Source organism: Monodon monoceros, unplaced genomic scaffold (genome assembly GCF_005190385.1).
Source record: "Monodon monoceros isolate NGI ecotype Baffin Bay Population unplaced genomic scaffold, NGI_Narwhal_1 Super_Scaffold_12, whole genome shotgun sequence".
In the NCBI taxonomy this organism is placed as follows: Eukaryota; Metazoa; Chordata; class Mammalia; order Artiodactyla; family Monodontidae; genus Monodon; species Monodon monoceros.
In genome coordinates this window covers 155515506-155628792 of record NW_021703768.1, presented here as the reverse complement: position 1 = coordinate 155628792, position 113287 = coordinate 155515506, and the positions used below count along the sequence as shown (strand labels likewise).

At 36.5% G+C, this 113287-nt stretch overlaps 2 protein-coding genes and 1 pseudogene across 2 annotated transcripts; 1 reads left to right on the top strand and 2 right to left on the bottom strand.

The window, feature by feature from the left end:
* Positions 1 to 29157: 29157 nt before the first annotated feature.
* On the bottom strand, positions 29158 to 30128 carry LOC114892192 (olfactory receptor 11L1-like). The gene is given in 2 exon segments (XM_029216852.1): positions 29158 to 29789; positions 29792 to 30128. Coding segments are annotated over 2 exon segments (969 nt in total).
* Positions 30129 to 39799: 9671 nt separating this feature from the next.
* On the top strand, positions 39800 to 53293 carry TRIM58 (tripartite motif containing 58). Its single transcript, XM_029218677.1, has 6 exons — positions 39800 to 40222; positions 43322 to 43417; positions 46338 to 46568; positions 48459 to 48481; positions 48578 to 48678; positions 52672 to 53293. Exons 1-6 carry the CDS (start codon positions 39800 to 39802, stop codon positions 53259 to 53261), a joined length of 1464 nt encoding a protein of 487 aa, XP_029074510.1. The 3' UTR covers positions 53262 to 53293.
* Positions 53294 to 74974: 21681 nt separating this feature from the next.
* On the bottom strand, positions 74975 to 75901 carry LOC114892191 (annotated as a pseudogene).
* Positions 75902 to 113287: the final 37386 nt, after the last annotated feature.

Genomic DNA, 113287 nt, shown 5'->3' with positions numbered 1-113287 from the left:
AATTTCATGTAAGTTGAATAATACAGTAGGTGCCCTTTTGATCTGGCTTCACTTGCTCAGCATATGGTTTTTGAGATTCATTCATGTTGGGATGTTTTAAACCAGGACTTTAGCCTGGATGGCTGATGTTGTCTGAAGGCACCTATAGGTACATCTGAGTCTCTGGCATTGTCACTGTCTGTTCTTGGCTCAGTATTTTCATCTTTACTAAGAAGCACAAGGTTGAAGTAAGGATGATCATTGTCAGTATAATGGAGGTGAAATGGGTTCTGTTATATAATATTCTCAGCATAAATTGATCTGCTTGGAATCATTGTGTTGATAATGAACAAGGATACTCTTCCTCCAAAAACCTTGATACTATAAAACTTCTAAAGGACGCTGTCCTAGGACTCTTTTAGTTTTCATTTTTTGGGAAACATTTCTGGAAAATTCAAATGCTTGCAACCTGAAAGAAGCGGTTATTCACCTGAAAGCTGACTCTGCTAAAGTTGAGTTGTCTGACCTGTACATGCTGATAGAACCCAAATAGCCTTGCAAAACAATGCTCTCTTATTGGATATAAGCATATAGATTGTTTAAGATGGACGTGTATATGCAGTAAAGTGAAAAAACAAAGAATCTTTGAGTTTCCCTTGCTGGTTTTTTTTTATTTTTTCATTTAAGTTTCTATAGCGTATGCTAATAGCTCAGGGTAACCTCAGGTTAGTTTTAGTTCCACTCTTAACATAAATGTTGAAGTACTCCATACCCACCTTTTTTCTACCTTCGTCCTTTTCTTCCATCTTTCGTTTCTAACTTCTTATAATCCATTATACTTAATCCTGCATTTGTTGAGGTGGCAATTACTGTAGGAAAATTGAAAGCACTGTGAAATTTTGCTGTTCAGAATGCATGTTGACCAAATTCTATATTGAGAAAAGGTCTGGATTTACCTAGAGTAACCCTTTCTCAGCGTCTTTGAATAAAGGCCATAGAAAGTGGGCTATATATAATATCCTGACAGGTATGTAGAATTCATAGCAATTGCCCTCAAAGAGCTTACCTAGCGTAGATGCATATGAATGCATTTAATGATTGCTTTATTGGCAGCAGTGCCAACATACACAGTCTGTTTGGTTTTATATCATTCTCATTACCTGCTGTTTACCACTGTACACATTGCTAATGGCGTGGTTTCTATGGCTTGTGAATTTCACGGCCAAATAATATGTAATTTATTGCACACTTTAGTGTAGAAGATGGAGACTCCATAACTTTTCATGTGCTCTTTGCCTCTTTGGAATGTATTACACTGAGATCAGTCAAAGTAATAAATTTATTTCAAATGTGCGTGATAGCTAAACATCAGTTAGGAATGGTGGGCAATATTTCTTCTTCCAGCAACATAACAGTGTTTAAAGACTAAGCCATTGAACGTGGAGCTACTGAACATGGGACTCAGTTCACTGGGATCCCTTCTTAGAAAAATAAAGGAAAACTTGGATTGGATTTGTGTGGCTTATTCAAGTAGTAACTAATCACCTACATCTTGGTGAACTTAATTTGTCACAATCGTTTGGTATTTTATTAACTCTCTTCCCCTTCTTCCCCCGACTCTCACGAGAACGGATCATGAGTATCTTAAAACATACTAAGTCGTCTTCCATCCCTGTTAATCTAACTACAAAAGCACACTTTCCTTATCCAATGTAACTTACTGTCTTTTAGAGTAGCTGGGGTTTTAATTCTCTACAAAATTAAAACCAGTGAAGAGAAACATTTTCAAGGAGCCACCACATTGTAGCGCTTTAGAAAGAAGACTTTAGAATTAAGGGCAACTATATCATTTTATAGCTAAAGCACCTGAGGCCTAAAGTAGGCAGGTAACCATCGAGGTCAGGGAAAGGGGTGGAAGATCAGGTTTCAAGCTGAGGAAGAGTCTACAGGGACTCAATCTGAGTAGGTCAAAAACTGAAATGAGGCCACAAATGTTCTGGGAAGGCTGGCATCTAGCCTCAACTGTGGGATTCAGACAGGGAGTGGACCCGGGGGGAACTGAGCTTCTGCAGTAGGCAGAGAAGTCCACCTCATGTCCGGAAAGTGCCACTGATGTCAGGGAGTTGAGGGGAAAGAGCAATGAATTCCAGTCCACCTGAGAAAGCAGGCCAGTCTGATTAACTCTGAATTTAGGCTTATTTCAGATACTTCTTGGACAAGAGCAAGTTCCACGCAGCCTCTTTTAAATCCATGCCCAGTATTTTCTGATGGGGCTGCTTAAACCCTCCAAGTGACTCCAGTATTTTAATTTCACTCTGTATTTAATTCCGACAGTTCTATGATTGATTATTTAATGGGCAAATAAGTAGGGTCACAAAAGAGTGTGAATGTATTTTACAGGATGAGGAGGGGCGGGGTGGAGCAGTCTGGAATAGGAAACCAATAAAAAGGGATCTTGGTAAAGAAGAACGTCTATTAGAAATGGAGAGGAATTCGCAAGGGAATTAGTGCCTGACACCACACCCTTCTCTCTGCATGTTTAGAAGCTAGTTTCTAATTCTATTTTCATAGGAGATGTGCCTGTGATGAATTGTCTTTTACCTCCACACTATTTATCACATGGACATATTGTGAAGTTTGTGTGAGAGAAAGCAAGTATTAGAATTTCTCTTGCAAGCAGCTATAAGCACTGCCTGGAACAGTCTAGGATAGAAGGAAAAGGAAAGGAAGGTGGAAACAAAGGAGAAAGTCAGCTAATGATGCTGGAGTCTCTCGCTGGGATTTGTGGTATCTCTTTTGGAAACTAAGTACAGAAAGTCAGAACTTGACTGATAGTTTCTTGATCACGGTTTGTTTTCATTTTTGCTTTTTTCTTGCTCTCTCATCAGTTACTCCAGCCAGTGCCATGTCATTTTCAGTTTCAGTAAGCATGCCTGTCTTGTTTCCATTCGCATTATTCATGCAAATGTTGAAGTGATGACCCCGAGTTATCAAGGAAACATTAGATACACCAGTAGATACATTTCTTAATTTTAGAAAAATATTACCGAGTGAAGGTTAAAATAACTCCTCTTAAATTTGTCATTTAAAAAAAACTTATCCTAACATACAATACCTCATTGCCTAATAATGCCAGATAAATGAAGAATTCCTATGTATTCCTGAATGCAGGCTAGTCTGTATATTTTTTGGCAGGTATGACCGTTAACGAGGGTAATGGCCTAGTTTGCTGGCCATGTCCTGTCTCCTAGAAAGTTGTAGTTTCTGTTGTCTTTCAGTTGGTCCACTGGATATCAGAGGTGAATTTATAAAACTATACTTCCCTTTACACTTACTTTTTTGTTTTGTTTTACTTGAAGTATAGTTGATTGACAATGTTGTGTTTGAGGTGTACAGCCAAGTGATTCAGATATATTTATATCTTTTTCAGATCCTTTTCCATTATAGGTTATTACAAGGTATTGAATATAGTTGCCTGTGCTATTCAGTAGGACCTTGTAGTTTATCTATTTTATATATAGTATACACTTACTTTGTGTGATCCACGCTGGTCAGACCACATGATTATTTTCACTTCTTATATAATTTTTTCAGGTCCAACCTCAAATCTTTAATAAGAAGATATTTTAAAATAAGTTTAGCATGTGTGTGCTCTAAATCCAACAGCAGTTATTAGAGATATGATTTTGCACTAGGTATTGTTCGCTTTTTTGTTCTTGGCCAACCAATTGAAAATTAGCTTTTATTTTCTGGCTGGTTTGCTAGATGTTTATGACTATAATAAAAGTCTTACATTTTGTGTCATATCTTAAAGCACAATCTGAATTAGCAATGGATATTGTGCTATACATAGGGGCTGTGATATAAATATAGTTTCTAACTTCAAAAACATATAACCTAGAAGGGAACACAGACACATAAGCAGCAATTATGGCAACTGCATTTGTTTACTAAGTGAAATAGTACTGAGATGGATAAAGTGCTAGCAAGCCTTGAACAGCCAAATCAGCTTCAAAAATAGATGCGCAGTTCTTTAAAAATATTTTTAACATTTTTCCAGCTACATGTAGCATGTAACTTAGCATAAAAATGGTATGGGTTTTATTTTAAGTAATTTAGCATTTTGACATCCTCATAATGAAATTAAATCCAGAAGGAGGTTTCTCTCCATGATCTCTTGAAATGGTCCTTGATTATCCGCAATATTTCCCATCATCACAAAGGTGGTACCAAGGGCAGGGAATTCCAACATTATTAAAGTTTCATAAAGCAAAGTCAATTTTAAGAATATAATTTCCCCAAACTGATAAAGGTCTTGACAGATAATTTCAAGGGAAGCATAAATTATTTTCTGTTTGTCAGAGGGCAAAAATATTTGGTTGAATTAATGAATGGTAAAGTTTTTGAGTGGAGAGTGTCCTTAAAATATTGTGTAGATCTGTACTGTCAACAGATGCTAGCCACGTGGAATTTAAATTTAAATTTAAATTTAAACATAAGATTAAAAAATCAGTTCCTCAGTTACATTTGCCATGTTTCAAAGATGTTTATTAGCTCCATGTAGCTATTAAATACTGCATTACATGGTACAGATATAGAATATTTTCATTATCCCTGAAAATTCTATTAAGCAATACTAAAATTATACCCAGATATGCACAGAGAAGGCAACCAAGTCTCAAGGAAATAATATTACTTCCCCAAGATCACACAGCTATGTGTTTAAAGAAAAACAAAATGACACAAAGGAAATAGTAACAGAGGCATTAAAGAAACCCAGTAAGTTTCAAGAGCAGTCAAAGTAAGGTTTTAAAGTGCATACTTAACTGTTAGCAGGGTTGAAGCTCTTGATGGTTGGTAAGCCCTACCTGCCTGAATTTGGACATTAGCATTTTATGCAATGAATTAAAAGCAAAAAATCATTTCAGCGAATGGCGGCCAGCTCCATATTTTTAGCTACTGCTGTGTTTCCAGATTATGTTTATCACTTTCATGTACAGGGCACCACTGTGAAATGTGATGGTTTATCTGACCCTAGAGATATCAAGAAATCTTGGGGGGGTTATGGCTATATTTGAAAAGATTGGTTTTTAAATGCATCATGCGGACTGGCCCTGTTTTAAAAGGGATTCCTGCCATCAAATAATCAAAACGTAAACTCTCTTCTCACCTTGCAAAAGTCAAAGATAGTCCCTGCATCTTTATTATTTCGTTGAAATCCAAATATTATTTTTCCATTTTCTAACTTGTTTTCCTCACAGTGTGATCAACTATTGCCAAGGAAGGAAAGGTTAGATTTATCAATCAAAGTTTGCTAAAGGCCCCCTAGGTAACTGAACCCTCAGGAGAAACAATCCTCATGTATTCTTTTTCTGTTGTTTCAGTATCTTCGTAAAGAGTCATTTCAATATGTTTGGTTCTGTAGCAGAGGTTCTGTAAAGTGCTTATCTTCCTCAGAGGTGCAGAAAGCCTGCGAGTCTGTGGGTAAAGATGGGTAAGGAGAGAGAGGGAAGGAGGCTAGACAGAGGCTCAGTGCTGAGATAAGGACAGTGTTCTAAAACCTCCTGGGGGTGAGGCTGGGGTGCACAAACACCCACGACTAATCTAGACAGAAAGTGAATAATCAAGGGGACGACCAGTGTGAAGTCATGTGGTCACCTCTCCCTCTAGAGATAAACATTGCCCTCAGTAAGTCTCCTTCCACCCCAGAAGAGCATTAGGAAGGTCTGGAGAGGGGGATTATTGGCAGAAATGGGAAAAGCAGGTTGAAGGGATTAGCCTGGAGCAGAGAGCCCAAGAAACCCAAGCCAGTAGATGGAAGGCAGACTTTTCATGGAAGTCTCCAAGCCCAAGTCAAGTTCTGGGACCACCAAGTACAAGTCAAAGAGTGTTCATTTAACCCCTTTGGGCCCCCACGGGAGTGGAGAAAGACTGGACAGAGAGGGAGAAGGGGCCATTGAAGGTACAGTATTTACTATGGGATTTAACTCCTCAAAGGCCTCCCAGTAGCTTCAGATCTTCTCAAGAATCCTTCATGTCCTGCTGGTTTGCAGCGAGTGGCTCACAGCTTCAAGGCCTCCTCTACCAGATGGAGAACTATTTCAAACATCCTGTCTCTATTTTGTACTGTAGCAATGCAGACAGCAAACCTGACCCCATTTTCAGGTTCTAAAGAGAAATTCTAAGTACCTAAAAGACTGAGGAACATGGTGGCTTTTATTTAAGATGTGGAGATAGCACATACCTGGACTTGGGCCTGCAGCAGCACCAGATTGCACCAAGAGTTCCCTTTATTTTCTCTCGCATCTCTGTTTCTCCTTTTCTCTCTGCTGGATTAGCCACGGGGACTCCAAGTTCTTTCTTGTGTGGTCCTGGTACCAAGATTCTCCTGGGAATTATAAAGCTATTCACCTTCTACATCGAGCACTTCTTATTTTTTCCCCAGCAACATAAGTCATCCTTAAGAGGGGTCAGGGTGCCAGCTCTTAAATATATTTTAGTCATCCCTTTGTACATTAAATTCTCTTTCTTGGAGACTGCTCCTGACATGGTGTTCACCGTGCTCTCAGCTGGCCTCCTGAAGTTCTGCCCTGCCTTCCCCACCAGGTACAGTTCAGGAGCTGCCTACCTCAGGGTGATAGGTTCTCTTCTAGTTGCTTTATTCCTTTCCGTTTTACACTTAGAGAGTATAACTGGAATACATAAACTTCTCTGTGACCACAGCTTTATTTGCAACCCACAGGTTTTGTTATGGCATATTTTCATTATCATTGAATTAATAAAATTCTAATTCCCATTGCAACTTTATCTTTGACCTACATAATGATCAGAAGTATGTTTTTAATATCCAACTATTTGGTAAAATATTGGTTATATAGGTTTAAATTTCTTGCTTATTCGGAGTCTTGTTTTATAACCAGAATATAGTCAATTTTATAAATGTGCCACGTGCACCTAAAAATTTCTGCGTAATATATATATTCCATCATTGTTGGTGCAGTGTTTTATGTAAATTTAGGCCAAAGTTTTTAATGATGGTATTCAGATCTTCTATAATCTGCTGATTTGTTGTTGTGGTTCTATGTTACTGATCTAGGTAATTTAGATTTTTCTATTTCTACTTAGATTTTTGGAATTTCCCTTCATATATTGCATTGAAGTTTAGACTTATAATATATTCCTTGTAAAGTAACAGTGGGTTTTATTAACCTGCCTTATCGCCAGTGATACCTTTTGCTTTCTAATCTATGTTAACATTAAAAAATCTTCTTCAATTTTACTTATTGTTGTTATGACATAATTTTTGAATCCTTTCATTTTCAATCTGACTCTTGTCTCTTGTAGGTGGCATAGAATTAGGTTTTTTGTTTGTTTCAATAATCCTTGTCCTTTAATTTGAGTATTTACAGTTAATGTAATTTCTTATAGACCGTTTACTCCTTGTTTACTATTTGTCCCACCTTGTTATGTTCCTTTTGCTCTTCTTTCTTCCTTTGAGATTTCTTCAAATTCCATTTTCCCTTGTATTAGCTTGTTATTTTTACATAAGTAGCAGTTACACACGTACCATGACTTATTAGGTCTTTTACTGCTTCTCAAGCAATGCTGAGATCTTAAATTTCTTTTACTACTTTTTCCTCTTCCATTTGTTTTAATGCATTCTAATTTTTGATATATTTTATTATTAACCTTTTGTGTTGTTAGATTTTATTTAGGTTTATCCACTTATCCTTTCTGTTATACATAATTCTTTATAAAGTCCTTATTTTCATCTGTGATAATCTTCCTTCTGCCTGCAGGTCTCCCTTTATAATTTAATTCAGTCAGTTCTGATGAGAACATATTTTCTAAATTTTGTTTGTCTGCAAATTTCCTTATTTCATCTTTCCTTCCAAACAACATTTTCTCTGCCTCTAGAATTCCCAATGGGCAGTTCTTTTCTTTAGCACTTAAAAATGTTATTCCATTATTTTCTAGTATCTAGTCAGTTTCGCTGAGAAGTAAATTGTAATCTTAATCCTATTGTTCCTTTGAAAGTAATCTGTGTCTTTTTCTTCGGGCTGCTTTTAAGATGTCATGTTTTTCTTTGCTATTCATGAATTGTACTGTGGTGATCTTAGGTGTGGTTTTCTTTGTATTTGTTCTTGTTGCATTTTTTTAGTGCTTATTGAATTTATGGCTCCATATATTCCTTTTAGTTTTAGAGAACTCTCAGCTGTTAATATTTCTGAAATATTGTTTTCATCCCAATCTCTCTCTCCTTTTTTCTTTGGACTCCAGTTTACACATATGATAAAAACGTTTACTGTGGCCCATATGTCTCAAATGCGCTTTTGTGTACTTTTTATTCTTTTCGTTTCCCTTGCTTTAGTCTTAATATTGTTACTACTCTGTCTTCCAGTTCACTTACCTCTCTTTACCTGTGTCCAATCCACTACCAAGTTTTAAATTTCGTATAATTTTTAATTCTATCAGTTCAACTTCAATCAGTTTATAGTTTCTAGTTGTCAAGTTAAATTCTTCACCTTGTCATCTGTTTTCTTGAACTTGATAATATTTACCAAAATATGTATGAACTTTAATGTTTAGGTCATCTATGATTCTGATTCTGTTTTGTTTTTTATTCTAATTCTCCTTTTCTTGGTAGTCTTGGTGGTTCTTCAGTGAATACCAGACTTGGGATATGACAAGTTGTAGAGAATCTGAATGACATTACAGTTGCCCTTTGAACAACCTGGGTTAGAACTGCACAGATCCACTTATACATGGATTTTTTTTTCAATAAGTAATACAGTACTACATGATCTGTGGTTGGTTGAATCCTTAGATTCAGAACCACAGATAAGAAGGGCCGACCATAAAGTTATATGTGGATTTTTGACTGCACAGGGAGTCAGCGTCTCTAACCCCTACATTGTTCAAGGGTCAACTGTATTTTCTTGAGGAGAGAATTTCCTATTCTTAGGTAGGGAGCAGAGGGGAAGATCACCTCAGTCACTGGACCAACTTCATACTCATTTTCCTTCTTTATAAGGTTCAATGTAGATGTTGCATCAACCTTCCTAACACACAGACACGTACACACAGATACAGACACACACACACACACACACACACACACATATGCAGAGACTTCCGATGTCCTAATTCATATCATTAGTTTTCCATTGGGCCACAAATCTTTCATAGGTTCTGAACCCCAATTTTGTCTCTTCAGCATTATGAGCCAACTAAGTCTTTGCTTTGACTTCAGTTAGCTTTTGTTTGACTTCTTAGCATCTTGTCTTGTCTACCTATTATACATGGAAAATACTGCAAGGGAACACTGTTGCTGAATCCAGCTCCATTCTCTGAATCTTTACTCTCTCTGTGATTTTGGTCCTTAAAATTATAGCTGCCTTGTTATTTCTCAATTCCAACTCTGGTTTCCTTAGTCCTATGACATTGTCCTAAGATCTACTGGCTTTTCTACCTCTTAGGAGCCACATTTGGTTTCTCAGACTTTTGCTCTTCATCAGTAGTTTCTAAATGACTGGGCTGGAAACGCATGTGCAGAATATTGTTCTCACTTCAGTGAGTTTCTTTCTCTATTTTACTTTTCTAGGTCATGGCTACCTCAGTAGCTTTCTAACGCTCACAGTCAAATGTTGCTTATGATTTATCTGGCCTTTCTAGTGTGTTTTCCTAAGGTAAACTGATATAGTTGGAAACAGAAGTTCGTACCCACCATTTAAAAAATTCTGTTTTGTCTTTCTATGAATTCTCTTTTTGTCCCATCTTCTGTCACTTCTTCCTACCCAAAATTCCCAGTCTTACAGATAGATTATTTTAAGATTAAAAATTATTATTAAGCTAATATGTTAATTTTGAAAGGAATTAATTTTGCTTTGAACAAGAACACAGATTGGTGAATGAAATACGGAAGATTCCTTAAGACCTTTTTCATCTCTAAGAGTAGTATCCAACCATCGGTACCATCATAAGTTTGTCAACTATGGAAGAAAGCAGTCTTTATAAAATCAGCATTATTCAGTAATCTCAAAAACTGCTTCACTTTCCTGCTCATGCCACCAATTTCCAAATGTTCAGTAGGAGCAGAGAATCATGGGATGGGACATAGAGAAATGGCCTGTTGTAGTAACTATAAATATTGGAAGAATGAAATTATAAATAAAGAGGGTTTTCTATGAATATATTTGAAGTGTTTGTTCCTAAAGAACTTCTAGAATAAGACTCAAAAGTTTAACATAGAAACACCTCTTGATAAGTATGAAACTCAGTAAAATTTATCTCATAAATTTTTTTCTTTTGTGTTATGTGATTATCAGAGCCACACAAACCTATGTTTTTCTGAACTTCACAGATCTTCTTATTTTTACTATGGGATCAGTGACCCTACATTTTTGAAACATGGCAAAATAGTTAAAATTGGAACATTTCCCCAAAATCCAGGACATATGACTTACATTTCTGTAGAAGGAAATATTATATTTCTGTCTAGTTCTGGGGTAAACATTTTCATACCTGCCAATCCAAGTTGACTAATGTATTGTTTTTACAGTGCATTAGTGGAAATTAAATGGTAAATTCAGTCAAACAGTCATTTCATACATCAAAAAGGAAAATCAGTCAACACAACTGTCTGACTGAAATGAATGAAGAAAACAACTCAAGGCAAACAACTGTCCCAGTAGACTTGTATAAATACAGTAGTGGTGTCATGTGCAGAATTAATCTTTCCTCACCCTTAACTGCAGAACACTCTGCCGGCCAATTCAGTCACTCAAATGATACTGAATTATAACATTCCAGTTTTATTTGCTCTCAGTTACTGGTGACTGCCCTTCCTTCTCCTTCATCTGTCCATCAGTGGAGAATGTCAGAGCAGGAGAATAGTAATATTGGCATATTGTAATGTACTGTCTTGACTTCTACAGCTTCAAAATTCTTAGGCTAACTCAATGATCTTAAAGAGCCTGGTGCAGAAAGGATATGTGAGTTAAATCGCAGACCACTGGCTGACCCTTCCAGCACTAACATCCCTTATTCCTGGTTCTAATATATCACAGAATACTCAAGAGGAAGATTTTGAGTGGTCAGCATAAATATGGCTCCAAAGCAGGCACATGGAAAAGAAAGGTTGTCATCTGTGATCCACTTTAAACTTGACTTTTCTTTTACTCATAAACCAGATTCAGTGTGAATTCTGTTCTGCTAAATGTTAGAGAATCTGTTGGAGGAGTGTGGGCAATTCTTTTGAATTTTTTACTGTCTAACTTTTTGGTTTTTTAACATCCTTATTGGAGTGTAACTGCTTTACAATGCTGTGTTAGTTTCTGCTTATAACAAAGTGAATCAGCTATACATATACATATATCCCCATATCTCTTCCCTCTTGCGTCTCCCTCCCTCCCACCCTCCCTACCCCACCCCTCTAGGTGGTCACAGAGCACAGAGCTGATCTCCCTGTGCTATGTGGCTGCTTCCCACTAGTATCTATTTTACATTTGGTAGTGTATATATGTCCAAGCCACTCTGTCACTTCATCCCAGCTTACCCTTCCCCCACCCCGTGTCCTCAAGTCCATTCTCTACGTCTGCGTCTTTATTCCTGTCCTGCCCCTAGGTTCTTCAGAACAATTTTTTTTTTTTTAGATTTCATATATCTGTGTTAGCATACGGTATTTGTTTTTCTCTTTCTGACTTACTTCACTCTGTATGACAGTCTCTAGGTCCATCCACCTCAGTGCAAATAACTCAATTTCATTTCTTTTTATGGCTGAGTAATATTCCATTGTATATATGTGCCACATCTTCTTTATCATTAATCTGTCGATGGACACTTAGGTTGCTTCCATGTCCTGGCGATTGTAAATAGTGCTGCAATGAACATGGTGGTACATGTCTCTTTTCGAATTATGGGTTTTTTTAGGGTATATGCCCAGTAGTGGGATTGCTGGGTCGTACGGTAGTTTTATTTTTAGTTTTTTTAGGGAACCTCCATACTGTACTCCATAGTGGCTGTATCAATGTACATTCCCACCAACAGTGCAGGAGGGTTCCCTTTTCTCCACACCCTCTCCAGCATTTATTGTTTGTAGATTTTTTAATGATGGCCATTCTGACTGGTCACACAAAGAACTTTGGCATGGTGTTCATCATCTAGCTAATCCTAACATGCAGACATTTATGAGCGTAAAGTCAGGTCTTTGCCAGAGTGGGTTGCTTATTTGGGCAACCGGGTCAAATCAAGAAGGGCAAATGTAGGCTGCCAGAGTAAATAAGGAGAGGAAAAACAAAAAGAACGAGACATATCATTCATCAGTGATTTTCCCCCCAATATTCTTAGCCTCCACCTATCTCCATCTTACTGGTAACACAGGAACTAGACTGAAGAATCAGGTAAAAGGTCTCTACAGAAACTGAGGTAATATAGAAAATAAAAAAATAAAACATAAAATTATAAATTTTCTTCCTAGGGATAATTGAGATGATACTTCAATAATAACATAAGGTCAGGTGAAGTCTAAAGAAATTTTAGAAAACCTGGATAAAGTAAGAAAACATCTCTTCATCAGCATCTGAATGTTAGAGAGACACCGAGACATGTGGGTCAAGTTGTGGAGAGAAGGGAAACACAGACGCAAGCTTGACATTTGGTGCAGCTTTTCTCCTTGGGGCATTTGCTGATTCAACTCATACAGCCTAGGAGCTGAAAAGCCAAGGAGTTCAAAAGACTCTAACCACAGAAGCCAAACGGCAAGACCTCAAGCTAAAGGCAACAACTAATGGAATGACAAGCTACACGTATCCTTAGTCTCACAGGGCTGGGGGAACCATTACATTTAAAGCCTAACAAATACAAGGGTAGTTGGGAATAGGGAGAATCCAAACGTTCACATGGTAATACCAAAGGGCAACACCTGTAGAGGAAGGACAAGACAGAAATAGAGCGACCTTCACACAGACTGAAAAACATCTTTGAATGAGCTCAAACTGAGAATGGACTAAGGTTTCCAGTCCCTATAATAACTGTCTGCCATGGGCAAAAGTAAATCTTTTCAAGAGAACGATAAGAACATCTGGAATGTGGAGGTATTTTTATAGTTTCCTAAAATAAGTTAAGCCCCATTTTAATATAAAAAATAATTGGACATACCAGGAAAAAGACTAAATGATCAAAAGCTCAAGAAAGAAAAAAAGAAAGAAAGAAAAAAGACAATATAAATAGACACAGGAGGACAAGAGTTAGTAGGCCTTGGTTAAAAAATAAAACAACTATGATTAAACAAAGAAAATAGACACATGGCAAATAAGCGTATGAAAAGATGCTACACATTCCATGTCATCAGGGAATTTTAAATTAGAACAATAATGAGATACCACTACACACCTATTCAAATGTCTAAAATCCAAATACTGAAATACCAAAGTTGTTGACGATGCAGAACAACTGGAATTCTCATTTGTTGCTAGGAGGATACTTGGCAGTTTCTTACAAAACTAAACATACTTTTACCACACAGTGATCTAGTAATCATGCTATTTGGTATTTACCCATAGGAGCTGAAAAGTTACATCCACATAAAAACCTGCACATGGATGTTTATAACAGTTTCTTTCATAATTGCCCAAACTTGAAATCAACCAAGATGTTTTTCAATAGGTGAATGGATAAACAAACTATGGTATATCGGTACAAAGGAATAGCATTCAGCAATAAAGAGAAAAGGCTATGTAGCCATGAAAAGACATGGAAGAAGCTTAAATGCATATTGCTAAGTGAAAAAAAGCCAATCTGCAAAGGCTACGTGCATATTATATGATTGCAGCTGTATGAAATTTAGGAAAAGGCAAAAGTGTGGAGACAGTCAAAAGATCAGTGGTTGCCAGAGGTTGTGGGGAGGGAGAAAAGGATGGGTGAAGCCCGGAATTTTAGAGGCAGAGAAACTCCTGTGTATGATTCTGTAATGGTGGATACAGGTTATTGCACATTTGTCAAAAATCATATAATGTACAAAACAAAGAGTGAAGTCTAAAGTAAACCATGGACATTAGTTAGTAATAATGTATCAATATTGGTTCATTAACTATAACAAATGTATTACGCTAATTTAAGATGTTAATAATAGGGGAAACTGGGTAGAGAGGTAAGGAGGTATGAGAACTCTGTCCTTTCTGCTTAATTTTTCTGTAAACCAGAAACTGCTCCGAAATAGTCTGTTAATTTGAAAAACAAATCTAGACCTGCATACAAAACTTGCACGTAAATCCAACCACAGCAGCATTATTCATAAGAGCCCCAAAGTGGAAATACCCCAAATGGCCATTTACTGTGAATGGATAAATGAAACAGTAAATATCTACACCATGGAATATTATTCAGCCATAAAAAGAAATCAAGTACTGATGCATGCTACAACATGGATGAACCTTGAAAACATGCTAAGTAATTGTATGATTCCATTTGTATGCAATGTCCAATCTAGACAAATCTGTAGAGACAAAGTATATTAGTGGCTGCCTAGGGTTTGGAGAAATGGGGGAGTGAGTGACCTATAATAGATTCTTTTTCTTTTGGGGGGGTGGATGAAAGTTCTAAAATTGATTGTGGTGGTAGATGCATAACACATTAAATTGTACACTTTAAATAATATGGAAAGTAAATTATATCTCAATGAAACTATTATTTAAAGTTATGATTAATGTATTAAAAAAAGGACAACATGTACAATTTAAGCAAAAATTATCTGTGAAATGCAACCAAAGGAACTTCTAGAATTAAAAATGCTGAAATTAAGCACTCAGAAGATCGGTTGAACAGTACCTAAGTCAAACAAAAGAAAGGATTACAAATGTCAATTAAAAAATAACTACACTAAAATGTGGAGGGAAAATGATGGAAAACAGAGAAATAAGTACTTAAGACATATAGAGTATATATAAAACACTGTGTCTAGCCAGCCCCAAGTCACACAGCCTAGGGAGGAGACACACAGCCTACCGGAATCACAAGGACTTCTCCAAAGGAAAAATGAGGTTTTGATGCCAGAAGTGGACGGAATGAATTGCAAAGAAAAAGAACAATGGTAAACTATAATCTAGATATACATTTGTAAATACATAGGTTCCCTGGGGTTGTGATCTGGTACAAACAATAAAAAAAAAAAGGATAAGACTCATAGTAGAGGCTGCTAGATTCTGCTGAGGAAAAAGTACAGGGAGGGAAGAGTTGATGTATTTCATTATGTTTTTAGAGTCCACATATGGAGTGCACATATATATTACATAACAAAAAAATAAAATTGGATTCTGTATAATTTCTAATTTGTAAGCTGGCCAGAACACTGGTATTTCAGCCAGTCCTCTGGTAGTTCTGATGACGTCCCCATGATCACTGTCTTGACTACTGTAGCTTTGTAGTATAGTCTGAAGTCAGGGAGCCTGATTCCTCCAGCTCCATTTTTCGTGCTGAAGATTGCTTTGGCTATTCGGGGTCTTTTGTGTTTCCATACAAATTGTGAAATTTTTTTGTCCTAGTTCTGTGAAAAATGCCAGTGGTAATTTGATAGGGATTGCATTGAATCTGTAGATTGCTTTGGGTAGTAGAGTCATTTTCACAGTGTTGATTCTTCCAATCCAAGAACATGGTATATCTCTCCATCTATTTGTCTCATCTTTAATTTCTTTCATCAGTGTCTTATAATTTTCTGCATACAAGTCTTTTGTCTCCTTAGGTAGGTTTATTCCTAGATATTTTATTCTTTTTGTTACACTGGTAAATGGCAGTGTTTTCTTAAATTCGTTTGCAGATTTTTCATCATTAGTGTATAGGAATGCCAGAGATCTCTGTGCATTAATTTTGTATCCTGCTACTTTACCAAATTCATTGATTAGCTCTAGTAGGTTTCTGGTAGCATCTTTGGGATTCTCTATGTATAATATCATGTCATCTGCAAACAGTGACAGATTTACTTCTTCTTTTCTGATTTGGATTCCTTTTATTTCTTTTTCTTCTCTGATTGCTGTGGCTAAAATTTCCAAAACTATGTTGACTGAGAGTGGTGAGAGTGGGCAACCTTGTCTTGTTCCTGATATTAGTGGAAATGGTTTGTTTTTCACCATTGAAGATGATGTTGGCTGTGGATTTGTCTTTTATGGCCTTTATTATATTGAGGAAAGTTCCCTCTATGCCTGCTTTCTGGAGGGTTTTTATCATAAATGGGTGTTGAGTTTTGTTGAAAGCTTTCTCTGCATCTGTTGAGATGATCATATGGTTTTTCTCCTTCAATTCATTAATATGGTGTATCACGTTGATTGATTTGCATATATTGAAGAATCCTTGCATTCCTCAAATAAACCTCACTTGATCATGGTGTATGATCCTTTTAATGTGCTGTCAGATTCTGTTTGCTAGTATATTGTTGAGGATTTTTGCATCTATGTTCATCAGTGATATTGACCTGTAGTTTTCTTTCTTTGTGACATCTTTGTCTGGTTTTGGTATCAGGATGATGGTGGCCTCGTAGAATGAGTTTGGGAGTGTTCCTCCCTCTGCTATATTTTGGAAGAGTTTGAAAAGGATAGGTGTTAGCTCTTCTCTAAATGTTTGATAGAATTCGCCTGTGAAGCCATCTGGTCCTGGGCTTTTGCTTGTTGGAAGAGTTTTAATCACAGTCTCAATTTTAGTGCTTGCGATTTGGTCTGTTCCTATTTTCTATTTCTTCCTGGTTCAGTCTTGGCAGGTTGTGCATTTCTAAGAGTTTGTCCATTTCTTCCAGGTTGTGCATTTTATTGGCATAGAGTGGCTTGTAGTAATCTCTCATGATCTTTTGTATTTCTTCACTGTCAGTTGTTACTTCTCCTTTTTCATTTCTAGTTCTATTGATTTGAGTCTTCTCCCTTTCTCTCATGTTGAGTCTGGCTAATGGTTTATCAATTTTGTTTATCTTCTCAAAAAACCAGCTTTTAGTTTTATTGATCTTTGCTATCATTTCCTTCATTTCTTTCTCATTTATTTCTGATCTGATCTTTATGATTTCTTTCCTTCTGCTAACTTTGGGGTTTTTTTGTTCTTCTTTCTCTAATTGATTTAGGTGCAAGGTTAGGTTGTTTATTTGAGATGTTTCCTGTTTCTTAAGGTAGGATTTTATTGCTATAAACTTCCCTCTTAGAACTGCTTTTGTTGCATCCCATAGGTTTTGGGTTGTCATGTCTCCATTGTCATTTGTTTCTAGGTATTTTTTTGATTTCCTCTTTGATTTCTTCAGTGATCACTTGGTTATTAAGTAGTGTATTGTTTAGCCTCCATGTGTTTGTATTTTTTACAGATGTTTTCCTGTAATTGATATCTAGTCTCATAGCATTGGGTTTGGAAAAGATACTTGATACAATTTCAATTTTTTAAAATTTACCAAGGCTTGATTTGTGACCCAACATATGATCTATCCTGGAGAATGTTCCATGAGCACTTGAGAAAAATGTGTATTCTGTTGTTTATGGATGGAATGTCCTATAAATATCAATTAAGTCCATCTTGTTTAATGTATCATTTAAAGCTTGTGTTTCCTTATTTATTTTCATTTTGGATGATCTGTCCATTGGTGAAAGTGGGGTGTTAGAGTCCCCTACTATGAATGTTTTACTGTTGATTTCCCCTTTTATGGCTGTTAGTATTTGCCTTATGTATTGAGGTGCTCCTATGTTGGGTGCATAAATATTTACAATTGTTATATCTTCTTATTGGATCGATCCCTTGATCATTATGTAGTTTCCTTCTTTGTCTCTTGTAATAGTCTTTATTTTAAAGTCTATTTTGTCTGATACGAGAATTGCTACTCCAGCTTTCTTTTGATTGCCATTGAATGGAATATCTTTTTCCATCCCCTCACTTTCAGTCAGTATGTGTCCCTAGGTCTGAAGTGGGTCTCTTGTAGACAGCGTATATACGGGTCTTGTTTTTGTATCCATTCAGCCAATCTGTGTCTTTTGGTGGTAGCATTTAATCCATTTACATTTAACGTAATTATCGATATGTAAGTTCCTATTCCCATTTTCTTAATTGTTTTGGGTTTGTTATTGTAGGTCTTTTCCTTCTCTTGTGTTTCTTGCCTAGAGAAGTTCCTTTAGCATTTGTTGTAAAGCTGGTTTGATGGTGTTGAACTCTCTCAGCTTTTGCTTGTCTGTAAAATTTTTAATTTCTCCATCAAATGTGAATGCGATCCTTGCTGGGTAGAGTAATCTTGGTTGTAGGTTTTTCTCCTTCATCAATTTAAATATGTCCTGCCATTCCTTTCTGGCTTGCAGAGTTTCTGCTGAAAGGTCAGCTATTAACTTTATGGGGATTCCCTTGTGTGTTATTTGTTGGTTTTCCCTTGCTGCTTTTAATATGTTTTCTTTGTATTTAATTTTTGATAGTTTAATATGTGTCTTGGCGTGTTTCTCCTTGGATTTATCTTGTATGGGACTCTCTGTGCTTCCTGGACTTGATTAACTTATTTCCTTTCCCATATTAGGGAATTTTTCAACTATTATCTCTTCAAATATTTTCTCAGTCCTTTCTTTTTCTCTTCTTCTTCTGGGACCCCTGTAATTCGAATGTTGGTGCATTTAATATTGTCCTGGAGGTCTCTGAGACTGTCCGCAGTTCTTTTCATTATTTTTCTTTATTCCGCTCTGCAGTAGTTATTTCCACTATTTTATCTTCCAGATCACTTATCCGTTCTTCTGCCTCAGTTATTCTGCTATTCATCCCTTCTAGAGTATTTTTAATTTCATTTATTGTGTTATTCATCATTGCTTGTTTCATCCTTAGTTCTTCTAGGTCCTTGTTAAATGTTTCTTGCATTTTCTCTATTCTATTTCCAAGATTTTGGAACATCTTTACTATCATTATTCTGAATTTTTTTCAGGTAGACCGGCTATTTCCTCTTCATTTGTTAGGTCTGGTGGGTTTTTATCTTGCTCCTTCATCTGCTGTGTGTTTTTCTGTCTTCTCATTTTGCTTATCTTACTGTTTTGGGGTCTTGTTTTTGCAGGCTGCATGTTTGTAGTTCCCGTTGTTTTTGGTGTCTGTCCCCAGTGGCTAAAGTTGGTTCAGTGGGTTGTGTAGGCTTCCTGGTTGATGGGACTAGTGCCTGTGTTCTGGTGGATGAGGCTGGATCTTGTCTTTCTGGTGGGCAGGTCCACGTCTGGTGGTGTGTTTCGGGGTGTCTGTGGACTTATTATGATTTTATGCCTCTCTGCTACTGGGTAGGGTTGTGTTGCTGTCTTGCTAGTTGTTTGGCATAGGGTGTCCAGCACTGTAGCTTGCTGGTCGTTGAGTGAAGCTGGGTGTTGGTGTTGATATGGAGATCTCTGGGAGATTTTCGCCATTTGATATTACGTGGAGCTGGGAGGTCTCTTGTGGACCAGTATCCTGAAGTTGGCTCTCCCACCTCAGAGGCACAGCACTGACTCCTGGCTGGAGCACCAAGAGCCTTTCATCCACACAGCTTAGAACAAAAGAGAGAAAAAGAATAAAGAAAGAAAGAAGAAAGAAAGAAAGAAAGAAAGGGAGAGAGAGAAAGAAAGAAAGAAAGAAAGAAAAGAAAGAAAGAAAAAGAAAGAAAAAGAAAAAGAAAGAAAGAGAAAGAAAAAAGAAAGGAAAAGAAAAAAGAGGAAAAAATAAAGTTATTAAAATAAAAAATAATTATTAAGAAAAAAATGTTTTTAACGTAAAACAAAACAAAAAAACCCCGGACGGACAGAACCCTAGGACAAATGGTGAAAGCAAAGATATACAGACAAAATCTCACACAGAAGCATACACATACACACTCACAAAAAGAGGAAAAGGGGAAAAAATAATATATCTTGCTCTCAAAGTCCACCTCCTCAATTTGGGATGATTCGTTGTGTATTCAGGTATTCCACAGATGCAGGGTACATCATGTCGATTGTGCAGATTTAATCCGCTGCTCCTGAGTCTGCTGGGAGAAATTTCCCTTTCTTTTCTTTGTTTGCACAGCTCCTGGGGTTCAGCTTTGGATTTGGCCCCGCCTCTGCGTGTAGGTCGCTGGAGGGCGTCTGTTCTTCACTCAGACAGGACAGGGTTAAAAGAGCTGCTGATTCGGGGGCTCTGGCTCACTCAGGCTGGGGGGAGGGAGGGGTATGGATGCGGGGCGAGCCTGTGGCGGCAGAGGCCGGCATGATGTTGCACCAGCCTGAGGCGCGCCGTGCGTTCTCCTGGGGAAGTTGTCCCTGGATCCCCGGACCCTGGCCGTAGCGGGCTGCACAGCCTCCCGGGAGGGGAGGTGTGGATAGTGACCTGTGCTTGCACACGGGCTTCTTGGTGGCGGCAGCAGCGGCCTTAGCGTTTCATGCCCGTCTCTGGGGTCCGTGCTGATAGCCGCGGCTCGCGCCCATCTCTGGAGCTCCTTTAAGCAGCGCTCTTAATCCCCTCTCCTCGCGCACCAGGAAACAAAGAGGCAAGAAAAAGTCTCTTTCCACTTCGGCAGCTCCAGACTTTTCCCCGGACTCCCTTCCGGCTAGCCGTGGTGCACTAACCCCCTGCAGGCTGTGTTCACGCCACCAACCCCAGTCCTCTCCCTGTGATCCGACCGAAGCCCGAGCCTCAGCTCCCAGCCCCCGCCCACCCCGGCGTGTGAGCAGACAAGCCTCTCAGGCTGGTGAGTGCTGGTCAGCACCGATCCTCTGAGCGGGAAACTCTCCGCTTTGCCCTCCGCACCCCTGTGGCTGTGCTCTCCTCCACGGCTCCGAAGCTTCCCCCCTCCGCCACCCGCAATCTCCGCCCATGAAGGGGCTTCCTAGTGTGTGGAAACCTTTCCTCCTTCACAGCTCCCTCCCACTGGTGCAGGTCCCATCCCTATTCTTTTGTCTCTGTTTATTCTTTTTTCTTTTGCCCTACCCAGGTATGTAGGGAGTTTCTTGCCTTTTGGGAGGTCTGAGGTCTTCTGCCAGCATTCAGTAGGTGTTCTGTAGGAGTTGTTCCACGTGTAGATGTATTTCTGGTGTATCTGTGGGGAGGAAGGTGATCTCCGCGTTTTATTCTTCCGCCACCTTCCCCATCTCCGCTCTCTTTCTTTTTAAATCAAACCAACAATTGTTGAATTAATTTCCAATCTTGTTTTTTCTTCTGAGGCCAATTGTTGGACTTCTCTAGCTACTTTTTTTTCTAAGTTATTATTTGGGAAAGTATCCTTTTGGATCATGACAGAGTTCTGGCTGCTGTTTCCTTTAAGGGGAGCATTTCTTGTAGAAATATCAGCAAGGTGATTTCTCTTAGCTTCCAGAGAGTCAAGTTTATCATGCCCTGGAATCTTAATAATAGCTAATGTGGCAGGTAAAAGTATTGAATCTAACAATTCCTTAACATAGGGACAATTTTCAATTTTATTTCCACCGGAACTAAGGAAGCCATGTTTCTTCTACAACATTCCAAAATCATGAGCTATTCCAAAAGCATATCTACTATCAATATAAAAATTGACGTTTTTGCCTTTGGCAAAAGTGCAAGAGAGTGTAATTCAGCCTGTTGGGCTGAGGTAGCCATAGGTAAAGATGCTGTCTCAAAAATATCAAAAGATTTTAATAGCATACTCAGTACAATATTTGCCACTGCCATCTTTTAAAGGAGAGTCATCAGTGAACCATGAGAAGTCAACTTCACCCAAAGAAATTTAATGTAGGTTGAAATGAGGAGTCAGGTGGTGGTCCATTAGCATTACGCAGTTGTGAGGAACTTTGTCTGTGATGGAGGGGAGACAAGTATCAGGGTTAAGGTTACTGCAGTGTAAAAGAGTTATGGAGGAGACATTAACAACAAAAGTTCATAGGAGGTGAGGTCACTGACCGATAAATGTTGAATGTGATGAGAATACAGGAGAACTTCTACTGCACGATGCACAACAATGGCTAAAGGGGATTCCACAACAATTTTCTTGATGTCTTTAACCAAAAGAGCAATGGCAGTAATGGCCCTAAATGAAAGGTGATGTCCCTGTGTCACAGAGCCCAGTTGCTGACTATTACACCCTGTGGGCAGATGGTAATCGCCCTGTGGGTGAGTTCTTCAATGGCAGCCTCTTCCTTTTCATACATAAAAATTCAAAACTGATAATTGGAATGCCCAAGCGCAGGAGGGTACATAAAACTCTCCTTTAAGGCCTCAAAGGCTGTGCTGTCAGTTCTTACCATAAAATTGGGTCAGGGTCACATTATTGTTTAGTAAAATATACAGAAGTTTGCTGTAAGAGAGAAATTTGTAATCAAATTTTTGCAGTAGCCAACTAACCCAAGAAAACCTCATAGTTAGTGCTTAGTTTGGGCTTTGGGGAAACTTACAGAAATATGAAGCTTATCTGGATCTAGGTAGAGCCCTTGTTCTGACATCAGATACCCTAAATATTGATCCTGGGTTTGGGCAAACTATAACCTTTCCATGATGACTATATGTACTTTTAAAGCTAAAAGCTCTAGTGTATGAATGCTCTCTTCCTGTGAGGAGGTTTGAGAAGGAAAGCAGAGAAGCAAATCATCCACGTATTGCAACAAAGTAGAACCCTTAGGGGACTCCAAATCATTCAGAGCCTTCAAGCCTTGTGAGAAATAAGAAGGACTCTCAGTAAAATCCTGTGGCATTACTGTCCAGGTGATTTTTTTTTTTCCCAAGTGAAGACAAAAAGGTATTGTCTAACTTCATCAACTGGATTACTAAAGAATATGTTGCATAAGTCAAATACAGGAAGGAATTTGCATCCAGTGGAAATGGATGTTAATTGAGGATGAGGGTTAGGAACAACAGGGTGTAGAGGAATAACAATGTTTATTGCTCAGAGGTCCTGGAGAAACCTCAGTCCTTGGTGCTTAGGTTTTCTCACTGGTAAAGTAAGGGAATTACAGAGAGTGAGGCAGGAGATAGATGGGCCCCAAGATAGACATTTACAACTGGCCTCCTGTTTACATTTCATGAGGCAGGAAAAAGTGGGCTTTAGGCCAGAAACTTACAACTAGTCTCCCGATTGCATTTCCTGAGACAGGAGATAGGTGGGCTGCAGCTTAGGCATTTACAATCAGCCTCCTGATTGCTCTCCAAAATGAAAGTAATGACAGAGTAAATAGCCAAGCTTTGCCTCTTGTGGATGCCTTAAGATAACAGTCATAGCAAAAACCAAGATAACAGTCATGGCAAGAACAAAGAGAGGTAAAATTGATACAGCCACTGTGGAGAACAGTATGGAGGTTCCTTAAAAAACTACAAATAGAACTACCATACAACCCAGCAATCCCACCACCGGGCATATACCCTGAGAAAACCATAATTCAAAAAGAGTCATGTACCACAGTGTTCATTGCAGCTCTATTTACAATAGCCAGGACATGGAAGCAACCTAAGTGTCCATCAATAGGTGAATGGATAAAGAAGATGTGGCATACATGTATGATGGGATATTACTCAGCCATAAAAATAAATGAAATTGGGTTATTTGTAGTGAGGTTGATGGATCTAGAGACTGTTATACAGAGTGAAGTAAGCCAGAAAGAGGAAAACAAATACCGTATGCTAACACATATATATGGAATCGAAAAAAAATGGTTCTGAAGAACTTAGCGACAGGAGAGGAATAAAGATGCAGACATAGAGAATGGACTTGAGGATATGGGGAGGGGGAAGGGTAGGCTGGGACAAAGTGAAAGAGTGGCATGGACATATATACACTACCAAATGTAAAATACATAACTAGTGGGAAGCAGCTGCATAGCACAGGGAGATCAGCTCAGTGCTTGTGTCCACCTAGAGGGATGAGATAGGGAGGGTGGGAGGGAGATGCAAGAGGAAGGAGATAATGGGGATATATGTATACATATAGCTCATTCACTTTGTTATACAGCAGAAACTAACACACCTTTGTAAAGCAATTATATTCCAATAAAGATGTTAAAATAAATAAATAAATAAAAATAAAATAAAATAATAAAGAAAATTTTAAAAGCAATAATAAATATGGAAAAGAAAAAAAAAACCAAACACAAAGTTATGAGTAAGAGAAGAAATAGAAGTCCAACAGAGACTTTGGATTCACATCCCATTCAGTTTTCTTATTTTTGTAATAAAATATGTTACTTGGTAGTTATGAAGAGTAAATGTAAAAGGGATGTTAATAACATCAGTTTTCCATAATTTTTATGAAAATGGATTGTCTTCTTTATTTGTACTGCTGCCTTTTCTTTATCATTATTAAACTGTTGGTAAGGTGGTATATTTAATAAATAAAGATATTTGTGTCATATAAAATGTATTTTTTTAAATTTTGTACACTTAATAGATCAATCACATTATTCAAAGTTTTAAAAAAAAACCAGAAAAATGATGTATTGTTTTGTTCCATTGGTAAAACATGCAATTGCAGGAATTTATTCACAGTAGTAGTGATGGATTTATTGAAACTTCCATACAATTTTCCTAGTCCATACTGTGACAAAACCATTTCAACTTTATGAAATGATTCCTTAAAAAATGATACTTAATTCTTAAACAACTGAAAATAGAAATAATCAACAAAACATAATATTGGTTCCTTTATCTTTATAACACAGTGGTCTAGAGACCCTTTTAAAAGGAACTGTTAATTAAATTGTGTTTAATTTAAAACATGTTAAATCTACTCATCAGAGACTCTGAGATATCACACCTGGCAGATTCCACTCAAGGCTGGAGTAACAGCTTTAGAGGACAGGGATAACTCCAGCCCAGGAGAGGTCTTGAAAAGCTCTGATAGCTCTGGGTCAATCATAGTCATTCCCCCCTTTGGAACTTACGTTCCTTGGTTAGTCATCACTTTTTTATTAATCTTACCCCACTTCCTTGCTTGAATGGAAACTGAGCAGTAACTCTCTCAAGTGGAATTGCTTCACATCTCCCTCCCCTTGATTCAGAGTCAGTCTGGAATGATACACTCCTTGCTACTTAATGTTTTGCCCTGGCTATTGTTACCCCACTCCTTAAAAAAAAAATCCTTTAAGGCTCATGCTAGGGGAATACAGAACCCACTCTCCCCTCGTTGAGACAATTCACTAAGCTACTGAGCACTCCCTCTCATTTACAGGTGATGCAGGATTATGACTTTCTTTCCTCCCAGAATTCTGGACCTCAGCCATGTGGCCAATTCATCTTTCTTCTCATGACCTGATTTATCTCACTTTTTCTTATACTTTTGACTTTTCTGTGATCCAAAACTAAACCCTATATTACACTGCTATTTTGAACCACTAAACATCTATGTATCACTTCCTATCAATCCACATAGCACAAATACCTATTACAACTGCATTTTTTTTTTAAACTCTGGACTTATGGTCAGTGTTTCCTTCACTTCCCTCCCATGTATTTATTTCCCTTGTTGACAATCTGAGACTCTAAAGTCCATTGTTTCCTTGCCTTTATCTCCAGCTGTATCCATAGAGCTGAGCCTGAATTCAAGGTGAACCTTGTCCTTCACCGAATAGGACTGAGCTAAAACAACTGAGTGGTCTTAAAGCAGAATACACAGACAGGTAGCTCAGTATCACATTAAACTGGTGATATCCTACTTCAACTAGGAACTCAACTTTGCTCTCAAATCCACCTGTCTTCAGCCAGCTATCAATCCCATTTTAAAAAATGAGTCTGGAATGCCTTACCACTTTCTTCAAACCTTAACCTACATTCTTTGTGATAAATAAGAGCTGCTGACCTTGTCTCAGAAACACAAGCCATATAAGTCCTCGGATGGGAATTTGTCCAACTCCTAACTCTATTTCTTTGAACCCTCGTCAGATTAAAATTATTCTCTCCCTTCTGCCTCTCACACTAAATAAAATGTTTTCCCTATTGAATGCGGATATCTTCACATTTGCCCCCAGATCCCTTACTTTTCAACCTCAAGCCTTCAGTAATTAGTCTCTATATTTATTCCTCAAATTTTTGCTCACTAGTGGACCCTTGTTACAAGTATTCAAAACTTAATCAGATGCTAAAATCTTACATCTTACAAAAATACAACAACCTCTCCAATATAGGTATATTTATCTCATTCTTTCACAATTGCATTTCTCAGGGTAATTTTTTGCATATACACAAATGCTTGCATTTCCTTACAAGCCAGTCCCTCCCCCACTGTTATCAGTCTGATGTGCACTCTCCTCAGTCCAAAGATGCTGCCTTTCCCAGGAACAACAGTACCCTCTGTGTTGAGAACTTTGAGAAAAACATATTAATCCTCACCTTCCATGCTCAATGCCTCTTCTTTCCAGAACATTCTCTTCCCTTAGAAGAGTCTATACAACCACTTCACAATAACCCTTCCACCTCTGTGGTTATTCCTTCTTAGTCCCTTTTCAGGTTCCTCTCCTCTACTTAAAAGTTATGGAGTTATATTTTGAAAATCCTCCATGCTCTTTCACTTTTTTTTTTTCTTTGGTTTTCACTCTTTCTCTTGGAAATCTTATTCATTTCCATATTTTTGAATGTGATCTATATGTTTTAAAAAATTCCTAATTTTTACCTCTCAGTCAGGTTACTCCTCTGAGCTCCAGATCCATACATCCAAATGTCCATTCGGCATCCTCATATGTGGGTCAGTAATCTTTTTTCCCCATATGCAGAGCCAGGCACCCATCATGTTTAAAATTAGAAAGGATCTTTTGGTAAGATAACTTAAGTCTTATTAAATGTAAGGCACAATCAATATAATCAGAGACAAAGATTTGCAAGATAAGATATTTGATTGTTTTTGGATACTCTGTCCAAAGGTCCAGATCAATGATACTTTCCAGCCTATATCACCCATTTCCTGTCCTATCTCAGATTCCAGTACATTGCTTTCCTTCTACCCAGTATTTGAACCAGATGGATCTGATGAGGACTAACAAGAGTCCTCACAAGTCAAGTTCCAGGAGGAAGTGTGACCTTGAGCACTGGGAGAAGGAAGGTAAGAAGAACCAAGGACAGGTGGTGAGATGAAATTATATGAGCTAAAGAGTCAAACTGCACTTACCCCTGAAGCTCAGGGGTAGATGTGGAGCATATCACAAGTTTGTGAAGAGACTACAGACGGGTGCCACTTCACAGGAATAAATGATCCTAGATTTTCCACTCCTGAACTCATCACTGTGAGGCATTTCTATGATAGGTTACATTATCAAATCTAAATCAAACCAAACTCTTCTTCTGTGTGGGCTACTGCAATGGCTCCAGAATCTCTTGTTCTCTTTCAGTCTTTTCTCTAAACAGTAGTGGGATTTGCAAATGCAAAATATATCATGTGGGGGCCTCCCTGGTGGCGCAGTGGTTGGGAGTCCTCCTGCCGATGCAGGGGACACCAGTTCGTGCCCCGGTCCGGGAAGATCCCACATGCCGCGGAGCGGCTGGGCCCGTGAGCCATGGCCGCTGAGCCTGTGCGTCCGGAGCCTGTGCTCCGCAACGGGAGAGGCCACAACAGTGAGAGGCCCGCGTACCGCAAAAAAAAAAAATAAATGAATAAAATAAATAAATATATATATATCATGTCTTTCCAAATGGATACCCTTTGATAATCAATGATTTTTTTTTTTTAGTGTAAAATCCAAAAACCCTACAGGGCTTTGAATGACCTACATGGACTAGCTCCTGCCTTTCTCTCCAGACTCATCTATTTCCTCCATCCCCAGGTTCCCCTGGTTGCTTCTGCCATTTATGCCATGTTCTCTTCATGGACCACTATTTCCATTCTTATCCTTCTCATCCTGAACTGTAGGTTAAAGTGCTACATAAACATAGAATGCTTTGCTGTTGATGCTAAATGCTAAATGATGATTTAGACCTTATTGTTTTATATTAATGTATAAGCTTACACTTTATTTCATAGCAATCATCACAAATATAAAGAAATCAATTATTCCTTTGATGACTCATTACATATTTCTCTCTCCCTCAAGACTATAGGCTCCCTTAAGGCAAAGTCTTCCCTGGCCATTTCCTGAGTAACCCAGACTGCAGCAAGGAGATTGGCATATATCAAGGGACTGAAAATATTTGTGGAATTAGTGAATAGAATAGTGGGCAGGATTAGTAGAGGTCTTCTAAATATTGATTGACTTAAAATATAAAAGTGTTTTAAGCCTTTTAATATAGAGACTTTGACTCCTAGACTCACAAGAACATATAATACTTTGGGCTTTTCTTTCCCTTCACTTTTTTCCCTTCTCTTCCCTCTTCTTCCCTTCCCTTCTCTCTTCCTCCCTTCCTTCCTTCCTTTCTTCCTTCCCTTCTTTCTTTTGTCTTTTTCCCTCTCTTTCTCCTTACACCAGTTACTTCCCCTCCACCTATCTTCTCTCCCTCTCCCCCTTCCTTCTTTCTTTTCTTTCTTAGAATTTACAAAACAAACAAACAAAACCCTCCAAGTGACTATACTAAACCTTTGGCACTTCAAAAATCCTTCTTTGTTTTTTCCTGTCACTAAAAGATAATTCTGGTCAACACATATTTCACTTATCTTTTTTCTTTTTTTTTTTTTTTTCTTTTTTTTTTTGCGGTACGCGGGCCTCTCATTGTTGTGGCCTCTCCTGTTGTGGAGCACAGGCTCCGGACATGCAGACTCAGCGGCCATGGCTCACGGGCCCAGCTGCTCCGCGGCATGTGGGATCTTCCCGGACCAGGGCACGAACCCGCGTCCCCTGCATCAGCAGGCAGACACTCAACCACTGCGCCACCAGGGAAGTCCTATCTTTTCTTTTTTTCATTCATTCATTCCACAGATATTTAACAAGCACTGAGAGCACCAAGAATTGAGTCTACAAGACAAGTCTCCTAACAGTACTTAAAAGATGTATGATTTTCTGTACATAGGCTTTATGAACTCAACAGTAATCCTTTCATAGAATCTGAAAATATTGTGTATGTAAACATCATGCCCTGGAATTATAAAGTCAGATTCCCATCAGAAGGTGAAAGTGTCCAGGACAAAGTTGTCTCCAAAACTTTTTGATAGAGGCAGTTTATCTTCTGAGCAGTTGTTGGCAAGGGTCCATAAAGAAGCTGTTTTATTATGGCTTGTGGAATTTAAAGTAATGCCAGTGATGGCATTTAGGTTTGAAGGCTCTGAACCTGCCCCTCACTTATCCCTGAACTTAATCCACTCTGTATTCTGTGTGTTGATTTTCTTTATCCAATAAAGAAACCTGCCTTCACTCTTACTCCATAGATGCCACAAGTCCTTCTCACAACTTTTCTAACAGTGTCTTTGAAGTCTTTGTTTCTCAAGCTGTAGATAACAGGGTTCAGCAGTGGGGTGACCACAGTATAGAAGACAGAAATAATCTTGTTGATTTCTGGTGACAGGTGGGGATTGGGGCAAACATACATGGAGACTGTGGTTCCACAGTAGATAGTGACAACAGCCAAATGGGAGCCACATGTGGCAAAGGTCTTCACTCGGCCAGAGGCTGAAGGAATTCTCAATATGGAGGACACAATAAAAACATAGGACACAAGTGTAAGAAAAAAGCAAATGCACAGCACAGCAGTTGACAGGGTAAAGATGACCATCTCAGTGATATAAACATTGGAACATGAGGGCTGCATGAGGGGAGGGAGGTCACAGAAGAAATGATTGATCTGGTTGGGCCCACAAAAATCTAACTTGGAAATCATCAAGGAGGGCAGGAACCCTGTGCTGATCCCTGTCAACCAGGAGATTGCCACCAACTTGGTGCAGACCTCAGGACTCATCAGGAAAGTGTAGTGCAGTGGGCTACAGATGGCCAGATACCAGCCATAGGCCATCATGGCCAGAAGAAACACTTGGTAGCCCTGAAGAACGCAAAGAAGTAGAGCTGTGCTATACAGTCAGGGAAGGAGATGGCTTGGCCCTGGGAGAGCAGGTTGGCTAGGAGAAGGGGGACAATTGTGGATGTATATCAGATCTCCAGAAAGGAGAGGTGTTTGAGGAATGTGTACATAGGTCAGTGCAGTCGCTGGTCCTGGCTCACCACTATAATAATGACAATATTCCCTGTGACTGTGAGGAAGTAGATGAACAAGAAAATGGCAAAGAGCAACATCCACCACTCAAGAGCATTCTGGAATCCTAGCAGCTGAAACTCAGTAACAATGGACACATTTTGGGACTCCATTGCCTGTAGAGGAGAAAAACATTCTGGAAAATCACTGTACATAAGGCATAAAGATATAACTAATGATGTTTGGAACTTCAGAGACTAATTTTTTTAAATTAGTTCAGATCTTTATGTACTGCATTTTAGAGGAGCAAATGTATAATTTCAACTTGCTTTTAAAAAATACATTTTGATATCAGAAGCTGAATATGGATATTAGATTTTGGAAAGAACTTCAGCCAATTCCATTTGTTGGATTCTCTGACCTCTACAAGTGGTCTCAGGTCGAAAGATAGAGGCCAAAAAGGACTCTGATTGAAAGCAAACTTAGAAACCAACAATAACAACAAAGTTTAAAAAAAAGTCAAGCACATAAGGAAGCAAATACCTTCCTTTTCTCATAATTGGCTTCTTTGAAAAAGAAGTCAGATGCGGCATAAATCCTAAGATATCTTGGGAAAGTTTATTCATTCTCCCCTCAAACAATATTTAAGGATAACCTGCTCTTCACATGCATGTGTTTGCATGTGCGTGTGTGTGAAGCCCTGTCCTGAGATAACCTGTACCTCCATCGTTGTACTTTCTTGCCCAGATACCATGCTCAGCCATTGTAATCACTCCTTCCCGTATACATTCAACAATAAATCTTTCCTTTGCTTTCATTTAATTCATTGTCAAACCCAGTTCTGGTTAGTCAACATCCATCTGCCGTACATGAACTTCCATCCAGTAAAGGAGGTGACAGACAACAATGTAGCCATTTTAAAATTCACAACCAGTAAATTCCAGTGTGTCCTTATTGCTTGGAGCAACCATTCTACATTTCCTTCATCTAATCACTTTCCATTCTTCTCAATGATTATTTCATAATGTTCTTCTCATTTCAAACTTCCAACACTTCCTTGCTGTGTATCTATACCCTCAGCAATATATTGTACTATTAAACAACAACAACAAATCCAGAAAAACAAAACTGAAATCCTCCAATGGAAATATCCAGACCCTCAGGCTACTAATATCCCCAACTACCTACCATTAGTTCCTGTGCATCTATTTGTCCAGGTTAAGGGAAATCCCTCCACATGTGCTTCTGGTGTTACACCCTCTCACATAGTTGAAGGTATTTCAGGTACTACACCCTCCTATGCCCCTGAATAAATAATGGCCCCCTCTCTGTTGGATCATTTCCTCAGCATGTCAACAGGCTGGTTCTCTCCCTTTTAAAATGACAGAACAGAGAAAAAAAAGTCTTGTTGTTATTCTGTTCTCCTGCATTTTTCTGCTCATTTTTACTCCTTCCCTTCTTGAAAGTATTGTGTCTCCTAGTTGCCTGTATTCCCACTTGAATCCACTGAATTATGTTTTCCCTCTCCACTACACCAAAATCACTCTGTTGGACCATTGCCTTTCAATCATCCATCCTCATTCCTAATCATCCTGATTTGTTGTCAGTATTGCACAGTTGATTCCTCCCTCTTCCTGGATCTACTCTTGTTGATCAACGTGCATGACTACATGCTCTTTGAGTTCAACTGCAGGCTTGTCTTTTCACATTTTATCCATTTCTTCTTCTAGCAGCTCTACATCCTCCAACCTGCATATGTATGACCTCGGGGCTGAATACCTCTCAATCTACCTCACTTCCCTCATGGTTTCATGCAGTCTTTTGACTTTAAATGCCATCACTTGGCTTTCAACACCCTAAAGTGTGAATCAAACTTGAATATAAGACTCATGTAAACAACCGCCCTATTTGAAATGCATACTGACACATTTAATCAGCATCTGAAACAACACAAACTATCCTGCATTCCTGCCTCTCCCACCAGCCTCCCCTTAGCAAGCCTCCTCCCATCTCATTGGGTCCCTCCATCCTCCCACTTGCTCAGGCCAGAAACCTGGAATTTGATTCTTCTTTCTCTCACACCCAGTATCTGATTTCTTACCCAAATTGCCTGGCTCCACCTGAAAATATATCCAGAAGCTGATCACCATTTAACAACAACATTGCATCCTCCCTGGAAAAAAAAAAAGTTCCAACTCCTCTCACCTGGATTGTTCAATAGTCTCCTTGCAGCCCCTACACATCCATCTGCCCTTCTTCAGTAAATACTCAGTAAAGCAGCCAGAGTGAAACTTTTAGAACAGAGCAAGCCATTCCTCTGCTTAAAGCCCAGTGCAACACCCAGCTTACACAGGGAATGTAAATGTACTGTGAAATCTTCCTGATAAGTAAATAAAACAATGTGGCCAATCAGCTTCTTCAAATGTCACAAATCCACTGTTCTGCTAATTCATTGTTTTTATTTTAGTCCTCTATTTTTGCTATGTTCTGGTTTCTCCTCTTGTACGTGGGTAAGATCACTAGGAATCTTATCTTCATTTGACAATGAAAAATTCAGGGAGAGTAAAAATGGTATTTTAACAAAATCTATGCATTTGTTACCAGGAACACATTAAAGGATTTGTCGTATAAATATATACTGAACTGTATGTATGAAATTTCTTAAAGCTTTAGAAAGGGAAATATTGCCAAAGCCTTCACAGTTTACCAGGCCCTACTTATTCTCTCTATGCACTGCCTCTCCAATCTCTTTCTCTATGTTCCTCCTTGCTCATTCTGCTCCAGACACTCTGTCTTCCTTAGTATTGTTCAAACTACACAGGTCTTGCCTCCTTTTCTATTCAACACATCCCAGTTTCCTGGGATATTGTCCCTGCACATTTCTAAGTGGTTCATATATCATGTTCTTCCATTCTTCTCAGATACCACCTTCTCCATGATGCCTTCCCTGACTACCATCATTCTGGGAGCCTGTGACATCAAGATAAATTTTTTGTGTGTATCTTGGTTCAAAGACAGAATATTCCAAAAGTTCTGACTTGAAGCCATTGAATGAACAACTAAAGGATACTAGAATATTATTATTTAATAATAAAGATTGATTGATCCTTTAAGCTCAAAGTAATTAAGGTAATTCTAGCATTTGGAAATAATCAGTATTTAAATTATTTCAATAGGTGGTGAGTTCCTCATTCCAGAAAGTATTTAAGAGAAGTTCAGTTTCCTTGAGCACTTGAATTGCATTGTGGGAGGGATTCTGATTGATTGTTTTCTTGATTGATTGATTTGTTCAGAAAGAGAGATATGATGGAAGATTTCCTGAGACAGCAATGCTCACAAATTCTCTTAGTAAAGTCACAAAGCCATTTTGGAAAATGATCCTTTGTTGCCTGCCTTTCTCTCATTTTTTGGTATGTATATTACCATGGGACTCAATTTAAAATAAACAATGAATAGATTAAGAAAATAATTAAACATGGAGAACAATAAGGACCTTGTTTGGGAGCCCACAGGGAAAGCAAAACAGCATTGTATCATGAGACTAAGTTTATAAGGCATTTGGCCCAGTTTCCTAGTCATCTAAAATCTCTCCTATAATGCACATTCAAGTGCACAAGGAAACCAGACTCTACTAATCACCATTCTTTGCTTAAATACTTTCAGAAATAAGAAACTCACCTAATGAAATACTGATTATTTACTAATTATTTCCAAGTGGTAGAATTACCTTAATTACATTGAGCTAAAAAAAAATTCTGATTCCTAAAATGCTGTGCTGAGTTTACTTCAGTACTAGAATAACCAGTGTAACCTCAGATCTAATGCTGTAGCTTTATTATGCAAATTATATACATATGAAATTATGTGAAAATAAATATAATCTAGAATGCTGTTGTCCTTATATGCAGTCTTTCCTAGAGTCAACTAAATGAGCTTTGGCATCTCAAGATTTCTTTTTTGGTTACTTTTTAGCTATTACAGTTTTATATGCTAAATAATTTAGGCAAGATAATTTAATTTGTTTCCAAGTAGATAGAGCATCAGCAAAGGCTAAAATTGCCTTGCCACAACAACCAAAATAACAAAATTTGTGTCATCAACACTAAAACACACACCATTTGGATTTCCTTCTGAGAAACTTCGAGCCTCTCCACATGAACCTCCCCTACCTGTCAGTCTCCCCAGCATGAAGAGCCCTAAATCATGGATCCAGGATCTGCCTTGCTCTCTTGTAACCCAAATGCGGACTGTGCTTTTTTTCTTGAGAGCAGGAATTTGCCATCTTTTGCTGGCGTTGGATGCTGCGAAAGCAGACTTCTCCTTTCAATAACTGTGTTCTTGAGGACTTGGCTCTTCCGAGAATCCTGTTCCCCAGACATTCTTCTGTAATTTGCCAATCAAATTAGTAAATCATGGAACCAACCTTCTGAGATTCAACTCTTCCCACTGAGGCTTAGATGTCGGTAACACTCGGGATAGATGCAATTCTTACAATTCTTTTGGAAGTATAATTCTAAAATTTAGCTTAAGATCAGTCCCAATGATATTTAACTAAAAATTAAATCAATTTAAAAAGTGTCTTTTTTAAATCTAGCAAGCATGTAATTAGTGTGAGTGGCTACCCTGAGGACTGAATGTATGACAGCTGTTTTTTGTTGAATGGCATTTCTCCAAGCTTTAATTACAGGTGAGACTAGATTTTAAAAACTCATGACTGCAAATTCATTCATTCATTCAATTAAAGCAATCTGTACCCAAGCTCATTCTGAGTGTTAATCTGTCGATCTAACACAAAAATGCAATTTGAGAATTAGGAGATGAATTGGAAAAGAAAAAGTTCTTAACCCATCCATAATATAGCAGGATTAAAAAAAAAAAATTCAAGTGTATGGAAGTCTGTCTAACTAAAGACCAAATTTATTAATATTTCTAGTTAAATGAAATTTGTCTCTTTTAATTTAAAATAAAATATTAAACGATTGAACAAATTTAAAAAAATTAAAATTGCATTTATTTTGGATAGTTTTTGATGATCCATTTAGTCAGCAAATATGCATTTAGCACCTACTATGTGCTTGGGGCTCATCCATGCATTGGGATTCACCAGTGAATCACACAAACACTATAGCCTGATGAGGTAGGCTGACATAATTCCTTATATATTGATGTTTGATTTAATTAATATCATTAAAAATATATTCATAAAAATATGATTTCAAAATAATATGATTCATGTATATATATTTTTTAGGAAACTTGGAGAAGAAAATACAGACAAAAATATATCTTTTTAAATGTCTATTGTACTGTCTCCCAGAATTAAACGTCTTATATCTTACCTTCCAAACTTTTTTGTGTGTGTCCCACACGTGGGGTAGTATAACTCCATTACTACTTATAGCCTATAGCTTGGCATATGTGCAGGTAATTTTTTTAGCCTGTATCTTGGCCTGTTTTTTCAGATAATTTTACAGCTAATTTGCATCATAGGTCTTTTCTCGTGCTGTTGAATTTTGGAAAAATAATTAAATACCATTTATGGACTGCATGATAGTCCACTCTTTGGGGTAGGGTTTTTATATCTGATCCCAAATCCAGATCTTGTAATTCCTACATGTTTGCAGAAAGAATATGAGAGTCCTGACAGGGCCTGCCTAGCACACCAGAAGCATCATCAAACACAAGACCTAGAACTAGAGGTAAGACAGGGCTCATTTCTACAGCCCTGCATTTGCTCACATCTCGAATTTCTCACATTTAATATATGGATGTGGTTTACAACACCTCCTTCAGAGAGTGTTATAAATCTCACACAGGACCTTGCATGTATTAATTTATTCCCGAAGCTATAGTGGCCCCTTACTCTATGCAGGCTCAGAGTGAAGGTACTTTGGAGTAAAATTTGAATAAGATAACATTCTTGTCCTTGAACCCATCAAATCACTTAAAAAGTTCTTAACGTAAATTCATTTTGAATATAACATTACTGAATAAATCTACTTTTATTAACATGTACATGTGCTGATTGGAGCTCATATGCATGAGAAACAGGCCAAGGGCCAGCATTATTCCCACTGCACTGATCAGTGTCTTAGAGACCTTCAGTTATCACTCACTGTCACAAGGAACCTTCTCTGCCCCAAACTTTCTCTGAATCCCCTCCATAGAAGTACCCCTTACATAGCCAGTGAAAGCTGAAGCTGTGTCTACAGAGGACATTAGACAACCTTAAGCTCAGTGAATTATCAATATAGACTCAGGGAAAAAGGAACAATAAAAATGCAGGATACAACTGCTGAAATGAAAACCAACAGATAATGAAATACTACTCAGCCATAAAAAAGAATGAAATAATGCCATTTACAGCAACGTGGATGGACCTAGAAATTATCAGGCTAAGTAAGTCAGACAGAGAAAAACAAATACCATATGATATCACTTATACATAGAATCTAAAGTATGATACAAATGAACTTATTTACAAAACAGAGATAGACTCACAGACATAGATAAACTTATGGTTATCCAAGGGGAAAGATGGAGAAAATTAGGAGTTTGGGGTTGGCAGATACAAACTACTATATATAAAATAGATAAACAATGTCTTACTGTATAGCACAGGGAACTATATTCAATATCCTGTAATAAACCATAATGGAAAATAATACAAAAAAGAATACATATGTATATACTTATACATATATAGACACACATATGTACGTGTAACTGAATCACTTTGCTGTACACCAGAAACTAACACAGCACTGTAAATCAACCATACTTCAATTAAAAAACAATTAAAAAAAGAGGAAAAACTGAGAAAAAAAAACCAACCAATAGAGATCTCTTTAAAAACCACAAGCAGGAAGGAAAGTGCTGTGTCAGTTGCTTTTGAGGTTTCTGCTGGCTGTTTTTTTGTTGTTTTCATTACAGAGTGGGCTGAGCTTGGGGCTAGGAGATTATAAATTCCCGAAGCTGAGGCAAAGGTGTGGTCAAGAGATCTGAGAACCTTGCTGAAGAAGACTCAGGCTAGGAAAGAAAATAAGGATGTCCTGGAGAGATGGTTCAGGAGCCCAAAGCCACCATGTCAAAGTAGTTAGGAAAGGTGAGCAGGGAGGAATGGTCAGAGGAGGAGAATCCTGTGTCAGAGAAGGCAGAACACACGTGAAGTGGAGTATTAGAGAAGGATGATGGCAAGGGGTGAGGATATTAACTAAAAGATTTAGAACTATGCATTCTGCAAATGAATCAGAGAAAGGAGTCAGGGTAAGGATCCAGGAGTGGGTGCACCAAAATGTGGTTAAGATGTGTTTTATTCACCCCAGAAGAATGATCATGAGAAAACACAAATTTAATTTAGACCAATCCTATTAAACAAGAAAGTGCTCAGGAAGGCATTTGTAAATACAGTGACATCTACTTATAATCCAGTCCACTACTTACCTGCACAAATGCGCTGTAAGGAAAATTTGTTTTTTTAAGAACAGTGGTACAGAGGTCATTCCTAGCCTCCCAATGCTAGAGACAAAGCCAAGCTTAAATTCAGTGACCCTAGAACCAGTCAGGGAAGAAGTGCCATCTGATGTCAGCTCACCCACTCCATCTCACCCTCCTGGAAACCACTTTGACCCCCACATCCAAGGTCAGTGACCTTCCCTTAGCCTTTTAGGCACTCGGAAATCTGCATTCAAGTGAGCTGAGTTATTAATTCCTCTATACATTTGAGCAATATGATGCTTTATTATGTCTCCAAATAACATAGAAATGTGTTCTAGCATCTTAGAGAGTCACAGCAATATAAGTCAAAATCATATATGTAAAATGTAGAAAAATATGGATCTCACATTTGACATAGTCACTGAAATTTTATCCTCCATTAGCTTCTAGGATAAACTGTACTGATTCTGTTCATTCATTCCCACACTCATTTATTCAACCAGTATTCATTGGGTGTCTTATGTGTCAGTTACTCTTCAAGTTACTAGGGATATAATATTGAAGAAAATAGAAAAAAAAATCTCCTGCTTACATTCTAATTATCCATTTATTTTGCTATTTCTTCTCTTTTTCTTTAATTAAATATAAATACTACATGCCAGAACTTGTATCAAATGTGTGACATCTATTAGCTTATTCAATCCTCTGAACAGCCCTGTAGGAGTGGCACTAACAATGTCCTAATATTTTAAAGGAAGTTTGGTAGAGAAACTTGTCTAAAGCCCCTTATCTAGCAAGTGGCACAGTCTTCAGCCTGGGACCAGGGTCTGCTTTTCTATTGTTGAGACTTTTGCCCTTTTCCTTTCTTTTCTAAATTCACATCTTTGATGTTCTGCTCATAACTGTCTCTTCTTGTTCTCAAAGAATCTCTCTGTTTTAATTATCCACCTAACCTTTAGGTAGACAACTTCAAAACCCTTTAGGCCCTGCCCTCCACCAAAGCTCCAGGCCAAGCCCTGGGCCTTAGAATAAGGACCCACAAACCACACAGGAGCTGCAAGGACCTGAGTCATCTGTCCCTGCCTCCCACTGGGACCTTATCCACTGCCACTCATCCTCACCTCGAACACATACCAGCCTGCTTGGCTGCCTCATGTCCTGGGGCAAACCTGCTCCCTCCAGCAGCAGTTCATCTTGTGTACCCTGTGCCCTCTGACTGTTCTGCTTGATAGAGTCCCCTTCCTATGCTCAGCCTGTAGTCACCCTTCAGTTATTAACTCAGAGACTCCCAAGGGCCAAACTCCAACCCCACAGGCTAGTTCAAAGCCCTGTTATATTCTTGCAGCACTGGTGAGTGTCCTTTCTCCCAGGTATTAGTTTATACTTTTATGAGTTCTCCTGATGCATCTTAAGGTTCCCTTGAGAGCTGGGTCATTTGTCTTTTGCTTACCCTTGTGTCTGAGACTTGCAGTTTGTGCTGAGGAACACATATTGAAGGACTGAAGGATTTGCTACAGGCATGCCATGCGCATCTTTGCTTCAAACTCAACAAAATGAAAATTACATTTTGTGCAGATGACAGACACTTTCCACATTTGTCTACTTTCTGGCTGACCTAATGATCTCACCATATTCATCCCAAGTAGGGATCACATCCTTTCTGTCAAATCATCTCTCTTCTTCTATATCTTTCTCAGCCTTCGCCACCTCACAGGTGCCGCATATGCTTGAATTATTTCTTATAACCAATGCCTTAACCTACAGCTTTGCCACCTCCAAGATATGCTTTGCAACAATCACAACATGTGTGCAGTCATTATAGGACTCACTGAACTGGGCCAGGTATTTATTTAAATGCTTTGCATTGTTGTTGGGCTATAGACCCCTCATTATTATACACACATTTTTTTTGGATCTCCCTATCAACCCACCTACCCAAATTTTTTATCATGGGTTAATTAACAGGAGGTAGAAAAAATAAAGTTTGGAAAAAAAAAAAAACTTTAAGAACTCATTATGCCGTATAAGGATAAGAAGGTCATGGGGTAGTTAGAAAATAATGGAAGGAAGGAGCTAAGCAATTCTCCAAATTTACTGACAGTGAAAACATGAGAATTCGGGTTCCAATAAGGTATACTATGAGGGATTCCGTTAGAAATGATCAGTTTCCTAGGAGGCTAGGGTAACTAGAATGTTAATTTTATCCTTGTGGTTGAGGGTGCCTGAGTTACAACTTTTCCCTGGGAGTAGCTCATTTGGACTCTGGCCAGCGGATAAAACCCATCTTGGGTCTGTTTCTCATGCTGTGGGGTTCCTCCCTTCTGTGCCAGACCACCAGGGGAGATAGAGCAGGCAGCTGGGGAAGGCGGCTCTGCTATCAGCAGGGCCGGGCGAGGCCCGGCCGGCCATGGCCTCGGGGGGGCCCGGGGAGCGGCTGTGCGAGGAGGCTAGGTGCCCAGTGTGCCTGGATTTCCTGCAGAAACCGGTCAGTGTGGACTGCGGCCACAGCTTCTGCCTCAGATGCATCTCCGAGTTCTGCGAGAAGTCCGACAGTGCACAGAGCGGCCTCTATGCCTGTCCGCAGTGCCGGGGTCCCTTCAGGCTGGAGAGCTTCCGCCCCAACAGGCAGCTGGCCAGCCTGGTGGACAGCGTGCGGCAGCTGGGGCTCGGCGCGGGGCCCTCGGGGGCGCGCCTGTGTGTGAGGCACGGCGAGGAGCTGAGCCGCTTCTGTGAGGAGGACCAGGAGGCTCTGTGCTGGGTCTGTGACACCACCCCAGAGCACAGGAGCCACCGCACAACACCGCTGCAGGAGGCCGCCAGGTGCTACCAGGTGAGAGGTGTTACCATGGCACGTGGAGGGCCACGATTCCTGGGTCTGGAAATGCTGATCTGTAACAGAGGAGCCGACTGAGTCAGAGGTGTGAAGAGTGCCTTGCTAGGGACAGAGCCAAATGCTACCACCTGATCTGAATGACCTGTGCCCTCCGCACCAACCACCCTCCTGGCTCACATTCACCTTGAGGTCTCCATGCCTTTGCTCCGTGCACACCCCACCTTTAGGGACCCCTGTTCAGGAGCTCAGACATACCATTATTTTAGGTTGCCCTCCTCTCCCATGAAATTCTCCCTGGACGTTTAATTTCATGCTGGTCTTAATTTTCCTGATGTTGATAATCTGGGCTCCACAGCTAGAGCTCTGGTGTAGAGGGCTGTGGTGTCCAATGGGCTCTTAGTTACAGGTGCACATAGTTATTGGAAACACTTCCGAATAACTATCATTTGTATAATGTCTTGCTTTTGCATAGTGTTTATCTCTATGTTAATTAATATTGTCACCAAAACAACCTTCATTTTTAAAAAACTTTTATTTTATTTTGGAGTATGGTTGATTTACAATGTTGTGTTAGTTTCAGGTGTACAGCAAAGTGATTCAATTATATATATACATATCTCCCTTCTTTTTCAGATTCTTTTCCAATATAGGTTATTACAGAATATTGAGTAGAGTTCCCTGTGCTATGCAGTAGGTCCTTGTTGATTATCTATTTTATATGTAGTAGTGTGTATATGTTAATCCCAAACTCCTAATTTATCCCTCCCCCGCCCTTTTCCACTTTGGTAACCATAAATTTGTTTTTGAAGTCTGTGAGCCTATTTCTGTTTTGTAAATACGTTCATTTGTATCATTTTTTTAGATTCCACATATAAGTGATATCATATGATATTTGTCTTTCTCTGTCTGACTTATTTCACTTAGTATGATAATCTCTAGGTCCATCCATGTTGCTGTAAATGGCATTGTTTCATGCTTTTTTATGGCTGAGTAATATCCCATTGTATATATGTACCACATCTTCTTTATCTGTCCATCTGTCAATGGACATTTAGGTTGTTTCCATGTCTTGGCTATTGTAAAAGTGCTGCAGTGAGCATTGGGGCGCATAAAGCAACCTTCATGTTTGAACATTTGCTAAGAATAGTTTCTGGATGGGCACAGGGCTCTGATCACCTTTAAAGCCTGCCAATGCATGTTACTCTGAAGTAGAAATCCAGTAGCTAAGCACACAGGCCCTTCTCTATTCAACACGTATTTGTGGACTTATGATGTGAGCATCCTCAATGAAAAGGTGACTCATATTGGAGTACCTGGCCCACAAAAGTGGCATCTGTGAAACCCTATGAATAAGATTCTCCCTGCTGGTGCTCATCTAAAGTTTTTAGACATATCCTGAACACATTTAAATTCTGAATATCTGGAACGGCTGCTAGCACAAAGGAGGTTAAAGTCATCTTTAATCTATCGACCTTTACCTGAAGTACTATCACGATGAAATAAAGTGCAAATATCAACTTTCTAAAATAATAATAAATTTAATTAACAAATTATTATTAATAATGTATAATTTAGAATATTTTGTATATTTATATTATGTACTATAATTTATAATAACAAAATAATTAGTAATAATTATTATTTTAACTTTGTTCTAAATCAAGGTTTGTGATTTTTTTTCCCTCAACTTCCCTCTGGACCTACCAAGAAATAGCTTTCTTAGTGTTTCTTCTTGATTTTGGTTGTCTTCTGCAGAATTCAGTTGCTAGCTACTTTCTAGCTAGACTTTTGAAATATATTCCTGCCCTTTTTTTCTTTTAATCCATAAGGTACTATATATTGCATGGATAATGTCATATTTCTAAGGAAGTTTTCTCTATTTCAGTAGCTCTTCAACTAAATACCAAATAAATATCTTCTAAACTCCTTAGCCTATCAATCAAGACATTCTAAGGCCCTAAGTTTTCTTACTATAGCTCTTGTCTAAACCAATCATTCGATCCAGCAAAACTAGCCTAATTACTGTTGTCCCCAAACATGCCACAGGTTTTTACCTCCTTGCTTTTGCTTACAATTTCTTTTGTCCATAAGTGTTGAAGTATTCTATTCCTTCCAAACACTAAAAAAATTGCTAGTTTCTTCATCTTTTTAAATGCCTCCATGGATTCTACTGCTGTTTTATGTGCTCTACCTTAGAATATTATCTTTAAAAAAGAACAACCTTGATGTGTAGGACTTGTTCAGTGACTTTGGGAAGAATTTCATTTTTTGTTTGCTAGTTTTTGTTTTTGTTTTGTTTTTTCTGAGACTTATTGAATGATTTTGAGAAGAGTTTTAAAATGTGTGTATGTGTCTATCTTTGTGTGTGTTCTTTGTAAATAAAATACATGCGTTTACCTCTAGCAGGAGTCCTAGGGTTGAAAGAGATTTACTTTTCATTAAATTATTTTTCTACCCCTTGTAAGATTTATGACATTCTGTATTTCTTTTTCATGTAGTAAATATTAACTTACAAGTTTTCTTCTGCCAAATATAATAAATACACTTCTGATTATAAAGTAATAAATAACTGTAAGCAGTTGAAATATATAGATATAAGGAATAGCATCACTTTTCAACCAAGAATTAGTATATGAGATTTTGTTTATTGAATATATTTTCATTGGTCTCTGCCTAGTTTTTATATATTCATCATAAGCATTTTTATTTTTCAAACTTGGTGCAAAGTTGCATGAAGTATACTTATTTTAATTTTCTTTATACTTGTATTTCTTGTCATTAAATATTCTGCAACGCCTTATTTTAATTCCGTCCTGTGAAAATAAAATTTCCTCACTCCCGTATTTTTAACACTTTGGTTAATTACAGTTTTACTATTTAAAATACAATGAACACACTTTTAGATACATCTTTGATTCCATCTGGCATCAACATTTAAAAACATATTTATGTTTAACAGTTATTAACAAGGTCGAACATTTTTATATGTTTTCTAGGGCCTGTTTTAGCTGATCTTTGTATTTCCCCCCATACCCAGTCAATATTAAGTACTGAATGAGGGTATCTGTAATGGCTGCCGCATATCTTCCCAAACAGGTAAAGCTCCAGATGGCCCAGGAACATGTGAGGAAAGAGATGGAGGAAGCCTTGACTCAGGAGGCCAGTGTGGGAAGGAAAACTGTCATTTGGAAGGTGAGAGAATATTGGGGTTCAGGAGGCTAGCCTATTTGAAGGATCCAAATTTGGGTCACTAAATCATTCTTCCACCAGCACTCCAGCACTTTTGTTCCATCTACATGGGTACTCAAGAAAAAAAATCTCAGTTTCACCCTGGATCACCTCATCCCCTCAAATTATATTGTACAGTTGTGTTCTTTTTATCTCTGTTAATATGACACCAATCCAAATTGTAAATAAACTTTACTGATCTTGATCTTACTCACTCACTTGATTTTACTCATCTTAACTCACTGCATCACCTAGAACAGAGTTTTGTACCGTCAGTACTAGTTTAAAAAATATACATTTGTTAGATGAATGAAATAGTAAATATTTCACATCACTTATATATATGAAATACAGGTCAATAGTCATCATCTTACATATAGAAAGACAGTCTGAATTTTCAGTCTTTTTCAGTCATCCATAAATATTTTTTATCTTTATTATACCTCATCAGCTCTCTTTTTATTTATTTATTTATTTATTTATTTATTTATTTATGGCTGTGTTGGGTCTTTGTTGCTGTGCATGGGCACAGCTCTAGTTGTGGCAAGTGGGGGCTACTCTTTGTTGCGGTGTGCGGGCTTCTCATTGCAGTGGCTTCTCGTTGCGGAGCATGGGCTCTAGGCATGCAGGCCTCAGTAGTCGTGGCACACGGGCTCAGTAGTTGTGGCTCGCGGGCTCTAGAGCACAGGCTCAGTAGTTGCGGCGCATGGGCTTAGTTGCTCCATGGCATGTGAAATCTTCCTGGACCAGGGCTCAAACCCATGTCTCCTGCATTGGCAGGTGGATTCTTAACCACTGCACCACCAGGGGAGCCACTCATGAGCTCTTTTTTTCTCTTACCTATTTATACATACACACACACAAACATACACAGAGTGATTCTGAACCTGGCGCAGTGCTGCCTTCCAAGAGATATTTTGTAATATGTGTAGATGTTTTTGGTTGTCACAACTGGGAGAGGGTGGGTGCTCTACTAGCAACTCATGTGTAGAGGCCAGAAATGCTGCTAGACACCCGAATGCACAGGACAGTCACCTTTCCCCCAAAAAAATCACAGCAAAGAATCACCTGGTCTAATGTCAAGAGGGTCAATATTGAGAAGCTGTATATGGAAATTACATAGGTGTTTTTATTTATATAATATGTATTATAATAGATATAGAATCTATTTTATAGAATATTTCTCTTCTCTGTCCTTCTCCAAGGAACCCTTTTATTTTTATAATTCTTTCTTCTTTTCTCAAAAATTTTGTCTTGTGCTCTGTTTTCTGACAATATTTTCATAAGGATTATTTTTGCTATATTTTTCTTCTGTGATAAGTCTTATCTTTTCCCATAGTTATGTATATTATATGTAAAGTTCATTGATAGTGATGTTTATTGATAATTTTTATTCTTTTTATGCTAACAATCCAAGTCAGTTGTTTTTAATCCTGACCTGACCACAAATTTACAAAATCAGAAATTCCATATCTGAGATATGGGTTCCTTCATTTTTTGAACCCTCCGCTGATTATTCTAAAGTAGAGATGATTCTAAGATCCCTGTCCTAGGCCAAATAAACTAGCATGATTTTTAGCTTTGAAAATGTATCTATGTGAGCCAAAAGCAACAAGCATGGGCTTAAATAAACTCTAAATTCTGTGAAAACCCTTAGCCTTTCTGTATCTGTAGATATAATTGTAGTACTCAGAAGGATGATATGAGAGAAGAGTGAATTGCAACTAAAACCCTCTGGACCATGTTATCTCTTATGACCCAAATATAATTCCACTGTTTTTCAATGACTGAGTTATTAGCACCACTCCTCAATAGCACAGCCTCCAACATGGAGAATGGGGGAGAAATTCAATGAGTTGTACCTTTCAGATCAGAATATGGAATTCACAGTTGGTTGACTTTAAAGAGGTCAGAATTATATGAATCTAGTTGTTTAGAAAGTGGCAGAAGGAGGTAGAAATGGGAAATTGGAGGAAAGAGTTGAATCTTATGAAATTTGAGGAAAATCGTTATTAGAATTATTTTAAAGGCACTAGCTTGTGTTCTTAAATTGAACCAAAATGGTATAATGTTTAATAATGGACCAGAGAATTCAAAATGTGGAGAGACTATGGGAGGGCAATTTGCCTCTTATTCTTAGTTTAAAGCTACTTTTCCACACACCAGTCTCCAGAGAATAAAATTTAGATATATTAATGCTGTATCGAAATGTGTTCCTTAGGTCTATTAAAAAATTATAGAGGTGAGATTTGGGTAGAAATCAAGATGAATTCCCTGAACCTGTGCAATAAGTGACCTGAGAATAACTTCTTTCTTTCTTGGCTCTGCAGAGAATGTGAGCCTTATAGTTTCATGATTACCACATTATTGAGGAATATTTTCTAATCTCTATAAACGTTTTCTTATTCACGTTTACAAATCCAGGTCTCCCTAATCTCTCCTCATAATTCAGTTATCTCCACACAGTTCTCATTCCAGTGACTAATAGTAAATTTTCACTTCTATTGAGCAACTACTCTATGTCAGTCACTGTGCTCAACAGTTTGATATTAAACTCTAATTCCCAGACCCTTCTTTTCCCCCATTTTGTATATGGTACTGAAACTTGAATATGAAAGTGCCTGGTCCTCAAGTCCATGGAAATGGGATCCCAAATCCAACAGTATTTCTCAAACTCTTAAGTTTGAAAACTCTAGCAGGCCACTTCTCATGAGTAGTCTCTGGCTTCTGCATGTTGTTAGAATGCAGTGGGTCCGTTCATAGAGTTATGAAGATGAGATCACTCCAGACATTGCCTTCTCCAGCTTCGTCAGCCCATCCGTGAGGGTGGAGGCCAAATGCTCTGCCCCAGCTGCTGATCATTCGATGCACTGTGTCACTCCAGGAGAAAGTGGAAACGCAGAGGCAACGCTTCAGGTTGGAGTTTGAAAAGTATCGTGGCTTCCTAGCCCTGGAGGAGCAACTGCAGCTTAGAAGACTGGAGGAGGAGGAGCGAGCCACCCTGCAGAGACTGCGGGAGAGCAAGAACCGGCTGGTTCAGCAGAGCAGGGCCTTGAAGGATCTGGCAGAGGAGCTGGAGGAGAGGTGCCAGCGCCCAGCCCTGGGTCTGCTGGAGGTGGGGCTGGGTGCCTGGGAGGGGAGGGATGGGTAGACTTGAGAACAAGGGGACAAATAGCAGCTTTCAGAGGCAAACAGCTTAAGCATTTATGATCTTTAGGGAAAGGGCACCCTAGAATTTACTTGGAAAACATCTTAATTCTTAATCCTAGCATCAGAATCTGAAGGGACCCTAGAGAATCATATAAAATAGTTCATACTAAAGACAAAACTTAAATATTTTTAAAACTAAAATCAATTTAATGATTTACATATGATTAAACAGAAAAAGGACAATCTGTAACCTCAAAATCGGTCAATGATGATATTGCTGTATTTCAGTGATGGCCAATCCAAAAAAGTCTTGTTAACCCATTTAAATGTCAATAGCCAAAAGTATGAGTAATATTTTAAATTGTCCACCTTGAAATTCGCACGTTAATTTCTAAGACAAATGCTAATTTTCTAGCCCATATTGCATGACTATTCCAGGTGTGGTAGGGAGAGATTGCCTGGGCTCCATGCAGCTTGCCCACGCTATATTTGAGATTATAGAGCAAAGAGACAAACAACAGGGAAAAGGAAATATTTCCTTTTAATCCTCCTTGAAGGGATAAAATCCCAAGTGAACTGAGAAAGTCATCGTTGTTGCTGGATGCATGCTATCATGATAGAACTCACTGCAATAGAAATTTTCTGGGCACGCTTCATTGTATCTCATCCCCAGTGCCTCATTTAGGGATTTCTGAACTAAGCAATTCCTATCCTCATACAAGTACTGTGATAAATAGCACTGGTTACGGAGTGGGGGGTCATTAAATGAATGCATTTACAAAACATTTTTATTTAATTTGTCCCATTTTGTCTTCAATATATCTATATATCAGTAAAACTTGTGTTGTTGTTATTAGTGTTGTTATTATTATTTTTATTAGTATTGCTATGCCCACTTCCTAGTGAGCAAACTGTCAGAAAGGAATAAATTTTCTAAATTTCAGACGGTAAATAAACACAAGAACTCTGGCATTTTCAATAATATTCATTGTCTCACCTTACCATATCTCAAAACACAATGTATATAAAGTTATCGTTTATTATCACTGAAGAAATGTTAAAATGTCTTATAAATCTTAGGGGGAATATATTCTCAAATAATTTAGTTTCATTTTTATACCCTCTTTTCCCTTTCTTTCTCAGTACCAGTAAGCTGTATTTCACCAGCAATGGCCAAAAACAAGGCCTGTCATTCTGATGAAAAGTAAAGCTAAGCATTTCCCTGTTTTTATGCCCTGTCAAAATTAATCTGACAGGTGGCTATTTTTTAGAGGGAGAGGGGAAATGCAATGCAGGTGATTTATTTAGTAATCTACTTTGAGATGAAATGTTGCTAGATATTAATGACTTCTATTTTTATCCACTTAGGTAATTTAGACATGGTATGTTGGTTCAAAGAATGAGGAATTTAGGGTTTTCTTAAAAGGACATTGAGAGCAACATTTTATGTCTAACCTTTCACTGTTACTCAAATAAATTCTGAAGACACTCAGAATCTGTTTTTACCCTAATTGCATTCACAGAATGTAACTCTTTACTAAAATATTGAAATGTCAGAATTATCAATTCAGAAAATAGTTAAACCAATAGATATTATAGGAATTAACCTAAACTTCGTGTGGTCTGATTTTATTTTAATAGAGGCAAACTGATTATATTATTTTAAATTCATGAGAAAACTCAACAACAGCCTGTTTTTAGCTTTTATTAAGAGAGAGTCATGTTTCTTATAGTTTTACCTTAATAGTTAATGATTTCCAATAATTCCTAAAGAGATGTTCATGGTGTGTCCCCAGTCTGTCAAAAGCAGTTCAGAGGTCTAACTCACACCTACTTGTTTCTCTTTCACTTTCAGGGTGTGGGAGGAGCCTTGAGCCGGTATGTTTACTTTCTGAATCAAAGAATGGGTTGGGAGAGGCTGGGGAGGTTGGTGGATAACCCTACTGAGAACTGTGGGTTCTGCGCTCTTCTCAGAAGTAAGAGTGTCACACGGCTGGACCTGGAGACCATCCCCATGGAGCTGAAGACAATGTGTCGCATCCCTGGGATGAGGGAAATGTTGAGAAAGTTCCAAGGTAGGCTGCATTTTAGAGCTCGAGGAACTATGACACCTGGAATTTGGCTCTTATTGCAATTTGTTACTGTACCAGTCAGGCTATAGTAACAAACAGAACCCAAAGTTTAGTGGCTAAAATCAGAAAGGTTTTATTTCGAGATCATGTTTTAGGTTGATTACTAGATTGTGGAGGCTTTAATTTCACATAATCTCACTCTGGGGACCCGTGCAGACAGAGCCCCACCTCCTTCCTGTTGCTGGTAGCCATGGAAAAGGGCAAGATTATGATGAACCATGCACTACTCCGAAGTGGCACACAGGGCTTTCCTGAAGATTTTATTGATAGAAGTGAGTCACACGTTTATGCCAAACTACAAGGGAGGAAGGGAGAGAGCACCGTGCTCAGAATAAAAAAAAAAGAATGTTGAGATACTTCTGAAGAGTCTGAAAGAATATCAGAGTCACTGACACCCACATAAGCTACATTTGGTTAGAATGGTGGGCTTGAAAGTGATATTAGCTGTGATATAAGTAACATTAGTTCTAATCAATCTCCATTTCCTTGTTTATAAAATGCTAAAAAATTGTATTGTTTGGAGGACAAAATGAAACTTTTGAAAACAGAAAATCATCAATATATGAAAGCATTGCAGTGTATCAAATAATATAAGGTTTGGATTATTTTATTATCTGGCAATTTGATGAATTTCTTAAATTAGATAGTTAATAAAGCCAAAAATATTCAGTCAATTATATTTAAGTACTCTCTGTAGGCTCTGTGGTGTTACAATTAGTTTGTTTGGTCCTATTATGTTGTTTTTTAAAACAGTAACGGTTCAATACTTTTAATTTCTTTTCTATATTCAATTTATACCAAGTAATGAAAACAGACAGTGGCTAAATAGTGGCTTTATTACTTACAGGGAAACCACTTTGTCCCATGATGAGAAAACCCATCTTATCAGTCCTGTTCAATGATTTAATCAATGTTCTGATGGGCAAAGTAATATGTACTAACTGCATGGAATGTTGCAAGTTACTACACTCTCATAATCAGCGTCTCCATATTCCCACTTATTTTTACTGAATTAACTAATCAATTCCACAAATATTGTGTACTTTATGACAGCAACTCTTCTAAACATTAGAATATAAAATTGAACAATAACATCAACTTACAAATCTACAGCTTCATGTTGCATATATTTGCTTAAATTATGCAAAATACACAGAATGTTAGAAGATGATACAGAATATTGAAAAAAAGAATAAATTAAGGGTGGCTGGAAGTTCTGGGGTTAGGGCATCTAATTTGGAATTTGATCATCGAGGAAAGCATTCCAGGCATCAGAAATGAGTGCCAAGGCCTGAGATGGAAATATGGAAGATGCATTCCAGGAGCTATGAGGAGTTCTGTGCGGCTGTGGTGGAGTGAGTGAGGGGAGAGCTGGGGAGGCCAAGAAAAGTCCAAGTAGCACAGGACCCAACAGGCAGGCCACTGTGAGCAATGCTTTACCTCCAAGTGAAATAGAACATCAGTTAAAAGCTGTAAATGGAGGAATAGGATGATTGGATTAATGTTTTGTGGCGATCACTCTGTGTGCTTTATTGAGAATAAATTACAGAGGGGAAAGTCTTGATGTGGGAAAGCCAGTTAGGATCCGTTGTAATAATCCAATCAGAGACGATTGTCCGTTGGACAAGGGTAGTAGTACTGGAGGTGCAGAGAAATGGACAGAATCTTGGTATTTTGAAGGCAAAGCTGGCAAGATCTGCTGTTGGATTAGATATGAGGTGTCAGAGAAGGAGAAAAGTCGTGAATGATTCCAAGGTTTAAATCTCCAGAATTGGGTAATGAAATTGCTGTTTACATTGACAGGTAAAGCTGCAGGTGAGGCAGAAAAAGGGAAATGGGTTTTAGACACATCAATGCTGTGATGAATGTTAAATATCCAAATGTTGATGTCAGGTACACAGATGAATTTACAAATATGGAGTTCCAGGAGAAAAGTCTAGGCTAGATATATATATATATATATATATATATATATTTGGAATTAGTAAGCATATGAATGGAATCTAATGAATGCAATGTGCCTGCCAGCCCCAGAACACATCAGAAGTGATCTGAGAAAGAGGCAAGAGGTCCCAATCCTGAGACCATTGGCTTCTCGAATAGCAGTGATGGAGAAGAGGAGAAAACAGCGAAGGAAACCAAGAAGGGGAGGCCAGTGGACAGGGAGGGAAAGCATGATGACTGGTGTCTTTGGGAAAGAGAAGTGAAGTTTCCCAGGACAAAAGGATTCTCAACAGTGTTGAGTGCCACAGAAAAGTCATTTAAGGTGAACTTTAAGGACTGATCATTTATCAATGCATGGGGCACTGGGAAGAAGGAGTAGTTTGCTTAAGATATTATTCTATCTTGGTGAGCAACTGAGTTTAAGAAAGAAGAGGTAGGGAGAGGAACTGGAGATAGATGTATTAACAACTATTTCACAGATGTATTTTCTTATAAATGGAGCAAATAAGTGTGCTGGAGTGGGAATGATGCATGATGACATGACATCTGTTAAATAGGCCTAACACAATTCCACGGAGACCCACTTTTCAATTCCCATTATTTATGACAGGAAAGTCATATAATTTGGGAAAATCACATAATCTCTTGGACTCTGAGTCTCCTCATCTACAATATGAGGATGATAGTGGCACCCTTGAGGGTGGGGTTCCATGGGATAGTATAGATGATGGACGACTTATGTGACCCATTCAGGTTTGAGTATCAATAAAAGATAGTTAGAAGTGGTTTAGAGACAAATAAGAATAACAGTCAGCATCTTAGTATGTGTTATTAGTATATTAAAAATTAAAATATGATTAATGAAATTTACTAATTTTGAATGTTTACCAAAAAAAAAAGACACTGAATATTTTACATCCTCCCTTCACTGAGGTCATTTCATTTGTAGATGTATTTATTAATTATATGTACAAATAAAATTTCATATCAATCTCACTGGGACTTCACAGTATCAGTAGTAGTTTTCTATTGCTGCATAGCAAATTACCACAAACTTAGCTACCCAAAACCACATCCATTTATTGGCTCACAGTTCTTCAGATCAGATAACCACATGGGATCAGCTGGCATCTCTGCTTAAGATTTCATAAGATCAGAAATCAAGGTGTTGACCAGGCTGGGCTTCTCTAAAGGATCCAGGGAAGAGTCCACTTGCAAGCTTATTCAGTTTGTTGATATAAAGCAGTTCCTTGCAGTTGTGGGACTGAGGTTTCTATCTCCTTGCTGGTTATCAGTTGGGGGTCACTCACCCTTCTCCTCAGCTGTGGCCCACTCCATCTTCAAAGGCAGCAATGACACATCAAATCCAGATGTCTCTGATTTTCACTTCTGGTGGCAGCCTGATAGCCAAAGAAACCTCTCTGACTTTAAAAGGTGATTTTATTAGACCCACTCAGATAATCTCCCTCTTGTCACATAATATAACAGAATCATGAGAGCACCACCAGGGTCTGAAGGTCATGAGGCTCATCTTAGAATTCTTCCTATCATAGTAACATAGCTTTGAAAGTGGTGGATTTTATACCAATGAATTTTTCCTATAGGCTTTGAGGAGAAAAAAAATCCCAAGGGAGCTGTAAATTTTATTTTAAATGCAGATCTTCCAAAGAGCACCAAAGATCTTCCAAAGTACTCTGGATAGAGATAAAAGGAATCTAAATGGTCATGCACATGGTTTGTCTTATCATCAATGGTTATGTTTGAACTGGGGCAGTAATGAGTCCTGGATTATGCAGACATAGCAGTGGAATACACTCAAAAGCAATGAAGCATATACTCATCGACCTGCAAGGTGAAATACATATTTTGTTATCTCCAGGAGTTATTAGAGGGAGAGTGAGGAATGGCGTGACAGTTCTCAATATCATGGCTTCCTAAGTTTTCACCAGTCTTTTCTGTTCTTTTACATGTTCCACAAAATTCTTTCTGCAGTTGACATAAAACTGGATCCCGCCACAGCACATCCTAGCCTCCTCTTGACTGCTGACCTGCGCAGTGTGCAGGATGGAGAACTATGGAGGGATGTCCCCAACAACCCTGAGCGATTTGACACATGGCCTTGTATCCTGGGTTTGCAGAACTTCTCATCAGGGAGGCATTACTGGGAAGTCATGGTGGGAGAAAGAGCAGAATGGGGGTTAGGTGTCTGTCAAGACACAGTGTCAAGAAAGGGGGAAACCACACCATCTCCTGAGAACGGGGTCTGGGCCATGTGGCTACTGAAAGGGAGTGAGTACATGGTCCTTGCCTCTCCATCAGTTCCTCTCCTCCACCTGGAACGGCCTCGCTGCATTGGGATTTTCTTGGACTATGAAGCAGGTGAAATCTCCTTTTACAACATCACACATGGGTCTTATATTTACACGTTCAATCACCTTTTCTCTGGTTTTCTTCGACCTTATTTTTTCATTTGTGACACGACTCCTCTTATCTTACCACCTATGACAGAAGTGGAGTTAGAAAATTGGGCATCCAGGGGTCATTTTCACCCTGCTTCTAACATTAGAGACGATCCTTCCTAAAATTCTGTTGCTAAGATACACCCCAAGCCTAGTAAAGTTTCCTGGAGTAGAATGGAGGGTATACATATGTGAAGGCTCAACAGATGTCCCCATTTAGGTCAGCACTTCATTCCTTGTCACTATGGACATTTTCCCATAGGGGCAAAAGAGAAAATATAAAATACTTGTGTTTGGACAAGGATTGTATAGAATAGTAATTTTAGAAATGGAGCAGGCTTACCACTCTTTTCCCAAATGGCTCTACATACTTTCTTGATGTTTTCCTCAAATGAATGGACCTCATATTAAACAAAGATATCTATACATTTATTTTAATGCCTCATTCCTTTTAATATCTCTTCATTCCAATCTTCCATATATTAAGAATTAGAAATGGCAATTCTTAAATTGGTTCAGAACAGTCCAATATTGTTCTAGCATCAGCTCCGTAATTCTTTTTCCTCCTCCTTATTTTCCTTCTCTTATTCTCTCCTCTTTCTCTGCCTCTCTGCCTCTGCATCTTTCTGTCTCTCTCACTTTTGCTCTTTATTGCTTCTTTCTTCTTTTCTTGCTTTATACCTCTTATTGTTTAACCTTCCATTTACCTTCTAGATTAATATATTCAGAACCATCCCTTTATATATTCATGATTCCTATGACTATTCAATTACCCTTTAAATCCTCTTCACTCAGGGGTCAATTTTTGAGAAGGAGGAAATTCATTCCTCTGATTCTAATATCACTGAGCCTCATGCCTTATCCCTTACAACTTTTTCCTTTATCTTTGGATACATTTTTTTTTAATTGAAGCATAGTTGATTTTGTGTTAGTTTGTGTTAGTATTGTGTTAGTTTCAGGTGTACAGCATCGATACATTTTTTAGAGTAGAAATTTCTCAGAATTCTGATTCAACTAGTTCTTTGACCTAGTCATTACCTAGTTGTAAGACTTCAAACAAGCAACCTCTCTCTCTCAGTCTCAGCTACTTAGTATGATTCCTGTACATGGAACAATGATATTGACCTCCCAATGTTTTGGGAAATAAGTAAGGTTGTGATTTATATGATTGGTTTAAATTCAACTTTACTACTTAAATACAATGTAAAAATGACCAGAATGATGAAATGATAATAATATTTGACTTATTTTAAAAGTATATTCTGTACATTTCCAACAAAATTCTTAAAAATTATTGAAAGCTAACTCTGCTACCTTCTTTATATCTATGTCTAATAAATAATTGCTAACCAAATGCTAAAATGCTTAAATGCTAAATAATTATTAATTAATAGAAAATTTAGATAACCTAATCCTGATAATAATCCACCAAGACTTTAATCCTCTACTTTAACTCTACCTTGACTTTTAAGGAGCTTTTCTCACCTATAGAGATTTCTTTGACTAAAATCTTTCACATATTTTGCAATAACATTACTAATATAGTTTTCTTTCTATATTAATATATTTCTTTTCAGACTTTTCACATTTGGAGGAACACTATGGAGTATAATAATTTTAGAAATAGCAAAATTTTATCAAACTGTATTTCCAGATGGCTCTACACATTTTATTGAAGGGGCCTTGTATTAAACAAAGATTTCTGTATATTCATATTTGATACATGTATGTTTGATCATGAACAAACAATTCCCCTCTTTGTCTCTTTTGGAAACAGAGGTAATAATAATGTACCCTTACATCCCTCTTGTTGATATTTTATATACCATGAATTCTCTAGGCCTTTTCTGTTCATGAACTAAGTAGAAACTGGCTCATGCAGTGGGTCTCAGTTCGTGCTTCCCCATGATCAGGGCTTAAATGAGGCATGGCAACTTATTATAACACTTGAGTGTCCATGTCACTATAGGGCCAGCAATTATGAGAGGAGTCATGACAGAGAACATACACTCAGAGCAGTAGAGCCCCTTCCCCATAGGGATCAAGAGGGACAGGGTCACTGGTCTAAGATCATGTCACCCCAGGGGCTCCACCCATTCACCAGGACAAGGAAGCCTCATGGCCTCAGGCCTGCTACCCTCTTCAAGGGGTGAAAAGGGAATCCCACGAATGCCTCCTCCCTACCAAGAAAGCTAACATCCTAGTCCCCACTGTCACCCTTTAATCCTATTATCCCAATGTGCATCTTATCATGAGGTATGTTACTAAACCAACTTAAATCTTTCTTCATCCCTTGCATTCCAAGTTTCACAAAGCTTTGTGCATCTTCTATTATTGTCCTTACTCCTTCCCTTCCCAATTCCATACACACACACACATATACACTCACACACACACACTCACTCATACACAATACACAGAATCTTTTCCAGTGGATAAAGACTCCATTTTTTCAGTTACTCAGGCCAACAATCTGGCTAACTCCTTTCTTGATTTTACTTTCTCATATCTAGTCCATCAGTAAGCCCTGTTGGCTCTACCTTCAGCATATATCTAGAGTTCAGCCAGAGCTAACCTAACCACTCTGCCGCTAAAACCATCGTCTTAACATCCATCCTCTCCCTCTGGGTTATTACATTAGTTTCCTAACAATAATCCTGGCTTTACCTCGGCCACTTCTGTGTCCTTTCTCAATGCGGCAGCCAGACTGATCCTTTTAGCACCCAAGATTGTAGTACCATTGCAGCTACCTTCCATCCAACTTATAGTTATAGCCAAAATCGTTACAACAAACCCTCAGACCCTAGAAGATCTGAGCACAAGTTCCTACTCTGATTCTGACTCCCTCCCCTTACTTCCCCTTTTACTATTCTCCATCTATTCTGGCCTCCTGGCTGGGTTTACACCACCAGACACTTCCTATACTATTGGGCCTTTCTCCCAGCTGTGCCTTCTACCTGCAGTTTCCTTTTCCCAGATGCTTCTTTAATTCATTCCCTTTCTTTCTTTAAGGCTGCTCAAATCCAGCTTCTCAGAACTATACAACCTGACCTACCCCAGAACCCACCCAGAGCTTACCCTCCCACTCCCCTTCACTGGGCCCAATGGAGGCTCTTTTCTTCAATATAGTACTTATCAGCTTCTAATATATTTTATTGTTATCCTATTTATTGGGTTTATTTTTATTTATTTATTTTTGCTTTTGCCTTTTCTGGATAGAATGTAAGCATCCTGAGGGGGGGATCATTGTCTATTGATAATGATATATCTGACATATCTCAAACACCTCAAGTACTGGTTTGTATGTGGTTATCACTCAATGCATACTTGTTGAATAAATAAATGATTAACTTTTTGTGGACAGAATTAAATTCTGGGTCTGAAAATATTTTGTGAAATGTAATATAGTGGTATTATTATTAATTTATCACTAGACTACCACTGACATAAAGCTTAATGTCAAGTTCTAAATGAGTAAAATCAATGCTTAAGTGGAGAGGAAATTTGAATAGAAGGCTAAATTTGAATAGAAGGCTAAATTTGAATAGAGGAAATTTGAATAGAGGTAATGATTCTCATGACATGATGAATTGCTGTGCCCAGGAATGGTTCCACTGAGCCTCCTGTAGCTTTGATTCCCTATGACAATACGACACCTTTGACTCATGCATTGCCTTGTGTGCACTCCATATGCAAATTCTCATACTCACTAAGAATGTGGGGAACGTTATATAAAATTATATGGAATAAAAATTTTTATAGAAATTGACTCTTTCATGCTTTATGAACCCCTCTTCATCTTAACTGCAAGGTAGAGCTACCTCTTCTCCCTACAGGATGTCTTTGGTCTGCTCTCCCCAGCATCGCTCCCCTTCTTCCAGGCATCCCTCTGTTACAGCTGGACTTTTTTCTAGCACAGATCATTATAAAGAACGACTAAAATCATAAAGAATGATTAAAAAGTTGTTCTCAAACATTAGTTTTTCTGAAGCTGTAACTCTCCAGAGCTATGTTTATAGTTTACCAAAAGACTGGCTGATTTATTCAAATAACTAATTTGATCATTTTCCCCACCACCCAGTCATGTGACTGATTTGTCAAGTGAATTAACTAACTAAACTAGCTATCCTAGCATAATGGAAAGGCCCTGAAGGAAGGGGACTAGGAGGAGGGTGATATGTGGGGCTGGCTGGGAACAGGAAGAAAATAGCTTCATCAGCAGGCAGAAGGAACTGAGCTAATTTACAGTGGTGATTTGACACTTATTGCCCCAAAAGGGCAGAGAAATTGGGAACACTGGGATTTATTAAATCTGTCTGCTCTCCGAGAACCGACCCCTCCATGCATGTTTTCTTTGTGCTTCTGGGGTCTTCTGTGGATTTACTCTTTTATTATAACAGGGAAGGATGGAGGCGGTTGGCATATAAACACATATATGTATATATGTCTGTATAAAAAACATATTCCACAAATCTACAAGTTCTAAACATTTACCTATATGGTAAATTTTTACTCCTTTACTCCTTGACTCTGTAACTGTGTGTATTCCAAAGAACCCAATAATTACTTTGATAAATCTCTTAGCCAATTGATTCAAGCTAGCCTGTTTTTCTCTGATATTGCATGGCTGATTGCAGGGACTCAATTTGTATTCATTTATCTATTATTATTCGTTTTCTGTTTCAGCCTTGGCATGCCTCTGTAAGAGCATTAAAAACACAGTCATATATACACAGTCTAATAAATTAGGAGTTCATGATACTTGCTCAATTTCCCTCTAGTTAGGTTTTGAAACTAAAGTATGAATCCTAACTAACTAAATAAAGCAAAATTGTTCTCCCTGTCTTTTTCTTAAATTAGTAATAAACTTTGAATTGATCAATGCACCTAAGCAATTTTTCAACTATATAGGACAATGGGTTCTTTCTTTTTAATACATAAAAGTCTTAATAAAACAATGTCTGAATACTTCTGCCCCATTTTCAGTAGGTCTAAGGGGAAAAAAAGTGATTCTTTCCAAGTGGGATGGGACTGATTGTACCTCAGTTGTTTTTTAGTTACATAATAATTCTTGGGAAAAGAGTAAGGAAGCAAATGATCCATCAGTATTTATGTTTATAGAACAAAAATGGATTGAGTCCCTGATTTTACTTACATGAAGTAATAAATTCTTTCCATATCAAGGGACAAATTTTCATGGGTCTCATTTTCTGTCTGGACCCTAGGGGAGATTATAGAGCTTGTTGTGATGTATACCTACAGCACACCTCAGTGTATGTACTAATGACCCCTGTGGGTTTAGAAGTTTCATCAGAGCTTGGGGCTGTTGAGAAACCCAAACCACCATCAGGGTCCCTCTCAGTCTTTCCTCAGGAGAGCTGCATTTTACTGTCATTGCCATATGCTCCTCTGCACAAATATCATGGCCCCTCTCATTTATAGAGGAATGGGTCAAGACCAGGAGAAAAGCCTTCATTTCCTCCCACATCTGGAATTGCACCTGGCTGGACCACAGGAGGGAAGAAGAGATCACACAATCCCGTGGAAATCCTCCCATTAGATCCACACATTTTGGCTTCTGATTTTTAATGATACCTGGTGGCATACAAGTAAAAACGGTGAGTAGATTTCTGGATTTAGGAGCTGTGATATTGTGACTTGTAAGAAATATATGTTTGGTCATTCAGATGACTGAACATATATTTCTCACATATGTTGGTCTTCATCCACAGTTCCTGGCTCACAGCTCCCAAACCCTTGGAATTTCCTAAGTGTTGAGAGTGATAAAGATGTCTTTTGTTATATTAACAAGGTGAGTTTGGAAAGCACCTAAGGATGGGGACTGTTGCCAATGGACAACCATGTGATTAGAGGGCTGGAATTTTCAGTCTCACCTCTAGACCTCTGGGGAGGGGAGAGGGGATAGAGGTTGAATCAATAGCCAATAGACAATGATGTAATCAATCAATCATATCTATGAATGAAGCCTCCATAAAACCCCAAAAGGACAGGGTTGGGAGAGCTTCCGGGTCAGTGAACACACAGAGATACAAGGAGAATGCCCTTCCAAGATGCTTGCCCTATGCACCTCTTTCATCTGGCTGTTCCTGAGTTATATCCTTTTAAAATATACTGGTGGTCTAGTAAGTAAAATGTTTTTCCGTGTTCTATGAGTCACTCTAACAAATTAATCTAACCTGAGGAGGGGGTCATGGGAACTTCTGATTTATAGCCAGTTGCTCAGAAGCACAGGTAACAACCTGGACTTGTGGCTAGAATCTGAAGTCCAAGGAGGGGATTGATGGAACCTCCAGTCTGTAGCCAACTGGTCAGAAGCACAGGTAACAGCTTGGGTTTGCAACTGGCTTCTGAAGTGGTTAGGGGGTTGAGGAAATCTTATAGGACTGAACACTTAACCTGTGGAATCTGATACTTTCCCTGGGTAGTTAGTGTCAGAATTGAGTTGTACTCTTAGACACACTGCTGCTGTCCAAGGTTTGTTGGTGTGGGGACCCTCCCCATCCACCATGTTGGAAACTGGGTCTCAGAACCTCCATAAAAGGAGCTCTACTCATAAGTCTGCACTTCTTTGTTGTTTTGTTAAGTTTAAAAAACATAGGAAATGCATCAGAGAAATAGAAAAATAGAAAATGAGGAACATCCTCCTTGCTCTTGGAAAGTTTATGGATTATGACTGATATACCAAGACACAAATCTATAGACAAATACATACATAAAACTCATATCACAAGAAAGCAATCACAAGAATCACAAGGAAGCAATAAATTTACCAATGCAAAATAATTTCTTTGATTTGTTGTTTGAGTGTGGGCATTTCTGAGGTGGAATGGTGCATTTGGGGACAACAGTGCTCACACTCTGACCAGCATCTACAGGGAAAATAAAGTTTACCTTTTGGTACACTGTTAGCACACACTTTCCTAAATACACAAATTAAATGTTTTACAAATCAGTAGTCTTAATGCAGGTGATCTGCTCTGCTGTCTCCAACTCATGCAAAATCATATCTGAAAAGCTGTGAGTTGTCAGTCATTGGATTCATTTCCTGACCTTTCCATGAGTCATTGCCCATGTGTGGGGGGAGAGCTCAGATCTCTCCAGTTTAGCACTTGTTACCGCCTTTCAGTTTTTCTAACTTTGAGCAATGAAGAGAAGGTGTTTCCCCAAGGCTGAGAAGACTTGTGCTACCACATTAAGCAATTAATTGTTCACTCTTTTTTAAAAAAGATTTATTTATTTAATTAATTTATTTTTGGCTGTGTTGTGTCTTAGTTGCGGCATGCGGGATCTTCGTTGAGGCATGCAGGATCTTTCGTTGGGGCGTGCGGGCTTTTTATTGTGGTGCATGGGTTTCTCTTTAGTTGCAGTGTGCAGGCTTCTCTCTAGTTGTGGCACGCAGGCTCCAGGGCACGTGGGCTCTGCAGTTGTGCCGCACAGGCTCCAGAGCGCATGGGCTCTGTAGTTTACGGCATGCGGGCTCTAGTTGAGGTGCACGAGCTCAGTAGTTGTGGTGTGCAGACCTAGCTGCCCTGTGGCATGTGGGATCCCAGTTCCCCGACCAGGGATCGAACACACGTCCCCTACATTGTAAGGCGGATTCTTTACCACTGGACCACCAGGGAAGTCCCTAATAGTTCATTCTTTGAGCTTCCAAGCTGTGCCCATGTATATAAGATGAATGAATGGTTATTGCCCGATCTCTCCCCTCACCAAGAGAGTGATGACAGATCCACATGACATACAGTAAAATTCATTGTGTGCAAGAACAAGTACACAATTAAATTAAATATGAAGATATTCACAGGGGCTATAGAAGGTACTTATGAAGTGTAAACTGCAGGTGGAGAAGTGGAAAGGGTGGGGAGACTGTTAATACTAGAACAGTATCCTGAGAAGGACCTCAAACAGAGAAAAGACAACTGATTATATTCCTTCCAAAGTTTTAATTTAAGGGGGGAAACTACTTGTCCTTTCCCAGGGCCATTTAGAAAGTGAAGGTACTCTGTATCCCATCTGAGAGACAGGTTTCTTCCGTGGACAGAGGTGTGTACTAGAAACATGGCTTGAGGACACTCCATCCCAGATCCCCAGTGGCTAAGACAAGTGCTCCAGTCTTGTTCCAAGAGGAGAAAAGGGGCAACACCTTGGTTAAAACCTGACAAGCTGTGAGTTATTAGCAAGAACGTTTTCTTTCAATTGTCTCAAACCTTCCCGTGAGGAAGCCATTCTCACCTCCACAGCAAAGTTGTGAAAACGATTCCGGAGATTGGAACTCCAGTTATTTTGAAAACCAAACTCATGCCCTTTCACTGCATTTGGCTCATTTTCAGCTCCTCATTCTCAATTTTCTCGTGTTGCACGGGATTTACAGTTTTAAGACTGTGAAATTGTGCAGTAGTTTGTCTTAAAACACTGGTGTTACTATGGAGATTGAAAATTCCTTTCAGTCTTTTTTCTTTCCTAACTTCCTGTGTTTCTTCCTACTCTTCTCCCTTTCAGTTTGATAATTACCAAAAAAACAAACAAAAACAACCCAAAACAACAACAAAAAAAACACTTAAGGACAATGAGGCAATGATTTCTGTAAAGAAGGAATAACAAAATTAAAAAGATACATTAAGAGATTTTTTAAAAAGACAGAAAATCATTCATAGGGAAATTTCCTAAATATCATATTATCTTATATGCATACATGTATATGTATTCTTTTCTAATTTCTTTTTTTTTCTAATTTCTTAATGACTCATGATTATTGATTACTATTTTATAAACGAAGGATAGGTAAACATTAAAGTCTCCTTTAAACTCCATCTCATGCTCTAGAAGTGAATCTTTTTGACAGTTCAGTCTATATACTTCTAGATATTGTTTCTATTTTAATGTAAATATTCATATATAGAGAGATTCTGTGACCAAAAACATGGGTTATCATGTTTTTATCAAACATGAGATTTTATTATAAAATCTCAGTATATATTATATTTTGCCTTCTCCTTGTTTGAAATTAATAAGATTTTGGGAAAAATTTCCAAGTGAAGCCACATAATATTTTCATTTAGTCATTGTTTGTTTCCAGCTCATAAGGCTTATTTATTAAATTGTTTATAAAATCATTTCAATAACTTTGAACATATACATTGTTTCTGTGTATTATCCATTTCAATCAATGCTATAATGAAGATTATGGAGGATTTATATTACATGTGCAATAATAAATGCAGGAAATAGTTCAATATGCAGAATTAATGGGTCAAAAAAACATGTAATTTAAACATGTAGCTTAAACATGTAATTTTATGGAGGATAGATATTTCTTTTGTTAAAATAACATGAAGAATGTCAAAATATATGTTATTTGCAATTAATTATCTTTTCTAAGATCCTGTCGAAGATACTATACCAATTTAAATTCCTATCAAGAATTAATGGGCTCATTTCCCCACACTTTTCCCATCTCTGTATATATCATACCTTTAAATATTTACGTATCTAAAAAAGCAAATATCTTTATATTTACATTTTAATTTTATATACTCAATCATCAGTGAGAACAATTCTGATGTTTTTAAGTCACATTGTTGTAAATAATTGTTTTTCTGTGAACTGCTCTTCAAGCATTACCTTCTTTTATTTTGTTACGTCTTTTCTTGCCATTTTTGAAAAAAATATTAAACAAGGTAGCCTTTCAATTTTCATGTTGAATTTCTCTAGTACTGACATTATTCTTTAGACTTTGTTAGTCATCTTTCTATAGTATAGATTTGAAAAACAATATGGAATCAAATTTATTTATATTTTGCATCATAGCTTTCAAAAATTGCCACTTGCCTAGTGAGATCTACCTAAATCCAAGATGATGAGGAAAAAAAAGAGAGAGAGAGAAAGAGAGAGAGAGATGTATTGAACAATGATCATGCTTTCTTATAGTGGCTGTAGTTTTTAACGTTTTTAAGTATTTGATTTGTAATTAGTTTTGGTGAATGGAGTAATTTAGATATCCACACTCCCCAACCCCAAATGCCTTGTCAATGGTCATGTTTTAGTTATTATATTTTTAGTGTATGTTTGGATATATGTTAAGGATAATTTCTCCTCATTAGACTTTTTTCTTTTTCCTTCAGAATTTTCCTAGACTAGAATGCTTAGTCTCATGGGCTTATTTTCCCATTCCATTTGTATGTCATATAAGTTTTATGTAACATACCTATAAACTTTTATATTTACCAACTTTCTTTCATATTAATAAAATATTAAAACATATCTGTAAAGTAGTTTGACTATTATCATTTTAGATAGGAAAACTATGTAAAGGTAAGTGAGCTTTCTAAGATCTTGTGATTGTATCTTGTTGGCTAAGGGATTGTGACAGGGGAGATTGGGACTGTAGCCCAAGATGTTTTCAATCTACTCCTCTGTATCTCCCTGTAAGACTTGTGGTTTGTGTCCTCAAACATAATTTTCTTTGAATGTGATATGTTCTTGGAATTGCAATTTAATAGAGGTTTCTGAACATATATGTGAATTATTGCATTCAGGTTGTATCATCCGTTATAAAATTTTGTGAATTTTTCCCCTCAAGCAGTATATAGTATTTTGGAAGAGAAATAAAACGTCTTTTTTACCAGACCTACCTGAGAGAGAGACACACACAGGCAGACAGACAGACAGAGACAGAGAGACAGAGACAGAGGGAGAGAGAGGGTGGGGGGAGAGATTAACTTTATGTGCATATTGCTTTAGTAATATTTTATCGTCTCATACATACATTACTTATCTACTCAGATACTTTAAAATTACCTCAAGAATAATGATCAAATGAGTGAAGTGTATCTTTGAGATAAAGAGTAGATAAGTATTCTGCATATAAATACTATGAAATGGTTATTCATGGAGTCCATTTGGGGCCTTTAAGGTTTCAGCAGGAGCTTAAGAACTTGTGTCTTGAGAAGAATCAGTAGTTGGGTTGTGATTTATCTTTCCTGTCATTGGAATTAGAGGCAGTATCGGCAGTGAAGGATAAAGACTCTAAGCCCCATTTCCTGGGTTTCAAAATTAGTTCTACTCCTAGAATACGATGACTTACTTAACATACATCTGCCTCAGTGTCCTTTTCTGTAAGTCAGGGATAATAAGAGTGCCAACTTCAAATCATTCTTTTTAGAGTTGATGAGTAAATAAATGTAAAAAGCATAGAAGATTGCCTGGCTTATAGTAAGTGCTCCCTTTTACTGGCAAAGCTCATTTTTACTCTCTCCATTGCATTCAAATATATATATATATATATTTATGTATACATATACAAATGTGTAATATACTTATACACGTTTTGCTCCATATTGTGCTGGAATATCCCTTCAGTAAAGTTGGACCTCCACAAAGCCTCATCCATAGGTATCTTCCCACGTCAGCATTTTCCAAATTTTTCCCAACTGTGAATTGAGAGTGGTTGAGGTGTTTTCTGACTCCTCTGGTTCTGCAGCCTGTACTGAGTTCTGTCTGCCTATTATTGGATGCACAGGTGGGCAAGACTCCTCCTGGGTTCCTTGGCATATGGTGCTGGATTTCATAATACCCACAGGAGCACATTCCTTTGCAGATAGTTGTAGAATTACTTGTTTATTAGGGGGAACAAAAAGGATGAATGTGTTACACTGCCATAAAGTTATTGTCACTCCTCATACACTTTAGAATTAGTTTGTTGATATCTACAAAATTACTTGATGGGATTTTGATCGAAATTTAAGTGAATCTAGAAAATAAGTTGAAAGAAACTAATATCAAGACAATATTGAGTATTCCTACCCACAAACGTGGAATAACTCCATTTATTTAGTTCTTCATTGATTTAATCATTAGAGTTTTGTAGGCTTCCTGTTCATATTTTGTTAGATTTATACCCATGTATATCATTTTGGGTACTTATGTAATGGTTCTGTGTTTTTAATTTTTACTTGCTGACTGCTGGTATATAAAAAGCAATCGACATTTTATATCAATCTTCTATCCTGTAACCATGCTAAAAACCTTTCTTCATCCCAAAAGGTTTTCTTTGTCAGTCCTTTCAGATTTTATACATAGACAATCATGTCATCTGTAGCAAATGTATTTTTATTTATTCCTTCCCTGATACTTTTAATTTTCTTATCTTGTCTTATTGCATTAAGCAGAAATTCCAGTACAATGTTGAAAAGAAGTTGTGAAAGGGGATGTCATTTTTCTAATACCTGATCTTACTGGGAAAGCTTCAAGTTTCTCACCATAAAGTATGATTTTAGCTGTAGGTTTTTGTGGGTATTCTGTAAGTCAGGGTATTCCTAGTTACTGGGAGTTTTTATCATGAATGGGTGTTACATTTTGTCACATACTTTTCCCACATCTATTGATATGATCATGTGATTTTCTTTTTTAGCCTGTTGGTATGATGGATTACATTAACTATGTTTTAAAAGTTGAACTTGCCTTACATAAATTGGGAAAAGCTCACTTGGATATGATGTATAATTCTTTTTATACATTGTTGGATTTAATTTGCTAATACTTTCTTGAGGATTTTTGAAACTATATTCATGAGATATGAAGTTTTCTTTTCTTGTAAATAAATAATGTATTTATTTATTTATTTATTTTATTTATTTATGGCTGCATTGGGTCTTCACTTCTGCGTGTGGACTTTCTCTAGTTGTGGTGAGCAGGGGCTACTCTTCATTGCAGTGCGTGTACTTCTCAGTGCAGTGGCTTCTTTTGTTGTGGAGCACGGGCCCTAGGCGTGTGGGCTTCAGTAGCTGTGGCACATGAGCTCAGTAGTTGTAGCTCCAAGGGCTCTAGAGCACAGGCTCAGTAGTTGTGGCACATGGGCTTAGTTGCTCCATGGCATGTGAGATTTTCCCGGACCAGGGATGGAACCCATGTCCCCTGCATTGGCAGGAGGATTTCTAACCACTGCGTCACCAGGGAAGTCCCTGGAAGTATCGTCTCTGCTTCTACCTTCTAAAAGAGATTGTAGAGAACGTGTCTGATTTATTCCTTAAATGTTTGGGAGACTTCAACAGCAGACCTGTCTAGGTCTGATGCTTTGTAGTTCGAAAGGTTATTTGTTATTGATTCAATTTCTGTAACAAAGATAAGTCTATTCAGACTGTCGATTTCTTTTTTTTATGAGTTTTGACAAATTGTGACTTTTAGTGAATTGGCCCATTTCATCTAAGTTATTAAATTTGTGGTCATAGAGTTGTCCATAGTATTCTTTTATTCTTCTTTTAAAGTACATAGGCTCTATAGCAGTGCCCTACACTCTTTCATTTCTGATATTAATAATGTCTGTATCACTATTTTTTCTTAGTTAGCCTAAGTAGAGACTTGTCAGTTTTATTGATTTTTTCCAAAGAACCAGCTTTTGGTTACATTGACCTTTCCTACTGATTTTCTATTTTCAATTTTATTGACATCTGCTGTGATTCTAATTATTTATTTTCTTCTGCTTACTTTGGATTTAATATGCACTTCTTTCTTTAGCTTATGTGTGTTTTTTTTTTAATATTTTAAAAAAATTATTTATTTTTGGCTGTGTTGGGTCTTCGTTTCTGTACGAGGGCTTTCTCTAGTTGTGGCAAGCGGGGGCCACTCTTCATCATGGTGCACGGGCCTCTCACTATCACGGCCTCTCTTGTTGCAGAGCACAGGCTCCAGACGCGCAGGCTCAGTAGTTGTGGCTCATGGGCCTAGTTGCTCCACGGCATGTGGGATCTTCCCAGACCAGAGCTCGAACCCGTGTCCCCTGCATTAGCAGGCAGATTCTCAACCACTGCGCCACCAGGGAAGCCCTAGCTTATGTGTGTTTTACACTGCAGAATGTGGTCTATCTTGCTTCATGTTCCATATGAGCTTGTAAAAAATGTGTATTCTGCTGTTGTTGTATGAAGTAATCAGTAGATATCCATTATATCCAGTTGACTGATGCTGTTGTTGGGTTCAACTAAGTCCTTACTGATTTGCTGCCTGCTGGACCTTTCCCTTTCTGAGACAGGCATGTTAAAACCTCCAACTATGTTAGTGGATTCACCTATTTCTCCTTACAGTTCTATCAGTATTTGTCACACATAGATAGGCACATACATTTTAAAGGAGATTAGCTCAGGCTCCCAGACTTCAGACTATACTGCAAAGCTACAGTCATCAAAACAGTATGGTACTGGCACAAAAACAGGGATATAGATCAATGGAACAGGATAGAAAATCCAGAGATAAACCCACACACCTATGGCCACCTAATCTACAACAAAGGAGACAAGAATATACACTAGAGAAATACAGACCCTTCAATAAGTGGTGCTGGGAAAACTGGACAGCTACATGTAAAAGAATGAAATTAGAACACTCCCTAACACCATACACAAAAATAAACTCAAAATGGATTAAAGACCTTTATGTAAGGCTGGATACTATAAAACTCTTAGAGGAAAATATAGGCAGAGCAATCTTTAACATAAATCACAGCAAGATCTTTTTCAACCCACTGCCTACAGTAATGAAAATTTAAAAAAATAAACAAATGTGACCTAATGAAACAAAAGGTTTTGCACAGCAAAGGAAACCATAAACAAAATAAAAAGACAACCCTCAGAATGGGAGAAAATATTTGTAAATGAAGTGACTGACAAGGGATTAATCTCCAACATATACAAACAACCCATGCAGCTCAATATCAAAAGAAAAACAAACAACCCAATCCAAAAATGGGCAGAAGACCTAAATAGACATTTCTCCAAAGAAGACATACAGATGGCCAACAAACACATGAAAAAATTGTCAACATCACTAACTATTAGAGAAATGTAAATCAAAACTACAATGAGGTATCACCTCACACAAGTCAGAATGGTCATCATCAAAAAATGTACAAACAATAATTGCTGGAGAGGGTGTGGAGAAAAGGGAACCTTCCAACACTGTTGGTGGGAATGTAAATTGGTACTATGGAGAACAGTAGGGAGGTTCCTTTAAAAAAACTAAAAATAGAATTACCATATGACCCAGCAATCCCATTCCTAGGCATATATCCTGGGAAAACCATAATTTGAAAGGATGTATGCACCCTGATATTTATTGCAGCACTATTTACAATAGCCAGGTCATGGAAGCAGCTGACAGAGGAATGGATAAAGAAGATGTGGTACATATATACAGTGGAATATTAGCCATAAAAATGAATGAAATAGTGCCATTTGCAGAGACTTGGATGGACCTAGACATTGTCATACAGAGTGAAGTAAGTCAGAAAGAGAAAACAAATATATAATGTCACTTATATATGAAATCTAGAAAAATGGTAGAGATGAACTTATTTGCAAAGCAGAAATAAAGTCACAGATGTAGAGAACAAATTTATGGTTACCAAGGGGGGAAGGGGGTGGGATGAACTGGGAGATTGGGACTGACATATATACACTACTAAGTATAAAATATTTAACTAATGGGAATCTACTGTATAGCACAGGGAACTCTACTCAGTGCTCTGTGGTGACCTAAATGGGAAGGAAATCTAAAAACGAGTGGATATATGTACATGTATGACTGATTCTCTTTGCTGAACAGCAAGAAACTAACACAACTTTGTAAAGTAAGTATACTCCAATAAAAATTAATTAAAAACTTAAAAAAGAATAAAAACCATAAAAAGAGGCAAACTGTTTAAAATGCAACTCTGAAACAATGAAATAAAAACATACAGTAAACATGTGAGGAATTGCACAACTTCACTAGTAATCAAAAATAGGCAAAATAAATAGCAACAATATCATACAAATATACCCACTATATAGGCAGAAATATATTATTTTAAAAATCATGCATGTTTTAAGGTTGTGAAATAAAAGGAACTCATGCTAGAATGTGTTGAACTAGTAAAACAATTTAGAAAACTAGTTTGATATTACCTAGTATAGTGGGTTGAAATATTTCCCCCCAAAATTCATGTTCCCTCAGAACATGAGAATGGGACCTTTGGAAGTAGGGCTTAGCATATGTACTTACTTTGGGATCTTAAGAGGAAATCATCTTGGATTTAGAGTGGGTTCTAAATCAAATGAGTAATGTTTTTATAAGAGAAAAGAACACATTAAAATGTACAGAAGAATGAAGACCATGTGAAGAAAAGGATGGATTGGAGTTATGCTGCACAAGCCAAGGAACATGAGGAACAATCAGAAGCTGAAAGAGTCTAAGAAGGATAGACAACTAGGACCTTTACATGTATCCTGGCCCTGTCAAAAACTTGAAATAGAATGTCTGGCCTATAGAACTGTGAGAGAATAAATTTCTATTGTTTTAATTCATCAAAGTGTGTGTTGACTTTTTATGGTAACCTTAGAAATTTAATACACATCATAAATTTTAAGATGTGCATACCTTCTCCCTAGCAATTCTACTCACAGGCATAATTTTTTAAAATTCATGTCTATTTGTACCAAGATATATGTATACGAGTATTGATAGTGAAGTTGTTCACAATAGTTAAGAACAGAAAACACTCCAAAGTCCAATACATTTGAAAGTTGAATAATTTATGTATATTAATGCTATAAAACTTTATAAAGGTAAAAAATAAATTATAATTAAAATAAAAACTTTGGGGAAAATTTCACAAGCAAAATGTTAAGTAGAAGGAAACAAGACAGAATAGATACATATATTTTCAATTTATATTTGGTTAAAAATTAAAATTTAGGTTTTATATTCAAGCCTTTAATCCATTTTGAGTTGATTTTTGTATATGGTGTGAGATAGTTGTCTAGTTTTATTTTTTAGTATGTGGCTGTCCAGTTTTCCTAACATCATTTATTAAAGAGACTATCCTGTCTTCATCGTTAATGTTCTTGGCTCCTTCATCATAAACTAATTGTCCATATATGTGTGGGCTTATTTCTGAGCTCTCAATTCTGTTTTATTAATTTGTATATCTTTTTTTGGCCAATATCATGCTATTTTGATTCCTATAGCTTTATAACATGCTTAAAATCAGGGAGTGTGATTACTTTGTATATTCAGGGTGTTTTGTGAATCCATATAAATTTTATAATTTTTGCTTCTGTTCTTCTGAAAAATATTCTTGGAATTTTGATAAGAATTGCATTGAATCTGTAGATACTATGGGCATTTTAACAATATTACTTCTCCCAATCCATGAGCATAGAATATCTTTCCATTTATTTGTGTCTTCTTAAATCTCTTTCAGCAATGTCATAGTTTTCAGTGACCAAGTTTTTCACCTCCTTGGCTAAATTTATTCCTAGGTATTTTATACTTTTTGTTGTGATTGTAAATGGGATTTTACTTTCTCTTTTTGCTATACCATCATCAGTATATATAAATGCAACAGATTTTTATTCATTTTGTACTCTGCAACTTTACTGTATTTATTATTTCTAATAGTATTTGATGGAGTCTTTAAGGTTTTCTATATATAAAATCATGTCATACGCAAATAGTGATAGTTCTATTTCTTCCTTTTTAATTAAGATACCTTTTATTTTAAGTGATACACAAAATGAATAATAAATCATAAGCATTTTGTAAAATAATGGGAGTTGTACATTTTCTAACATCTAAGAAATATTCACAAAAAATGAATTGTTTATTTTTTCCAAATTCTCAACAAATTATTATAATTCATGTCACATTATTTTCTATAAAGTTAGAAACTGCATGAATAGACAGAAACATGGTGAACATTTCTCCCAAGTAAAAATTTGAAGTTTAAAGTTGTCAACATCTTAAAAATTAAAAACACTCTCTGTAAAAGTTTTCTAGTAAAAGAGTAATAACTTTTAATGGCATAGTTACATATCTATGGACTAAGGAGTTAATTCCAAGCAATATATAAAAATGAAAGGGTCATAGTTAAGCTGTACCTAGGTAAATAGCCTTTCATAAAACAAAAATAAATAATAGCAAAAGCAGATGTGTCAACATCCAAATTAGAGAAGAGAAATTTCAAAACATATCCAAATAAATTAACAATAAGATACTAAAAACTAAATGGAACATAATACTCTCCAGAGAGATAAATCTTAATTTGAACATTTGTTGAACACTGGTCATCCTACATGATATGACTCAGAGTGTGATTAAATGTTAACATTTTAAATGCAATTAAGTGCCCACACTGTTAAGCATGAATGCATATAATTTTTTTGTGTTCACTTAGTGGTGGCATTGTAAAGTGATAGTTAAAATTCAGCAGTCTCTTCTTGAGATTTGATATTTTCTTCTTTCTTTATATCTAAGTTATGGGTAAAAAGAGAATCTCTTAAGCTCACATTTATTTATTTCTTAAGCTATTTCTTTGTAATAACTTGTAAATATATATTTGGTGGCCTTATGTCCATATCTGAAGTCAAACCAAGTGTTAAAATAAAGTACAAATAGATACCAGACTTGAAAATTACCTGAGCAGGCAAAACCAGTTAAGACATACATGCAAAACTTAATTTAGCTTATTCTGCACAGCAAGCAAAACTTATCATAGACCACTTCTTTTAAATGCCTCTGGAAATCATAACCAAAACAAACTGTTCCCCCAAATAGCTATGAGGCAACCACTTTAACCAATCCTCTATCTACCTCTTGGAAAGCTCTAATTTTATAACCAATCACTGTAAATAATAAACAGCCTCTGTTCTCCCACTCTATAGGCTGTCTTATAAAAATATTCCTCTGAGCCTCATTCCATTGTTAGTTTAAAAGCTCCTAGATAATGAACCATTTTTATATGCATAATAAACACAACTTACTATTTTTGTAATCCAGTGCTTTTATCTCTGCTACTTCCAAATTCTGACATATGAAATACTATGAGGTAGCAGAAAAAATAAACACAATTCTCATATGCATACAAAATAATTTAATATGTTCAATGTTAAAAAAATAATCTGTCAAAAAATACAAACACTCTAATATAAAGACTGATTAAGTTCAAGAACACAATGTTAAAATGTAGAAAAATGCATTTAAAAATTTCTCATCATTGGTACAAGGTAAGTAAAATATTTTTTAAGTTAACTAACTGGACAACGTTAGCAAAGCAGGAAAGAGAATGCACATTCTTGTACATTGGTAAATGGATTATAAATCCATATACAATTTCAGTCTTCCTGTACATAGGTATCAAAAATCTTAACATTATACATATAATAGCACTCCCTAGTTAAACTATATGAATGGTTACTAAGGACATAGTAAAGTCTTCTCTTTAAAAGAATAGCAAATTCAGTATTCACAGAGACCTGTCTGCTAATGCACATAAATGAAAATGTACAGTTGAGAAGGGTGGCCAATGGTAGAAAGCCATTCCTGGGTGAGAAACACAGGAGTGGCTCAGCTCCATCTGATAATCCATGGGAAAATGTATGTTTGTTATTTCAAAATCTAGGGATTTTTCTATTAGTATTAATATTTGTATGTGACAACTAATTTTAAATATTGATTCAATGGGTTTTCAAACACTATGAAGAGTAACAGATGTCTTTGCTAAGTTGAATATTTCACCTGAAAGAGAAATTTGTTACTTCTTGATTTGCCAACTAGATAAACTTCTAAAAATCGAAAGGAAGAGAATGGGTGATCCTGATTTGAATGTATGCACATTGCTGGGTCAGTATTTGTGGCCAGAAAGATGGAGTAATATTGTCTGGGCCTGAATCACATGTTTGCACATATCACTAAGGGTTAGGATACTGTGATGGACAGACAAGTCAAGACCCTGACAATGAAAATGAAGGAGATGTATTTTCTGAATATACAGATGTGTGGTTACCAGAAATATTGCAACAAGGGGTTATCTGTTTAATATACCCAATTTGTATAGTTCATTTTCCTGAAGTAGAGAGTCCAGATATGCTATGGGATAGGCTAAACCTATGGGAGAGGTAAAGCATTTATCTATAGGGTGACTGAAATACTGGGACAATTTAATGTATATTAGTATATGAAATTCTGGTGCTTTGTTACCTGAAAAAATCACAGTTTGAAAATATTGGCTAACTAGAAAAGTGAGAAAAGAGAAATAATTCTCTTTTAAATAAGTAAGTGAACAAAGATGGTCACCTAAAACAAAGAAATAATTTTTACATGCACACTTTTTACATTCATTTCAGTTTATTTTTGCTCAATTTATTAAACATCTCCTGTCAGAGTTTCTCTATTGAAGAATCATTACTTACTCCTGAAAATCTCCATAGGACCCATTATCATGCAATTAATAGAGTGTGTTTATTAAAAATATAAGCAGGGATAAAAAAATTCAAATATTAGAGTATATTATAAAACTATAAAAATGAGAACAGTTGTTATCTCTGGAAAACAATTATATTTACTTTCATTGCTGTGGTGAATCAGGTCTAGCTGAGAACATAATATCTAATTAAGTATCTTTTCAGAATGAGAGACAATTTATTGCTTATTAAATACAGCTGCAGGACTATATGTAGACACAAAGATAAAATATTTTTAATCTAGTTGAAGATTAATTCTAATTTACATTTAAAAGACAAAAACAACCAGTAAAAAGATAAATGAAAGTACAAAACAAATTATGTGGAGTGATAATATTTCTTAATAACCAAAATTACTCAGTGAAAGTTGTGTAAATTCAAATGTGTAATTTATGGCCACAGCATTGAACTATAAGAGAATTAATGGATTTTTAAGAATAAATTGTTAAAGGTCAAATATGTCAATAAGTCAAATATGTAAAAAATATAAAGATCAGAAATAATAAATGGGTAAGTGTAGCATGAAAAAAATCCAAAGCAAGAATGTTAATATAGCACACACACAAGAAAATTTTCAAAATCAATTGAAACTAAATGAATAAATATATATTGCAATTACAATGAGGACTCATCATTTACTAACTCAATAAAATAAAAAGCATAAAATCATATATACCAATTTTATGAATTGGTTTGTATACACAAACTATGCACACACATATACATATCTATTTGTTATGTTATAAATGTACATGACTCATCAATTTAATAAGAAATAAACATCAAAAAATAATTATTCCCTTGGACCCATTATTTTCACTTTTGAAGATTTAGCAAGAAAAAACTATTTTTCACAAAGTGGGACCTTTCATAGAAAGAAGTTTACAATTTGGAAGGAAATGGTATGATAAATTTTAAAAATAGTTAAATAGACTATAATTATAAAGTCAAACTACTATAGATAATTAGATAAATATTATCAAAGCTATACTATTGTGGTTCTAGAAATTAGTAAAACAAAACAATAAAAACCAAACATACAACATCACTTCCAATATAAAGTGGTAAGAACAAGAAGAAAATTTTGTGTTTGTGAGCCACACTTGAATAATATATTCAAAATTAAATATGTTGTCATAAGAATTGGAAAACAATGTTCTGAGCAATGTATAAGTATTGACAAATATTGTTACAATACAGTCGTTTAGGGAAAATGAGTGTAAAATGTAGTATAGAGTCAATACTACTTAGGATTCACATTTTTTCTCTTCCCTAATTAAAAAAAAAAGAGTTGTTTTTTATATTGATTGTCGACTGGCAGATCTCTGACATTGCATTTTTCTTAATAAATGTGTGAAGATCTTATGTGACATAGCAGCAAGGCATGCTCTGTTTCATTAGTAGTCCACAGGGGATAGGGTGAAGTGGTTTGGCCATGAGACGTCTACAGAGAAGTACCATTTGCTGGCTGTATATTGCTCATCTCTGTTACAGTGAAATCCTTCTGTAACTAAGGTCTATCCTTTCTTCTCCTATTCTCAGTAGATATCAACTTCTTATGGTTACTTTTCTTCTGAAGACTTTCCTGAGGGCTCCAGCCATCTCTGTTTCTCAGACTGTAGATGAGGGGATTGAGCATGGGAGTGAGGATGGTGTAAAAGATAGAGACCACTTTGTCCTGCTCAGCAGTGTGATAGGCTTTGAGGAGAAAATACTTGATGATGACTAGTCCATAGAAGAGAGTCACCACAATCATATGGGAAGAACACGTTGCCAAAGTCTTCCTCATCCCCATGTTTAATCCTAATCTCAAAACAGTGTAGAGAACCTGCCCATATGAAGCCATGATGGCAGATATTGGAAAGAGGAGAAATACAACACCACTGACAAAAAGACCATTTTCATAAAGAGAAGTGTCAGCACAAACAAGTTTCAGGAGAGCTGGGATCTCACAGAAGAAATGATGGATGTCCCTGGAGCCACAATAAGGAAGATTCAGAACATAGACCAACATTGATGAAGGCATTGAGAAGTGCATCCAGCCAAGTGCCAACCACCATGAAAATACAAACTGTAGGGCACATGAGAACTGAGTAGTGGAGGGGATGGACTATTGCCACATAGCAGTCGTAAGCCATGACTGCCATGAGAAGGCACTCTGCTCCCACCAGAGTCATGAAGAGGAAATGCTGAATTACACAATTAGTATAGGAAATGTTGTTTTTTCCAGACAAAAGTAGAGATATACAAGAGGTCCATCAAAGAAAGTTAACTGAGAAGAAATTTCATAGGAGTATGGAGGTGAGAGTCCAACCAAATGAGAATCACCATCATAACATTGACAATATGGGCGACAAGAAAAACTAGGAAGGTGAAAGTAAAAAGTAGCTTGGGGGTCTGGATTTGGTAAAACAATCCCAGGAGAACAAAGGCAGTCCCGGTGGTCCTATTTTTCCATATCTCCCTTCTGTCCATCCTAATTCATTACCTTGGATAGAGTTTACAAAAATCTTTAGATCCACTCTATCCACTTTTGTACCACTCTTATTTTACAATGTGTCACTTTCATTTTCTTCTTAGCAATATCAATGATATATTTTATATATAATGTGGTTTGACTACATTTAATTATATGTGTTTATCACAGAATGTTGTCACTCTCACAACTTTAGTGCAAAATTTCTTAAGACAGATTTATAAATAATTCTCAGGATTGGACACGTTCAGTATTTTAAGGAAATGTATTTAAAATCTTTGAAATTTTCTAAGTACAATTTAATTAAAAGAATAAAAAATTAAATATATATCTCTATAGATCTATCTATTTATCTATAAAAAATATCCAACACATACTTAAAGTCATTCCGTGGCCTTGCATAGTTCTGATTTCCAAGTACTAGAGATTAGATAAGTTTTCAGTCTTAAGTAAATAAGTAATCTTCTGTACACCTACACAAAATCTTTTCAGTGTTTTACATATGTCATTTTGACCACTATAACAGTCTTCAAAGGGTTACTTTCTTTGTTTTCAAAATATGATTAGACTCTCACAGAGATCAACTAATATGTGCAGATATAGAGTACTGGAACTAGAACTATAATTAGATGTAAATGTTTGCAAGTGTTCTGATCTAGTCTTAGCTGTTACCTAATTCTCTAAAAACGAAATTGGTTTAAGGTGTTCTGTTTTTAAATAAAGAATGTATAAGAACTTTTTTTGAAATTTGACAACTGACAATCTAAGACCATCCAGAAAGTACAGAAAAAAGCTCAAACAGGCTGCTGAGTCAGATTCCAAATCCTGAGGTCACATAGTCACAAGACTGTTGATACTATGAAAAACAAAAACAGTAGCAAACAATCAAATGACTGTTATTGATCTATTCTAGCCAGTGGGCTTGGTAATTTTCTTTATCTGTGGTGTAGTTCAGTAAAACTCTGGGTGTAAGAAAACATACAGCACCTAATCTAATGAGAAAATAACCTATTCTGTAGAGAAAAAACTGGAGAGAAGCTCCATTGATAGGTTTCAAGTGCAATTTGAGAAGTAATTTGCTTATGTACAGGCATTACATTTTTCAAGGTGTCCCTCAAAATTGTGACATAAAGCACAATAATACCAAAAATTAAATTTCACACAATTAGACTTGCTCCTTGAAGAATGTAGTTAGTGGCTGTCACGATCTATAGTGACTTGCTTTTATGGCTTGAAATTTGACCATTTATATGTTGTTCTATATAAGAAATTCCACCAAAATTAGCATTGACTCCTGAACAAGAATTTCTTTAAACAAGCCAACTCAATTAGGAAAAAAAAAAGATTACCTTCACTCAGGATTTATTTGGTATCTCTTCTTATCCCAAGTCTTTATGAACAGTGTCTATGAAGTTACATACACTTTGCTTAAAGGAAAAGATGTGAGTAAAATGCTTCAATGAGAAAATTTTAAAAAAACACTAAGTATTTTAATTCCTGATGGTAAATTAATTGTATTGTCTCTAAATATAAATGCATCTTTTAGTATAAAAATGTATATTTTACAGAGTCAGCTATCCTAAACCAGTAGTGCATGTTACTACTGTTGGCAGATGCAGATGTAACCTAGATAGGATAAGGGAATTATAAAATAGTAAGTAATTTATTAAAAGGCTATCCTTCTATATCTTTAATCCTCTCTTAGTGTGATGTTCTCCCTTGAACAGATAGTGTTATTACAGTGCCATAAAGACTTTAGACACTCAGTAAGAATTTTGAAATTTTGAGTTACTTCCAATTGGCTACTCTTCTTGTTTACAACAAAATAACTTGGTATGTGATTTCTTGAAGTCCAAGACCACATGAAGTGAGCATTTTGTTCTGTTTACCCACTCCGAAGTGAAAATTAACATGCAAGAAAGTAGACATAATCATAGACTGTTGTTTTAGTATTAATATAAAATGTTATTTTACCTCATGTTGTTCAAATGATTTCCACAAATGATATTTTATATAATAGTCCATAATTTGATGAAAATTATATTTTCTTTTTTTTAATTAATTAAATTTTTAAAAAATTTTAAATTTTATTTTAATTTTTTATACAGCAGGTTCTTATTAGTTATCCATTTTATACATATTAGTGTATATATGTCAATTATATTTTCAATATTTTAAGTACTGAAGACTTTTTAAAAACACATTTACAGATGTGACTGACAACTTATTAAAAAAACTGCATAGATTTTTTTTACATGAAGAGTCAATTTATTCAACTGAAATAACTGGTAGGATCTTAAAATCCAAACGGCTCAAAGTTTAACCATTTTTAACTCAAATACTTACCTTTTACACTGTTTAAGTATTATGAATAAGAAGCATATCAAATATGCAGTCCTTTGTGCTTAATTAAGACTAGGAGTAAAAGATGCATTTTCCCTAATGTATCTTTTTTCAACAAAATATATTAAATTGTTATATTTATTTTGATAAAGTCAAAATTTTTACACTTACAAATTTTAAAAAGATTCCTAATTTGAATCTTCAGAGGCAAATAAATACATAAGTAAGTAAGTAAACAAATAGATAAATCCCACTGTCCATGTTAAAAGATATTCAATGGCTATACATTCTGGGTATGTATATTTTTTAATTCAAAAATTGAGCCAAGTTTTTCTTTTCTTTTTTTTAATGGAAGGATATATCACATCAGATACATGTGGTAAGTACATAAATCTGGTATTTAAAAGTATTGCTCTATTTCACTTATTATTTATATTGAATTACAATTTTGAATAAATTATTCTGTAATTTTATTTTTACCTGTATTGCAAAACAAGGCTGATGTTGTGTCTTGTAAAGAAAAGTTCCTGGTCAACATCAAGCCTTTCAACTAATTATTTGACATCAAATAAATCCATTTTTTTTCCAGAAATACTAGCTATAAATTGTAATTTTTTTCCCTCAAAATATCACCAGAAACTTCTTTATGTAGACGGAAGCATTGCACATAGAAGTATCCAGAGTGACTCATCTCTTGATGTCAGGTCCATACATTATCAATGAACTAAGGAGGTTAAACAGCCCACAAAAATCTCTCTACCATAAAGAGTTGTGACAACTTATAATTCCACCTGTACTGTCCTCAGAGAAAATGTCCCTTGTTTGCCTCTCTCCTCCTTTAGGTAGACAGTAGCATAATCGTTCCATTGTCCTTCAAATACCCAAATAAATAAGCCTGTCCCCTTAGAAACAAACAATAATATCAGTCAATTTCATAATCATTTGTTTATCAGCACCAGATTCCTCCACCTTGACAGTTCAAAAATTGCCACGTCAATATCCCAGTTCAGAATTTAATAGATGTGACTATAGAATATCTGTCATTTAAGATCCAGAGCAAGTGTACTTCTTTCCTGACTTCACCATTGTTTAGTGACCTCAGATATGTTACTTGACCTTTGGTTTTTCATGTATAAAATGGGATAATAAGAGGATACATGTATAGGGTTTTGTGAGGATAATGTTAATTAATTATTGCAAATTTATTAGGACAGTGAAAGATGCACAGGAGAGAATAAAAGTTTCACGATGTGGAGTTGAGCTTGAATTTCATGACTAAATATAATTAGGACTATGAATTGATCTATATAGTTTTGTGTTACCTTCTGGTCATATCACAAACTAGAGACTTATGTAACAGCCTATATATATATATATATATATATATATTTTTTTTTTTTTTTTTTTTTTTTTTTTTGCGGTACGCAGGCCTCTCACTGTTGTGGCCTCTCCCGTTGCGGAGCACAGGCTCTGGACGCTCAGGCTCAGCGTCCATGGCTCACGGGCCTAGCCGCTCTGCGGCATGTGGGATCTTCCCGGACCGGGGCACGAACCCGTGCCCCCCGCATCGGCAGGCAGACTCTCAACCACTGCACCACCAGGGAAGCCCAGCCAACATATATTTTTAATGAACTACATGTGTGACTCTATATATCACCCATGTACAGTAAGTTTCTGGGTCTTTTTCAACTAGAAATATGCATCTACCTTTGTGAATTTTGTACATTTGTGATAGTATTGCACATATCTTATTAAAGTAACCCTGTGCACTCTTAATTGCAAAATTATTCTCATTTTTCTATATATAGAGAGGTATATATAATGTTTCTCAGAAGTTGAGCTTAATTTGGGAATGATACATCTAGCTGAGTTTTAGTTACCTGGGAGATAATTAGGTCACACTGTGAGGTTAGTTAGGTTAGGTCACATGGTGAGATTCGTTTGATGTAGTATTGGTTGTAGTGTTAGCCATTGGATTTTTCTAGTATGTATTTGTATATCAAACTAGTGTTATCATTTATTGATTACTTTCTATGTGTCAACCAGAGTTCTAAGTACTTTACCTTTATGTTAAATCCTCAGGCCTGCTAATGTCCCTACCAGTAAGGCACTGTGAATAATACTGCTTCAGTGCCTGTGATCATATCCACCATGTTTTACATACACACAACTTTAATATCACTAACGTTTTGATTTAGAATTTTTTACTCTACTTAGAAAAATTTTAAATATAGTGTGAAAATCTAAATTCAACAGAAATCAGCATTTGAGAGGGACTTGAACACACCTCAAAATCATTACAACAACCATGTAATTAGAAAGCCCATCTCTCCTTTCACAACTGTGCTCATTTGTGCAAACTTACCAAAATATTCAGAAAAAGGGTAAAAAAAACCCAATTATTCGCATTATAATTACTAAAAAGGGCAAAGTGTAAAAACAATTTTGGAATTAATATATGTTTTTTTCCTCTTAAATTCAGTCTTAAAGTTTCCTTTGGGCTTTAGAATAGCATATGCACAATAATACTTTAGAATTCTTTTAAAGATAACTCAAAGTTTTAATCTAGTTTTGTTATCAATGAAAATAATTGGGAATATAAGGACCATTCAGTAAGATCTCCTTTCTATTAAAGAAGCATAAGGTCCAAAAAATCACACTACTTCTAACATGAGTAACAATCTTTATATACCAGGCTCGCTGTCATTAGGTTGGCATCAACTCGACCCATGTTCCCCAGAATACCGTTACCTGTATGGTTCATGGCTAACATTTACAAATGAGAGGAATTTACACATGATTTGAAAAATAGAAGACAATAAAAGGAGTTATTATCGGAGGAAGGCAGATGTATAAGCAAACATGAGTTTTAATTAGCTTCCTGGTGAGCTTCTAGGAAATATACTATATAGGTGCTAGAGACTGAGACCATCAGTAGGACCATCACACAAATCCTGAGATTTGTAGCACCTTCCAAGTGAGTTTCTAAGACCACCCCAAAATTGCCTTCATTCTTCCAGCCCTTCTAAAATATAAACAAGCATCTAATTTCCTATGGTAAAAATCAATTATACCTGGAAAATAATGAGTAAATTCTATTTACAATATAATACAAACGCTTTATACACAGCATTTTTTTTTGCCAAAAAATGTACTAGGAGATAGAAATTCAAAAATAGGAATCGGAAATTGATCTCCTAATCCGATCAGATGACAATAGAATGGTACAATAATTGCCAGTGGAAGATGGAACAAGTATTCCAGACTATACTGTGACCAAAAAAAAAAAGTTAATTGAATTATCACTGGTTATTGGTGAAAATAATGCACATCAAAGGCAAGAAAAACTTACTCTTTTTTTTTTTTTTTTTTGTGGTACGCGGGACTCTCACTGCTGGGGCCTCTCCCGTTGCGGAGCACAGGCTCCGGATGTGCAGGCTCAGCAGCCATGGCTCACAGGCCCAGCCGCTCCACAACATGTGGGATCTTCCCGGACCAGGGCATGAACCCGTGTCCCCTGCATTGGCAGGCGGACTCTCAACCACTGTGCCACCAGGGAAGCCCCAAACTTACTCTTTTTAAAAAAAGTTTTTATTGAAGTATTGCTGATTTACAACGTTGTGTTAGTTTCTGGTATACAGCAAAGTGATTCAGATATTTTCATTGATAGTTTTTCATATGTTTTGGCAACCATAAGTTTATTGTATATGTCTGTGAGCCTGTTTCTGTTTTGTAAATACGTTCATTTTATCATATTTTAATTCCACATGTAAGTGATATCATATGGTATTTGTCTTTCTCTGTCTGACTTCACTTAGTATGATAATCTCTAGGTCCATTCATGCTGTTGCAAATGGCATTATTTCATTCTTTTTTTGTGGCTAAGTAGTATTGCATTGTGTGTGTGTGTATATATATATATATATATACATATATATATGCCACATCTTATTTATTCATTCACCTGTCGATAAACATTTAGGTTTCTTCCATGTCTTGGCTATTGTAAATAGCATTGCTATGAACATCGGAGTGCACGTATCTTTTCTAATTAGAGTTTCATCTTTTCCAGACATATGCCCAGGAGAGGGATTGCTGGATCATGTGGCAACTTTATTTTTTTAAGGAACCTCTATACTATTCTCCATAGTGGCTGTACCAATTTACAGTCCCACCAACAGTGCAAGAGGGTTCCCTTTTCTCCACACCCTCTCCATCATTTATTGTTTGTAGATATTTTGATGATGGCCATTCTGACTGGTGTGAGGGGATACCTCATTGTAGTTTTGATTTGCATTTCTCTACTAATTAGTGATGTTGAGCATCTTTTCATGTGTCTGTTGGCCATCTTTATGCCTTCTTTGGAGAAATGACTATTTAGATCTTCTGCTCATTTTTTTGATTGGGTTCTTGTTTTCTGATATTGAGCTACATGAGCTGTTTGTATATTTTTAGATTAATCCCTAATTGGTCACTTTGTTTGCAAATATTTTCTCCCATTCTGTGGGTTGTCTTTTTGTTTTGCTATGGTTTCCTTTGCTGTGCAAAATATTTTGAGTTTAATTAGGTCCCATTTGCTTATTTTTGTTTTTATTTTCATTACTCTAGGAGACAGATTTTAAAAGATTTTGCTGCGATTTATGTCAGATAGTGTCCTGCCTGTTTTCCTCTAAAAGATTTATAGTGTCTGGTCTTACATTTAGTTCTTTAATTCATTTTGAGTTTATTTTTCTGTATAGTGTTAGAGAATGTTCTAACTTCATTCTTTTACATGTATCTGTCCAGCTTTCCCAGCACCACATATTGAAGAGACTCTTTTTCCCATTGTATACTCTTGCCTCCTTTGTCATAGACTAGGTGACCATAGGTGTGTGATTTTATCTCTGGACTTTCTCTCCTGTTCCATTGATATATATTTCTGTTTTTGTGCCAGTACCATACTATTTTCATAGCTGTAGCTTTGTAGTATCGTCTGAAGTTAGGCAGCCTGATTCTTCCAGCTCACTTTTTCTTTCTCATGGTTGCTTTTGCTATTCAGTCATTTGTGTCACCGTACAAACTGCAAGAGTTTTTGTTCTAGTTCTGCGAAAAATGCCATTGATAATTTTATATGTATTGCATTGAATCTGTAGATTGCTTTGGGTAGTAGAGTCATTTCCATTGATTCTTCTATTCCAGGAACACCATATATCTTTCATCTGTTTTTGTCATCATCAATTCCTATCATCAGCATCTTCTAGTTTTTAGAGTACACATCTTTTGCCTCCTTAGGTAGGTTTATACCTAGGTATTTTATTCTTTTTGATGAAATGGTAAATGAGATTGTTTCCTTAATTTCTCTTTCTGATCTTTCATTGTTAGTGTATAGGAATGCAAGAGATTTTTCTGTATTAATTTTGTATCCTTCAACTTTACCGAATTCATTCATGAGCTCTAGTAGTTTTCTGGTAGCATCTTTAGGATTCTCTATGTATAGTATCATGTCAACTGCAAACAGTGACAGTTTTACTTCTTCTTTTCCAATTTGGATTCCTGCAATTTCTTTTCCTTCTGTGATTCCTGTGACTAAGACTTCCAAAATTATGTTGAATAAAAGTGGAGAGAGTGAAGATCCTTGTTATGTTCCTGATCTTAGAGGAAATGCTTTCAGTTTTCCACCATTGAGAAAGACGTTTGCTATGGGTTTGTCGTATATGGCCTTTATTATGTTGAGGTAGGTTCCCTTTATGCCCATTTTCTGGAGAGTTTTTATCATAAATGGGTGTTGAATTTTGTCAAAAGCTTTTCTGCATCTATTGAGATGATCATATGGTTTTTATTATTCAGTTTATTATGTGGTGTGTCACATTGATTCATTTGCATATGCTGAAGAATCCTTGCATACCTGGGATAAATCCCACTTGATCATGGTGTATGATACATTTTTTTTCTTTTTTTTTTTGCGGTATGCGGGCCTCTCACTGTTGTGGCCTCTCCCATTGCAGAGCAACAGGCTCTGGATGCGCAGGCTCAGTGGCCATGGCTCACGGGCGCAGCCACTCCGCGGCATGTGGGATCTTCCCGGACCGGGGCACGAACCCGTGTCCCCTGCATTGGCAGGCGGACTCTCAATCACTGCGCCACCAGGGAAGCCCGTGTATGATACTTTTAATATATTGTTGGATTCGGTTTGCTAGTATTTTGTTGAGGAATTTTGTGTCTATGTTCATCTGTGATATAGGCGCATAATTTTCGTTTTTGTGTGTGTGACATCTTTGTGTGGTTTTGGTATCAGGGTGATGGTGGCCTCGTAGAATGAGTTTGGGAGTGTTCCTCCCTCTGCTATATTTTGGAAGAGTTTGAGAAGGATAGGTGTTAACTCTTTTCTAAATGTTTCATAGAATTGGCCTGTGAAGCCATATGGTCCTGGACTTTTGTTTCTTGGAAGTTTTTAAATCACAGTTTCAATTTCAGTACTTATAATTTGTCTGTTCATATTTTCTATGTTTTCCTGGTTCAATCTGGGAAGGTTGTACCTTTCTAAGATTGTGTCCATTTCTTCTAGGTTGTCCATTTTATTGGCATATAGTTGCTTGTAGTAGTCTCTTAGGATCCTTTTTATTTCTGTAGTGCCAGTTATCACTTCTCCATTTTCATTTATAACTTTATTGATTTGAGTCCTCTCCCTTTTTTTTGATGAGTCTGGCTAAAGCTTTTTCAATTTTGTTTATCTTCTCAAAGAACCAGCTTTTAGTTTCATTGATATTTGCTATTGTTTTCTTTGCCTCTATTTCTGCTGTGATCTTTATTATTTCTTTCCTTCTACTAACTTTAGGCTTTGTTTGTTCTTCTTTCTCTTGTGTTGTGTTTGGGTTGCTTTTTCCTGTTTGTTTGTGTATCTATTGTAGTTTTTGGGTTTGCTGTTCCCATGGGGTTTTGATATAGCAATGTATATATTTACAAGGTTGTTATAAATTGCTGGTCTCTTTCCTGCCTAGAGAAGTCCTTTAGCATTTGTTGCAATGCTGGTTTGGTGGTGCTGAATTCTCTTAGCTTTTGCTTGTCTGTAAAGCTTTTGATTTCTCCATCCAATCTGAAGTGAGCCCCTTGCTGGGTAGAGTATTCTTTGTTGTAGGTTTTTTGCCTTTCATCACTTGAAATATATTATGTCACTCCCTTCTGGCTTGCAGAGTTTCTGCTGAAAAAAATCAGCTGATAACCTTATGGGAATTCCTTGTATATTATTTGCTGTTTTTCTCTTGTTGCTTTTAGTATTTTTTCTTTAATTTTTCTCAGTTTGATTAATATGTGTCTTGCCACATTCCTCCTTGGCTTCACCCTGTATGGGATTCTCTGTGCTTCCTGGACTTGAGTGAGTGTTTATGGCTATAATCTCTTCAAATATTTTCTCAGACCCTTTCTCTTGCTCTTCTCCTTCTGGGACCCCTATATTGCAAATGTTGGTGTGTTTAATATTGTCCCAGAGGTCTCTGAGAGTGTCCTCATTTCTTTTCATTCTTTTTTCTTTATTCTGTTCTGTGGCAGTGATTTCCACTGCTCTGCCTTCCAGCTCACTTATTTGTTCTTCTGCCTCAGTTATTCTGGTATTGATTCCTTCTAGTGTATTTTTCATTTCCATGATTGTATTGTTCAACTGTTTGTTCTTTATATCTTCTAGCTCCTTGTTAAACATTTCTTGCATCTTCTCGATATGTGCCTCTGTTCTTTTTCTGAGATTTTGGATCATGTTTACTATTATTACTCTATATTATTTTTCAGGTCGATTACCTATCTCCTCTTCATTTAGCTGTTCTTGTGGGGTTTTATTATGTTCCTTTGTTTGCAAAATATTTCTCTGTTGTCTCATTTTGTGTAACTTTCTGTTTGTGGTCTCCTTTCCTCAGGCTGCAGGATCATAGTTCTTGCTTCTGGTGTCTGCCCCCTAGTGGGTGAGGTTGGTCCGGGTGCTTGTGCAGGCCTCTTGGTGGAAGGGACTGGTGCCTGCCAGTGGTGGTTGGAGCTTGGCCTTGCTCCTCTGATGGACAGGGCCTTGTCAAGTGGTGTGTTTTGAGGTGACTGTGAGCTCAGTATGACTTTTGACAGCTTGTCTACTGATGGGCAGGTCTGTGTTCCCCTGTGCTCTGTGCTTGTCATTGCCCTGTCAGAAGTGGGGTTTGCTCCCTAGTTGTTGGAGTAGAGGACCCCATATCTGTTTCTTAGCTTATCTGTGATCTGTAGTGTGAGGTAGGCAGGATTGGAACACTCCCACTGGGAGGGAAGCCAATGAGTATTCCTCCCCTGGAGCTGTTTACCTGTGGGTGTGCTCTTTTGTGTCACCTTTTACCCATTGTGCAAGCTCTCAGATTGTACTCTTGTTGACACAGCTCTCAGCCTCACCTTAACTGTGGGTATGTAGCAGTTGACCCTGCTGTCTCTCAGTTGTTGTTTTCACCAGGCCACTGGCGTAGACCCACTGAAGTCAGGCCCAGGTTTGCAGTAATCATGTGTCTGGACCCACTGTGGGCACTATGGGGGCAGCTGAGTCTCTGGCCTTGCCAAACCCCCATGTGTATGTGCCCACAAAGTCTACAGCTGCTAAAGCTAGAACTGTCTGGGCTGTGGGAGCACTCATTGTCTGTCCAGATGTTCTGTAGGTGCTGAGTTTACAAAGCTAGGCATAGTGGAGTCAATTCATTGTTTGCACAGCTGCAAGGAGAGGTTTCAGCTCTTCTTCCTTAGTCGCACAGCCCCTGGGGCTCAACTCTTGTTTCAGCCCCACCTCTGTGTGTGGGCCACCCACGGGTGTCTGTTCCTGAGTCTTCCCTGGTAAGGAGGGGGCATGGAGACTGCAGTGGCCAGGGTCGCAGAAGCCCTAGTGGGGACAGGGCACACAGGGTAGCTGGTGGCCACGGGCACAATAGAGCTGGCCTTGGCAGTGACAGGGCATGCCGGGGAGCCAGAGGCCACAGGTGCAAGAGAGCCTGCCCTGGCAAGGGCCCTTCCTAAGTGCCTGAGGAGGCAGAGGTGGGAATGTGGGGAGAGAGGTTGCAATGGTGGCCCTGCCTGTTGCACGTCACTCAACAATGGTGCTTTGCTCCTATGGCAGTCCGGGTTTCCTCCACAAGTATTCCTGGTTGCAGACTTCCTCACTTACATCCTCTCAGGCTGTCTCCTCACAGCCAACAACAGTCCTTTCCCCGGGTGCTCTCCAAACCCCACACTCCAGCACCTAGCCACTCTCTGCACAAGCAGATATATGTCTCAGGCTGAGGCAAGCAGGGCTGTGGCACAGACCTTCTGTGTAGGTCTCACTCTGTCCTGTCTGCCACAGACTGGTTGTTGGGATCCCCTCCAATAGCCCCCAAGTCTCCCCTTCTGTCCCAACTGATCTCCCCGCCTGTGAGGGAGCTTCCCCACATGCAGGAACCTCTTCTCTCCTTCAGCTCCCCCACCAGGGGCACAGGTCTCACCCCACTTCCTCTCCTCTTCTTTTCTTCTTTCTTTTGTCATACCCAGTTATACAGGGATCTTTCTTGTCCTTTTAGGTGTCTGAGGTCCTCTACTAGTGTTCAGTCGGTGCTCTGTGAGAATTGTTTCATAGATGTATTCTTGATGCATTTGTGGGGAGAGATGAACTCCATGTCCTCGTACTCCTCTGCCATCTTGACTCTCCTTCGATAAATGGAGTCTTGACCTGGATATATTCCAGTGGGAATAGTGTGTTCATGACACCACACTATAGTAATTTCTTTAATTCCTGAATATAGAGTAGAAATAGACATTCTCATCAATATGAAGCTAGCAGCAAGATTTATTGCATATATAGTTTGAATTATACATGTTGAATATTATGTTATGAATCTTGTTTAATACCATGACAAATGTGCAAACACAAATGTATTTTTATATGAAGGTTATATTTTATGCCACCAGGAAATTTATTATCTTTAACTATAGAAAAATATATCTACTAATTTTGGCACACTTGAGGATGGTTTGAAAATATTATGCCAATGACCTAAGTATGAGTAAGATGCCTTTTAGGGGGCTCTTCCATCTTCCTGGTAGGCCTTTGTCTTTTCTTAATTTACCACACACATGCATTTTGATTTGCTTTGTATTGTTTAAGCAGGCCACTAACTTTGTTTTGTTCAGGTTAGAATTTATAATCTGTCCTTTGTGGGCTGTGGTTCCATTACCCTCAAATACCCTGCTACTTTCTCCCATTAGTTTAACCACACCAGACACCAGAAGCTCACTAATTTCATAGAATAAACAGAACAGGGAAGAACATGTAATGTGAGCACTGGATAAAAGTGAATAATCCATTAGCAAAAATTAGAAAATACAGTTTTAAATATACGATGGCATTTAGAATATGAATAACTGCTAGAAATTCTATTAAAAGATGTGCAAGACCTATATACAGAAAATTACAGATATTGCTGGAAGAAATGAAAGACTTACCTAAATGGGAAGATGCTCCATGGTCATAGATTAGAAGATCAGTACTGTGGAGATAACAATTGTACACAAACTAAATTATTAAGAAGAAAACTAAGAAACTGTTTTACATACAGAATAGTGGAGCTCTATTAGTAGCATTATGTTTACCATACCAAGCAGAACGTCATGGAAAACTAATTTTCTCAACAAAAGTTTATGATATAGAAGTATAGGTTGCTAGATAAGTGCACACATCTGGCTTCTTCAATATATTTATGTGCTTATCTGCATGGCATTTTGAGGCGCGACGATCATTTTTTCTTAATCTTTTATGTTACCATACTGTTACTCTGTGATCAAACATGCTAGTATTTGAAATAACATCAACCCTTCTGCCATTCATAATTTTAACTCTCTGCAGAGTAGATCTAGGATGTAGAACAGCTGGGGAGATGTGTAGGATATCAATATATCTAGTCATAATAAAATGATTATGATTGCTTTGTAGTGGAGAGAATACTTATTCATCAGGATATCTGCTATGAAGACTGTTGACTGTGGATGAAAAATGTAATTTGTTGAGGTATGTAAGTAGGTAGTGGTGTCACGTCAGAGTAGAGGCTATCCAAGGGAGTTGACATACCACCAGATCCTTTTAAAAACACAGGTTCTAATTAACTGCTGAGTTTGTTGTTATTGTTTGTATGGTTTTGCATATGAGAAATTAGAAATGGAAATATGAGATCAGAGCTAAATTGCTCCTTATTAAAGTAATTTGTGTACTCTAGTAACCTTCTTTCTCTATGAATATCCCATTGTAATAACACGTTTTTCCTTTAAATAAATATAAGATAGTTTCACTATTGAGTTGAGGGCTACCAGAATATTATCTTGCCTGGAATATCTTCACATGTTTGCCTAACTCTAAATGTGAGTCATCTTTAAGAACTTGGCTGAGGTGTTACATCTTCCGTAGTATTTTCCCCTGATACCTGCTACTCCATATTGCCTTAAATTTCACTCTTGCCATCACTGATTGGGTTAATTGAACAGCCTCTTAGACACAATACACGCAGTAGCTATCTCTGTAACTATACTTTCCATGATAAATAATAGTGATCTGAGTGTCTCTCTCCCATTATGGATTTTTTGAAGAAAGGAACGACATACATATACATCTTTGTCTTTTAGGGACTTCACATTCTTACTAGTTCTTATTTCATAATTAGTAACTTGATATTTTGGAAATTAGTTATTCATTAGTAAATGACTAGGAAAACATAATAGAGTGACAATGATAAAAAAGAGTTTTCTCTAAAAATAAATTAGAGTGCAAAATTTGATTTACAGTGTATCTCTGGAAAATCAAACTTGAAAACTTTTGTTTTGAATTATTTTTACATTATGATAATAAATTCCTCTTGAGCTTCAGTTTATTTGAGTACTGAACTTCAAACTTTCCTGCTTTTTGTTGGTTAGAGATAACTTATATTTAATATTTTCATGTATCACATTTTTATATATAATTGTGAAATACAAAAAACATATACCACCTTAATTTTAAGTGTACAGATCATGTTAAGCACTTTCACATTGTTGTGCAACAAATCTCTAGAATGATTAATTTTCCAAAACTGAAACCATATACACATTAAATAACTCCTCATGATTACCTTCCCCAGCCTTTGACTATCAACTTCTGCTTTTTGTCTCCATGATATTGAAAATTCTAGGTACCTCATATAAGTGGAATGATAAAATATTTGTCTTTTTGTGACAGGTTATTTCACTTAGCATATTGCCCTCAATATTTACCCATTTTATAGCGTAAGTCAGAATTACTTCCTATTTAAAGTCGAATTATATTCCATTGTGTGTATATACAACATTTTGTTTATTCATTCATCCATCGTTGGACACTTGTGTCCCTTCCATCTTTTAGCTATTGTGAATAATGCTACAACACATGTGTATAAATATCTCTTTGGATCTCTGTTTTCATTTCTCATTTCTTTTGAATGTATACTCAAAAGTTGAATCAGTGGATCATAGAGTAATTACATGTTTAATTTTTTGAGGAACTTCCATACTGTTTCCACAGCAGCTGCCTTATTATACATTGCCAACAACAGTGTACAAGCATTCCAACTCTTCCACATCTTTGGCCTTTTTTAAAAAATAAGGGCCATCTTACTTGGAATGAGATGTTACCTTATAGTGGTTTTGACGGGCATTTGCTAATGATTAGTGATGTCGAACAGCATTTTATGACTGTTGGATATTTGTATATTTTCCTAGAAGAAATGTCTGTGTAAATCCTTTGCTAATTTTTTAATTGGGTTATTTGTTTATCTGTTGTTGAGTTGTAGGAGTTTTTTAATATATATTCTAAATATTAACCTCTTAGCAGATATAGGATTTTCAAATATTTTTGAAATTACATAGGCTCATTTTTAGCCCTGTTGACTGTGTCTTTTAATGCAGACATTTAGTTGTTTGTTTGCTGTTTAATTTTGATATAGTACAGTTTATATATTTTTTGTTTTTGTTGTCTATTATTTTGTTGTCATATCCAATAAAGTAGATCAATATCCAATACCATGTGGCTTTTCACTGTTTATTTCCTGGGAGTTTTATCATTTTAGTTCAAGTGTTTAGATATTTTTTCACTTTTTTGTTGTTTGTTTGTTTTTCCTTACTCTTTCATGCTACTCTCCAGCTCTATTCAACTTCTTGGATTTATTTGAAAAGGAAGCATTAAAATTTGGCCAAGCTCATGGGGTTTGGATTCAAGAGGACTTGGGCTAAAAAAGCTTGCTGAAATTTTTTGTTTGTTTGTTTTGTAGATACTATCATATTAACAAATTTCTTTTCTATTCCAAGTTTGCTAAATTAGAAAAAAAAATATAGATACAAAATTTTATGAGAAAAATTCTGTGTCTATTGAGATGATTTTGAACTTTCTTCTTTACTCTCTAATTTGTTGAAAGACTAGATTTATTTCTAATTATAAGCATATTTTTTATTCCTTATAAACACAATTGGTCATAAGTTATAATTCTTTTTGGTATTCTTGTATATATATATACAGATTTTGCATCTGGGTTTATAAGTGAAATTGGCCAGTAATTTCCTTGTTTTCCTATCATGATTATCCTACTCTCAAAAAATGCGTTGGACTTCTACCATTTCTTTCCATTCTTTGGAATAGTTTGTGTAAGATTAGAATTATTTCTTCCTTGAATATATGGTCGAACTTGCCTATAGAACCACATGAGGCCAGAGTTTCCCATGTGAAAATATTTATGTTTCCTAATTCAATTTATTTAATGACACATTATTATTCAAATTTACTGTTTATTCTTCTGTCAGTTGTGATAAGTTATATATTTTCTAGGAATTTACCAATTTCATATAAATATTCAAAGTTGTTTATAATATAATTGTATCTATTTGAAGACTGAATCATATTTAGTAATTATCATTTTTTATCATTCCTGTTATTGATTATTAGTGCATTCTCCCTTTTTTCTTTAGTCTTTCCAGATAAGTATCAATTTTATTAATTTTACCTAAGAACTAACTTTTGGTTGAGCTTTTCTTTTCCAATGGAATTTTGCTTTCCATATTATTTTATTTTTTATTGAAGTATAGTTAATTTATAATATTATATTAGTTTTAGGTGTACAACTCAATGATTCAATAGTTTTATAGCTTATACTCTATTTAAAGTTATTATAAAATACTGGCTATATTTTCTGCATTGTAAGATATATATGTTTTGCTTATTTATTTTATACATAGCAGTTTGTAATTCTTAATACCCTAACCCTAACATACGCTTCCCCCTTCCCTCTCCCTGCTGGTAACCACAAGTTTGTACTCTATAACTAGAAGTCTGTTTCTCTTTGTTATTTTTTTCATTTTTAAAAAAATTTTATTTATTTATTTATTTTTGGCTGTGTTGGGTCTTCGTTGCTGCACGCTGGCTTTCTCTAGTTGCGGCGAGCGTGGGCTACTCTTCATTGTGGTGCACGGGCTTCTCATTGCAGTGGCTTCTCTTGTTGCAGAGCACGGGCTCTAGGCATGCAGGCTTCAGTAGTTGTGGCACACGAGCTTCAGTAGTTGTGGTTTGCAGGCTCTAGAGCGCAGGCTCAGTAGTTGTGGCGCAAGGGCTTAATTGCTCCGCGACATGTGGGATCTTCCTGGACCAGGGATCAAACCCATGTCCCCTGCATTAACAGGTAGATTCCTATCCACTGTGCCACCAGGGAAGCCCTATTTTTTTCATTTGATACACTATTTTTTAGATTCCACATATATGTGATACCATCCAGTATTTTTCTTCTCACTGTCTTATTTCCATCCATTTTCCTGCGAATGGCAAATTTTAATTTTTTAGTGCTGAGTAATATTTCACTGTGTGTGTATGTAAGTGTGTGTGTGTATCACATCTTTCTTATCCATTCATATGTTGATGGACACTTAGGCTGCTTCCACACCTTGTCTATCATAAATAATGCTGCTATGAACATTGGGCTGCATTTCTCTTTTCAAATAGTGTTTTCTTTTTTGTTGGACAAATACCCAGCCGTGGAATTGCTGGATTATATGGTAGTTCTATTTTTAGTTTTGTGATGAACCTCCATAATATTTTGTATAGTGACTATGCCAATTTACATTCCCACCAACAGTGATCTATGGTTCCTTTTTCTACATCCTCACCAACATTTATTATCTGCAGCCTTTTTGATGATAGCCATTCAGAAACGTGTGATGTGATATCTCATTATGGCTTTGACTTGCATTTCCCTGATGATTAGTGGTGTTAAGCAAATTTTCATGTACCTATTAGCCATATATGTCTTCTTTGGAAAAAGTCTATTCAGATCATCTGCTCAGTTTTAACTGTGTTGTTTGTTTTATTTGATACTGAGTTGTATAAGCTGTTATATATATTTTTAATTTTAGCCCCTTATTGTTCATATCATTTGCAAATATTTTCTCCCATTCACTAGGTTGTCTTCTCTTTTGTCAATTTTTTTTTGTAGCTATGAAAAAGCTTTTACATTTAATTAGGTCCAAATTGTTTATTTTTGCTTTTGTTTCCTTTGCCTTAGGAAGAAAAATGAAAAAAAATAATGTTATGATTTATTTCAGAGTATTCTGCCTATGCTTCTTCTATATTTGTTATGATTTCCTGGCTTATATTTATGTCTTTAATCCATTTTGAGGTTTTTCTTTTGTATACTGTGTGAGAAAATATTCTAATTTCATTTTTTTCTCCTGTAGCTGTCCAGTTTTCCCAGCACCATTTACTTAAGAAACTTTCTTTTCCCCATTTTATATTCTTGTCTACTTTGTCATAGTTAAACTGACCATAGGTGCATGGATTTATTTATGGGCTCTCTATTCTGTTCCATTGATCTATGTGTTCCAGTACCATACTGTTTTCATTACTGTAGCTTTGGTGTACATTCTGAAGTCAGGGAGTGTGATAACCCCAGGTTTGTTGTTTGTTCAAGATTGCTTTGGCTCTTTGTGGTCTTTTGTGGTTCCATATATATTTGAAGATTATTCGCTCTAGTTCTGTGAAAAATGCCCTGGGTATTTTGATAGGAATTTCATTAAATAATGAAGATTGCTTTGAGTAGTATAGACATTTTAACAATATGAATTCTCACAATAAATTAACATGGGATATCTTAATTTACTTGTATCATCTTCAATTTCCTTCATCAATAATTTATACTTTTCAGAGTATAGGTCTTTCAAATCCTTGGTTAAGTTTATTTCTAGGTATTTTATGTTTATTATTTGATTTAAATGGGATTGTTTTGTTGCTTTCTCTTTCTGATAGTTCGTTATTATTATATAGAAAATCAACAGATTTCTGTATATTAATCTTGTATTCTGCAAATTTACTGAATTTGTTAGTTCCAATAGTTTTTGGTTGATACATAGAATTTTCTATACATAGTATATGTCATCTGCAAATAATGACTGTTTTACTTTTTTCCCTTCTAATTTAGATACCTTTTATTTCTTTTTCTTTTCTGTGGCTAAGACTTCTAATACTATGTTAAAGAGAGTAGCAAGAGTGGGCATTCTTCATTTGTTCCTGACTTTAGAGGAAAAGCTTTCATATTTTTTTCACCATTGTGTATGATGTTAGCTGTGGGTGTGTCACAAATGGACTTTATTTTGTTGAGATATATTCCCTGTACAACAAGTTTGCTGAGAAATTTTATCATGACTGGATGTTAAATTTTGTCATATGATTTTTATGTGTCTATTGAGATGATCAAGTGATTTTTATCCTGTTTTGTTATTATCATGTATCAAATTGATTGATCTGTGGGTATTGAACTATCCTTACATCCTTGAAATAAATCTTGATTGTTCATGGTGTATGATCCTTTATATATATATATAATTGGATTCAGTTTACATATATTTTGTTGAGGATTTTTGCATCTATATTCATAAGAGATAATTCGCCTCTAATTTTCTTTGTTTGCAGTGTTTTTGTGTGATTTTGGTATCAGGGTAATTGTAGTTTGGTTGAGTGAATTTAGGACTCCTCTGTCTCCTTCAATTTTTTGAATAGTTTGAGAAGAACAGGAAATAGCTCTTCTTTATATGTTTTGTAGAATTCCCCTGAAAAGCAGTCCATTCTTGGACTTTTGTTTGCTGGGAGCTTTTTGATTACTAATTCAATTTCACTACTAGTCTTTAGTCTGTTCAGATTGTCTGTTGCTTCCTGGTTCAGTCTTTGAAGATTGTATGTTTCTAGAAATGTTTCCATTTCTTCTAGGTCTTCTAATTTGTTGGTATATAACTGTTTGTAGTATTCTCCTTTGATTTTTGTATCTCTATGATATCAGCTTTGATTACTCCTCTTTCATTTCTTATTTTGTTTATTTGAATCCTCTCTCTCTTTTTAAGTATATGGCTAAAGACTCCTCAATTTTGTTTGACTTAAAAAGAAAAAACTCTTGCTTTTATTGATCTTTTTCTATTTTTTGTTGTTGTTCTCTATTAATTTCCTCTCTGATCTTTAATATTTTCTTTCTTCTGCTGATTTTGGGCTTTGATTATTCTTCATTTTCTAATTTATTTAGATGATAGGTTAGGTTATTTGAGATTTTTCTTCTTTCTTGAGGTAGGCCTGTATTACTATAATCTTCCCACAGAACTGCTTTTGCTACTTCCCATAGATTTTGGAAAGTTGTGTTTCCATTTTCATTTGTCTCAAGGTATTTTCTGATTTCTTATTTGATTTCTTCATTGACCTATTGGTTTTTTAGTAGCATATTGTTTATTCTCCACATGTTTGTTTATTTCCCATTGTTCTGTAATGGATTTCTAGTTTCATATAATTGTGTTTAGAAAAAAAATGCTTGATATAATTTCTATTTAAATGTTTTATTATTTTTTCTGTGCCCTAGTGTGTTATATATCCTGGAGAAAGTTTTATGTGCACTTGAAAAGCATGTATGTTCTTCTGTTTTGGAGTGGGATGTCATATAGATATCTATTAATTCTAACTGCTTTAATGTGTCATTTAGACCACTGTTTCCTTATGGATTTTCTTCCTTGATGATCTGTCCATTGTTGTAAGTGTGATGTTAAAGTCACCAATTATTACTGTATTATTGTCAGTTTCTCTCTTTATGTCTGCTAATATTTGCTTTATATATTTAGTGCTCCTTTATTAGGTTCATATATATATATATATATTAACAAATGTTATATCCTCCTCTTGTATCAACCCTTTATTATTATATAATGACCTCTGGCTTTTATTCTAGACTTTGCTTTGAAGTCTACTTTGTCTTATATGAGCTTTGCTACCCCAGCTTTCTTGTTATTTCCATTTGCATGAAATATATTTTACATCCCTTCAATTTATCTCTGTGTATGTCTTTAGTTCCAAAATGAGTCTCTTTTAAGCAATATATAGATAAGTTTCATTTTTTATCCAATCAGCCACTAGATGTGTTTCATGAGCATTAATCCATTGATATTTAAAGTTGTTGTTGATATGTATGAACATATTGCCATTTTGCTACTTGTTTTCTATTTTTTTGTAGTTCTCTGTTATTTACTTCTTTTAGAGTCTTTCATAGTGGTTTGATGATTTTCTTTAGTGGTATGCTTGTTTTCCTTTCTCTCTTGTTTTTGTGTATCTATTGTGGGTTTTTGATTTGTGGTTACTGTGGGGTTTATATATGTTGACCTATAACTATTTCTACTTGTTTTAAACCAATGGTCATTTAAGTTCAAACATATTCTAAAAGATCAATATTCTTTTTACAACTCTTCCCCATGCTGTGTGTTTTTGATCTCATATTTTACATCTTCATAGTTATTCCTTAACTGATTATTGTAGGAATAGTTGATTTTACAATTTTTGTGTCTTATCAGTATTGGTACTAGTTTTTTTTAAGTGACAAATCCACTGCTTTTGCTATATATTTGCTTATAGTAGTCAGATTTTTTTCTTTCCTATAAATTCTTACTTCTTTTTCTAACTTTTTCCCCCACTTATACAAGACCCATTAACACTTCTTTTCCGATTGGTTTAGTATTGATTAACTCCTTTAGTTTTTGCTTATCTGAGAATTTCTTTATCTCTCCTTCAACTCTGAATGACAATCTTGCTATGTAGAGTATCCTAGATTTCAGGTTTTCCCCTTTCATTTCTTTAAATATGTGGTACAGTGCCCTTCTGGCCTGCCAAGTTTCTGCACAGAAAACAGCTGATAGCCTTATGGGGATCCCCTTGTATAAGGATCTTTGTTTTTCTATTGCTGCTTTTAGAATTCTCTTTATCTTTAAATGTGCCAATTTAATTATTAAAATATATATTATTTTTATCTGTGTGTAGTATTTATCTGTGTGTAGTATCTGTGTGTATCTGTTGGTTTTATCTTTTTTGGGACTCCCTGTGCTTTCAGTACCTGGATATCTGTTTCCTTCTTCTGGTTCAGGAAGTTTCAGCCATACTTTTATCAAACATATAATGTTTTTGACTCCTTTCTCTCTTCTTCCTCTGGGACCCCTATAATGTGAATGTCATTATACTTGATGTTGTCCCAGATGTCCCTCAAACTGTCCTCATGTTTTTAATTTGTTTTTATTTTTTCTGATTGGGTGATTTCCATTATTCTATCTTCCAGATCACTTACTCATTTTTCTATATCTCTTAGTCTGCTGTTAACTCTTTCTACTGTGTTTTTCATTTCACTTATTTTACTCTTCACCACTGACTGGTTCTTTTCTGTTTTCTAGTTCCTTGCTGAAGTTCTCAGTGTGATCATCTATTGTTTCCCAAGTGCATTTAACATTCTTATTACTAATGATTTGAAATCTTTATCAGAAAAAGTATTTATCTCTGTTTCATTAGTCGTTTCTTTCAGTTTTTTTTCTTGTTCTTTCATTCAAAACAATTCCTCTGTTTTCTCCTTTTGTTTAACTTTCTCTGTCACTTTGAAATTAGCTGAAAAATTACCTATTCTGGTCTTGAAGGGATGTCCATGTGTGGGAGCATTCCTATGCACTCTGTATGTTCCCAGTGGCCTTGATGGGAGTGTTGAATATGAATTGAATTGTCTTAACCCAGGGTATGCTGACAGCTGTCATCACCATGTTCGGGGGTAGGGCTGGAGATGGGAGGTGTAGAGTCAGAGACAGATGTTAGCTGGGTTTTTTTTTTTCTGTCCTTTTTTTTTTTTTCTGCTTCACCCAAAGTGTTGAAGCAGAAACACTGAGAGTCAGTTCTGAGCTGGTTTCTTTCCCTCTAAGTGTGCACTCTATTTTCTCCAGTCAACGACGCCTTTGCCTATGGGGGAGCAGCACTGTATCAAGAGGTGCTGGAGTAGGATCTCAGTATGTGCCAGTATGCATTCTGTGACAGTTGCAGGAAACTGGACAGAGCCTTGTGCAATTTCAATCTGCTTCTTCCACCTTTTTCCTGGGAGAAAGCAAGTATGTGCACATTCTTCACAGGTGATGGCTAGGTTTATTATAGCCTTCCTGTAAGTACCACTGGTTTTCAAACCCCCAAAGGGGACTCATCTTTCCCACATTGGACACCAGGACTGGGTGCTGAATATGTGGTTCTAACTGCTCACTCCCCAGGGAAGATCTCTGAGCCCATGCAATACTCCTCTTTTGTATTCCCTCCTAGGAGCACAGGTCCCAACCCAATTGATTCTCTTCCCTTCCCTTCTTACCCAACTCCACAAAGATCTTTCTTTACAACTCTAGTTGTATAGGAGTCTTTCCATCACTATCAGTTTATTTTCAGTGAGAATTACTCCACTTGCAGATGTACTTTTTATGTGCATGTGGAGGTGAGTTTAATGTACTCCTACTCTGCCATCTTGACCTCCTCTCATTTATCAACTTTAAGTTAATTTTTATATATGGTGTAAGTTATGAATCCAACTTCATTTTTGTACATGTAGAAATCTTGTTTTCATAAAGACATTTCATAAAGACATTTCCTTTCCCCTATTGAATTGTCTCAGTGCTCTGGTCAAAAGTAATTTTATTATATACAGGAGGATTACTTGACTTTCTATTCCGCCTTATTGGTTTGTATGTTTTTATTAATGCCAGTATCAGACTGTTTTGATTGCTGTAGTTTTGTAGTCAATTTTAAATTAAGGAAATGTGAGACCTCCAACTTTGTTTCTTAATAAAATGGTTTAGCCTATCAGATTCTGTGATAATTAATTTTATATATCAACTTGATGAGATTGTTTGATGTACAGATATCCGCTTGAACATTATTCCTAGATGCATCTGTGTGGATGTTTTCTGAAGAGATTAGCATCTGAACTGGTAGATGGAGTAAAAAGGATTGCCCTCTCCAATGTGGTTTGGCCTCTCTCAATTTGTTTAAGGCCTGAACAGAACAAAAATGTGAAGGAAAGGAACATTAGCTCTCTTTCTAACACTTCACCTGGGGCATCAGCATTTTTCTCTTGGTGGTCCAGGTTCTCAGGTCATCATATTCCGACTAGAATCTAGATCACTGGCTATCTAGTGTTCAGCCTTTCAAACTATATCACTTGGTGTCTTGGGTCTCAAATTTTCAGATGGCAGACCATGGAAATTCTCACCCTCCAAACTGCTTCAGTCAATTTTGTATTATATATATATTATATTTTGGGGGAAACCTTGGCAAATGCAGGGTCTTTTCATATTTCATATGAATTTTGGATGGATTTTTCTAATTGTAAAAGTTTTACTGGGTTTTGTATGTAAATTGCATTCAATCTTTAAATCACTTTATGAATATTGATATCTTAGATCTTTCTATTCATAGACTCAAGATGTCTTTGCAGTTACTGGTGTCTTTATTAATTTCTTAAAGCAATATTTTATAGTTTTTACTATAGATGTCTTTTTGCCTCATTGGTTATCCCTAAGAATTTAATTATTTTGGATAATATTGTAAATGGAATTATTTTCTTAATTTTATTTTCTTATTGCTTATTGTTAGTGTGTAGAAACAGAACTGATTATTGTGTGTTGACTTTATATCCCGTCACCTTAACTCATTGGTTCTAACATTTTTTTTTCCTTTTTTGGTAAAATAAAAAAAAATCTGCATATACAATTATGTTAGAGTGACATCGTGATCATGATGGCATAAGACATCATTTGTTTTTGTCCACCCCCTTAATAACATATATTAGAATTCATCTACCCAAAAAAAGTGCCTCTGTGGGAGTATTATAATCCAGAACCTCATCCCGAATATCCCAAGAGAAGTCTGCAATCTAGTGCATTGTATAATAGGTAGCTAGACCTTGATATGATCTGTGAAATATGCAAAACCCTGTGAATCAGGACTAGATAGTCTCTTTGAGTCATGGGGCAACCTAATACACAGATCCCCCAAATCATCTATGGACACTGCCAGCAAAACATATGCCATACCCACACTAGCACCAATTTGAAGCCAGATTCTTCTGTGTACTTTGGTGGCATTGGGGATATTTAGATATTGTTAGAAAGTTGGCATACACAGAAAGTTGTTCACCATTGCAAGGGAAAAACTACAAACTTGAGCTCTAGCACCACCTTCAGGAAAATAAAAGTAACTATCGGCAGCTGGCTTGGCTCCTTGCAGTATCAAGAGAAGGAAAAAAAAGCTTAAGAATTCTCATACAAACGGAAGCAAGATACATGGAGAAAATGTATTCATACAAGGTTTGAGAAAGCCTCAGTATCTATGACTGGACTGACAAAAGGATTTCTAACCTGAAGACAGTTACTAAACGTGAAGAAGGTGACTGTTACCTCAAATGTACAAACATTGACACACAATTACAAAAAAAAACAAGAAAAAAAAATGACATCTCCAAAAGAACAATAATTTTCTAGTAAACAAACACAAAGACATGGAAATATACAGTTTTTAGTTAGATTTCAAGATAGCAGTTTTAAAGAAAGGATAAACTGCAAAAATAAAGACAATTTAAAGAAGTAAGAAACACAATACATGAACAAGCAAGAAAGTTAGCAAAGGTAAACATTCATTAAAAGGAACCCAACAGTGCACCTGCAGTAGCCCAAGGACCACACAGGCCCACAGTCAGGAAGGCTGGGAACCAACTCTGCCCACCAGCTGGCCAGCACCAACCCTTTTATACTCTGGGTCGGTCCCCCAGCCAGCTACCCAGGTATTGGGACCTGCCCACTAGCAGGCTGGCTCCATCGCTGGGATTCCCAGGCCTTTCAGTGAGCCCCACATAGAACTAGTCCCACAAACCAGCAGACCGGCAACATCTGTATGAGGCAGGGCCTGGTAGTCAACTGGCCAAGGAACAGCCATGTCTACCAGTGTGCCCATAGTAGCCCCCACAACAGAATGACTGACCCAGCCCACATAGGACACATCCCTAGATCATACAGATCTGGTGACTAGACAGAAGTGTGTGGCTGGACCTGATAAAATATTTCCTACATAACACCACTTCCAAAATACTGGGAAACATAACTGACTGTGAGAACCACACATCAAAGAAGGGACCCTGTGCAACATCCAGTGCAGGCTGTTGACACTACAACACCACAATACCAATCACAACCCCAACAAGGGGATAATGACCAGCAAACTGTGAGGAAAGACATGGCCATCATCCATACCAAAAACAGTCCTCTCACCAAAAATATTGGACTCACCCAGAATAGATAACCATTCCTCCCAAATTCATAGAGACAGAGAAAGTTATATAAAATGAAAATGCAAAGAACTAACTTCCAATTAAAAGAACAAGATAAATATCCTGAAAGAACAGATAATGTAGCAGACCTCACCAGTCTACTAGAACCTGAGTTCAAAGAGGAGGTCATAAAATGCTTAATAAAATAATTAACAAAGATCATGGATAGAAATGCAGATCATAGTAACAAGGACCTAGACACTATAAAGAGGAACTAATCAAAATTAGACAAGTCAATTACCAAGATAAAAACCAAGCTAGAAGCAAAGGATAGCAGAAGGATAAATAATCTGAAAGACAGAAAAATGGAGATCACCCAGTCAAAACAGCAGACAGAAAAACAAATGAAAAAATGAAAGCAACATATGAGATTTATGGCATAATATAAAGCATGCCAAACCATGCCCAATAGGGGTTTGAGCAGGAGAAGAGAGAGAGATAAGAGGAGCAAAACTGTTTTTGAAGAAATTATGGCTGAAAACAATAGACAAAGAGCATTTGACATAATTCAACTTCCATTTATGATAAAACTCTCACCCAAGTGAGTGTAGGGGGAACATGCCCCAACATAATAAAAGCCATTTACAACAAATCCACAGCCAACATAATACTCAACAGTGAAAATCTGAAAGCATTCCTGCTAAATTAAGGAATAAGACAAGGATGCCCACTATCACCACTTCTGTTCAACATGGTGTTGGAAGTTCTAGCCACCACAATCAGACAAGAAGAAGAAATAAAAGGTATCCAAATTGGAAGGGAAGAAGTAAAACTTTCATTATTTGCAGACATGATACTCTATTTAGTGAACCCTAAAACAAAACTATTAGAAATAAAGATGAATTCAGAAAGATAGCAGGATGCCAGATTTGTATACAGAAACCTTTTGCATTTCTTTACACTAACAATGAAATACCTGAAAGAGAAAGTTAAAAAAAAAAATCTGTTTAAAATTGCATCAAAAAAACAAAATCCCTAAGAACAAACTTAACCAAGGAGCTGAAAGACCTATATGCTGAAAATTATAAAACTTTCATAAAGGAATTTGAAGATGACTCAAAGAAATTGAAAGATATTCCATGCTCTTGAATTGGAACAGTATTGTTAAAATGGCCATACAACACAAAGCAATCTGTAGATTTAATCAGATCCCTATCAAAATACCCATGATATTGTTCACGGAACTAGAACAAATAATCCTAAAATTTATATGGAAACACAAAAGACTCAGAATTGCCAAAGCAATCCTGAGTAAAAAGAACAAAGCTGGAGGCAGAACCTTTCCAGACCTCAGACAATACTACAAAGCTATAGTAATCAAAACAATGTGGTATTGGCACAAAAACAGACATATAGATCAATGGAACAGAGAGTGAGCCCAGAAATAAACCCACACACCTATGGTCAATTAATCTACAACAAAGGAGGCAAGAATATACAATGGAGAAAATACAGTCTCTTCAGCAAGTGGTGTTGGGAAAGCTGGAGAGTTACACGTAAATCAATGAAATTAGAACGTTCCGTCATACCATATACAAAAATAAACTCAAAATGTTTTAAAGTCCTAATTATGATATGGCATCATCAAATTCCTAGAAAGGAACGTAGGCAAAACATTATTGGACATAAATCATAGCAATATTTTCTTAGATCTTCTTCCTAAGGCACAGTAAATGAGGTAATGGGACTTAATGAAACTTAAAAGTTTTTGCACAAAAAATGAAACCATCAAAAAAGGGAAAAGTCAACCCAGTGAATGGGAGAAAGTATTTTCAAATGATGTGTCTAACAAGGGATAAACATGCAAAATAAACAAGTAGCCCATACACTCAATGTTCCAAAAAAAAAAAATCAAAAAATGGGCAGATGTAAATAGACATCTCTCCAAAGAAGACACACAGATGACCAGCAGGCACATGTAAAGATGCTCAACATTGCTAATTACTAGAGAAGCACAAATCAAAACCACAATGAGGTATCACCTCGCATCGATCAGAATGACTATCATCTATGAAACAGAAACAGACTCGCAGACATAGAAAACAGACTTCTGGTTACCGGTGGGGGGGGGGGCGGGGAGGGAAGGATTGGGAGATTGGGATTAGCACATGCAAACTAGTATATATAGGGTGGATAAAAAACAAGGCCCTACTATATAGCACAGGAAGCTATGTTCAATACCCTGTGATAAACCATAAAGGAAAAGAATATGAAGAAATAACACATATATGTATAACTGAGTCACTTTGCTGTACAGCTGAAATTAATAGAACATTGTAAATAAACTAGATTTGATAAAATTTAAAAAAGAATGACTATTATCAAAAAAGTCTACAAATAATAAATGTTGGAGAGGGTGTGGAGAAAATAAAATAATAAATAATAAATGATGGAAAGGGTATGGAGAAAAGGGAACCCCTTTACACTGTTAATGGGAATATAAACTGGTGCAGCTACTATGGAAAAGAGTATGGAGGTTCCTTACAAAACTAAAAATAGAGCTACTGTCTGATCAGCAATCCCACTCTTAGGCATATATCTGGAGAAGATGAAAACTGTAATTCAAAAAGATACATGCACCCTAATGTTTATAGTAGCACTATCTACAATAGCCAAGACATGGAGACAACAAAAGTGTCCATCAACAGATGACTGGCTTAAGAAGATGTGGTATATATATACAACAGGATACTACTCAGCCATGAAAAAGAATGTAATATTGCCATTTGCAGAAATATGGATGGAACTAGTGATTATCATACTATGTGAAGCAAGTCAGAGAAAGACAAATATTATATGATATCACTTATATGTGGAATCTAAAAAATAATACAAATGAATCTATATACAAAGCAGAAACAGAGTCACAGACATAGAAAACAAACATATGTTTACCACAGGGGAAGGAGGAAGAAATAAAATAGGAGTATGTGATTAACAGATACAAACTACTATATATAAAACTACTATATATATACTACTATATATATAAATACTGTATATATACTACTATATATACAAATACTTATTGCTTAAAGATAAGCAACAAGAATTTACTGTATAACACAGGAAACTATATTCAATATCTTGTAATAACCTATAATGGAAAATAATCTAAAAATGTGTGTGTATATATATATATATATATATATATATATATATACATTTGTATATGTATATATGTGTGACTAAGTCACTTTGCTGTACACCTGAAATTAACACAATATTGTAAATCAACTATACTTCATTAAGAAATAAATATGAATTGATAAATTGAAAATTTTGATAATTGAAAAAATTGATGTGTCTTGATTTTCTTTCTGGTTTCAGAACTTACTTCAACATTGTTATTGGAAATAGATTTCCATTCTGAAATATGATAAAATAGTGTTACTGTCTGCTTTGTTTATCTTCTAAAGCAATAGGTTTCCGCCCTGTCAATTCAATGTTCACATGTCAAAACAAATATTTTGTAATGTCCTCTTTAACACCTAAGTTGCAACACATAGGAAATATTATCTATCGAAAGGCATAACACTAAGATAGCCTGTAATATAGAGCAAAGTACATTATCCACTCATTTGTGTGTTCACTCAACAATGGACATATTGCTTTAACTGTGTGTGTGGCACTGGAAAAGGCACCGGTGATGAGGGAGTAAACAAAGATAAGAGCTGATCTCATGAAGTTTACATTTCAGTGTGGAGATGCATTCAATTAATAAAATAAATGAGAAAAATTAGAGCTCATAAAAAACTAACAACTGCAATTAAAAGACTGGAAATTGGGATAGGGAAAGCCAGAAATCTTTTTAAAAAAATATTAGCAGAAACACTTTATTTATTTTAAAATACAATAATCTTTTTTCATTGTTCAAAATCCATGTATCTTCAAACTGGGAAGAGAAAATTCACCTACCATTACACAATTAGGGGGAGTGGCATTGTGTGAGGTGTCAGTAGATTAGGTGAAGATAGCTGAAAGCTTGAAGCAACTGCTCTACAAGGTGGTCAAAGGACATGACATCAGAATTAAAGGAAAATACAAGGTGGTCAAAGGGCATGACATCAGAAAGAAAGGAAATGGAGGAAATAAAGATGGTGACTGAAAGTGAGGAGATGAGTCAATTCCTTAGACATGTCAGGACTGATCAATGTGTGCATCATTGCTTCTGCATCAGCTGAAAGAGACTAAGAGGGGAGGCATCTACCAAGGGAGGAAAATAAGTATCCCTTGGTGATCAGTATTCAGTATGGGGGATGTGTGCCTCAGTTGCAGGAAGCTTGGTTGGGAAAACTCTGATATTATTCATGTTAAACTAGCTCACAGACACTGTGCAAGAAATCTGGTTCAAGTGAAAGAACTAGCACTTCAAGCTTTATATATGTAGCACTGAATTGACATTTTGATTTACTATATATTTTTTATAATAGCTTTATTGATGTATAATTTACATTCCTTTTAAGTGTACAATTCAATGAATTTTAGTAAATTTACAGGGTTGTGTAACCATCATCACAGTCTAAATTTAGTACATTTCCACCATCCCCAGAAAAAACCTTTTCCAGGGACTCTATTCCCACTCCCAATCCAAGGTAACCACGAATCTGCTTCCTGTCACCATAGAATTGCTTATCTTGCAGGTTTTATATAAATTAAATCATATAAAATACAGTCTCTTGAGTCTGGCTTCTTTCCTTAGCACAATGTTTTTGAGGTTCATCAATCTTGTATCATATATTTCATGTTCAACATCCATGTTGTATCACTACTTCTTTTTTGTTCTCAAGGCAGAGTAGAAAATTGGGCTGATTTCCATATCATTCTGAATGAGATTCCATATTATCATTAGTTTTATTTGCTTGTTTTTTTCACAAATAATCCCTAGAATTCTTACACGTTGGATTATGGAGAGGAAAATTGTAGGTGCATTAGTTGGACAACTTAATAAATTAAAGTTATGTTTATACTTCATTCCAGGTCTCAATGCTCTAATACTCCACCTATTAACTAGCAAAAAATCCGGTTAAGACCTACAAGTATTGCTGAAAAAAATGAAAGTAATCTAAATGGAAAGATACTTCATGCTCATGAATTAGAAGACCAATACTGTAAAGAGGACTTATAAACAAAAACTGAATTATAGATTCAATGCAATCTTGATTTGTTTCTCAAATTGGAATGTCAGTTTTAAGGAAGAAAGTAATTTGTTTTTATTTACATAAAAGTGGAACTCCTACTGGATGTGATATTTCCTGCTGCAAGCAATATAAGTCTATAGAACCTACCAACTACTCCCACGGCATTCAGTGGAACAGGAAATATGGAAATCTGGGAGAAACTTTTGGGAACATTCCTAATTGTACTAAGAAAAGATAGCAGAGAATAGATGAATGCATGATGTTTGGTGGAATAGGAAGTGGAGGAAGCAAAATGAGGTTGAAGTAGATCCTGGCAATTGACAAAAACATGCCAAGGACCTTATTTCAGATGAAAGGTTCTTGAAATTCTACCTATCTCTGAAGGGGGAAAATTGTAGGTTAGTATGGTTTACCTGATTTTGAGTAAATCTGGAGTCCTATTGGTTAGTCTTCTCAAAGAAGGGAAACTAAACCCAAAAAGAACAAAGAAAAAAATACCCCTTTTCCACTACATATAGAATGGAATCTTGGATAATGTCCCTGTTTGACCTGGTTCTTTTTTAATCTGGTGGTGGTGGTGGTGTGTGTGTACTTTCATCTTTCAGATGTTCTAAGATATAACAGAGAGAGCCATTAGTTACTTGGGGCAATTACTGTAACGCATAAGTTCATATCTTAATGGTGACTTCTTGTCATTTGGGACTGTTTGAATGGAGTATCAAAGGAAGAGAATCTCAAAGACGTCTAAATTTAGTAAAGAAATCTCTTCTTCCTGGTGGTTTTGCTTTGTATTTTTTTTGGAGCACCATAGATATAATAGATAGCATTAAGAAATTCGGTCCTGATACTGTATTTTGCGAAAAGCAGTGACTTTCTTTTCAGGTTTTGTTTGATACTAACAACTGATGTCTTAACCAAGAAACAAGACCATATTGATCTTACCTCTTGCAACATAAAATTGCACTCCCACTTGGACTCTTGCTGTTTCATTCATAGTGCAATTTTCATGAGTTATTTTTTTCTTTTTTGTTTTCTTCATGTGTAGCATGCACCTTACCTTCTCTATTAGAATTTTAGGTCAACTTTTATAATTCCCAAAAATTAATTGTGGAAAAGTTTTGCTTTGTAAATGCATACATATAGAGAACTAGCACACCTTAGTCTATTAAACACCCCCACAGATTTGGTTTGCATTTAATAAGCTAATAACAAACAGGAATGTGTCCTAATGGACAGGTTATTTATTAACTTTTACCACCATCATTATGACATAACTTGCTTAGGCACAGGGCAAGCATGTTTTTAAGTTAATAAAAATCATAAATGGACTAAAAGAATGGAAGTCACATTTCAAATATTGAAACTAAAATTAGATAACCATTCTTGGCTATTTGAACTGTTGGTGCTATTTTAAGGCTGTAAAATAAAACAGTAATCTGTGGTCATGTTGCTAAATTCTCTTTCTTTTGGAAAATTTCAGCAATATACTTGTTTATGGAAGACTATAAAACTGAAAGTGTTTAGGATTTCTCTTCTTTTAGTGACTGTAATACTGTGTTTTGCTTGATGAATCTGTAAACTGAAAATTATATCTTCATTCCAGAGAGTGAGAAGAATTATTCCAACAGATGGCATGAAAACACCATTCTAAACTGTATGATCACTGATTGTAAATTGCATCTGTAAAACAATCCTTTTAAACAGAGTGATGCATTTTATCATATAGATTATAGTTCTATGCTTTTTTGTTTTTCAATGTGTGTTAACATTTTCTACTCCAATATAATATTTATTGCTTGCATAATTATCAGATTAAACAACAGAAAAACAACAACAAAAAAGTGGAGATATTTCAGTGGAATTATTCATAACATATTATCCAGTACCTCATGGAAATATAATTTCATCAGCAAAAACTTATGATATAGAACTACAGGCTGCTGAATAAATGCACATATCTGGCTTCTTTATATGTTTATGGACTGAATGCTGACTGGAATGCTATGGTATGATAATTCTATTTAAATTTCCACATATGATCATATGTTTCCCTGTCCTTAAACATGCTATGGTTTGAAGTAACATTTACCCTTCTCCGAAATTTATAATTTTAATTCCCTGCAGAGTTGATTGCAGCTCTATTTACAATAGCCAGGAGATGGAAGCAACCTAAGTGTCGATCATCGGATGAATGGATAAAGAAGATGTGGCACATATATACAATGGAATATTACTCAGCCATAAAAAGAAACGAAATTGAGTTATTTGTAGTGAGGTGGATGGACCTAGAGTCTGTCATACAGAGTGAAGTAAATCAGAAAGAGAAAGACAAATACCATACGCTAACATATATATATGGACTCTAAGAAAAAAAAATGTCATGAAGAACCTAGGGGTAAGATGGGAATAAAGACACAGACCTACTAGGGAATGGACTTGAGGATATGGGGAGGGAGAAGGGTAAGCTGTGACAAAGTGAGAGAGTGGCATGGACATATATACACTACCAAACGTAAGATAGCTAGTGGGAAGCAGCTGCATAGCACAGGGAGATCAGCTAGGTGGTTTGTGACCACCTAGAGGGGTGGGATGGGGAGGGTGGGAGGGAGGGAGACGCAAGAGGGAACAGATATGGGAACATATGTATATGTATAACTGATTCACTTTGTTATAAAGCAGAAACTAACACATCATTGTAAAGCAATTATACTCCAATAAAGATGTTAAAAAAATGCATAAGAGCTGGGAAGACATATAGGATGTCAATGTATCTAGCCATAATAATATAATTATTTTGTAGTGGAGAGGTTATTGTATTCATCAGGATATATACCACGAAGACTATTGAATATGGATTAAAAAAGGCAATTTGCTGAGATGTGTATGTAGATACTGGTGTCATGTCAGAGAGGAGGCTGTTTGTACTTGTCACCATATGAACAAATTCTTTCCAAGGAAGAAGATTTTAATTAACTGCCAAGTTTGTAGTTGTTGTTTGTTGTGTTTTGCTCTGCCTTTTAAAATGAGAAATTGAAATATGAGATCAGAACTTTTTAATAGAATGATTTTTACACCCCAGTAACTAACTTTCTCTATATTTACCTCAGTGTAGTAACTCATGTTTCCTCTAAATAAATATGGAGTATTTACAGTGTTGAATTGAGGACAGCCAAAATAATAATCTGCCTGGAATATCTTCACATCTTTGCTTAGCAATAAATCTGAGTCATTTTTAAGGTCTCCACATAATTTTTTCCTCTTCCTAAGTATTGCCTTCTCATACAGGCTTACTCCACCTCCCCTCCATTTTTCCACTTGAACTACCCCCACCCCACAAAGAGTTAGATGCACTTCCTCCTGAACACGATGCACCCATGCATATCTCTGTTAACTGTATCATAATGACCTTATTGTCTACCTGATTCTTTGTGGACTTTTTGAGGGAAGGGATTACATATAAATTTTTATATTTCAGGGGGTTAGTATTCTTCCTAGTAATTATTTGGTAATCAGTAAATGATTATAAATAAATCATCAAATGAGTGAATAACTGTATAAGATTTTCTCTGAAAAATTAAGTGAATTAAATGCAAAACCTAATTCGGAGTACAGCTCTGTACAAACAAAATCTTTGATTTTAATTATTTTTACCACATGATAACACTTTTGTTTTTGAGCTCCAGTTTGATCCAATCCTGAACTTAAAATTGTCCTGAATTTTAAGGAACAAAAGTGCTAACAGAGTGATTATATGTCTAAATGACAGCTATCTGGCATATCAATTCATCTAATCCATTTTCTTCATAACATATTTGCTTAAACTACATTTTACATTTGATTACACATAGCAGAATGATTTCTTATGCTTTTTTTCCTTATTTGTTTGAACCAAAGAGTTGAAATCTGAAGGTAAAGTGACCTCCTAAATCTTTCTCAGTCCACATTTGGATTCAGACACCCATATGGACTCAGTGTTTCCCAGGTAGTGGAAAATAGGCATTTGCCTTGTATGGGATGGTGAGCTGAGGACAGGGAGGCTGCCCTCTAGCTAAGAAGAGTGCATCCCTGATCATTGACCTTGTGGTTGTGTTGGGCTGATCATGTGGGCAGTGAAGTTGTCATTTTACAATCTTAATTTTACTAAATTCTCTGTTGGAATGGTTGGCTCTTTTTTTGTTTGTTTGATTATGAGTCTTTAATAGAACTAGGTCACACTTGGATGTGGATAAATATTGAAAGGGTTTGTGTCCACATTGGAGCAAAGCAGTAGAGATGGCTCCATTTCTGATTTCATCTTAGTTTATATAGAATGATAATCAAGATATTAACATCAATGACTATAATAGCCATCATTAAAACCAATACCTATTGAGTGCATGTTTTGTGCCAGGCAACACTGTGAGTTGCTTACCTGAATTAACTAATATAGTTTATAAAAATTGCCCTCAATAGTAGATGCTCTCATGGACCCTGATCGAAAGATAGAAGTATATTTCTGATTAAATACAACAAACAGTAAATTCCTAGTTCTGTACTCTTTGGGCAAAGTAAGGTATTCTCTTCCAACTCCCCTCCACCACTGCAATCCACCTCTACCCCCTGAGTCAATGTATAGAAACCTAAGGACATACTTCCATTTTCATACCAAGGCCACCATTTTAATTTTCCCATAAACATGCTAAATAATTTACTTTTATTGTTATATAACACACAAAATATTTTTCTCACACAATATGAAGTGAAAATTTAAAAAATGATAAACTGATAGACACTACTAAGTTACTCCACTTAAAACAGATTTGAAACTCAAGAAACTTAAGGGAAATTTTCTAAGGACATATGGAATTTTGTATTTGTATTTATGTTTTCTTTTTCTCAAGGAGTTCATCCAACACTGTACAAGTTTCAGCACGCTCAAAGTTAGATTTGTTCCTTAGTATTCTAGAAATATTTACATTAGTAATTGGATTTGAGGCAAGTGTTAACCGTCAAAGGGACTTAAAATTTTATTTAAAATAGGACACTCAGATTCCAAAAAAATACTCATGTTTCTGCCTAAAATGCTCATGCAGTGATTGTCTGCTCATTGAAATTTTTCCTGAGGAAATTGTTATAAGGCATTTTAGAGAAAAGTGTTAGAACATATCCCAAATAAAAAATATTATGTATTGTAATCGGGGAAAATGAAGATAAAGATATGTGCTAATCCAATAGGAAGTTATACCCTAGTTAATACAGGCTGTAATAAGACTGTGTTTATATCCTCTGAAGTGTAACCTATATCATTTTTCTTCTGAAGTTATTGCATTTTATGTATGTGTGTGTATTCATATATATATATATATATATATAATAGGTATGTGTGTTTGCATATGTAGTGTGTGAATACGTGAATATCTGTGTGTATATGTATTATATATATGTATATATATATTTGTTGTTGTTGTTTATTTTTAACCTGAGCAAACGTGTTTCCTATGTCATCTCATTTCATAGAGTTATTTTAGAGAGATTGACTTATTAAAATCTAACCTCTCTTTAATTTACCCAGACTAAGTAAATCTTGTTGCAATAGAATAACATTAAGTGAATAACATGCCATTATCTAACTTCCTCTCTATGAACTTGGGTACAGTGAACCCTAACTTGCTATAACATTCGTATTGGACCTGTGGACTTTCAGAAATAAGTCTCCTGCTACCATGAGTATGGTAATCTTCTTAAGAGTCTTTTAGGCAAAAATTTATTGCCTGGGTCATGTAATTCCTTGAAACATCATACTTATTTTGTTCAAAATATAACAAACTATGTAACAGTTGGTTATCATTATGTACAGTCTAACCTATGTATTTTTTTTTGTTATGTATTTTTTAAAGGTGAAATAGAAGTATGTGATAATTTTTAACAACTATATGCTAATTTTTATCTGATTGTTTTCATTTGAACAAAATTATTTTGTATATTCACACACACCTCATTTTTTTTTTGGAGTGCAGACAGCCAGTGTTTCTAATTGTAGACTAGAGACCAAGTTTTCCCTAAAAGTCTTTTGCAAACAACATATAAATTTCCATCAAGCCATTTTATTTTATTTTATTTTATTTGCGGTATGCAGGCCTCTCACTGCTGTGGCCTCTCCTGTTGTGGAGCACAGGCCCCGGATACGCAGGCTCAGCGGCCCCGGCCCCGGCCCCGGCCCCGGCCCCGGCCCCGGCCCCGGCCCCGGCCC

Excerpts from the sequence above, each read along its gene's own strand:
- TRIM58 (XM_029218677.1), top strand. The coding sequence starts at position 39,800 with ATGGCCTCGGGGGGGCCCGGGGAGCGGCTGTGCGAGGAGGCTAGGTGC. Across the intron at positions 40,223-43,321 it reads AGGCCGCCAGGTGCTACCAG|GTAAAGCTCCAGATGGCCCA; the intron begins GTGAGAGGTGTT and ends CTTCCCAAACAG. Across the intron at positions 43,418-46,337 it reads GGAAAACTGTCATTTGGAAG|GAGAAAGTGGAAACGCAGAG; the intron begins GTGAGAGAATAT and ends GTGTCACTCCAG.